The sequence below is a fragment of the Elgaria multicarinata genome, chromosome 11 (genome assembly GCF_023053635.1).
Source record: "Elgaria multicarinata webbii isolate HBS135686 ecotype San Diego chromosome 11, rElgMul1.1.pri, whole genome shotgun sequence".
Classification (NCBI taxonomy): domain Eukaryota; kingdom Metazoa; phylum Chordata; class Lepidosauria; order Squamata; family Anguidae; genus Elgaria; species Elgaria multicarinata.
In genome coordinates this window covers 32951173-33058525 of record NC_086181.1, presented here as the reverse complement: position 1 = coordinate 33058525, position 107353 = coordinate 32951173, and the positions used below count along the sequence as shown (strand labels likewise).

The window sequence follows — 107353 nt, the reverse complement described above, 5'->3', positions numbered from 1 at the left end:
CCGGGTAGTGGAACTCTGGAGTTGAGGAGCAGTCATCAAGAACTCCTTCTTACACACCTTGACTTGGCAGATACACAGGCCCTGCTGATCAGGGTTAAAGGTTGTGACAGAACGTATAGGGAGAGAATCCTGGTTGATAGTAGCCCCATTAATTTTAAGGTGAATGGGGATTGGGCCCTTGAAATGTGTGTGCACCAATCTTAACTGATGATAGTTTCTGGGCTTGAATGGGATAAACCTAATTCCATTGAGCTTGAAGTACTCAACCTGAACTCCTTGTCTTTGGCAGAGAAGGGATCATGCCTCAGTTAATAGACTGCAAGCTTGCAACGAAAGAACTGGTTATCCAGTTCAAGTTAATATGTGAAATTCAGCCATGCCTTTTTCCTTCTTGTCCCTCTGAAGTTGCCAGGGCCACAATGCTGTAATGACAGCAGATGCCACAACTCACTGTTGGCACAATGCCCCTTTAGCGCCTTCAGTTGCCTGCCTGCTGATTGCCCATCCTCTATCTGATTGCCCAGCCCCTCCTATCTTTATCCTCAGTTCCTCTGTCCAAACCCATGTCTCCACCATTTGTTGCTTTCTAGGGCCCCTATTTTGTCCCATTTCCTTTATTCCAGCTCTTTAGCTACCATATGTCTAGACTGGTCCCCCTAGCATTCCTCTCCTACCCACAGTAACCCCCTAATTAAGCAGTGTAAAATTCCATCAGCGCTCTAATTTCTCTGTGACCTCCTTGTTTCAGTTCCTGCTCTCCTATCTTCAGGTTCCTCATTCTCAGTCCGTTTTCCCAACCTGCATTCTTGCCTCTGGGGCTTCCTGCCAAGGTTTCATTCCCAGGGTCAGCTCAAAACCTCAGCTAGCCCCCTGTGATATTTCAGTCCTAGTTCAACTGACATACTTTCCTGCCCTCACGGAAGTTGGATTGCAAACTGCTCTGAACAGTCCAAGCCAATCAATGTCAGAAACGTCACCATGATAAACAATACAATATAGACTGCTGAATTAGCATCGCGGAAGTTAACAGGAGAGACCAATTCACATGACGGGGTGGGGGGGAGTTGTTTGAAACCAGGTGTATTCTTTTCTACGTCAACGTAGTTGGTTGTCTTTCCGTTTGCTCGGGGCTTGACTTGCACAGCCCAAAGGGTGAGTGACTTGCTCCCATCCTTTTTGGCAGAAGAGGAAGGGAGGCTACATCCCCCATGAGCCTGAGTTATACCGCTGTCAAGGTGTTCTTGGTCCCGCATGAGATGAGGGAAAGGTCACAGCACGAAGACCAGCAGAAACTTGAACGTTACAATGGGTGAGAGGATATTCTAACTCCGCCCTTCCTAACAGAGCTTCAGGCGCGCGCGCATCTTGGGCCCCTGCAGTGACGGTTTAACGGTCGCCTACAGTGCCCTTTATTTCCCCTCACTGAACAGCTGTCGTCCCCTTCCGCCCCCCTTCGCCTATCTATACGTGCGCGCCAATTCTTTCTGAATCCTGCCCCAGTAACAGCTGAGCGATAAAAACTCCGCCCATGAAAACTCCAATCTACCAATCACGCCCCGCCTCTAACGTAGCGTTCCAATCAAAACGCGCCCGAGGGCATGTGGTGTCCCAATCTGACTCCTCTCATTGAACAGGTTGTTTTTTATTCAGCCAATCAAGACGCCGACCTCCTTGTTTGCGCTCGCCCTTCGCGAAGCTCCTCCTCCAATCCAAGCGCGTCTTTCTCATTTCTTTCAGTCTCCCCCACCACCCTTTTCATATTGTCAAGGAAAACAAGTCCCACCCATCAATGCTACAATAATCCAATGAACGCTAGCCTCTTGGCCCCTTCCCTTTTGTCATTGCGCGTGCGCTGTGTTTCATTCAGCGCTACCTCCCTACGGTTACTCATAACGGGTTCCTGCTCAGGGGCTCTCTCCAAGAACGCCCTTAACACGGCGCATGCGTACCGCCATTCTTTACTCAGTTCTACGCATGCGACTGATCTTTGGCTTCGGAAAAGTCTTCGGCGCGTGTCCCGTCTGCGGCGCATGCGGCTTTTCGCCGCCCACTCCCCGTCTTGTCGTGCATGCGTGCTCTTCCCCATCGCTCCCCCTTCCCCTCGGCGCATGCGCCTAGGGTTCTCTCTGCCTTGGTTCCGGTCTGGCTCCTGCCTTGGGCGCCATCTTGGATTTGGGGACAACTGGAGTGAGTGAGAGGGAGGGAGAAGGCGGAGGAGCCCGAGGAGGCAAGAGCGGGGAGGGGGGGCCGCGTAGAGCCAGGCCCCCCACCCCCACAGCACCCCGCATTACCCTTGTGCTATAGAGAGGGCCCCCTCCCTTTTCCCCACCCCGCCCCCAGTAGGGCTCCCTGGACCTGAGAGCATTGCTTTGGCTTCTGTAGGACCCCCGCCCACCGCCTCCCCACACCCTTGCCCAGTTCCCTTAAGGACCGCTGTGCATTCTGGCTTATAGGTGCTTCCTAAAACCTCCCACCCTGTCCGTTACCTGTGGGTCCCTTCTCGCATGCGCTATTTAAAAATATATTTCTAAATGTCTGTCGGGAGCCCCTAACATCTGTAAGGGGCTGCAGCATCCCACTTAACCCTCGTCTTGTTTCCCTCATAGCTTGTCCTCCTACAGGGTCATCTGCAGGGCCTCTTGTCCCATTTGGGTTCACCCCACCCTTAATTTGGTATTCTCTCCCCCATCCCGCCCCCGCCCCAAGATTCACTCTAGAACTGGATCTGCCCAGAGACCCCTCTTCCGTTCATTTCCAGGGATGCCCCCATCTCTTTCCCTTTGGTAGAGTCCCCTGCACGTCTTCACTTCTGCAGATCCTTTCTCTCCTAGCCAAGGGAGGGGTGGGGGAAGCTCTAGATGCCCTATGCCTCCGACCCAGAGGCCTTCATCCAGGGGAGCCAGTGACAGTTCCCTCTAAACCCGCTCCCTTGATTGGAGGAGTTGGGGAAGAGGAGGAGGTCGGGGGTGTACTCCCCACTCCCAATATCCTGGAGCTGGAGCCGCAAGGGGGACAGTATCTAGGCAGCTGCCGAGACTTACAGGTGAGACCCAAGCACACGGATGCATGGGGGGATATTTTGTGCGTGTCTCTGTGTCGGGGAAAGACTGGGGAATGGGAACAGAAGGTAAATGTTTGGAGAACAAAGAGGCTGTATTGCACCAATTGAATGAAAATCCGATTTTCTTTCTGTCTGCCTTTATCCCTGTCTCTGCATGATTTTCTTCAGAATAAGTCAGGAATTGTATTGCCTAGGTTAGAAAGCTTACTCTCTCCCCTTCTTTTCGCCCTCTGAAAGCTTAGTGAAGGAGCAGCAGTGTACAGCTTTCCCCTGCCAAATCTCCTAGGCCCCACTTTTCTTCTAGGGAGTTCTGTTTCCCAGAACCTGGCCTAATACCATCCTGCAGAAAGAACATAGATCCTGGCCTTCCATTCTAGCATGCCAAGTCCTTTGTAACATACTCCTTTTAAGAATAAGGGAGACTGCTATCCCCCCACCCCCAATCTCTAATCCGTTCATCCCAATGCTCTCTCCTCTCTGGTACCCAGGAATCAGCCCTAATCTGCTAAACTCCATTTGTGATAGACTCCAGGCAGTTTAGGGCCCCTGGCTCCTATTAGAGCTTGTTCTGCTTTCAAGGAATCCTGCAGTCCTGTTATTATGGCTTCAGATATTCCTAAAGTAACAGGGTTTGGGAGGCTGTTAATGATGAACAACTGTGGGGTTCTTTCAGAATTATAGGCTGGCAGGAGGGATGGGTGCCCCTGGCTTGGGGGCTGGGAATTTAGTAATGTAATGCACCATCATTTTTATTTTTGTTTTCAATGGGGAGGAGAGATGGTGAAACTGTATTTAGCTAGAGGGCAGGTTTACACAGGATAATAAGGTTTAATATGACCATTTGAAAGCAAGGAGGGTGAGAGGTTTGCCTTGGTCCTATAGTTTTCAATTTAACATTGTTGTACTTAAAAAGACCTCTTCCTAATGTACTTTTCATGGGTGGGGTGGTTCTGATATAAACTTGTTAATAATAATAAAAATGCTATGTCAAAGAAATGCAAAATCAACAAATTTTCCACATAGAAAAATCCAATTTGGCATTGTATGTTGTATAGGTCATTCAGATTGGTTTGCTTACAATAGTTTCCATTTTCGTATTTAATTCTGAAGTTCATATTTGAGTTTTAGTATTTACCACTTTGGGTGGAACAGAGAGGATGGAGGTGCCGTAAAAAAAGTGGTATTTATGAGCAGTGGGGTATGAGAGAACCAGTTAGTTCCTGAGCAATGGAAATTATTCTTCCCCGCCCCCCAGCACTGAGTATTTTCAAATCTCTCTCTAGAAACACGTGTTCTAGTATCTTGTCTGTTCTAATGAAACAGGAGATTAGGGAAATCCAGATTTCCAATGTAATTGTGTATATGTAGTGTCTCAGAGGTGTGTACATGTAGTGTTTCAGAGGAGGAATAGATAAACAGTGACGTTTTTTATCAAGAGCCATTGATGCAACAAGCAGATTTTAGAGCCTCCCACAGGATGGATCATATTCTTTGACCTGAGTCAAGGAGTGGGGTTTGGGGCATTATTTCCTCAAGAGGGTCACATGCTACGTGCCTGTTCAAGGTAGGGATTGGAAAGGAATCCAAGAATAAGGAGTTTCTCTTGTCATCTGCACCCAGCAATAGTCATCTTAGCTTGAATGTTGTCCTGGTTTTAGGGAAGGTTTCATATGCCATGATTCAGTCAGAAATATTTTTGTGAAGTCTGTTCCTTTTGGGGCTCTTGTATCTGTTTTCTGACCCTGTCCTTAATAGCTAATTTCATCATTCAAGAGGGGGGCACACTATGTCCTTAGTTTGCCTTTTGACAAAGTATTTTCTGCACTATTTACATGAAGAACCGTTTGGCTGCTAAGATAATGGTGCTGGTCTATGGTTGCTCTTCAGACTTCTAACCTGCCTGCCTCTCATGTGTGGCCAGTAACTTTGCCTTTTGTGAGAGTCTTGACTATGTTCAAACAGCACGATAACCTACGCTCAAGGGTTCAGTATGGGTTGAGTGTGGGTTGTCATTGAACCATGGGTTGATGTTGAAACGTGGGTTATTGTGTTGTCTGATGAATTCAGCCACACTAACAAACCATAGTTTGTTAGTTCAACTGGGTTCAGACAATATGATGACCCATGTTTCAACTAATAACCCATACTGAACAATTGAGTGTAGGTTTTGTCTGAACCCAGTCTCTCTTTAGTTTTATACAGACTTGCAAATGAATGCTTCAAAGTTCCTAACCAACCAAAAGTTCCTAAATCATATGTTGATTTAGTAATTTCTGTTACATCTCAAAGGGAACAAAAAGAACCTCCAGCTCTCTTGCAGTTTCCCTGACTAGTCACATGGAGGTGATTCTTACCACAGGTAAGTGGCTTTCTTCAAGTCTGCGTCTGTCCATGTTGTTATGATGAGTATCACTACTTTCTGAATGAGCATCTAGTGTTTTTTCCTGTGCTGGATTTCTCTCTTACCCTTTATTGGAGCAAGTGCCTCTCCTTCAGTGACCTAAAACTGAATTCTAAGCCTCTTCTGAGCTAGACACAACATCATGAGAGGGACTTTCTCCTGGAATTTAGGGTGGATTCCTGCATCGAGCAGGGGGTTGGAGTCGATGGCCTTGTAGGCCCCTTCCAACTCTGCTATTCTATGATTCTATGAATCTCCAGGTTAAGAAAAACAATCCATGTATTTTTATTTTTTAAATATTGCTTTGAGTCAAAGAGCAGCACATGGTCCAATCCAGAAGAAGAAACCAAATTCATACTTTCCATCTAGCTCAGGCAGGAGATTTGCAGGGTGAGATGTTGTTTCTACTTTACAGCTGCTGATTTTATGTTTGTCAAGAGTCTGCCTCAGTTTTGCACCTCTCATAATGTGCCATATGCTAGTGACTGGTAATAGTATTCAGTCAGGTGTCTTCAATAGAGCAGAATTTCTTACTTTGATTTTGTACTTTGTCAGAGCAGACAGTATAGTAAGAGCTGACACATGGAAGGGTGAGGTGACCTTTCAGTCTGTAATGTCCGAAAGGACACTTGTGGAAGCTTGAGATATGGATAGAACTTATATATCTGTTCCACCCACCCCACTGTCATAAGTTCCCATTTAGACATTATGGAGGATAAGTGAAAAGTGGAAATGCTTTCCATAGCATCCTAAGCTTCTCTTGATTTCTACTTTTAGTTCTGTTTTTTGGTGAGAGTTTGTCTTACGTCCATCTTGTAATGGTAACTCCTCCCATTCTCTTATGTGTGAAAGGATATGCAAAAGCCTAGTTGCCTTGCTGGGCAAATTCAACATTTTCCATGGCTGGCAAAGGGCATTGGTTAGAATTGGAAGGATCTCCGCTGTCCTTTCTTAAAATAGTTTTCTAATGGTTGCAGCAAAATCTCTGAAAATGACTGCAGTATATTCCCAAAGCATTATTTTCTCTCATGCTGTTGTGGTAGAATACAACCCCCAGGGGTTGCTCCTGAGTTACCCACCAGTTACTCAGTAAGCGCTGTCTTCTTCCAGCACAGAAGAGCTTGGAGTGTGGGGGAGAAAACCCTTCAAGTGAAAGCTTCCTAGAACCTCTGAAAAGGAATGAGTCCACTACCAGATGTTTCATAATATTTAGAGGAAAGATGTTAAGATTGTAATTCTACGCCCGCTTACCTGGGTGAAAGCCCCATTGAAGTCAGTGGAATTTACGTCTAGGTAGATGTGCATAGGATTGCATTGTAAGGCTCCAAACCTACGCTCACTTAATGAAGCTCTATTGAGGACTATGTGGATTACTTCTGAGTAAGCATGTACAGGGTTGCCCTGCATTGGAGGGAATACTAGCAAAGACTAGAGACAGGCTGGGCTGACACAACACGCTAATTCATGATGGTTTATTTTCTGGAACAACCCGTGATGGGTTAGCATGTGGTCTGTGGAATGTTCCCGCCTCCCTACAGTGGGTTATTTCCCCCAAATAAGCCACCCTGAGAACCCACAGTTTGCAAGAAGGGTTATTTTATCTATGCGTGTTGTCTGTCGCGCAGTATGGGTTACAGTAATCGTCTACAGAGCTACTTGGCAAGAGCAACCAAAAACACTGCTTGGCCTCTGCTGCTTTCAAGCCATCTCTATTCCTGCCAAAAGGGAAGCTGGGATACATGCCTGGCTGGGTGGGAGGACTACAGGAAGAAGAAGGGCGAGGGGTGTGTGTGAAGTGAACTACTCTGTGTAGTTTATTTGCCTGATCGTCTGATGGGAGCACAGTAGATTGTTTGCATAACCATCTATCCAGCATAGCTTGCCACTCACCATGCGTTAGTGTGATGTGTGAACCCAGCCAAAGTATTCTGTATCTCTGTGAATTTACTGGTTCTAGTGCGTGATCTAAAGCAGGGCTGGGAGATCTCTGGCCCACCAGGTGTTGTTCGACTACAACTCCCATCAGCACTCACCATTGGCCATGCTGGCTAGGGCTGATTGGAGCTGCGGTCCAACAACAACTGGAGGGTTATACGTTCCCCATCCCTGGTCTGAACACACATGGTGCAGACATTTTGCAGAATTGGGTCTGGTTAGAGTCCAGATGGGAGGCTGCCTGAGAAACCTATGCGTGCTGGCCTCAATTCCATGATGGAAGAAAGGTAGGCTAGATGAATATGGAAATTGCTATCCTTCTTTAAAAAAAGCTTAGTTTGAAAACTAAGAGTTTCTAGCCTTTGTGGCTGCAGTGGAAAGCTTGCAACTAAACGGGGAGTAGCAACAGGTGAGGGCAGATGCTTGGGGAATCCTTCTGGTGTTTAGTGGCTGTCCAGCTTTCTATCCAGAGGTTCACAAACAGGCCTTGTGTGAACATTTTGGAGGCTTGAAAGATGAGAAGGGCTTGAAAGAACTTTGGAGGGATGTGTAGAGGTGCAGCAGTCCTCCTCTTGGGTAAGTTCGACAGCCTGCACCAAAGTCCCATTTCTTTCTTTTTGGCAGTGGTATTTCATTGGCAAGTAGGAGCATTTGGTAAGGAGCTGTGTAATAGCATTTACCAAGCAAGTAAAAATATTTTTAAAAATCATCCCACTTGCTTGGCTGCCAGTACTGCAAAGGATAAAGTCTAGAGATTGGCAGCAGTCCAGACAGTTTTGACTTCCAGTGTTGCACTCTTGGCTTAAGAGTGGTGATTTTTATGGCTGATGCTCTTCCTCTTCGTAATTTACGCTTTTAGCTAAAGCCTTCACCTTTGAATTTGTCAATTATGATTTATTGCAGAGGGGAGTACCTGATGGCACCTGTGTCCCCTCCTACCTTTTACTGGACTTCAGGACCCCAATGTGGCATTCCTTTAGTCCTTGTTTTTGCTCAAATCTTAGTGCAGCCTTCCCCAACCTTCCTCCAGATGTGCTGGCTGTTCTGACTGAGGATGCTGGAATACGTAGTCCAACACATCTGAACGGTGCCAGGTTACGGAAGGCTGCATTAAGGAGTTTCTGTACATTTTGCTACTGCCAGGGGTCTGCTGTGATAAGCCGGTTAGCTTTAATTTGGCAAGGTAGATCTGGGTGAAATGAGACCCATGATCACATTGCCAAAGACTTTCCCGTAACCTGCTTCTATTTTATATTGTTTAAGTGATTGCAGAGGAAATTTATCAAAGTTGGGATAACAGCTCAAGAATAATCAGGGTGCTCTTTTAGGATTTTAAAAATATTTTCAAAATAAAATCTCAGGCTTCAGTAACACACATTGTATAGAATTCAGTACTTGATACCTTTCAGTAGATGTAAGGGAGAAGCCGGCCCCACCCATTTTATTTGCCTGGAACTGTGGGGTGGGGGGTGGGGAACCCTTATAGGGCAGAGGAGGCATCAATGTGCTGCATAATGCTGTAGTTTTGCTCTTGTGTCCTGCACAGTTGAGCCCACTGTTTTTAGTTTTTGTGAACCGCCCAGGGAGCTTCGGCTATTGGGCGGTATAAAAATGCAATATAAATAAATAAAACCTTGTTAGCCTGTAGAGGTCCCGAACTTAACAGGCAGGCATGTTACTACTCCCTGCCAGAATTCTGCTGCCCATCCACCCACCCCGGCTCTCTTTCCTCTTTAACATCCAGGCACTTAAGGAGTGGTTGTTTCAGGAGATCTCAAGTAACCACAGTTTGTTAGCCTGAGTTCTTCGGTTCATTTTTACAATCTGCAACTCCCTCAAACTGTGGAGCTCGAAAGCCTCTCTAAGGTCAATGGTCCAGCTGCCTGGCTTCAAATGAACTCACCCACCCAGTAAGAATTCCTTTGATCAGTGCCATTCAGGTTGTAGAGCCATGCAGGTAAAATGCTGAAGCTGGTGGGTGGGTGGGGGGGCTGTTTCATTCATTCAAAGCCATATTTTCATAACTCAGGGATGGGTAACTGGTGGGCCTCCAGATGTTGATGGACTGCAGTTCCCATCTGTCACCATTGGTTATGCTGGCTGAGCTTGATGGGAGTTTCAGCCCACCAACATCTGGAGGTCCACACATTCCCCCAGACTTGCTGTAGACAGCTCAGGCAAGCGAGCCAGAGCACACGCTATAGGGAAAGCAACTTGCACGTCTTTATCAGCTACCTTATTTTGAGGGGAAGAGTCCTTCCCTTTACCAAAAGTGGCCATTAGTTACACGGAGGGGAAAAGCCTTAAACCAGGCCTCCCGGAGGAGCTTTCTTGTCCCTTTAACGCAGAGGCTTTTGTTATTCATTAGGTGCTTAAAGATGGCATATTGTTTTTGTATTCAACTGGGTGCATTTTATATATTAATCTAACCACCGCAAACTCTTGGAATGGTGGTGTAGAAGTATAGTTGGTAAAATGTCAGCTCCATTCAGCACTCTCGTCTTTAGTCATAGCAGACTCCTAATGCTGCCATAGAGGAAGGAGCTTTTTTTAAAAATGCATGACTCTTAGGAGTCTCAGGGAGTCATACAAACTCTCGAATGATTCTTCACTTTGATTCTGCAAATGTCATCCGGCTCTTCTGCCTGCCACAGAGCAGGTCCACTAGCCAGTCCGCGTGGGGTGAGCGCGCCATCTGGTTTTGCATGTCTTTTTGCAATGCTGCCGCTCATGCTGTAGGGTGGTTTGCTTGTTGTTTGCTTTCTCTGTAGGGATTAGTCCTAGGTGATTCTTCTCTGGATTCATCATATATCCCCGTCCCCTTGGTCCTAGTCTGGAGCACTGTAACCAACCTCAAAGGTTCTGCACACCTTAGCACAGCCAGGTATCAACTTGTGCAGCAGGAGTCCATTCAGGCGCCTTCCCGCCAGCATCGCCGCTGCCAAGGCCGGCCTTGTGGTTTGCCTTTTTTGCTTTGGCTTGTTCCCTGGGAAGCAACGGAACAATGCAAGGATTTCCTCTTGCTGACACAACCTGCCTGCCTGCTCTTGATTTCCTTGTTTTTCTGTCCACTGGGTGGAGGAGGGGAGTCAGTTTGTTGACCACTGCCCATCCCAGAGGGTGAAGGGGAGGGACCCCAAGTAGCTTGTTTCAGTAAATGGGGTTAAGATGCACATTGGTGCCCCTTCCCAAGGGAGAAGGCCTAGTTATTTTTTCTGGATGTTCATGTGAGCCAGCCTGAAGCTGCTGACCCCATCCCAGAGGGGCAAGACTCCAGGGGGACACATCCAGGTGGCTGTGATTTTAAGGGCTGGGGGTCGATCCCCACCGTCCAGACGTGCAGAGTGTTTCAGCCCACACTGATATCCTGCTGGCTCGTGTGGCCGGTGGGCATCTGCATAGGATCGGCATGGGATGGGCAGCCTGCAGATCCTCTGCTCTGTTCTGGTGGTGAAAAGTGTCTTTCCATGCGGAGTTTCCCAAGTGCTGCTGTTTGGGTACTGCAGTGCATAACTGAGGGTGTGGTAAGCTGTATTCTGGGGTGACTGAATTCTCATTCTCCGCGCTCTGGTGCCAACTTTTCAGACCTCTGCCCTGGGTTTTGTGGGGAGCAAAAACGAAAAGTGCCCAGCCAGCTGGAGTGTAACTAGTAAGAAGGTCAAACCAGGAAAGAGGAATTAATACATGTCGCAGGGCTTATTTCTGCACTACGGCATTGGACCCAGCCTAGCGGAAGCAAGGGCATTTGCTAAGGTAGCCATGTTGAGGGTGTCCTGGCTGAGTCAGGGTGGAAGGCAGTCTACTGCCCAAGTCCCTTTGCCTTCAGTGCAGGGGCACAGACTGCAGCTCCAGCCCTAGTGGTTAGTGGTTGGCCTTGGCAAGCACCTTTCCCTGATCAAGGAGGCGCCTTAGATTGAGCTTCTTTGAAACTTGAGCTCTTTGCCACTGGGTCAAGGGCAAGGTGAGAGAAGAAGTGTCACCCTGTTGTTTTCTGGCTCACTATGGTGCCACGTTAAGGAGTCTGTTTATCTTGTGATCAGTCTGAACGTATTTTGGCTTCTATCCAAAGGGTGCAGGCATCAATGTAAACCTGGATCCTTGACCCTCCAAAGGTTCACAGGGGGGAAAAAAGACTCCCATTTGTATACCAAGTTTAGGAGGTGGGGGAGGATCTTGGAAAACATTTTAACATGTTAACTTAAAAAAACGGTTTGCATTCATGGAGAATGATTTATTTATTTATTTATTTATTACATTTATATACCGCCCCATAGCAGAAGCTCTCTGGGTGGTTTACATAAAATAATAATAATAACAATAACAATAATGTAATAATTTTACATGATAAAAGCTTTGTGGATCACTAAGCAAGCCTCGTCATTTGCCTCCCATCGAAAGTAAGAATTTTCTGACGAACATGACAATTATAACACATTTTTAAAGATGTTCTACTTGTTGACTTACCAGTCGCACCTACAAGCAGGCTTTGACTTTCCTGTTCTGCATTTGATTGGGAGCCAAGTGGCTCCCATCCAGTTGTGTTGGACTGGCCATGCTGGCAGGGAATTATGGGAGTTGTAGTCCAACACATCTGGAGGGCACCAGGTTGGGGAAGGCTGGATTAATTTCTCTCATTATGGGGAGGAGAAAACAGTGGGCCTGGCAACTCACCTCTGAGCTAGATACTTTCCTGCTTTCCTCTGTCTGCCACAGCACATTTAGTGTTTCCAATGCAGCCAGGCAGTGTTAGTATAAAACTGTGCAACCAAGGTGGCATTTTCCACTGCAAAACAGCTTCAAGTACCTCTGTGAGGATTACTTAGTAAGCAACCTCTGTACTGTTCATGCATCCTGTGTATAGGACTCTGTTGTCCACTTTGCCTGTTAAGGAAGTACTAAGCCAAATGAAATCTTGTACAAATATTCCAGAATTCTCTTATGGTGTGTTTTCCCATAATTCCCTTTTAATTCCTCACAGCTGACCTCAGTTTACACTAGTAGGAAGCGCTGAGGAGGGCAGCAGAAGTAGCTGTCTACTCTCTGGCGAACAGAAGGTCTCAAAGGCAACTTGGGAAGAATTGGGTTTGGTGACTTTAAAAAAAAAACACCTCCGGAATAATTGCTCTGCCTTCTTCCTTTAAATAAGAACTTGTGTTCTCCATCTCTTTAACTCTGCTTTCAACAACAACAACAACAACAACAGAAGAGAAACTAAAGGCACAATCCTATGCACATTTAGACAAGAAAATGTCCTACATGCTGGCTGGGGAATTCTGGGAGTTGTAGGACTTTTTTTCTGTATGAACATGCATAGGATTGTGCACTAACACAGGCGTGCAAGAGGTTTGAGAGAACATGACAGCTGTACATGCAAGTCCGTGGCCATTACAAGGTGAATGTGGTGTTGGGCATGAAAATACATGGAGCTGAATTGTTCAATCGTTCCACATAAGGGGGAGAGAGAGAAATTGGCAAGCGCGGTGCGTCCTGTGGTGGAAGGAGCATGTGGTGGAGGGTGTTTTAGTTGGGAAGCAGCAGGGGCAGATGTGCTCTGACTCAGAATGCCTTGTGTCACTGGATTGGGGGATTTCTGGTTGCCCTTCCATAAAAGAACTGTTAAGGGTTCAAGCAGGGGAACCAGGTAGAGTTGCTCACAGCTCTACATTTCCAGTGCAAGGCTGCCACAGGTGCAGCCGGAGCATATGAATAGGAAACACTGCTTTTTCTTCTGTAGCTCTGTGAAGCCCCGCCCCGTTTGCTGGCATTGGTCCTCTCCCCGCTCCAAGTGGCTCCCATTCACTATCAACCTACTGCACTTCTCAATCCTTTGGGTGAGGATCTGTGCTCCTGGATTCTTTGCAAAGACAGCACTTCCTCCTTTCATGGACCTTGCTATGAGAGGAATCCCGACCCTTAGCGCATTTATACCCTGCTCTTTTCTTCTTCCAAGAGACCCAGGCATTGTGCGTGGCATTCTCAGATATTCTCCCATCTAGGCCCTGACCAGGCCTAGACCTGCTTCGCTTCAGTAAGACGGCCGCTTCCTGCACCCTCAAGCCATGCCCTTCTTCTGTTGTCTCTCAGCCAGCTCGTTAACATCTCTTTCACCCTCTTAGGAGCAGGGCAAAGGTGAGGCCCAGCCCCCTCCACGGCCGCCATGCCGTCTAATGCCCGGGCTGGCAGCTTGAAGGACCCTGAGGTGGCCGAACTGTTCTTCAAGGATGACCCCGAGAAGCTCTTCGTTGACCTGCGGGAGATTGGTCACGGCAGCTTTGGCGCAGTCTATTTTGTGAGTGCTGGAGGAATATCGCTGGGAACGCATCTGCCCTGCCGAGCCCACTGAAAGTGTCTTTCCCAGTCTGACATTGGTCACAGTCCTCTTGGTCTTGCAGAGTAGCCCCACGCCTCTAAATTGTACCCACAGAGAGGACTGCTGCTACAATAGCTGGGCACACCCTCCAAGTTCAGAGACAGTAGCAGGCCCCTGGATGCCAGCTGCTGGGAAGCAACAGTGGGAGAGGGAGGTGCTTATTTCCTTCATACCCTGGTTGTGGGCTTTCCTGAGGAACCTGGATGGCCACTGTGAGAAGCAGGATGCTGATCTAGAAGGACCCATGACCTGATCCAGCAGGGCTCTTCTTACGTTCTTACGACATAACTATTGAGTTCCCACCATATCTCTCATCTGGGGGCAGGTCTGCTCTGTTCCCACTGGCTTTGAGAATGCCTGATTAGCCATGAACAGCAGCATTGATTTACCCTTTTGGTCTGCATTGCCTCTTCCAGGCACAGAAACAAACCGCCCCCTGGTTCTTGACCACCGCTGCGTCCTGGCTGTTGCTTTCGGCCTCTTCCTCCCTTAGCTTACTCTCTGTTTCTTCCCCAGGCCCGAGACATACGCAACAATGAAGTGGTGGCCATCAAGAAGATGTCCTACAGTGGGAAGCAGTCTAACGAGGTTTGTCCTTCACCCCTCTTTCCAAGAGCCGTTCTAACCGCTGTTGTCTTACAAGTGGCCCTATGCAGTCCAATTCCTCTGGTTTCTAGACCCACTAGGGCTCACTGGTTCAGCTTGGCTTCAGTTCTTTAAAAGAGGGTTAGAGAACTTCCTGGAAGAGAAGGATATCAATGCTACTAGTCCTGATGGCTCTGTGCTGCTGCCAGTATCAGAGGCAGTAGGCCTATGTATGTCAGTTGCTAGGGAACATGGGCAGAAGGGTGCTGTTGTACTCATGTCCAGCTTGTGGGTTTCCCATGGTCAACTTGTAGGTCACTTTGTGAGCAGAAGGCCGGACTAGATGGACCCTTGGTCTGATCCCTCGTGGTTCTTCTTAACGTTCTTAAGTCCTGTTCCCTTTGCATGGAATACCAAACTCTCTGTACTCAGGCTCCCTTTGTGTGTCTTCCAGAAATGGCAGGACATTATCAAGGAGGTGAAGTTTCTGCAAAAACTGCGGCATCCAAACACAATTGAGTACAAGGGCTGCTATCTACGGGAACACACAGCATGGGTAAGAAGACAAGGAAAGGGCTCAGGCGAATCCTTTGGGCTGAAATATGCCAGGCAGATTTTTCTTCTCTTCGTGGAATTGTGGAAGCATTGAGGAAGTATGTAGCTTTGCTTGGGGGAAGGGGGCAGTATTGGCTTTGGGCGTGGTGAAGGGGGCCTGCAAGGGATCTGAATGGCGGTTGGGTTTCTTGCTTGGGTTAATGAACAGGTCAGGATCAGACAAGAAGGATCACTTCCTTCAGTCAATGCACAACTCATTTATGGCAGCCTTCCACAACCTGCTGAACTGCATCTCCCAGCATCCCCCACTCCACAGACTAACATATCTGGAGGGCGCTAGGTGGGGGAAAGCTGATTTATTGTCTTACCAGCCACGCAATGTGGTAATGGCTGCTATCTTAGAGGAGGTTGGGATGAGTTCGTGGAGAAAAAGTGGTTATTAACCATGATAGCTAAGTGGAACCTCCTTGTTCAGAAGCAGTATATCTGTAAATAAAAGTTTGCTTGGGGAGGGAGTGGCCAACAGCACGGGGGTGGGTGGGAGGTATTGTCTCTGTGCCCTGCTTGGCTATTGTGGGAAAGCAGATGCTGGACTAAATGGACCTTTTGGTCTGATTTAGCAGGGACTCTTCTTATGTTCTTAAGTGAATCGGAAGTACCAGGTATGTAATGGTTTTGTGGGGGGGGGGCGGGGACTGGCCTCCAGAGGGCCTGTTTGGGACTGGATGGTTGGGATTGAGAGGATTATTCTATTCTCTACTGACTCCTCTTCCTGCCTCCTTACTCCCCCAGCTGGTGATGGAATACTGCCTCGGCTCAGCCTCAGACTTGCTGGAAGGTGAGTATCCCAGACCAGGTGTGTTGAGTTCGTTTTCCATATTCACTTCGCGAAACGTTTATGTGATGCTCTCTCTCCTCCCCTCCCCCCATGTTTCCTAGTGCACAAGAAACCGCTGCAGGAAGTAGAGATTGCAGCCATTACGCATGGCGCCCTTCAGGGGCTCGCATACCTGCATTCGCACAACATGATCCACAGGTGAGAGGAAGAGCCCTGCCCTGTGCGACCTCATCCACATGATGGAGTGCAGCAATAAAACAGAGAAACTGGGTTGTGGGTACACTGGTGACAATATAGACGGTGGTAATAATGATAATTAATTATTAATTTTTGTGAACCGCCCAGAGAGCTTCGGCTATTGGGCGGTATAGAAATGTAATAAATTAAATAAATAATATCAATAATTAATATAAAATGTATTAAAATTATTTAATTTTACAGTCTAGTTAAAACGTGCGTGTGTGTGTGTGTGTGTGTGTGTGTGTGTATAAAAACAATGGAAACAAATGCACGATATGTATCAGACCCATAAAAGCACAATATTGTAATATTTTTTTAAAAAAACTATCTTTACCTCCAAGCACTTCAGTAATACCAAATGCGTTTTCACCTGTGGTCTTCTTCAGTGGTAAAATGAACATTCAAAATTATTTGTCAACAGTACAAATAACAATAGGGACTACTGCAATGTTACAACCTGTAAATACAAAGACAAAGTTGTGTTTAAAAACATTTATTTTAAAAAATCCTACTTAAAATCAAAAGTAAAATGTATCCAAAGATTTTTTTTAATTTATTTTTTAAATTTAAAAACTCGCCAATTTAGGTCTCTTGCCAATCCTTCCTCTGAATCATCCCCAGCTTCTTCCAGGATTGAGCAGACTTCAGGCTTGTCAGATCTACTTTCTACACCCTCCCCCCCCCAAATTCAACCAAGTCCAGGTGCAAAAGAGATATTTTTAGAGTTCAAGAACAAGGTGCCTCTTGAGCATATTCTGAGGCTAAGAATTTGCTTTCAGTACCAGAACTGAATGGAGCTTACAGTCTTTCCGTACAATGATCCTCTCCTGGTTACCCTGAGCTTTCTTCATTTCAGCAGCCTAATTTAGATGTTAAAACAGTTGGGAGTGAGAAACCCCGGTTGGTCTCTTTTCTACCCATCCCTGCCTTAGTCCACAGACATACAAGTTTCCAGTGTTTGCATCCTTGGCTATGAATCCGCCCTCCTGCTTTTCGCCAGCTTCTCATGCTGCTTTTCTCGTTGGCTGCCCATCTCTGCTCCTACGTGCCGTTCTTAACAGCTACCTCTGTCTTTCCAGAGATGTAAAAGCTGGGAATATCCTGCTGACTGAGCCAGGACAAGTGAAGCTGGGGGACTTTGGCTCAGCCTCCATCATTGCTCCCGCTAACTCTTTTGTTGGCACCCCGTACTGGTAAGTTGGCAGGAGCAGGATTTCTGGGTAATCTGGGAGAAAGCAGGAAGCATTTGTAGATTTCCATCCCTCTGTTCTTGCCGCTGGGAGGATAATGGTGTTGGGCGTTAGAACGTGGCGTGGGAGATGGGTAGATGGATGTGAATTTGAGACTCCTTGAGCAGCGAGAAGAATTTAGTAGATGAGATAACCAAGGCGGGGTGGGGGGGGTCTTGGGTTGGAGGGGAGAGATTTCAGTGATGAGAAGGAATGAAACAAGGTGATCTTGAAGTGAGGCATAGGATGTAGATTCTTACAGGCTATAAGTCGTGATGTCACACCACTTTGCACCGGACTCTCTTTCCAGGATGGCTCCAGAGGTGATCCTAGCCATGGACGAGGGGCAATACGATGGCAAGGTGGACGTCTGGTCGCTTGGCATCACTTGCATCGAACTTGGTATGGAATCGGTGCTTGGGTCTTCAAGAGCTTCCTTGCCTTGGACAAGCCCTGAGCCTCCTGGGGAATACTAAGGTGGGGCGGGGAGACAAGAGGATTCTCCCGTGGATGGGGAATGCCAGTGCTAACAGCAGTGTCCCTCTTTCCCTAGCGGAGCGCAAACCACCCCTCTTTAACATGAATGCTATGAGTGCCTTATACCACATTGCCCAGAATGATTCTCCATTGCTCCAGTCCAGTCACTGGTAAGGAAAGCCCCAAATACCAATGTTTTATGAAAGGGAGGGACCTTAGGGAGCTGGTGGATTTAAAGCTTTGGCCGAGGTGCAGGGAGGCTTCCGAGACTGTGGTTTTGAAGGAGGCATGACTCACCATCTTTGCTTCCCTGTTTCCCCCAGGTCTGAATATTTCCGGAACTTTGTGGATTCGTGCCTGCAGAAGATCCCCCAGGACCGCCCAACCTCTGACGTGCTGCTCAAGGTACCGTCCAATCCAGTTGCATCCTCGGGTGGCAGCTTTCCCCCTCTTCTGCCCCCAGCCCAAGATGCCTCCGACTCTCAAGGTTGCGATCACAGCACAGTCCTGTCTGTGGGGCAGTGAACGAGGTTATGGGTAGGAGACAAACTGGGTTTTAATAGAAAAGTGTATTGATGGGGAAACAGATGCTGGGAGTTGCTAACATGTCAAATTAGCTGGGTAAGTAATAATAATAAATAAATAAATAAATAAATAAATAAATAATATTTATTTCTTACCCACCTCCCTCTCTGGATCGAGGCGGGGAACAATATTGAATTCAAAAATATTATAAAATACATAAAACTGATTAAAAACATATGAAACTAATACATGATTAAAATAACAGCCAGACATCTTAAAATTCGACTGGCTAGGCCTGTTGGAAGAGATCAGTCTTTATAGCTCTTTTAAATTCAGAAAGTTGGTGAACCTCTCTCGGCAGGCCATTCCACAGTCTGGGATGGGCAGAAGAGAAGGTCTTCTGGGTAACAGTCGTCAGTGTAGTTTTGCTGGCTGAAGTAAATCCTTCCCAGAGGACCTGAGTGTGGGGCGGATTGTACGGGAGAAGGCGATGTGTAGAGTCCGCTGTGGGATCAGCCCTCATAACTCACCCTTCTTCAAAATGGTTTCCCAGGGAACAACCCTAATTCATGCATCTTCCTGTTGTTGAAAACTCTCGGCCACTTATGTGGTATCAGGTTTTGGTTGAAATTTAAAAAAAATCAAACCAGTTGAAATCTTGATTCCGTCTTCCAAAATATTTGCAGTTCCTCTCATCTTTCATTCACCTCTCAAGTAGACTGCGTGCACACTACGGCCTGGATCCGGATTTAGTCATACTTAGAATAAACCCATTGAAAATTAATGGGACTTAAATTAGTCATGACTGACTTGCGTCCCCTTGGTTCAGTGGGTATACTGTAAGCATGGTTAGTATGGCAACTGCATACTGAACCTGATGCCCGTTCTTCCTGTGGCCCACAGCACCGCTTCCTCCTGAGGGAACGGCCCCAGACGGTCATCATGGACCTGATCCAGCGAACCAAGGATGCTGTGAGGGAGCTCGACAACCTGCAGTACCGCAAGATGAAGAAAATCCTCTTCCAGGAGGCGCAGAATGGCCCCAACGCAGAGGCTCCAGAAGAGGAGGAGGTTAGGGCTTCCATCTTGTGACCCTCAGTCGTGCCTCCCCCCAAGGCAGCTGCCTCCATACCCCAGGCCGGAAGGCAGCTGCTGTCTCTTAACCCCTCTATGTCCCTCTAGGAGGTGGAGCAGTTTCTCCACCGGACAGGCACCATCAACAGCATGGAGAGCAGCCATTCGGTGCCCAGCATGTCCATCAGTGCCAGTAGCCAGAGCAGCAGCGTCAACAGCCTGGCCGACGCCTCCGACGACGACGATGGGGCTGAGATTGCCATGATGCAGGAGGGGGAGCACACGGTCACCTCCAACAGCTCCGTCATCCACCGTCTCCCGGTACAGGACTTGTCTGCTTCAGCAGAGGGGACCCAAATGACACTAGCAGGAGGGAGCAGCAGCATGTAGGGTGGAGTTGGGGAAATCTGTGAGTTAGAGACTGAGGAGGCTTGAAACCGGTCACCTTTAGTTCTGGCTGTGACAAGGGGTCAGATGTGGGGCATGGGGTGCCTTCTGGGGACAGGCTGGGTAGGGACAAGCACTGACAAAGTTTTGGGACTCCTGGGTTGGTCCTGGCTAGCTGGGCAAATCGGACATGGACTGGCCAAAAACAAAAGGAAAGTTGGGCTTTAAGCAGGCATAGGGAGAGAAAGTGTGGGGCAGCTTTGGGTGTGTGTGGATGGGGTTAGGGGAGAGAAGTAGTTGGATCGAGTCAGAGCTGGGATCCAGTAGCTCAGCTCATCCGACCTGCTTCCCCTTAGGCAGAACATCGTACATTTAAAGCATCCCCACCTTTGAAAACTTCCTAGGCAGCTTGCTTCATAGCTAAACTCCTCCTTAAGCTTAGTTCTCCCTCCCCCCACCGTAAAAAAGTGGACATGTTTTTTATATACAATAAGGCAGATTTAAGCCAAGTACTGCTAGTTCTCTCACCTCATAGGGTAATTAACTATTTCCCTCATTTTTTTACAGACAGTCTCTAAAATTGTCAGAGTTGCCGGCCCGCCCTCCGCCCTGCTCCTTGTCAATATCTCTCTAGGCTAAATATACGTAGTCTTTTGATCATCCTTAGAGCTATTCTCTGATTCTCTTTTTAGCCCGCCTGCAGCATCTTTCTTGCCCCAAACTGAAAAGAGGAGTCCAGTCAAAGACTTGACCAGTGAATTACAATAGACGTCCCAAGTCCTAGAAACCATGTTCCTTTTTTAGCACTTCCGAACATGGCTGTGGCCATTTTTGCCCCAAACAGTCATATGCTTTTGACTCATTGCCCACTGCCCAGATCCCCTAAATCCTACGTGGGAGTGTTATTTCCCAGCCCGTTGACTTTCCATGTTTGATATGTGGCTCTTGGAGAGAAAGAGAGAAGAGATAATGTCGGAAACCGAGACTTAAAATTTTCTTGCTTCTGTTTTGGTGCCTCTCAGGGCCACGACAACCTGTATGATGACCCGTATCAGCCAGAGATGGAGCCCCAGACCTCATCGTCGGCTGCCCGACGACGCGCCTACTGCCGCAACAGAGACCACTTTGCCACCATTCGCACGGCTTCCCTGGTGAGTGGAGGGTTGGGGGCATGCCTGGACAAAGCCAGTGCTTCAAACCAGATTCTGTCTCTTCATGGTTCTAGCCAGGGCCAGCCCTACCATTAGGCAGAGTGAAGCAGTTGCTTCAGGCGGCAGTTGCTGGGAGACAGCAGCAAGGTGTTGGAGGAGAGAGCTGTGTGCCAAGCAGCCTGCCAAGGGCCCCCTAAGCTAGCTTGCTGCCTTTAGGTGGAGGGTGATGGACTATCGCCAGTCTTGAAGAAAGATTAAGCTGCCAGTCCAGTCATCTTTTGAACATGGAAGCACAATCTTGTTCTTTGCCTCAGGTGGCAAAATGACTTGGGCAGGCCTTGGTTCTAGCCCCAGGTTTGTTCTTCTGTGGAGGCTTCAGAAACTACAGGGATAGAAAACTAGTCTCTGAATGGCAGGTGCTGCTGCCACCTGAATCTTCCTCCTTCCTTTCCGTGTAGCTGGTTGGGTAGAATCTGGAAGCGCCCTGCAGGAATTTGCTGCGGTGCAGCTGTATGACAAGAAGCAGGGAGAATTGTGGTGTGGAGAAATATTAAGGGCTCGGAATGCAAGGTTTTCAGAATGTGAAGTGGCCCGTTCGAAAAAGGATTGGGCAGATTCATGCAGAAAAGATCTGCCACTGACGATTGCACTTGTTATTGTACTTGCTTGGTCAAATCCAAAATTGTAAGCTAAGATCAATGCAGACTCCTGAAAATGAGATTCTGTTTTTGCCCCCATGGGTGAGAAAGTGTAACCAGAGCTGACTTAAGGCTATCATTCATTCATACATACAAGCAGTAAAGGCCCTTCAACTTGTTAAGCAAGTAAAAACATGCCACACAGGAAGTCTTAAGATGAATGGTTTATACAGAAAAGTAAATGCAAAAGGATATCACAGATAGACATGAAATGTGAAACATGTAATGATTACGGAAAAAATGCATTTGTACTCATGAACCACAAAGCCATGTGACTGTTCAATGCAAGAATTGCATCATGTAAAGCAAACTACATTTTAATTCAGCCCTGAGGCTTATTAGAAAACAATGTTAGGAAAATTATATTGGGGCATTAAAGGAAGTAGATATGCCATACAAAATTATAATGGGCCAAACTAGCAACAATTTGAATTGTTACTTAGCTCCACTTAAACTTTCACCAGTTCATACTAGATAATGCAGTTCTTAAAGCTTCCAACAGTATAGTCCAGAGACAGGCTTGCTTGTGAACCAAAGTTCACAAACCCATTCCATGGCTCCCTTATAAGCCCTCTATTCCCAGCACCTGAACCCTAAAAGGGACTTGAGTAAGGAATTCCAATTGTAAGGCCAGAGAAGAGGAACAGGGGGAGACCTACGAGCTGTAGAAGTCCAAGACCCTTGTCTTCTATTGCACTTTGGGCTTTTCTCCCAGCACTGTGAAACCAAGAGAGGCTAGAAATACTCTTTGGAAAATGAAAGCTGTATTTCTCAGTAGGACTCCTGCACCATTAAGACTCCTGCAACTAACTGACTCTGATTTCCCCCCCAATTGATTAACAAATCTGTGTATGGATAAAAAAAAGTAGCTCTGAAGACCAGTGCCTTCCCTGACTGCTGCTTCATAGGCATGCACCATCTTAGAGTTGGAATTCTCGTGTGTGTGTGTGTGTGAGAGAGAGAGAGAGAGAGAGAGACAGACAGACAGAGAGACCAGGTTTGTGGGGGGCAGAGATGCGTCTGAGCCAGACAGTGGCCAGAAGCTTTGCTGAAGGTAAACGGGGCCGGAGCTGGTCACTGCCTGGATGGGAGCACTTCCAGGAACCTCTTAGTTGCCCTGAGTTCCACAGAAGAAAGACAGAATGTGAGTGTGAAGTAAAAATACGACGGTGCCTGCTACTTGCAACTTTTGTAAGTACCTGTAGTAAAAATAAATGTGAAAGTGTCTGATTTAATCACCGGCATCATTTTTTCGTGGATCAGAAGGGATTATTCCACTAGACATTGCAGGTTTTCCCGGGTCAGACCTTGAGGATGGCCCAGGCGCAAGGGCTGTGTTTAACTCCTCACCCCCCTCCCCAGGATCCGAATTAAATTTGACGGTAAACATGCGAGTAGCGGGGTCTGCATGTGACAAATGCAGAACTGAGTTGGGCGTCTCCTCTTTTCCTCCCATGCTTCTCCCCCCCCCCTTCGCCCCACCCCGCAGGTGACGCGCCAGATCCAGGAGCACGAGCAAGACTCAGCGCTGCGGGATCAGATGAGCGGCTACAAGCGGATGCGGCGCCAGCATCAGAAGCAGCTGCTGGCCCTGGAGAACAAGCTCCGGGCGGAGCTGGACGAACACCAGCTGCGGCTGGACAAGGAGCTGGAGGCCCACCGCAGCAACTTCTCCGCCGAGGCCGAGAAGCTGGCCAAGAAGCACCAGGCGATCTTTGAGAAGGAGGTGAGGGGGAAGGGGGAATCCGCAGGGCCAAGCCAGGCAGGAGGGGAAGGGGGAGCTCTCTGGGCTGAGGAAAGAGAGGGCTGCAGCCATCAGGTGTTGCAGGGATAAGTCAAGCGCAGGGAAGCTCTCTGGGGGATGGGTGGGCGGAATAGCCCAAACACCGGCGTAAAAGCTTTTATTGCCAGGATCTGAGCCTCAGGAGAGGCATCTCAACCTTTCAGAGTGGGGAAAGGACATGCAGGAGCTAGGAAAACACCGATTGATTGGTGATCAAGAGTGGGTTTGACCCTCAGGAGGGCCAGGTGTGGCCCTCAATTCCCCATCCTTCGGATGTGACAAATGGCCGCCCTGCCCCACGAACCCTCCCTCTTCTTTTTGATTCTCCCCACCCCCACCAGTTTTTATAGGATTACTGTGGGAGATCGAGGCTTTTGAATGTCTCTATGGTTGTCGCCTCCTATTGCTCTGGTCAGAGCAGCTGTGACCTCGTAGCTCACTGCTCTCAGGAAAATTGCAATGAGTTACTACAGAGATACTGGGGTGGTGGTGGCTATTTCCTTCTGATTCCAGAGGAAAACCAAGTTTGACGGTGGCTTGGTGCTAAACCCTGCCCCACCCCTCAAAATATGTCGTCATCCCCAAGCTGAATTATGATCTGTATAAACTATGCAGAGTAAGCAAAACGGCATTGTTCTGGAAGCCATAGGGATGGGCGAGGAGTTGTGTTGAAGTGTGCACCCTCATTGAGGATCTTGACTCAATTTCTGGGCCTGTCCTTGGCGATTCTACCAGCTCTTGCCCTCCTGTTGTGAGCCTTCACCCCCATAACGACTAGAAACCTTTTTTCACCCTTAAATTTTCTGCGCTTTGCATGAAATTGTGGTCTACCTGCAGCCTTGAGTTTGGCTAAGATGGCTTTCTGTCCTCTTCCTCTCTTCTCTCCCTGCCCCGATCCCTGTACAGGCAAAAGCAGCTCTGGCTGAGGAGAAGAAATTCCAGCAACATATATTGGGCCAGCAGAAGAAGGAGTTGGGCAACTTGCTGGAATCGCAGAAGCGCCAATATAAGTTACGGAAGGAGCAGCTCAAAGAGGTACCTGCTTTTTCAGGGGAGAAGGGTGTTTGGAAGGTGACAGGCAGCAGCGAGGGCTCCATTTGTTCTCCTGTGCTAGGTTTGGCAGCCTTCTTCTCATGGTCTCCTGTCCCACGTCCAGCTCCCATTTTTTCCCCACTTGTGTCCATCCAAACTCCCTCTATGGCCAGAGTCCTCTGAGAGGTGAGGGATGGATGAGCTCAGCACAGCCTGCAAGACTGCAGCGTGGCTCGTTCTCGGCCCGCTTTCTCCCTAGCCCACTTCATTGAGTCTGTTGCACCACTGCCTGATCTTTTCAGTGACTCAAACTGGAGACCTTGCCAGGGCTTATTCGGGAGCAGGTGTAATACCCATCCAGCCTATAGGACATCCTTCCCCAACCTGGTGCCCTCCAGATGTTTTGGAGCACAACGTCCATGTCCTTTGGCTTGGGCTGATGGGAATTGAAGTCCAAAACATCTGGAGGGCCCCCAGGTTGCGGAAAGCTGTTTTCGGGAATACACAGGAATGATACGTTTTTTAAAAACTACCTGTCCCACCCTGTGTGGGGGAGGACTCCAACACTGTCATCTGCTGAGAACTCACATAATACCTCGCAAGCCAGAACCAGCTTCCTGTTTATAAAGTGCAAATGGCTCTAATGCCATAGAGCCATTTGAACAAGTGGTCAATGAAGTAAGAGTTAGGGAGCATTTGGCAGCAGGCAGGCTGTGGTTCCTTTGGGACTCGGCACTGGTCCTTACGCCTCCCTCTGCTGCAGCCTGAACCGTGGACCTTCCCCCCAGCCCTATGCGTCGGGAGAGGTGGAGACGCCCTTTACTTCACAGTGCCCACTTTCTCCCTGCGTTCTTGTCCCCTCCTTAGGAGCTCCAGGAGAACCAGAGCACCCCCAAGCGGGAGAAGCAGGAATGGCTGCTGAGGCAGAAGGAGAACATGCAGCATTACCAGGCCGAGGAGGAGGCCAACCTCTTGCGCCGCCAGCGGCAGTACTTTGAGCTGCAGTGCCGCCAGTACAAGCGCAAGATGCTGCTGGCCCGCCACAACCTGGACCAGGACTTGCTGCGGGAGGTGAGGTGGGGGCCAGTGACCGGGGGCCGTTGGAAGTGCCCAGAGGGGGCAGGCAGGGTAGAAAAGCCAGGCCTGCAGAAGGGTTGTCCCACGGCGGTGGGTGCGCTGAGCAAGCTAGAGTTGGGAGCTGCCCACCACCACCACCCACGTCCCCTCTGTCCCCTCTCCAACAATTAAGAATCCAGTTCACGTGATGCATCCTTCCGGCACGAAGCCTTTTCTTGATGCTTTACTTCGCTAACTGGAATAGCTAGAAGCCAGTAGGGTATTTTTGTTTTTTAAGAAGAAACCTGAATTTCTCAGAATGCCTGACTTTGCATCCAGTCCCGAATTCTGTACTTACATAGATTTGTAGAGAGTGCACACTGCCCTTACACTGGGGCAAGGACAGGGAGAGCGTCTCTATTCTCAGGCCCTTGGGAGAAGAACGCCCTCGTTGGAAACATTTGGATCAGGGGGTGGGCGGTTGCAGGAGGCCCAGGGGCCATTTCCCCCCTCGATCTCCCCCTCCGCTGCCGATGCTGAATTAAAAAGAAAATAGGGAAAGGGTGCCCTTAGCAGCTAAAGGGTCAAATTAGTTTACAAACATGCTAATTTTGACCCTTTGGGTGAATAGCAACCGCTATGGATACCTCCCCCTGCCCCCAAATAAGAGATTTTTAAAACCAACTCAGGGGGCAGCAGGGGCCTGTTGCCCATCCCTGATTTAGACCCCCCCCAAAAAAAAAACCACGTACACGGAGCCTTTTAGGCGCTTTGCTGCCATGCAGAAGCAGGACGGCACGGGGCATAAAGTTCCGACCCCGCTCCCCTCTTTCCTCCCCCAGGAGCTGAACAAAAAGCAGACCCAGAAGGACCTGGAGTGCGCCATGCTGCTGCGCCAGCACGAGTCCACCCAGGAGCTGGAATTCCGGCACCTGCACACCGTCCAGCGCACCCGCACCGAGCTCACCCGCCTGCAGCACCAAACGGAGCTCTCGAACCAGCTGGAGTACAACAAGCGCCGCGAGCAGGAGCTGCGCCAGAAGCACGCCATGGAGGTCCGGCAGCAGCCGAAGAGCCTCAAAGTAGGTGCTCCCTACACCCCGCCTTGCTGCCAGGTGTGCCCGGAAGGGCAGGACGCGGGGTTTCCGGAGCCAGGGCGGGGGCATCCGGGGGTGATGGAAACGGACGGCTTTGAGGCTGGAAGTCAGGAGCCTTTGGGTGGGCCGGGGCCCTGTGGCTGCCTGGTCGAGACGGAATCGGCAGGTGTGCGCATGGCGCACCTAGACCCAAGAGGACGTGAATCCGCTGTTCTGCAGGCAGGCAGCCCTTGTGGTAGTGATCTAGCCCATGGCAAACATACTGCACGGGTTCTGGAGCCTGCTCAGGGCAACGTTGCTATTGCAGACTCGGGAATAAAATGTCCAGACCTTTTAGGGACGTGTCCCTGTGAAACTGGGATTCTGGAGCCTGAGCTAGACTGCCATGGGCATATGGTTCTAGAGTATGGCCAGGAGGAGGAGGAGGATCTAGAGCTGGAAGCAGTGTATGTCAGGCGTCTTGTACATGACTGGTCTCAAAAGGGCGAGCAGGGCTTGGAGGCCTTGTCTGAATCAAGGCATTTGGCGGATGTAGAGCCAGACTGGCAGTCCCTGGCAGGGGTCATTCCAGATGGGCAGGAAGCGGCCGCTCCAGAGCAGAGGCAGGGGTGTCTTGGGCTCGAGGAGAAAGATGATGGAGCCTCAAGTCTAGACAGCACAGAAGGGCGGGTTCTAGACTTCAGCAGAGCAAGCTTGAAACAGCAAGAGCTCTATGGCGAGAGAACGGCAGACCTAGAACTTAGCCAGAAGTTCCTTGGAGGACTGGATCACTATGGAGATGGTCCTGGGGTTCTGTTACCAATTCGGGGTCGCCCGGGCGTTCCAGAGCCTGATGGGCAAGAGGCTGATAAGCTAGAGCCATTCTCACGTGAAGATGATTTATACCCTCATTCCTTGCCTGCTGTCCTAGAGGAAGGGGCCCAGCGAGGCCCAGGGGACGGCTGCCCAGCCCCCGAAGACCCCTACGGCCAGCAGAGCAGTACCAAAGGCCACCCGGTCCCAGCTCCGGTGGCGGCCATTTTGCCCCATGCCCTCTGCGTGGCTTTGGCACTGTTGGTCTCTGCCTATCCTTGCGCCCCGACTCTTCTGCTGCTCCTCGCTGCCCTGTGGGCCCAGGGGGGAGGGTTTCAGGATATCCTCCTGGCCCTCGAGGGGGCACTGCTGGGCCTGGGGGTTACATACACCCTGCTGCACTCCGTCTTCCTGCTCTCCGGAGCGTCCTTTCTGCTTATGGCCAAGATGGTGGGGGCCGTGGGGGTGGTGGGGCTGAGTGCCCGTAGGGGGCGCCTCTATGTTCCCGTCATCCTCTTGGCCTCCTACCTTCTCGCTTCTCCCTGGCTTTTCCTGCCCCTTTACCTCCTGGGGGCGATGGCAAGGCACAGCCTGAGCGGGCTGCCCCGCCGGGCCCGGCGTTTTTGGCTCCTGGCCCTCCTGCGCCTCCCGCGCCCTGCTTTCCGCATCCTGCAGCGCCTGGGGCTGGTTAGCGAGCGAGGCCTCTTCCGGCTTTTCCCCAAAACCAACAAGGGCGGTTTCCGTAGCCGTATCCCGGTGCTGTCGCACCAGCGCCAGCCTCCGCTCCCTTGGCACCGCAAGGCCAGGGCCCTCCTGTCCAAACCCATCTGTAGCCTCAACAAGCTCCTCACGGAGGTGATCTGCGCGCAGCTGCCCCCGTCGGCCTTGCGCTGCCTCAAGGGGCTGCACGTCTTGCGGGAGGAAAGGCCCAGCCGTATCCCCCGCCTGATGGGGCGAGCGGCCAGGCCAAGAGGCCATTCCATGGAGTCAGCGAGGCGGTTTAGTAGAAGAAGTCGTGGGCAGGCAGCCCAAGCGGCAAGGAAACCCTGGAGGTAATTGGCCCCGGGCGTGCTTGGAGGGGGCGGCCATGCCCTGCTCTAGCCTGATGGACTTGGCCCTTCCACGGCAACGCTGGCGTCCTGGCCCTCCGCCTCGCCCACAGAATTCTGGCACGTTGGCCTCTCTGTGGAATTCTGGGAGATCAGGCAGAGCCACTGACAGTATTTATCCTGGAAACAGCTTCTCTCCACCCAACGTGTGACGTTAGGCGTAGAGAGCCCGGAAGCGTTGAGGGATGGTTAGATGTCTTAAGGCCAGCGAGCCCTGCACACGCACACCCACTCCCGGGGCAGGGTCTGCTTGATGAAAGGGGGTCTCGAGGCGTGGGGGCGGGGGACCAGACATTTGCACCTGGTTTACCTATTGGGGGGTGGGCGGGGCGTTGTTGTGTGTTCATTATCCTGACGAGGAAAGAATCACCTGACGCCCTTCTGAACTGGCTACTCGGGTGGGTTGAACGTTCCTTGTGTCCGTTGAGGCAGGCTGAAGGAGAAGCTGGGGAGGTGTTGGGAAGCCGATGGGATAGAAGCCCCCCCTCACAAGGGGAGGCAGGAGGCGCATGTGTATTAGCAGATTGGGTGGTCGACGGGCCCCGCATCAGTGCGGCCCAGCGAAAAGAGTAGTTGGATTATGGGGGCGGATGTGCAGAATGCTCCACTCCTATAAAACACTAAACCAGCCTTCCTCAACCTGGGGCGCTCCAGATGTGTTGGACTACAACTCCCAGGATGCCCCAGCCAGCTCTGGGAGGTGTAGTCCAACACATCTGGAGCGCCCCAGGTTGAGGAAGGCTGCACTAAACAGTCCGAGTCAAGGCCCAGCTGCTCTTTCCACCATAAACATCCTTTGCACCAAGGGGGGGGGGGGTACATACAGGACTCAGTTTTACACCAAGACTGCAAGTCCCCAAGAAGGTAGAGGAGGTGTTTGGAGCTTAATGCATTAGTGAAAACAGGATCCTATTCATTATCATCTCCTAAAATGTTGAGGATCTAAATTCATCTTAAATATAAGCAATCCCTGCCCCGCCCCGCCCTGCCAAATACTGATCCTTTTCCCATTGGATATGGAATCTTATGAAATTAAAAGGGTGTTGTTGTTTTTACATGTTTCGAGAAATCACACTCTTCCCAGCTCCTGAGGGTTTACTAATTTTAGGTGATTCTTTCGCCGTTCATATATATATATATATATATATTCCCACCGTTTTATAAATATATATATATTTATCATTTTCCACCTTATTTGTAACACCCCCTCCATTTTATTTTTTTAAATTTTTGTTTTGACTTGAATGTATATATTTGTGTATGTTTGTGGGGCTTTTTTTGTGGGGGGGGTAAGCTTTATATAAAACAAATTTTATGGGGAGGGAGAAGGGGGAACTGATGTGAGATTCTTTTTTAATATAATTTGACTGAAAATGGGAGAAATACACAGAAAGTACAACTTTTTGCTACATATTTTTCATATGAAATCACAACGGGCCAACTAGTAGAGGGTTTTTTTTCTGTTTTAAAATGTGACTGAAAATGAGAGACCACACGCCAAGCTTTTAAGCAGTTTGCTTTAGTGTAGGCAGCTGCATATTGGCCAAAGGGAACAAATGTTATAAAGTATGAAAGGTGGATGAATACCTATGCAAGTGTTGGCCTATACAAGCTTTTATAATTACATAGAAAATGACGTTGGTTTGCCATTTAAAAACCTCCCCCATTGTTGAGAAGGTTAGGTGTTTTGTAGATGGTGGACCCAACCTTCTCGTTTTCTACAGAGGCAGAAATTTAGGCCACCTATGTTTGTGGAAGCACATGAACAACTCTAGTATTCTGATGCCGTAAGACTAAGTTCTTCTCAGTTGGGCGAGCTTCCCTTCCCCAGAATCTGGTTGCCCAAAATGTCTTGGGAGGCCCACCTGTACCGTAACTTCTATCTCCCCCACCCTTCTTTCCATCCCACCCACCAACCACTTTACATCTCTGCCGTAGCGTTGGGCCTGGGAACTATTTTTTGTGCTTTTGTTTGGGGCAGGAGGAGGTTAACACATAGCTATTTGGCTCCTCTGCCCCCAGTCACCTGCAACTTGAATGAGACATGTTGATGAGTTCTGGGTAGCACAAGCTCCCATTCTTGTGCTAACACTGTTCATAGTTGATTAACCTACCTATTTTAACTCTTAACCAGGTAAACACCAAAACACAATAGCAGCTTCCCACAGCCTGTTACCCTCTGGATGTGTTGGACTGCAGCTCCCAGAATCCCCGAGCAGGGGTAGGAAGCTGGGAGTTGTAGTCCAATGCATTTGGAGAGCCCCAGGTTGGGGAAGGCTGGATTATAGAATCTTGATACAGTTCATATGAATACCTTTGATGCTAGAGTGTATATACATTTTACATAATATATGCTAGAATCAAAGCTATTCATGTGAACTGTATCAAGATTCTATATTATAGACTTCCCCAAACACGTGCTCTCCAGAATGAATGGAAGCAAAAGCTGATCTATTTTATTTGTGATAAATACACCCAGAGTTCAACTGGCGCAAAATTGCCTTTAAAAGAAACACACACACACAGTTGGATGATTGAACTTGAATATCAGAATATTTGATTTCTTTGACCATAAAGACAGTGATCCTGAGCAAACCTATTTTGAGAGTAAATCCCATTTATTTCAGTGGTGTTTACTTCAAGTAAACTTGCTTAGCCTCACAGGCACAGTCCTTCTCACTAATTCTGTATCATGTCAAGGCAGATCATGTTTTGTACAGTTAAATCATGTTGGGACTAATAGCCTACACTTCAGGTTTATTGATTTTATTTTAAAACCATTTCCTCTGTACGTTTCTACATATTATTCCCAGTTACTAGTAATCTGCTCAATTTTTTAAACCAATTTGAGATTATCCTTAACTTTATTTTAATTCCACGTTCATCCATTCTGGTTTTTAATCCCATTTATGCATTAAACACTTGCCTTGTATTTCCCATTTTTTATTCACCTGTGGTATTTTATTCCAGTTTTGCTTTATCCATGGATTTATTTGTTTTTAGCATTCCTCTACCTTTTTTGGCCAAACTTACTTTCATTAATTCAGATTCTATTTTGTCCATTTTAATAGTGTACTTGTATTTCTTCCCATTTTTGTGTGTGTTTGAGTTGTGATTTTTCCCTGCCCTCCTTGCATTTTTTTAAATTTCTTTGTTAAATATTTTTAATTTATTTCTCACATTTTGTGTGTGGGGAGGTGTTCATTTGTGGTTTATTTATTTTTCCCTTCCCTGTTGTGGATGCATGTGAAATTTTGAAGGAAACAAGTTAATAAAAAATTCTGCACCACAATTCACCATTCAGTTGAGTTTGATTTGATTCTTTTCTCACATTTTAATAAAACGAGGCACTTTAAGCTTAGGAGCTGGGCTACGAGTCTGTTTTCACACCCTCTGTTCCCCAAAACGCCTACATTTCCCCATTCATCCCTCAAATCATGCACCCTAGGATTGCAAAGGGTAAAAAAAATTTCAAACCCAAATTGCAGGGATTATGTATTTGCTCTCCTCACATCCCACTGTTGCTGTACCTTCACACTTGCTTTGAGAAGCCCCACCTACTTATAACATCCCACCACCTTGAATGAAGAGAGTTCATAAAATTATTTAAAAATTTACGCAAGCAGAAGATTAAACTGTGTCTCGGCAGTTTTACTAGATTCCTCATTTTGTTGAAAATGTGGGCCATAATCATGATTGTAGTCATGAAAAAAATCTTATTTCACTTTGGTGAGGCAGTTGCCTCGGGCAAGTGGATTTTGGATACGGGTAAAAGCAACGGAATGGGAAACAGCTTGAACCAGCTTGAATTTCCACTAGGAAATTCTTCCATGTAAACCACATTGCAATAGATTTTAGGACCCTCTTGCTCATCTCCGTGAGACTGATTCTGGAACCCTTCCAGGTGGATTGTGCTCTAGGTGAACAGATGAGAGATCACATTTGTGATTTCTGCATCCAGCACCAAAATGGTTTCTGCATACCGAGACCCACAGAATAATTGAACAAGTGGCTTACAAGCAAGAAATAACACAAGTAGGTTCTAAAATAAGCACAGGCCAGCATGACGTTTTGTGAGAGTCACTGGCCAGGTGGATTCCTGCCACATTTTTTTGCGAAAAGTTCTTTCTCCCAGATTTTCAGAGGCTTCCCAGGGGCCAGCTATGGCAAAGACAAAGAAGTAGATGTTCTCAATAAATGCTTTTTGGCCTACCTGGTGCAGAATCTGGTAGCTGGCGGTCTCAGAGCAAAAAGTTTCCTTCTGGGTAATCTTCTAAGCATGCCTTTAGCGTAACTCTCTTCCTCCCTGACCATCAGGATGATAAACTGACAACCCAGCTGGGGACCTAAGTTTTCCGCCTGAGGCCCAAGAATCACCTGCCATCTTCTACAGCACAACTGTCTGTCCATTCCTGGTGAACATGTGTGGCTTGTGCCCTTAGCGATCACTTTCACAACAGAAGGGGCCTTGGTGTCAGATCCGTCTATTTTGATCGTATTTTTCTAGATCCACCTACAGCCGCCCAACCAAGAGATGGCACGTTGAAACGCATTTTGTTTTTGCTAGGCCAGGCTTTCTTACAACCTATGATACTGATTTGAAGTTTCAACATTTGTGGTGCACCCACCCACACGCACCACCTCCCCTCCCCATTTCCTTGCTGATGTTTTCTTTAAGGAACCTGGATTCTATTTAGAAAAGGGAAGGACAGCAAACTGTCACCCTCTAAAAAGGGTCTGTGTGAGCCTCCCATCATTGAGCTGAGAATGGATGCCAGTATCAGGAAACTGTCCTGAGGCGAGCTTCAGGTTAAGGGCAACAGCAAAGAGCATTGCTTGGCCTACAACAGAGTGGAAGGTGAAAAATCAGTGCAATGATTGATGGGAGGGGATGATGAGAATGTCACACATGACGTGTCCTTAGCACAGTTTCACTCTCTCTCCCCCCCAAAAAATATATGCCACTTTTAATTCAGCATTTACATTTCTGACTTGGGAGCTGCTCGCCATCTTGAACAGAGGGTATTTGTGCTTTTTAGTACAGGAATGGAGCAGAGGTTAGATCTGGGAGACAGACATGCCCACAACTTGTCCTAGGCGCAAAGGGCTCGTTTTACCTGCTTCTCTCTATCCTGAGTAAACAGCAACAGAGCCTCTGCTTAGAAGTTCTCCCTTTAAGCATCACAAGTTTTGGTTCCTAGCCGTTGAGTCCAAGTCTCAAGCAACTAGGCGCCGGCATCTGAAACCCATAAGGGGGGAACTTGGAACAGAGGGATGGGGAGGAGAATGGGGTTCAAAGCTCCTTTGACTGTCTGAGCTCAGGGGAGGACAAACCAGGATGTATTGGTAGATGTTGGGGTGATTTGCAGGAGATGAACAAGGGGTTTCTGACTCCCAATTATCTAACAATAGCAATGACTAAAAATTCCCCACCACCACCAAATTAGATTGCTGAAAAAGAATCCTGGGGAGTGGATAGGTAGGAACCGAGTGGGGGTTTGTGTGTGAAAGGGCTTGAGGGTTTGGTTCTGGTACTGATCAGAAATTTCTGGGCTAAGCGTGTGCTCAGAGGCACCACTGTTTCTTCACTTTTGCATATATCCACCACCACCACCATCATCATCCTGTGTCCCCATTTGCACCGGGCTCCAGTTGGTGGACCTTGTAAGGAGGTGGAGGGGAGTAGTCCTTGCAAGCCTCAAATATGCCCACTCATTTCCTAGCTCATGCTAGAATGGGAGTGAATAGAGCCAATGGTGTGTTGTTTGGGGGGTGTATTTAAAGAATTTTTACCCTTCAGCTGACCCTTCAACCATTTCTCAATTTGTAATATAATCCTATTTTAAAACAAAAACAAAATAGTCACACACACATTACCTGGGACTGCTTTGTGGTTGTCATCACTATTTACGTTGGTATTATACAGAGTCAGCCCATTCTCCATCCAGCCCGGTCCTGTTCACTCTCAGTGGCTCTCCAAGGTTTGGGGTGGGGAGTGGTCTTTTGTAGCCCTGCTACTGGAGATCCTTCAACTGCCGATGATGCGAGGGATTGAACCGGAGACCTTCTGCATGCAAACCAGGCGGTCTGCCATTAAGCTGCAGTCCAGAGCCTAGCTGGAACTCGACATGGCATCCTTTGAGTATTGTGAAAATGCTTCTGTCTAGGAAACTTGTCATATTTAAGTGGCCTTAACTTAAGAGGGGAATAGTAAATTGGTTCAATGGATTGCAGGGTCTCCCCACCAAAACCCTACTGGTGGGAGTTGTTTGTCTAACACATGCTCCTGTCTCTTTCTCTCTCTCTCCCTTTCCCCCCTTTCCCCCCCTGCACACTCATCCTTTGTTCACCATTCTTCCCCTCCCTCCTCCGGTCGCTTGGGCTGTCCCATTTTCGTTTTGTTTTTTCTTGTCGTCCTCTTTTCTCTTGCTACTCAGTCCAAGGAACTGCAAATTAAAAAGCAGTTCCAGGACACCTGCAAGATCCAGACACGGCAGTACAAGGCCCTGCGCAACCACCTCCTGGAGACCACCCCGAAGAGCGAGCACAAGGGAATTCTCAAGCGCCTGAAGGATGAGCAAACCCGCAAACTGGCCATCCTGGCTGAGCAGTACGACCACAGCATCAATGAAATGCTCTCCACTCAGGCCGTAGGTACCCTACTCTGCCCTCCCCCGGGGAGAGGGGAGGGGGGAATTGGCCAGTTTCTCCATCAGTGAAGGGGCAGTATTCTCCACCTGTGCTCTGAAGGCCAGGCCGCAAGGTTTTCCCCCTTTCTGTGTCGTAGGGTCATAGCATGCAGCCTTAGAGGGAGTGAGAGCCTTGGCCCATCTAGCCCAATATTGTCGACACTGACTGGCAGCAGCTTCCCAGAATTACAGGCAGGAAGTTTTCTAGCTTTACCTGGAGATGCCGGGGATTGAACTTGGGCCCTTCTGCATGCAAAGCAGGTGTTCTGCCACTGAGCCACGTCCCCTCCACGTGTCCCCCTTCCATTGCTCCCCTAAAATTCTGGGCAACCGAAGCATTATTATGCTGAAGAAGCCATTCTTGGCAAACTTGTTCAACCCATCTTTTGTAGAGGGCATGGAATTTGGGCTGCCTTGGTGCAGAAATTATATAGTCCTAGTAAGTAGTAACGTGAGACCCTGTCTGTATTAAGTTGTATTAGTTTTATACTACTTTAACTGTCCTCTCTCTCCCCCAAGTCGAGAAGCACTTCCCCACAAAAAGAAGGCAGTTTGGTGAGGATGCTGAGAGTGTTATGTTAGAGACCCTTACCACCAGAACTACAATTCCCAGGGCTCACTGTGTCTGTTCTTGTGGGTGTACACAGGGTCATGTAGCCCTCCACCAAAACGCATGTCCTTTACTCTCTAAGCATCCCTCGGAGGTGGGTCACTATTATTTTGCCTTCCTGAGGCTGATGGGAGTTGAACTGGCCCTGGGCTACCTAGGTCAGCCTTTCCTAACCTGGTGCCCTCCAGCTACGATGGACTACTACTGCCATCATCCCCAGCAAGCATGGAAGGGGTAGGAGTTGTAGCCTGAAATGTCTAGAAGAGTTCCAGAAGTCCAACAGAACTGTAGGGGCACCAGGTTGGGGGAGAATAAGGTGTATTTTGATCACTTGACTCTCAAGGACCAATTCAGTATTAAGACAGACCCTCTTCTCCCTCACCTTTTCTTCCTTGTAGGAATTCCATGCCTTTCAAATATGATAGGCAGAAATTCCGCAGGTATGGCTTTCCCTTGCTTTGAGGTGGGAGATGCTTTGAGCCGTGCCGTCCAGAAACCCTGTCCTTTTTGGAGTATAATCAACTTGGAGTCAGTGAGGTTGCTCCAGTGATAGCATTGCAAAGTGGCAGCCAATGTGTTTCCCCACCCCCCTGCGGTTCCAGGGCCAAGGCAGGTGTGATACTAGTACAGCCTTCCTCAACCTGGGGCGCTCCAGATGTGTTGGACTGCATCTCCCAGAATGCCCCAGCCAGCAAAGCTGGCTGGGGCATTCTGGGAGTTGTAGTCCAACACATCTGGAGCGCCCCAGGTTGAGGAAGGCTGTACTAGATGAATGGTGCGCTCCCGCTCTCCCTTCCTCTCCCCTCCAAACCAGCCGCCTTCTCCTCGGAGTCAGCCCTGTGGTGCTCCCCCTTCCCTCATCTCTCCATTTGTCCCCTTGTAGCTGCGGTTGGATGAGACGCAGGAGGCAGAGTACCAGGTCCTTCGGATGCAGCTCCAGCAGGAGCTGGAGTTGCTGAACGCCTATCAGAGCAAGATCAAGATCCACACCGAGGCACAGCATGAACGCGAGATCAAGGAGCTTGAGCAGCGGGTATCCATCCGCCGGGCCCTCCTGGAGCAGAGGGTACGTAGCAACTGCTCTCTGCTTCTCCCGGGGAATCCGTGGGCCTTGGCTCCCTAGCACATGCTCAGGTCCGCAGCCCTTGTCCCACCCAGAGGCCAGAAAAATCCATTTCCTTCCCACCTTAGAATCCAGATGCCTGTTAGGTTAATCCATAATCCCATGGTGCATCCTTCTGCGGCCGTGTGTGCACGAGAACTTTTTTGATTAGTACAAATATTTTAATTTCCATGGCTGCCTCCCCGCAAGAACCGTAGTTCTTGGGTGAACTGCGCTGGGCCTTGCTCATGGAATTCCTGAGAGCTCCATAAGAGCCACAGCCTGAGTAAGGGAAGCCAGGATGGTTGAAACAGCTCTCATATGGATTATAGCGCAGGTCAGCCCTTTTTTTACAAAGCTTAGGAATTATGGTCTTAATGGATTTTCTGTAAGATGGATGCAGAAACGGATCGTGAAAGCCAATTACATTTGGCCCGCAGGCCTGGGGTTCCTACTCTGAAAACCAATTACATTTGGCCCACAGGCCTGAAGTTTCTACTCTGTGTTATTTCTCACAATGCAGAAAGGAAAATGTCTTTATCCGAAGAGCTGCTGTGAGTGCCAGTGTTTTAGTGTGTGGAGGAAAACCTCTTCCCTTCTCAGAACATGGAGTCACCCAATAACATTTGATGAGCAGGAGATTCCAGACAGGCGAAAGGAAGTGTTTCCTCCCACAATGCGTACTGGCTTTATGGGATTTGTTGCCATAGGCAGGGGTGTTTAACCTCAGGCCCACGGGACAATTGCGGCCTACCAGGGTTCCCCACAGATCCACACGCCCTTTCCCCTGATCACTAATAGTTTGGTGATTTCTGGGTTTTGCGCAGTCTTCCCGTTCTAAAAAGTTGAAATGCCTCTCCTGAAGCTTTAGTCCTTGACAGCAAGAGCTTTAAAGTTAAAATATGCTGGTATTGGATGTATTTTGGGCTCACCCCTTTCTCCTTCAGCCCTACTCACACTGGAATGTGGGCCCCCAAGAGCTTTTCAAAAATTGAATTCAGTTTTAGGGCTGAAAGAGGTTCGAGACCCCACCCCACCGTAGGATGCGGTGATGACCGCTGCCTCAGATAGTTTCAAAGGGGGTCAGTCAAATTCATGGCAGAAAGGTAGGTCGGTGCTATTGGGCGACATGGAGCCTCCCTTTAAACCAGCTCTCCAGATGTTTTCAGCTCCTCCCATGATCCCTAACTGATGGCCATGCTGGCTAGGGCTGATGAGAGTTGTGGTCCAGAACATCTGGAGAGCATCCATTTGGGGAAGGCTGCTTTAGGCACGCCTCTCTCAGACTCCCAAGCATAGGGGTGGGCATAGATCTTAAATTGTTTTGGACTTCAACTGCCAGCATCCCTGATCATTGCTGCCTGAGTTTGTAGGAGCTTATGGGAGCTGAAGTCCAAAACATCTGGAAATTTACCTTCTGTCCACCCAGTTTTAGCCCCCTTCCTTCTTGGCGAACTCAGATGTTGCTGCTCTTTCACCCCTCTAAATACGTATTCACAAAGTCTGGCTGGCCTTGGTAGCCAAACCAGTTTTCTAGTAGTCAGTTAAGAAGTCCAGTCCCTCTGGGATACCAGGACAATGTTGATGAGCATTTTTTTAAAAAATGAAAAAAATGCTGCATTCCGTTCCAAACACCCTTTAAAAAATCTTCCAAAGAACTGTTCCCCAAATACTTGCTGTGTTCTAGAATTTTGAAGACGCTACTCTGAACTAGACATCCTGTAGGTGAAAGGAAGGAAGAGGGCCATCTCCCTTGCTACTAATTTTGCCACCCAGGATTATTTCCCTACCACCTTTGCTTCCCATGATGTGCGGAGAGCAAATACATCATCCCTGCAATTTGGGTTTGAAAAACGTTCTGCCCTTTCACTTCTAACTAAGGCTGCAAGCTGTAAACCTGTACTGTGAGCAACTGAATACAGAAACTGAAGCTCAGCCAAGCAGAACCTTTTATTTTTTTAGTCTAGAATTCCTGCTAGCTCCAATTTAGCAAAGATAAGAGAATCGGTCTATTTACCTCCCCGTTACAAATACTCCTTGTCCATCTTCTTCTGTCTCAGCACTTTTTACCACTGGTAATAATGAACCCAATTGTAAACCTGGAAGCCTGCCTGAGCAAAATCCTTCTTGGCTCGCTCGCTCCTGTCAGGACGGGAGGGGAGTTGTGGCAAGCGAGGCCAGCGCGCTGACGGATGCCTGCCTCTTAAGGCCTGTGTCTCCCTCCTTTTTAAGAAAATATTGTTTCTTTGTGTCTGTCCATCTCCAGATCGAGGAGGAGATGTTGGCCTTGCAGAACGAGCGTTCCGATCGCATCCGGAGCCTCTTGGAGCGCCAGGCCCGGGAGATCGAGGCCTTCGACTCCGAGAGCATGCGCCTGGGATTCAGCAACATGGCTCTGACGGGCATCCCGGCTGAAGCCTTCAACCAAGGCTACACTGCCCCTCCTCAGCCCTGGCCCTCCCGCCCCGTCCCCCGTAGCGGCTCCCATTGGAGCCATGGTGTCCAGAACACAGCCGGCGCCCCCCACGCCTGGAGGCAGCCCCCCATGCTAGCCCCACCCCCTTCGGCTTGGCTCCACCCTCCTTCCTCTTCTCCTTCCTCCTCCTCTTCCTCCTCCTCCTCAGCCCCTGGTGGCCGCTCCAATGTAGTCATGCTGCGGAACAGCCCCCAGCCCCTGCGGCGCACGGCTTCTGGCGGCCAGTCGGACCAGGGCATCAGTCGCTCGGCCAGTGTCACCTCTCATATCCTCAACGGGTCACACTTTTCCTACTCGTGAGGCGATGGGGAGAAAACAGGGAGACTTTGCCAGAGGGAGGCGGGGGATTGGCTGGTGGAAAGGGGAGGGAGGCGGGGCATGTTGGCCAGGGCTCAGCGAGCTGGAAAACGGGAGATGCTGTGAAACTGAACCACAGTGGGCGGCTCCTCAGTCATCGGCAGGGGTGGCCCTTGAGCAGCCGCCTCCTCCTCGCAAGCGCAGAGACGCAGAAGACTCGGACGGTGAGGTGGAAGGTTCAGTTCCCGCCCTCCGGAGCATAGCTGGGGCCTCCTCAGATTGTGGCTTCTGACCCCCCGCCAAACGGGTAGAGACACCGAAGCTGCGGACGTGACGTTGGCAGTCAGCTCCTGCGTCCCTGATTGTTGCCGCTCACACCTCCAGCGTTGCCTCAATCTGTAGGGCGAGAGAGACCAAGAACAGTGCCCCAGCAGCGGAGGCTAAATTATCTCTTCAGGGTGTGGCTGGATATTCCCAATCCCACTCTTGGGAAGGGATTAAAAAGAAAAGAAAAAAAAAGATCCCACATTGCAACAAATCCAGAAATCTTGATTGTGCACCCCTGGCCTGTGAACAGAGCCGCTGCAGCCAGAAATCTGTTCTTTTTCTCCTGCGTCATGGTTCCATAAATTGGTTCAGGTGTAAGAGAAATTAAATTATGAATGGGCATGGATTTGGGGAGAACCCTGGATTGCCATTGGCGGTGGCTAAACCTGTGCATGCATAGAATTATCGGATTGACAGTGAAGAACTTTGCATCTTTTCTAAGGCGTGGACATTGGCTTTTGATCCCGCCCAAATCCGCAGACAAAAAGAGAAACGCAGAATTCATTCTGCTTCTGGACCATTCCCCGCTTCCGGAACCTTCCTCCCCTCCCCACGGAGAGGGAAGTGCCAATTGCGCGCTCCTCCGAGCTCATGGCCACATTGCCCCATTTCTCAATGAGGTGGCTGACCTCCAGCCCTGGGGTCCCACGTGATGGAGGGGAAGCCAAATGGTTCCTGAACCAGTCCTCACATTCCTGTCATGAACCAGAATGTAGACTTCAAACAGTGCCCTCCACCACCACCCATATGTCTGTTTTTGAGATGTGGATCGAAGCCCATGCCAGCCCAGGGGTCTTTGTGTTAATAGCCACCCCCTACCCACACGCATTACGCTGCCTCCCCCTCCCAGGGGCAAACCACCTGCCATTCTTGTCACACAGAAGAGGGGCTTTGAATGGTAGTCTCCTCCCGCTCTCCCTCCTCTCCTGTGCAAAGCACTAAATTCAGTTTCCCAGCCCTAGCCTAAGCCTATGGAAGGTCAGGCGCCTTCTGCAGCCAAGGCCATGGGCTTGTGAATCACCTTCCGCCCTGCCCTGGGTCCTCCCTGCAAGCCGCCTCTTCTTCTCCCAGAACCTTTTTGCCCCCTCAAAAGTTGCCTCCTGTAACTACCATCCTCCCCCCCAGTCCTTTCTCTGCATTGCTGACTTGCCCCCTTCCCCAGCCAGTTTGAGCCTCCTCAATTCTGCAGCCCAAACAGGCTTCCTGTATTTGCATGCCAAGGGATCAGTCGCAGAACCTGAACTCCCCAGCGGAGTTAAGAACACCATCTTCATCCCAGCTCCCTTTCTTCATGCTCCCTTGTTCCCATACGTCACTTCCTGTCCCCTGTCCCCTAATCCATGCACCCTTGGAGAATGTTCTCAGTTACACAGAATGCCCAGTATGATCAAACCCCAAGGCTGGCTACCCAGGGTTTGGGATCAGGGTCAGCTTGTTGCAATTATTTTGAGGGCCAATTGCCTCTTTGTCAAACGACTTTTCTGTCCTTAAAAATCAAGCCAGTTTTCTGATGGGAAACAATTCCCCCACCTGTAGCTCCCCCAGAACCTATGTGGGTCAGATCAAATGGTCCCACCAGCCAGTAGAGAACAATCCCTGAATCTGATATGCTGCCGGCCCCCAGTTAAGAGGAGGGGGGGTTTGAAGTCGGCTTTTCAACGGTGGCTGTTAAAGGAGAAGCTTGACGGACTTTTTCCATGCTCCAAATCACGCTTTCTTCTTTTTCCTCCTGTTCACCGTTTTTCAAAGCTTGCCAGAGTGTTTCTACCCAAAGGGGAAGGAGCCTAAGCTAGGAGCCTGAATTCTTACCTAGAGGGTTTGAAATGCAGTTTCTGTCATGAGGGAAGGTGACCCTGCAAGTGAGGGTAATTTTGAAGCCATCCTCTTCTCCCTTCCCTCAGCTGGGGACTTTGCAACCCATGGCCATGGTGGATCAGGATGATGGGAGTGGTAGTCCAGCACATCTGGGGGGAATTGGGTTGGGGAAGGCTGCCATAACATAAATGGGAAGGAGCGTTGCTTGCAATGCTCTTGATTTGGATTAAGAGGAAACATGGGTGCATGTTCATTCAGAGTGGGGCTCCAAGTGCACATTTCTTAAAATGAGGGCTTTGCCAGGCGTGGGGAGAAGATGTTGAAAACTTCTATAAACTTTGTTGTGAGAAGTCAGCCTTCAGGGATTTATTTTCCTCTTCCAATTGATCCAGAAGAGAACTTCTCTAGATGTTTCCAACATGTAGGGAAGAATGCCCATTTTGCACCCAACAATAACTGATGAGTTGGTAAAGCTATTTACTGGACTGGACTATTTTGGATTTCAGGTGGTGGGACAATGTTAGGGTGTTACGCATGTCCAGTGTATATGAAAACTGGATATCAGGGGGGCAAGCTCTGGTCAGGCCTTCTCCTGATATGTTAGTTTTGTATGCACAACAACGTTTTCCCTTAGGGAAGTATTTACCATGTTGATTCCTTGACCTGGTAACTAAAGTGGGACAGTTTAGGAAGAGTTCTACCAACCCTATCGGCTGTTTGTGTCAATCAGTCCTAGGCTCGGTCAGGAGGGGTATGTGTCACCTCTCCATAGGGTACCACCATTCCCCAGGAAGATGGTGGCAGATCAATCCAAGCTTCCCATCCTTTTGAAATTAGCATGGAGGAGAAATAATTTTGCCATCCTGAAAAGAGGTAGAAAACATGGAATAAACACTCCACCTCATGGGTCTCCTAGTGAGCAGTGGAAGCTTTGTTTACCTCATATGGTAGATCATGGGGCTTTAGGATCCATACACCCCAAAGGGACAAGTCCTGTAAATGTGTGACGAGGACACACTTCCCTTGTGTACAGCAAGGAAGGCAAAACTAGTCTGAGGGAATCCTGACCAGTAGTAAAGTCCCTGATGGAAGAACACTTTGAAACAAGATTTTCCCTCTGAGGGAGGGGAATGTGTTCTCCTTTACCCACACGAAGACATTGAAGTTTACTGGACGTTGCCATTTTGTGGTAGGGAACTTTTAAACACTTGTCTTCCTATTGCAAAACAGTCAAGCAAGTCTTCTCCCCTAGTCACTCAAACACAAAACCTCATAAATCCTCTCTTCTCACCAAATAACCTTCTCTACACATGTCCTCCTTATATAGATAGATACACATACATAGATACACACACACACACACACACAAACACACCGGCACTAGTTTGGCCTCAACCATAAAATGTCCTCCTTGAAACGTCTCGGACTTCTGAGGAAAGAGACTTCTCCCAGAATCCTTTTCCAGATTTCTCATGTTAATTTTTCAGATTGAACAAGGCCGCCATTTTAAACAAGGCGGGGTGGGAGGGGGAAAGAGAATGGGATTGTTTGTTACTTCAAGATATGTTCAGTTAGTGATTTCTGCCTGCCTGGGATCGGGAAATGGGGTTATGGGGAGGGACGGGCTGGAGGGGCTTGATGTATTATAATAATTAATCCTTTTGTTTCTAAAAAAAAATCCTTTTTTTCTGTTTTTTGGTGCCATAACTTCCCCCATGTACAGTTTACCTCTTCCTGTCTTTTTCTTTTTGTTTGCGCTTCCCTACTCTCCGCCACCCCTGAGTTTTTTTCCCCTGTCTCCCTCTGTGTGGGTGATTAAAAACTAATGTGAGTGTGTGTATGTATGTGTGTGTATGTCTTTTTTTATATATGAAGAAAAAAAATGTTGGGGGGAAACTTAGACATATGTGTCCTATGGAATGTATTAGAAAAAAAGAACACTTTTTTTAAAAAGAAAAACGAACCACAACAGGGATGGGGGCGGGGAAGTGTGAATCTTACTTGGGACAGCAAAAACGGAAAGAGAACACACAGACGGAATTGGCTGCTCTCTAGAGGGCCGCCAGTGGGAGAGGTTGGGTGGGGTGAGATCTTTTAATAAAAATGTTGAATATTTAAAAATCAAAAGTATTCTGTCTCTTTGGGCTTGGAGAGGGCTAGGGTCACGTTTGCACAGGAGAGGATCCCCAAGTTCATCTGTCAGACTTGCTCCCTACAACACATGTCAATGGCCCTTCTTTAAATACACCATCAGACAGGTAAAAGGTTTTTCTTTCCTTGTTCAAGGCACATTTTGCTTCTGGAATGGAAATCCCAAACCAGTGTGTGATCAGCATCAGGAATGCAGAGGTTGCTGGCTCTCCACTGAATCCAGAGTAATGTTTAAGGAGTTTTATGTAGATGCATCCTGCTGCGTTGAATTATAGTGCTTGAGTTCCCTAAGTCAAGTATTGCTGGAAGGAAGGATTCTTCGTCTCAGAAACATCTTTAATCCAAGTGATCCTTCTTCAGATCTAAATGCATTATTTTCAGCAATTGGATCCTACAGTGGGAGGTGGGGGGCTGGTTAGAAGTTACGTTGCTACACTTTTGTTCCTGGCAACTCTTCCTTCCGAGAGACCACTTTCCCCTGCTCACACCCACAGTCGTAGACCTCCATCTCATGTGCCCTAGGTATGCCCTGTTGTGCAGCTTGCAAACATTCAACCCTCTTACATTATAAGGAATTCCATCACCTAGCAACTGGGCTCTGGAAGCATTCCCATGGCAACCGCATCCCTGGCAGTTGGCTACCAAGCGAAGGAGCATCTTGGTTGCATCCCACCTCCCACAACCGGAGGCTTGATAGGGAAGCAAGTGATGGTTTGTATTCAAGGTAGCCAAAGGGGGTTTGTGCCCCATTTATGATGGGAGGTTGAGTGAAATATTTTAAGCCAAAAATGTTCCCTAGCAAGCCCCAGGTGCGTTCTTACTTGTTCCATTGACAGACAATCGGCTTTGTATATTACTGAAGTCCTGATTTTGCTCTGAGCGTTGGGCTGAACTCCCCTTTAAAGGAGAACTTTGAGAAACTAGCTGGCTGACAAAGGGTTGATGGGGAGCTGTAGTCCCACACATCTGGAGGGCACCAGTTTGGGGGAAGGCTGGTTTCTAGCTTATGTAAACAGAAGGCCACAGGTGGGTCTACTGGTGCACTCCACTGTTCCAGCAAACCATACAATCCTGGTTCATGATGCAATTAGTTGCAAGCTACATTATTTCCAAAAGGCTGGAAACAGTGTGGTTTACATCATTCCTTGGCATTGGCCATGCTGGAGGGGCTTCTGGGAGTTGAAGTCCAAAACAGCTGGAGATCTCCCTTTTGCCCACCCCTCAGCTAGAGGATGCTTGCCAGTGCTTCAGAGGGCTTCTGAGCATGTGCATTTCACCACCACTGAGTCCGCTTCTACAGCCCTTACATCGTTTTGAGTACAGGCAGCAAGCTTCCAGTAGGATGCCTCTTATCACCGCGTCCGCAAATAAATGTGTTGCCGTCTTCCACGTGGAGAATGAGAGGCAAAAGAGAGGGTGCACGTCCTACATCTTAAATCCATTCAGAGTGCTAGCTGTGAGCTAGAGAGAAGGCTGTGAATGACGTGCACTTTAAAGCACAAATTGCACTGAGAAAACCAGAATACTGCAACCTGTAGACATTACACCAAGTAAGCAAATGCATTTGTTCTGCTTCTGCTGGCCAGGGAGAAAAGGGCACTAAAGCCTTCAGTTTGAGGCCCCTCACTCCAGTTTCTGAATTTTCCCAAGGATTCTTTTAAGAACATAAGAAGAGCCATGCTAGGTCAGATCAAGGGTCGATCAAGGCAAGCACTGTGTTCACACAGTGGCCAACTGTCGACCAGGGACCGACATGGTGCAAAAGCACACTCCCACCCATGTTCCCCAGCAACTGGTGTATATAGACTTACTGCATTGGATATTGGAGGTGGCACATAGCCATCAGGACTAGTAGCCATGGATCGCCTTCTCCAGGAATTTATCCAACCTCCTTTTAAAGCCATCCAAATTGGTGGCTATCACTACACCTTGTGGAAGTGAATTTCATAGTGTGAAGAAGGGCTTCCTTTTATCCTGAATTTCCCACCAATCAGCTTCATGAGATGACCCCGGGTTCTAGTATTATGGAAAGGGCGAAAAATGTCTCCCTATCCACGTTCTCCACACCACACATAATTTTGTACACCTCTATCAGGTCTCCCCTTAGCCTCTCTCTTTCCAAACGATCCCAGCTGTTGTAACTTCCCCTCATAGAGGAGATGCTCCAGCCCCTTGATCATTTCAGTTGCCCGTTTCTGCAATTTTTCCCTTGCATTGTCCATATACTTTCAAGTCCATCTTTAGAATCTTGCCTCAGGCCCAGAATCATTTGGCAAAGTCCCTCATTGCCTAATGCCATTTTATGCTGCCTCTACATATCTTTTCATGTGAAGATATGCCTGATCTGTTTGACCTGAATAATTGTTTACTTATTTTAACTCTTTTGGTCCTGTCTTGCTTTTATTTTATTTTTTAAAAAAGCTTAACGGTCGCTTATGACACATTAAAATAATAAATACACACAAATAAAATGGCCAGGAACGTCGTCCATCAGCAGTTGAAAATGATCAGACTGCTAAAAGATTTTAAAAAGCCTTCAATGCCTGGGAAAACAAGATAATCATCTGGTGCCTAAAGGTTAACAAATCTGGCACCAGGCCAGAGCAAAAAGAAGAAAGAAGATCCGTAACTTGGGACACCACTTCTAAGAAGGGTGTTTCTCCCCTTGCCTGAGAAGGTGGCCCCCCAACATAGGGTCTCCCTAGATCTCAATAATCAGAAGGATCCACATGGGAGGATATAATGGCAGCGTATCAATCTACCCATCCGGTACTAACTATATGAGTTATTGTATACACCTTTAAGTTGGGAAATGTGTGTCCTTGGCAATTCAGTGAGGAGGAAATGCCACTCTGTGCATGCTCAAAAGCAATTCTAGCTCCATCCAGCCCAAGAAAGCCGCTTGAGTTCAATGGTCCACAACATCTGCTTCTGAAATGGATTCTGCAAGCCAATGCAAGGGAACAGCAGTGCAGGCAGATAACTCTGGACAAAATGGTCTTAAGGACCTCCATGCTTTTTAGACTGGGGGTGGGCAACGTGCGGCCCTCCAGATGTTGCTGGGCAACATCATCCCTAACTACTGACCATGCCGACTGGGGCTGATGAGAACTGGACTCAACAACATCTGAGGGTTCATAGGCTTCACAACCCTCCTTTGTGTTTTGGGGCCCGTCTGCTCATTCTGCTAACTGGAGCCCTGGACTTCTGCCCCAAAGTCCCAACCTAACACCACCAGTACAAGGGAATCTGCCTTTCAGCCAGGCAGGATCTCTACTAAATTCTCCAGCCTGTGTCCAGTATCCATCTATCCATTCCCTCCGCCCTCTCTCTCCCAGGTCCAAAATGGAAGAGAGCTCTGAATCTCCCAAAGACAGCCCTCCTCAGGACGATAAAGCTGCTCCAGCAGGCTTTGCACCCAGAATATCGGAAGACATGGCTGAGTTCTTGCTGAACACTGTCGCTGGCACTGCCAAAATGGTCCAGACTTCTGTTGAAGCCCAAAAGTCTGCTCAGGTACCTCCCAGCTGTACATAGAGTCCCAGTCTTAGTAGTATTGAATGGTCGGAGAGAGCGAATAGGAGGCAGGGACGGTTTTCCAAGGTATGCACAGAACGTGAAGCACGATCAGGGATAGGATGCTTTCTTTCCTAAGTCTTAGGTCAGCCTTCTCCAACCTAGTCCCCTCCAGATTTTATTTATCTATTTTGCTTTATTATTACATTTATATCCCACTTTCCCTATGAAAAAGGCTATGACTAGTGGCCCTGTGCCTGCTCACTCTGCTAATCACAGTGGACAGGCAACTTCCGGGTCCCTCTGCTCTCCTCTCCCTCCTTCTTATGGTTCTTTGTCTTGAAACCAGACTTGAACCAGGCTGCCCCTTCAAACCAAGCAGGATTGGGGAATGTGTGGCCTGCCAGATGTTGTTGGACTGCGACTACTATCACTTCTAGCCAGCACAGTCAATAGTGAGGGTTGATGGGAGCAGGAGTCCAACAACATTTAGCATAGCTGGCTGGGGAAAACTGAGTGTTTGTTTTTAAAAAAACTGTATGCTGCCCTAAGAATGCTGTTATTGAAGGGCAGCTTATAGACTGAATGATTAAATAAATATTTGGCTATAACCTGTACTTGGTTGCCTAATAAATATGATGTTTAAATAAATAAGATTGGGGTGGATGGTTCTCAATCTTGGCTCTCCAGATGTTCTTGGACAACAACTCCCATCATCACAGCCAGCATGGCCAATGGCCAAGGATGATGGGAGTTGTTATCCAACAAGAACTGGGGGCCAAAGTTGGGAAGTACTGGCAAAGGGAGTGAAAATGAGAGTTTTTAGTTTACAGCAGCGTACATATTTTCAATACCTTACAGTGGCATATACTTCCGTGGAGCACAGTTATTCAGGTTAGTGGGTGAATGCATCTTCATTTAGGTATGTTTGATATTGGGGTGGGGGGGCAAATTCTACAGAGAATAACAGAGGGCTCCAGTCCGGTAAAGCCATGGCTTCTGTCTCCTGTCCTCTCTTCAGCTGTCTTGTTTCCACGCGGAGCAGTCACTGGCCCAGGCCCGGCTGTGCTACATTGCAGCACGGGGGTTAGCTGAGCGGCTTTTGGGATTACTGAGTCCCCCCGACTACCAAGGGCTTTTCCAGCTCCTGTCACAGCCTCCCATACCGTATTCTGAATTCTGCACTATCATTCGACGTACAGAAAACGGTAAGTGGCTGACATCCCTGGTGCCACTCCCCCTTCTCATCTTTTCCTCTTCCCTCCCCCTTCCTTTTTCCTTGCATGTCATGCCTTTTTAGATCATAACCTCACAGGGCAGGGGACTGTCTTGTTTTACAGTTTCACATAAGCCACTCCAGGAGCCTTTTTGACTGAGGAGCACGATATGAATTCCTTAAAAACATGAAAGACTGGCTGCATCACCTCAGTCACTGTCCATCTGGCCCCACTCACTGTTTCAATAGCCCCTCCCATTTTCATGGGGGCAGACCCCCCACTGAGCTCTTAGCTTCACCCAGAATCCCTAAACATCACCCCTCCTTTCTCTTGCACTGCAGCCCTCCTTCACCCTGTTCTCAAGTGCAAGCCAGGATTCGCAGCCCGACGGGAACCCAGCCCAGGCTCCGAATGTAGCTGCCCGTGAGTGACCTTGTGGCAGGGAGGGGGGCTAGTTAGGAAAATGAGAGGGACTTGTGGGGGTATACCCATGAGCTCCATTCCCTATGCTCTTAAGTGTACTCCTTTTTTCCAGGCCGGATTTTGCAGAGGATGGCTTTCTGGGCGGACCTCATGATCTGCAATGCTTTAGATCCACTTATGTCACTGAAACGGTGAGTGAAACACACACGATGGGCCTCAAACTCCCCTGGAAGTCCTGGACTGGGAAGCGTTGCCCCCTTATATATCTGACATACAGGGTCTGTTTGTAATGAGCCCTTTGCGGATGGGGAGGCATTCTGCACATGCTCCGGTGCACTACTGTTTCTGGCTTGAGTCATGACACAGAAAACTCTACGCTGCTACTTGCGCAGTTGAGTTGACTCCTGATTCAAATCAAGTTCCAGTTGTCACTGCAACTAGAGAAGCAGCCACCACTGGAGTTATACCCAACATGTGGCAGACATTGTCTATGTGGGCCAGTCCCTCCCACTGCAAGAAATGAACTGTTTGGGCCTTCCTTGCTTCTCGTTGATATATAAACCCCCACCCCCACTTCATCCAAGGAACTCAGGGCAGTATATGTGGGGAAATGATTCCACACTATTATGACCCTTAGCCCCTAAATGGGAGTGGCTGGGACAGGGGGTGGATGGGGCAGAGAAGAGCCCTAGGGAGGCCACTTGTGAATGGGTGGGAGGGTGAGGGACAAGATGAAAAAGGCACATTTGCATACAGTTTGTAAGAGCTAATTTATGTCTTGATGTACATTTGGAAATAATTGCTATAATTTAAATAGAACTAGAATAGCTCTTACCATAACGGGGGAAGACGAGGACCGGGTGACCTGTGTGTACCTTTCTCAGCTTGCTGTCCAGGCGCTAACTGCGGATGGGAAACTCCAAGGCCCACTTCTTCCTTCTGATGTTTTGTTTTTTAAAAACCTTTGGACCTGACTTGGACTACAAAGCCCATCAAACAGAGGGTACCTTCAAATAGAGGACTGTCCTCTGGCAGCGCTTCAAATAAAGGACTGTCTTCGGTAGGGAAGAAAGGACACCTGGCCTACCCTAAACACTTGTCTCCCCTAGCAACTGCTCAGGCCACCATAACGAGGCTTTGCAGCACCCATTCAGAAGACTAGACCAAGATGGCCGCCAGGCCTAGGCCCAGGATTATCAGGGGCCGTAGCAGTTTAGGAGCCACCATTTTAATTCCCACAATGCCTCTGGCATCGCATTACTCCAAGGCAGAACTATAAATGGCTGCTCCTAGAGCAGCCCCCTGGGGAGGGGGGGGGATTAAAGGGGTCCCAAGGTAGGTATTGGCAGTGAGGTCCTAGCAGTCATGCTGACACTGGGCCTGGTTGGTTGAATAGAGCAGGGGAACAGCACTGAATCAGACATGGGAGGGGCCAATGGACACAGGAAGTAGCAGGAAGCACTACTATTTATTTATTTATTTATTTATTGCATTTCTGTACCGCCCAATAGCTGAAGCTCCCTAGGCGGTTCACAAAAATTAAAACCATTCAAAGTATAAAACAAACATTATAAAAATGTGATATAAAATACAATATAAAAGCACAGCCAAGATAAAATCAGCAGCAGTGCAGAAATACACATTTAAAATACAAATTTAGAACAGCAAAGTTAAAATTGAATTTATAGACTGTTAAGATGCTGAGAGAATACATCACTACTGAGATGTATTTGTTTGGTTATGTAATGTAATGCAATGTGGTTATTAAGCAACTAACTAGGCATTATACAATGTACATTTAAAAAAGCATAAGCCAATGAAATGTCAGTAAATGCAATAACATGAACCCAATAAACATACCAGCATAGTATAAAATATAATACAAATGAAAAAAAACTAACTAACCACCATTAGGTACAAGGTCTAAGAGAGCCACTGTGGTGTAGTGGCTAAGGTGTTGGACTGGGAGTCGGGTGATCCGGGTTCTAGTCCCCACTCGGCCATGGAAACCCACTGGATGACTTTGGGCCAGTCACATACTCTCAGCCCAACCTACCTCACAGGGTTGTTGTTGTGAGGATAACATGGAGGGAAGGAGGGTTATGTATGCTGCCTTGGGTTTCTTGGAGGAAAAAAGACGGGATATAAATGTAATAAATAAATCTATACTGTAGGGACTAAAATAGTATCGATAACTTAGGGCACAACCCTATCCATCTTTTTACAGGAAAAAAGCCCTACAACTCCCAGCATGCCCCAGCCAGCAAGATCCACTAGCTACTTTTTTCTGTCTAAACATGCATAGGCTTGCCCCCTTAAACATGAATACTAAAATGTTTTTTCTGTTCTAGACATTTAAAAAAACATTTTAGATGTTTTTTAACATGGTGCCAAAAAGATAGTAATGTGGGTGCCAGGCAAACTTCCCTTGGGAAAGCATTCTAGGGCTGAGGGGCCACCACCGAAACGCCCTGTCTTTTATTCCACCACCCACCCTCCGAGCTTCAGAACGAGGGAGCATATTTGAAGCAGGGCTTCCATGGAAAGCCATAAGGCGCGTGTGGGACATATGGGAGGAGGGGACAAAGGCCCCAAATTGTTTAGAGCTTTACATATGTTATGGAAGAGTGAGAGGGGGAGAAAATTGTATTGGAGTCACTCATTCCATCCTTCCCATGTTCTCCCACAGCAGGATGAGGATGGGACTGATGAGGAGGAAAGTCGTTCTCTGCAGATTCGGGGGCGAAACCCCTCACGCCACAAGCAAGTATGTGTCCCCAACCTATGTATGTTTCATTTCAAAATGACAAATTGCCAGAGTTTGGGTCTGGAAGCTGCTTTTTTGAATATTGCATGAAGTGGCATTTGGGAGGCTGCCTCTGTGTGTGTGTGTGTGTGTGTGTGTGTGTGTGTGTGTGTGTGTGTCAGAGAGAGAGAGAGAGAGAGAGAGCACGTGCTCAGTGGCATTTTCCGATATTACTACAGCAGAAGTGCAAAATAGAAGTTCTGCAACCTCCTCACTGCCTCAGTGACCCTAACAGCGAGATCGCAAAGATGAGAGATAAGGGGGCAGAGATTTCCTTGCTATCATTAGCAAGGAAATCCCTTGCGTATCTCTGATGGGAAAAATCAGAGCAAAGCAAGGGACAGGAAGTATGGCCACCCTGGCAGATGCAGGGGGTGACCTGGCAAGCTGCCAGAAATGGCTTCACATGGGCTACACTTTTGGCACCCCCGTACAAAAGCAGCAAAGGAACTTGTAGTACCTTAAAGCCTAACGTTTTATTCTGGCAGACACTTTTGTGGACTAGAGCCCACTTCTCCAAATGCGCAACGTGTTTCTTCAGTAGGCAGAAACACACGATGACAAGGTAAGAGCGTACCTCTTACATTTCATGGCTTTTTGGTCTCATTATTTGCAGGGGTGGCCCATCTCCTCCCTGCCCCGCCCCTGTACCTGTGTGGGTGAGTTGGTCTGTTTGTCTGTCTAATCTACCAACTGAGAATAACACTTGCTGCAGTGAGCTCCAGTCCTTAAAAAATGACACCACAATAAAAAATCGCTTAGCTCCCCCTCTGGAATTTGCTACTACTAGTAGTATTGCATTTGTTGGGAGGATGGGTCCTCGGTGGCAGTTTAGGAACTGGCTTTAGTTCTTCCTACAGCCCCTTTTCATTGCCTCCTGAAAAGCCGCAGAATTTCCCTTTCTTTCTCTCCCAGGTGGAGACGGTGCTTCTGGAGGATCAGATGGATGGCACCTATGTGACCCAACGTCGCCGGTCACCCCGCCGGTCTCCCTCGGCTGGCGTGGACGGACTTTCCCCGCTTGTCTCCGAGCAGGACCTCAATACTATTCAGGTATAAGACATCATGGGAAATGGGGAAGGAGAGATTGTAGAAGGTGTGGGAGCTGCAGGTTTGCAATGCATCCATGGGCACCATTCAACTGGTACAGCCTCTCCTGGCAAGGGAACGCAGTGATGGGGACATCTTTGCCAGTTGGTTTCTGCTCCTCCGAGCAGTGTCAGGAGCTGCACAGAAGGCCAAGGTGGAGGGAGGGAGAGATGGGGGCATGCAAGGTCCCATCCAGGATTTTATTATTTATTATTATTAATATTTATTTATATAGCACCATCAATGTCCATGGTGCTGTACAGAACAAAATAAAACAGAATACAAAACACCCTGCCATATGGCTTACATTCTAAAATCACAATAACAAATAAACAGGGAGGAGAAAGGCCAACCAGCATGGGAGTCCCAGCGTCAGACAAGAGGAATAAGAACGTAAAAATAGTGCTGGATCAGACCAAAGGGCTCTTTAGTTTAGCATCCTGTTTCCCACAGTGGCCCATCTAGATGCCTCTGGGAAGCCCGTAAGCAGAACATGAGCACAACAGCACCCTCCTCCTGCTTGTGTTCCCCAGCAACTGGGGTGAAGAGGCATTTTGCCTCCTAGGGAAAGCGCGTGCATTCTGCCACTCAGCCAGCGAATTAGCTGTAGGACTCCGGATGTTTCTAGTCCTTAAAGCTGCGAAGAACTGCTTGAACACACAATGCATAGCGACATCTCTGAAGTCCAGAATGGGAGGGGAGATAATCAGGAAGTTCAGTGGGCAGTGAGTCATGTTCTTCAGATTTGTAGGAAATAATAATAATAATAATAATAATAATAATAATAATAATATAATAATAATAGCAGCAGATCTATGCAACTGTTCTTAGTTGATAGCATTCTGTAAAGTTTCAATGTGTGGCATATCTTGGGTGAATTTAATGCTGAACTTTGACCCTTCTCCTAGTAAAGGACACTGGAGAGAGGATGCCAGGTGTGAAGGAGGGAGCAGGGCTCTTACATTTCTTTATTTTAAGTGATGATATTTATACCCTACCCCTCTTCCAAGAAGGGTGTTTCCCATTTCATCCTTACAATAACCCAATAAGCTGAGCTGGGCTAGGCTTAGAGAGAGAAAGACGGAATGTTACTTGCCTCCAGCTTCATGTCTGATTGGGGATTTGAACTCGGCTCTCACAAGTTCAACACACTAGCTCTCATGCTTTACAGTTATATGGCAGGAATTTCTGCAGGTGCAGCTCCTCCTTGCATCCTTGTGAGCGGAATCCCTTCTATGCAGAAGCCTTTCCCTAGTTTTTTCCTCCTCTCCTCACCTTACTGGCACAGGATAAAGCCAACTGCCAACCGTAAAGGTCTGAGGGGGGAAAGGGCCTTCTAAGGTGTCATTCCTGGCATATGTAACACTCATGCTTTATCTCAGCTGTTCCCAACCTGGGGAGTCTACCAGGTTGGGGAGAGCTGTTCCCTCTCACTTATTTTCAAACCTTCACATTTAGGGTTGCCACCTCAACCACTGGTGTTATATTATCGTGGCCCGGGGTGGGATTTGCCACCCAACCGTTTGTAAGGGGTGGGGGAAGAGGGAATAAACTATTGTTAAGGGGGTGGGGGAAGAGGGAATTAACTATTTTAAATTTGGATATACTTTCGATGAATAAGGCTGGAACCCTATGTATGCCCAGGCCGAAAAATGTCCTTCAACCGGGGAATGCTGGGAATTGTAGGACTTTTTTCCTGCCTGAACATGCATAGGATTGTGTCCTTAACATGTGTAAAAGAGCAATGACCATTTACTTAGCCATGCCCCACACCGCCTCTGGGAGAGGTGGCAACCCTAATACCGTACTTCCGGGGATTGGAACTTGGGACCTGATCCACCCCTTATTGGTCCTGCTCCCCGGGGAGTTTCCTCACATCCCTTGGTTCTGTGCCAAGCAGACCACGTTCTTTGCCAAGCAGGGAGGAGTGTCAAAAGGGGAGGGGGCATTTGGGATTGTGTATTGCTTCTCATTTCCTCCCCTCCCTACACTACAGCCCCTGATCTGCTGCCCCTCCCGCCAAGGCGGGTCAGGAAAGTTCCTGAGCAAAGTGACCCGGCGCAAGGATCAGCCTCAGCGGGAGAATTCGGACAGCGACACGGACCAATCAGAGACCTCAGCCAAGGACGCTGGATAAGCCTGCCCCATCCCCACTGTATTCACAGAGAGAATAAACAACACACGGCTTGAACCCTGTGCCCCTTTCCCTCCAAGGCCTGGAGGAAGAAAGGACTATGCATCTCTCTCCTGTTAGACATCTGACATAAGGGTAGCAAGGCAATTGTTGTCGTTGTTGCAAAGCATGCTGGGGAGATGCATCCTGGGTAAACATCAGACCCAATCCATTGAAAAAACATTCAAGGAGCTAAGGTTGCCACCTCTTCCAAAAACACACACATTTAAATAAAATTTAAATGAAACAAACAAGAAACAAACAAACCAAAAACCCTGGCGATTGCTCTTTTACATATAGGACTGAATTCCCATCTAGCCAAAGTGTCTGTTATAGAGCTGAGGTGACAACCCTATCAGAATCATAAAATGGCAGCAAATTCACTACCCAGGGGCATGCTGGGTAATTACACTGAACTAAAGGGTCATTATCTTCCTTTCTCCTTCCCATTTGTTTAAGGTGCAGTCCTATGCAGCTTTAGACAGAAAAAGGGCCTACAATTCCCAGTATTCCCCAACCAGGCCTTTTTCTGTCTAAACCTGCATAGGATTGGACCCTTAGTAATGTTGGAAAAGTGGAGCGAGGTAGGGTGGCCAGACATAGACCTTTTGGAGGGCTCCTCTACAAGGGAAAATTCAGCCAAGTTTTTCCACCACTGTTTTTTCCACGCCACATTGACAAGAAAAGCCACACTTCGTGAAATTCTCCTTTGGTGTATAATTTTTGTGCTTCCCCCCTCCCCCACCCCTGCTATTGTTATTGCAAAACTGGAAAATATTGCCATTGTTTATAGTATTGTTTCCAGTTATTATAGGCATATTCTAAATTGTATTTATTTTAAGTAATTGTTAGCCAGAGAGACTTGGGATTCAAATCCTTAGCTATGAAGCTCAACTTTGGTTTCTCCCAGCGTTATCTGCTTCCCAGGCTTTTTAAAAATACATATATTAGAGAAACACCATTAGTATGCATGATCCTGTCCAGAACAATAGTATACACCTCTATACATAGCCCTAGTGAAAGGTTAGCACACTGTGATGCATAAAACTGTACTGCAGCTTTTCCCAATCTTGTGCCCTTCAGGTGTGTTGGACCAGGTTGGGGAAGGCAGTTGTACTGAAACACAGCATATAGCCATTGTTATTCCATTAAAGCAAAAACTTTTAAGAGGCATTTGGGGATTAAGCTTTACCTATCAGGACTTTGCGGTTCTTTACACAACTTCATTAGCGCAGCACTTTAAAATTAAATGTCATGATAATTAAAAAAACTTATTAGAAAACCCAACGATTCAAATTATAAATAATATTTTCACATTTATTTCATGCTCCATTAACAAGTAATGCCTCTCATTAAAAAAATAAGTTCTGTTTGGTCTTTTATTTTTTGAAAAAGAACGGAAACAATATTGACCGTTCTGAAGTCTGTCATTTTGTATTTAATCCCAGTATTCTATTAATGGCAGCCAAGTAAAACTTTCAATCGCTTTTTTTTCATTTGGTCAGCTTCATCAGAGTAATAATAACCTAGACTTTGCACAGCCATTATTGCAACAATACTATTAATACTGTACCAGAGGTACAATATAAGCCTCTTAAGCACTGGATCTGGTATTACTTATTGTGGTAAATATAGGTCATTTCTACACCTGCCTTTTTTCCAGGGATCGTCCCGGGATCATCCCTGTGCATGCAAATGACACACAGGGGATCCCGGGAGCAGGCAGGGACGATCCCTCCATTCTCCTAGGATAATCCTTAGGTGTAGAAAGGGCCATAGTTTCCTTTTCATAGTTCCTGGTTGGCTAATAGGAAAAGAAGTGGATCAAAGGGGTAAAATTCAAAATATGTCTTATTTAGAGTAATCCCATTGAAATGAATGGGGCTTAAGTTAGTCATTGACTAATTTTATTTATTAATGACATTTTTATACCACACAATAGCCAAAGCTATTACAATATAAAATACAATATAAAAATAAAATAATCAACCAGAAGCTAGCGGCAAGACATTTAAAATACAGTATCAAATAAAAACAACTTTAAAAAACTAAAACACTTGAGAGAATAGAAAGGACTTCACCTGGCGCCAAAATCAACACAACGTAGGCGTCAGGCAAATTTAAGTTCCATTCATTTCAACGGGTGTGCGCTAAGTAGGATTTATGTTGGATTTAACTAAAAACGGCCGTCATAGTGGAGGCCATTAAAAACATGTAACTTTAAAGAAGGGGTGGGCACCCTCTAGGTGTTTGATTGGACTGCAATTCCCATCATTCCTCTCCATTGGCTATGCTGGCTAGGGCTGATGGAAGTTTTAACCCCGCAACATCTGGAGGGCCGGAAATAGTCCAGCCCTTGCTTTCAATGAGAAAGTCCGTGGAGGCTATAAAAGGCAGCCTTTCGCCTATTTGCTAAATGGGGCTTTTCCAGCCTCCGAGTGCTCGATGGTTGTAGCCCTAGGAAGAAGAGACAAGGCGGCCGAGTCTAGTCTGCGCTGTCGCCATATTCTGTTCGTTCTGACACGCGACGAACGTTACTTCCGGAGACGTCCGCTTGGGAGAGGCGAAGTGTAAGGAAGAGGGGACAGAAAGAAAGGAAAATCCCCACTGAGCGTTCACCGTTATGGGAAGAGAAGGTCTCCCCTTCAAATACTAACCGTTTTCATTGTGGTATGCCATTACCTCTCCTTTGTTTGGATGTACAAATGGCATTTTTTTTAAAAAAAGACACACACACCCCTCTTCTTCTGGTACAGTCTAACCCACTAAGGCGCGGTGAATCATAATGGCTTTTAAAGAGACAGCGGACATTTCCTTCCCCCACCTAATAAGCACATTAGGTGAAGGTTGCAGAAACCGAAAGAAGCTTATTGCATTGGGCCAATTAAAAAAGGGAAAGCGCCTGTCCCGAGTCCCCTGGGAGGGCGGTGGGGCTGGACCAGGTCGAGGCGGGAGCAGGACTCCTGGGTTCCTTGGGAGAGGTGTGGTGGGTGCGACTGTTGCATGATCTCAATCTTGCCTTGGGGCTGGGCAGAGCTCGCAGGAAGGCTCCGATCTTCAGAGAGCAACAGCCGGCGGCAAGATGAAGCAAGAAAACATTTTCCTCTTCGTCCCCAACCTCATTGGTATGTTATGAGATGGTGGGCGATCGCCGGGGTGGGCTGGAATGTCGCTTAGCTTTTATTTTTAATTTTTTCTTGTTTTATCGTTTGCGTTATGACTTTAACGGATTGTACAGGAAAGAGACTTTGGTTACTGGGCCGTTTAAAAGCGCAGTAAACAAACAAACGAAACGAAAGAATGACTACAGGAAGATTGCAATCCTAAACGCATTACTCAGGAGTAAGCCCCATTGAATACAGTGGGGCTTACTTCTGAGCGAACAAGATTAAGGCGGTGCCCTGCTGCTCCTCTAGGGCAGAAAGAGGCGGATTCTAGATCTGGGGACCTTTTCCGGGGATGGCCTTTCCAGATGAAGAGGTCCATGTTCAGAGACAGTATTTTTCTGCACACCAGATGCTGGGAGACGAAGCACAAGGGCGGAGGGCTTATTGCAGTCTTCCCCAACCGAGCCTCCTCCCGCTGTGTCGGACTACAACTCCCATCAACCCCAGCCAGTGTTTCTGGCTGTGGCTGATGGGAGTTGTAGTCCGACACAGTGGGAGGGCCTGGGCTTATTGCCATCATGGTCTGTTCGAGGGTTTCCCAAAAGCCATCCCGATTGGCAGCAGTGGAGAATAGGATGCTTTACTACCTGGCCATTCGGCCTATCCTGTGAAAGCTGCTCTAATTGTCTTCTTCTCACCTCATCCAGTCTGTTTCGTGACCTGCTGTTTTCATTAAGTGTTGACTCTGCTGCAGCCGTTAAAAGGCAGCAGCCCCCGAAATGTCTCCTTTAGATCTCGCAAGTGACCCAAATTTTTTGTTAGAGCCAAGCCTTTTTGTTTAATGTAGCTTTATCTAAGAATCTGTTCCTCCTCTTCTGCATCCATGCAGCCAAAGGAAGCGTTACAAGCTGGAGCGTCAGAGTTGTGCGTGGCTCTTACCTAGAAGACAGGGGATGGGGGGCCTGCTGTTGTAGAAGCACAGAGACCAGCTGAAATTCGGGTGGATGAAGGCTGCAGGATTTGTGGGGGGTGGTAATAAAAGATTCAAGGATTGTGTCTTATTTTTCTTCCCTTCCCTTTGCAGGTTATGCTCGCATAATCTTTGCTTTTGTCGCTTTCTATTTTATGCCAACTTCCCACGTGACGGCATCGTTCTTCTACCTGCTTAGTGGGTTCCTTGACGCCTTTGACGGCCATGCGGCCCGGGCCCTTAACCAAGGTAGACTCGGCCTGTGCTCCTTCCGCTTTGTCCCTAAAGCTAGAGGCCCACAGTGTGTGATATGGAGGGGAATGTTATGCTCTAAAGCAGCCAAATGTGAACCACCATTTTTTTTTCTTTTGAGAGAAAGAGAACATGTGAAGCTGGGTCATCTGGCTCAGTGTTGTCTGACCTGACCGGCATCTGGTTAGCCACTGTGTGAAGGAATGCTGGACTAGGTAGGCCCTTGGCCTGATTCAGCAGGGCTCTTCTAATGTTCTTTTTCATGGCACCCTATGTGGACTGAAGGAGCCACCAGCCTTTCTCACCATTGGGCTACAAAAACATGCCAAGCACCCAGCAAGCCATCATCCAGAGGTGGGGTATCTCAGGCCCAGGCGCCAAATCCAGCCCTTCTGGGGTCTCAAACCAGTCATGCCCCCTTTTCCTTCAACCACAGATAGTTTGATGTTTGTAATTTTCCCAATCTAAAAGGTTGACATTCCTCCCCTAAAGCTCAGTTAGTGGCAGCAAGAGCTTTGAGCTACAATATGCTGATGTTTTTGTATCATTTGCCCCGCCTGCTTTGCCTTTAGCCCCACCCACCACTGGGATGCCCTCCCCCAGGAGCTTCTCTGAAATGGAGTTCAGCCCTTGGTTTGAAAGAGGTTCCTCACATCTTCCATAATCTATGACTGGTGAACTGGTTTTGACTCGGGAGGGTTACCAATGGTGTAGGGCTTGCAGTGTCCTGTACACCAGGTGTGACCCTCCAAATGAACTTGGGCTCCATCTCCCATCAGCCCCAGCCAGCATGGCCATTGATGAGGGCTGATGGGAAAGCCAGTCCAGAGGACCACAGATTTGTCACCCCTCTCTGCACATTCCGTCCTCTCTGTTGGTGCATTTTTCTCATCCTCGTAAAGCACTGTTTTTTCTTACTGATGTATGATGCTCCTCCCAGGTACCCGCTTTGGCGCCATGCTGGATATGTTGACCGACCGCTGTGCCACCATGTGCTTGTTAGTGAACTTGGCGATGCTCTACCCTGAATCTGCCCTCTGGTTCCAACTCAGCATGACCCTTGATATCGCCTCTCATTGGCTCCACCTCCACAGGTATCGGTTGGGAGAAAGGGAGGAGCTTAATACTATGGCAGGGTTCTCCAGGGACACATTTGAGGATTTACAAAACTGCTGTGGGCACCACCACAAAATGGCTCCCATAGAGGAGGTGGTTAGTAGTGGGCTGGCTAGTTAAAACAGGTGGAAGGCAGAGAAATAGCAAGGCTGGGATGGAGGGGGAAATAGCAAAGCAAAGGGGTAGAATGGAGAGAGAGGGGAGGGGCTAGGAGTGGGGAGAAACAGCAAGATGAAGTGGTCAATGGGAGAGAATCAGCAATGCTAGGAAGGGAGAGAAAGATGAAGGCTAATGATGAGGAAGGGAAAGAAATAGCGAGAAAAGGGGTTGGGTAAAGAGAAAGACCAAGGCTAGAAGCTGGGAGTGGAGAGAGATAGTAGAGGAAAGGTCTGTGTGGATGGAAGAAGAGTGGGTGGCAGGGAGCACCTCTTTCCTTCTCTTCTTGCCTGCTGACCAGTGGCAGGTTCGGGAATAGGAAGGAGACCTGGCACCCTAATGTTTTTCAAAAAAGTTTTATTAAAAATAATTTTTTGAAGGGGATGGAGAGCTTTTTGAGCATTATTGAAGGTGCCAGCAACACTATGGGAATTTAGGGAGTTGCTTTATACCAGTCCAGATGATTTGTCCTCCAAGCCCAGTATTGCCTACTGCAGCGGGTCTCGGGGCAGAGCTCTTTTCCCATCGACTGCTACCTAGTCTTTTTAACTGGAGCCCCATGGATTGAACCGGGACCTTCTGCCTGCAATGTGTGTGCTCTGCCACTTAGTTATGCCCCCCCCCCCCCCCGGTGGAGGTGAAGGCAGTACAAGGCGTGTCTCTCAGGTTGCTTGGCTGTTCCTGATCTGAAACAAAGTCTACAGTCGTATACATGTTTCCATGGGAGTAGGGCTCATTAAACTCAGTAGGACGTACTTCCAAGTAGACATGAATAGAATAGCACTGCAATGTTTCAAGGTGTCACTGGTTGGCCTTGCAGTGTCCATAATTAGTCTTGTATGTCCCTGTAGTTGTACTGTGAACTGGTTCAAACATGCAGAACAGAACCACATGGTACAGTCCTTCCCAGATTGCACCACTTCAGACTACGGGTTGCATGTTTGAGTATTGCTCCACATTGAAAAATAAATAACACCCTCCCAGTATATATTGATGAAGGATGCAGTCCTATACACACTTACTAGGAGGATGTTATGTTGAAAATAGAGCTTATTTCTGAGTACACATGCATAAGATTGCATTGTTCGAGACTGTCTTGGGAAGTTGCTAACATCTCATTTCTGCCACGAACTCACTAGGTGGCGATAGGACGCCATTCTCTCTTAGCCTCAGTCTACCCATCTGCAATATGGGAATTATAATACTGACCAACTTTACAGGGTTCTGGTGAGGAATATAACACAGATAATGTATGTGAAGCACTTTAGAGTTTTCAAAGTGATACAAATTCTTAATATATCTTCTACTACTAGAAAAAATAAGATGTAAGGAAGAGTGGCAAAACGTTTTCTCGAAGTGTTTTAGCTTTTTTGAAATAAGCATAAACAGACCTAATCTGCATGATGTGGAGGTCTGAAAAGGAGGGCTTGCAGAGAGAAGATATTAAAAAAGGAAAGATCGGTATCCGTCTGAGCGAGGTAGAAGGGAAGAGGAGGACTTGAGCCGTCGTGTGTGATCGGAAGGGAAATGGACTGTTCTGTATTCACATTGCGACGCCCTTCTTCTGCTCCTACCAGCACTGTGGTAAAAGGTGCCGAGAGCCACAAAAGCATTGACTTGTCAGGGAACCGGATCCTGCGGGTGTATTACAGCTCCCGGGTGAGTGATATTTGTTTAGAACCCATCTTTTCCAACTCTTCCTGCTGTATCTCCCACCTCTCTGCCCTTTGATAATATCCTTCTTTTATGCCCTCCAAAGCAAAATACCATCCCAGTCATTCTCATTCCACCAGCATAGCAACCAGTCATCTGGATTGTGAGATTCCCTTCCCTCACGTTGTCCCCCACCCGGCTCCAAATCCTGTGTTTGAAACCCATCTTGCAAAGAAGAGACAACTAGGGGTGATTTCCCCCCCATTAAGAAATATACAATATTCCTCACCGAATTATGAAAGATGTAAATTTCATCAAATTTAGTTACCTGTTGCAACAGGGGTTCTCTCCTCATTTGTGACCATCCTATTGTATACTTTAAAGAAAAGAAAGGACTTCCCTTAAATTAGAGGGTATGAACAGAGTGTTCTGAATTCATGGCCTGTCAGTTGGTTTCAAGGCCCAGTTTAACGTGCTGGTGCTGACCTTGAAAGGGTGTCGGACTTCAGGGTTGGCATCCCAATCCTGCTGCCTGAAATCCCCCAGGTGGCCCCGCCCCCTTTCCCCTAACCACTAATCATTTGCTGGTTTCCTGGCCTTTGAGCAGTCTCTCCCCCCCCCCCCCAAATTCTAAAAGGTTGAAATGCCTCTCCTAAGGCTAACTTACTGGCAGTAAGAACTTTAACCCAAAATATGCTGAGGGGGTGTTTTTTGGTATGGTTTTGTAGTTTTGGCTTCACCCCTCACATTTCACCCCACCCTGAAATGTAGCCCCTGTGAGTTTCTCCAAAAGAGTTTGTGTTCCTCTGCCCTAAATGGTCAAGGCACAAGATAGCTTAAAGACCACCACCTCTCATATGCGAACTGCCCAGAGAGCTTCAGCTATTGGGCGGTATAGAAATGTAATAAATAAATAAATAAATAAATATGAGTCTACCTGCATATTAAGATCAGAGGCTCTGCTTGGTGGGCCTCCATCATTCGAAGTGTGGTTCAGGGCCTTCTTTGAAGTGGCACCAAAGCTGTAGGATTCCCTTCCTAGCCCTTCAGAAAGCAGGCCAGGGCTGTCCTTTTCCGGAAAGCCTTTGGGATCATCTGATTGCTCTTTTGGATAACCGACTGCTGCTTTTATTAACTTCATTGCTCACTTTGATTCTATTATTTTTTTACATGATGTTGCCATGTCTTGTATGCTTATTTATTTATTATAGCACTTTTATCCCACCCTTTAGCCAAAAGGCAGCTTATAATATTTAGATAAACTAGCAAAAGCAATTGCCATTAAGGCTGTTCACAGTGTTCACACAACACGCTAATCCCCACTCAGTGGCTGAACATGGGTTGTTTTGAGCCGTGGATTGTTTGTTGAACTGCAGTTTAGCGTGTTGTCTGAATGGAGCCAGGGTGGTTTGTTAACCATGCAGTGTGGCTTACTTTCTTGAACAAGCCACCTTGAGAACCTATGGTTTGTTGTGTTGTTCAGGGTAGTTTACAAGCCACCCTGGCTGCGTTCACACAACACGCTAACCTACGGTTCAGCGAGCAGCCCATGATTCAAATCAGTGCACACTCAACCACTGAGTGTGGGTTAGCATGTCGTGTGTGAATAGCCCCATTGTTAGTGTGTTTGTGTGTGTGTAGATGCATTGATTATTAACCCAAACAGCTTCTCTTTACTGCCTTCCCCCAGCTTGGTTTGTGTCTGATGTAGTTTGTTCTCCCTTTACCTTCAGCCTGTACTCTTCATTATGTGTGCTGGTAATGAACTCTTCTACTGCATGCTGTATTTGCTATGTTTCGGAGAAGGACCGCAAAGTGAGTATGCAGCACTGGAGAGAGGCTGAGGTGGAGGTTTGGGATTATGGGCCATGCCAGATGACTCCCTCCACCCCACCCACCCATTTTATGTTTATTTTCCAGTCCCGTTCCACAGTCCATTCCTGCCCGGACATCTCGGTCTCTACCGCCTGGTGCTGTGGGTTTCTGCCCCCATTGCCGTCACCAAGAGTCTCATCAGCCTAGTCCACTTGGTCTGTGCCTCATGCAACATGGCTGCTCTAGACGCTGCTGAGCGTGCGAAGCGGAAGTAGCATTTCAAGGCTACGTTGGAGGGGCAAAGGGCATTACTTCCCCCACACGTTTCCAGCAGGATCAACTGCCAACCCTCACTTTGTGCTGGGATGGGGATTTGCCTCAGATTAGCCAACTCCAGTTGTATAGTTCTTGCTTGCTCTGACGACCCCACCCTGCCGTGATACTTTGTGGTCTCTGTGGGATGATGGGCACGGTCCTGCTCCTCCTGGCTTCCTCCTTCACTTCCATAATGTGTTGCACTGCTTAGGAGCAAGTTGGTTGATGGGCAGCAATTTACCTCAACCAAAGGAGGAATTTAATCCACTGTTTTGAGGGCAGCTCAATAGAATTGTCATTTTGGGATTTTCAAGTTCTCTGCCTCATGCTGCTGGTGTATTTTGTGGGGAGCAAAATTCAACCAGAAGAGAAGTCCTGGCCTAGCCTTTCATTTTATAGAACTACATAGGAGTATTGCTCTGTGGGTGGGTGGAGGCATCATTCCAAGAATTCTCCAAATATATCTGGGCCAGGATAGAGGGGGATGAGACCAGCCATTTAGCAGTCATTGACTTCTCACCATAGTAACACCAGTGTTTACCAGAATCATCTATATCTTTAGGAAGTAGCCTGTTAAGAGGTAACATTTCAAGGGACCAGATCCCATTGTGCAGTATTGTCACCTCAGGATTCTCCCTGGCTGTTCAGTTTGACGCTTGTGCATACATTTTAACTAATGGTTGTCATCCTCCTATGTGAATGTTTTGGTAGAAATGCTTGACCATAGGCAGCCATATGGTAAAACCTCTTTGGAATCTTGTTCCCAGACTGTTTTCTCCTCACAAAGCTTTGCTTTCAAAGTGTCTGCCACCATCAGCTGTGTTTGCTGCACACATCTGTGGGGGTTCTGTATACTCTGGGGCAGCGGAAGGCATTCAGGAGCTCATTTTTGCATGAGCGGTATTGAGCTTTATTCTAGGGACTTGTCTCTTCACATAACCCTTTCCATAATTTTGCCCCCAACTTCAAACTGACCATAGTTGAAACCAGCTGTTCTCTTTTCTATAATCATGCATTTTATACCTTTAAAGGAGTGCAATGGAACCCTGATGTGAGGTAAAATGTGATATGAAGTAAATTTATCTGATGTGAGGTAAAAACTTTTGCGTCTGTCCGGCCTACCCTTGTTATTTTATTCTTTTTTTCCCAGTAAAGTTTTGCCTGCTCTGAAACTTGCTGGAAGGCAGAGAAACATTTCCTATTTATTTTCGACAAAGTTCTCAGCTCTGCATAGTTCTCTGAGATAATCGGAAGCCTGGACTTGCACAGCTGTCTTCCTCTCCCCTTAATCATTTGTTCATGAACACAAGTTGCCATATTATTTCATCGTTCCATTATTGTCAACGATGGCTAGGTTTACAAGTTGGACCCACGTATTCCTGAAGGTTTCCTTTTCACCTCCCCACAAAATCCAGCTCTTCATATTGGCACTTGGAGATGACGAGGTAGAAGAGACAGAGGAAAGAGATGGGGGTGAGAGGAATTTAGAAGTGTAACATTTAGAACCTGGTGGCATTAAAGATGTGACTGGTGTAGGAACCAAATTTGGGTAACAGGTAACCGTCCCCATGTCATCACATATTGAGCCAAACTGTAGAGTTATCTTTGCCATGTATCTTCCTCAGCTAAAGATGGGGTGGGGCACACAAATTGAGGTGATTATTCTTCCTGGCCTCCCTGGAATATCCCACACTGTCTCTTGCAGGATTGGGATCAGTGTTACCTTACCAGGCCCTCTCCTACCTTCATAATGTTACTGCCACACCTCAACCCCCAATTGTGCATAATTTGTATGTAGGTTTTGAAAAAATATAACTTTGGTGCAATAAGAGGCCTCTCTCGATAAAACGAGAGTTGCTTAATAAAGACCATCTGTGTGACCATGTGATTGTGTGTCTTAATTTGGCTGTCTCCAAGGTAAATGGTTTATTCCTGGAGGAATAGCCAGGATAAGTGTGGGTTTGGTTTGACCATCATCCCCAGCTCCGAATTCAACTGAATTTTGGATGTTGTCAGGACTGGCAGTATAGTTGAGGGGGGAGGGTCACCGTGATTTATCCTGGGGGAGGGCAGATTTTAGGCTTGCAGGATGTAGCTTATTTCCCCCCCCCTCCCCCTAGAACCCTTAGATCCATCAAACACAGCCTGGTGCAAAAGACATACAATTAGAATCAAAGAATTCTGCACCCAGTAAATAGTTTTCAGTACCAGAACGGAACTGAGCGTGTAGTTCTTTCTCACAAAACCCCGTTACTGGTTACACCTGCCTGCCTTCCCTATTTCTTCATTTCAACAGTATAATTTGGTGTGTGTTGTTGGGAGAGAATCACTTCGTTGTTATCATTGTTAAACAGTTGGGAGTCAAAAACCCTTGATTTACTTCAAATCATCCAGCCATGCTAGCTCTCGACACCAGACCTGTGCAAGAGGATGGTGGGCTGCTGGATTGCCCCCATGTGGGTTTTCCTGCATGAGCCCCATAGTATTATAACTTTCTAAAGTTCTGAACCTGTTTTGCCATCGGGGGTGCTGTAACTTCTAATTCAGCAGCAGCCCAGCTTGGGGCCTGAGATTGGTCAAATGTTCTTTTTACTCAGTGAAATAACTTGAATTCTTGAAGGCTCCTTTTTATTAGGGTTGCCAGTGTTTAAGGCTGTGATCCAGTGCTCATTTACTTAGAAATAAGTCTTATTGAAGTCAATGGTGCTTATATGTCAATACACATATAAAAAGGGAGGCAGGGCATGACAGTGACCACTTGAGGCATTTTTGTTTTGCCTTGTTTCTTCATTTCTAGGCCCCAGGGAGATTCTGTCTGCAACGCCCACTTTAATGTAGAAGCACTCACTGTAATGAATATGACACTGTTCCATTACAGTTTATCAAGAAATTCAATTCTGAACATTAGGGTCTAAATAGAGACAGTGGTTTCTTGTCACACTACTTTGCAAAGTTAATTGTATTATCAGCTATGACTGATAATAAATGCTAGTTTTTCTGGTGCCTATGGGTAGCATCCAATGATACTCCTACACAGAGTAGACCCATTGAACTGAATGGCCCTAATTTATACAGGACTACCATTGGATTCTTCCCCAAATCTCTTCATTGTTCTTTGCTGTAGCATAGACTATCATGGCTGCCCCACTAGACATTGTCAGTATAATGTGAATTCAAACAATTGTAGAAACTGATAAAATAGAATTCTGCACTATGAAGACCTATTTATTTATTTGGCATTTTTAAATCAAGTTTCTGGTCAAATGGCTGTAGCCATAATAAGTCATAAAAGTTTGGGTTGTGCTTCAGAAACCAGAATGGCTAGTAGCTGACGGTACACAATCCCTTGCTCTATGGCTAGGGTAAATTATGAAAAATAAAGCTATTTGCACCCATCTATTATCTAAGCTTTATAATAATCTTAGATTCCAAATTTACGGGATTTTGTTTTCCTTGTGGGTTTTTAAAAGCAGTGAGTTTACCCAGCCTCATTAGTCCAAATAGCAACAACACCGCCTCCTGGCGCCTGCCAGAGTTTTCTTGAAAAAAAATTGGCCAACACTGATTTCATGCATCTGAGTTTATTTACTCGATTCATGCGTTGATACAAAAGTCTGTAGCAGTTTATAATTTGACCGCGTCTCTTCTTGCATCCCCACCCACCATTTCTTTATACAAACTGGTATTAGGATTTGTAATTTCACAACCCCCACCCACCCCAAAAACAAAATTCTGAATTGCACAAAAGGGTTTAATTGGTCCCAAACTCAGAAACACTGCCCTTTCCTGTTTCAAATTAACTCATTTTAATTAGTAGGAACAACTAACATGGAAGAAACAGTAAGAAAATTAACTGCAACAAATAAGTTATAAAATGAGCAAACTAGTAAATAAAAACACTGGGCTCATTTCTGGTCAACCCCGAGAATGTTATGAGCACCACAGAGCGAATAATGAACTGTGCTTAGTTTTTAGAATGATGGCATGATTTAAATTGGTTCTTGTAGCAACAAATTTCCTGCTTCCACATCTCTTTGGCAAGAAAGATGTGAACATTTGTATTTTAAGGAGATGGTCTTACAGAAGGACAGGACATAAAAGGGACTGGTGCTTCCTGCTCACAACTCTGCAGCCACAATTAGTGCTCCACACTGCAAGAAATTAAACTGCATCTCAAGAGGGGGGGAGGAGAAGGAAATAAAAAATAAAATCTCCTTTCTGTTCTTTCCCCACAAAAACCTAATCCCCCCCTAAAATAGTATATTAAAGCAAACTTTATTCTTCAGCATCCAAAACTTTGCCCCAGCCCCAAATATGAAAACATCTATCAAGCATCATGTCAAAGATATAGGTTACGTGATTTTCATTCAATAGCTGATATGTGTAAATGTAAAATCCCTCTTACCCCAACAACGCGCCCCCCCCATTAGCAACTATCTCTCCCACTGTACTCCAAGCAGATCATTCTATAGCTGTACTTCCAAATTTGACTTTTAACCCTTTTACTGCCCCCACCCTCGCCGGTGCCCCAGCTCGGATGTTGCTCAAAGCATGTTTATGAGGGTAAAATTGAAGGCAGCCAATATTTGTAGAATCGGAGGAAGGGGAAGGGAAGGTGTAACCAGGTAGCTTTGAGACAACAACAAAATCTTCTCTCCCTCCTAGATTTGAACTCCAGTCCCAATTTAGCAGTTAGTTCTATCAGCAGGTGACTTTTGTAGGAGATGAATGATGGTGGCACCGGCCCTTCCCTCTAACTGTTCATAACGTTGCCTTCTTGGTAACTGGAGGTCTGGAGACCATACCACCCCCTCAGCAGGCAGGATTTGGCCCAGCAGGCCCCAGTTACTGATCCTTACGCTAAGTCCTAATTCTTCCTTCGGGGTTGTTTACTGCAAATCCCAAAACTATTCCTTATCTCTGAACTCCAGGGATTGGATCCAGATTTAGCCATCCTTAGAGTAGAACCATTGAAATAAATGGAAGTTAAATTAATCATGACTAACTTAAGTCCAATTTATTTCAATGAGTCTACTCTAAGTATGACTAAATATAGATCCAACCTAATTGTGTGCATGTGTGTATGAGAGAGAGAGAGAGATTTGGGGTATCTCTGAATCTCCCTGAACCTATTTCATCTTTTCTCCCCCTCTTAATCTCTTGCCACTCTCATTTTCCCTTTGGAGTCGAACATCTCATTCATAGATTCACCTGTTTTCTTCTCACATAATTCCCTCTCAATTGAACCTCACACCACAACATCCCTTCAACTCTGTCCCCTTCCAGATTTCTGATCTCCCTCCCCTCCCACCCCACCCCACCCCTGTATACCTCTAAGCTTTCCCTCCCCACCCCAAATATAAGAATATAAAAACATGCAGATAGAATACTTGCATCTCAACATCAAAATACAACAGGCCCCCGCCTCACCATCCTCTTCCATCTCCTAGAGATTAACTGTCCCCAGGATGATGAAAAGCAAAAATAAAAATAAAAATTGCCCTTCCTTCTACACCATGCACCCATCAAAGGGAGGGCAATTTATTTATTTTTATTTGGTGAGGAATGGTTGAGGGATGGTCAGAGGTTAATAATTCGTGCAGATGGGATTACGAAGGGAAGGAGTTTAAGGACACTCCTCACCCTAAATAAAGCCCCGTGCCCATTCCCAAGAACAGATTTTAAGGGAGGGTGATATCAGCTCACCCACCCCCTCCCGTATTCCCACGAACCCACCCACCCAAGCCCCGTTGTGTAACAGTCTGCGAAACAAAACAAAAAAATTAAAGTCACATTGTGCCGGGTGTAAATTCGTGTCTGACGCACACACAATTCTTTGCTGGTGCCCTTCCCCCCACCCCACCCTTCCCCAATTGTTTCTGTCCAGTAGCATACACGGTTGTCCCTCTGGCCCTTCGAAAATATTTTTGTCGTTTGGTATGGTGCAGGTGCTCCCTCAGGACTTCCTCCATCAGTAAAGTATCATTCCATACTTCTCTACCAGCTCCAGATCCCCCCGCCACCGCCATCTTTGCTTCAGATGTGCTCTTCGATCAGGCTGCTTCCCCCCACCCCCAAATCAAGAAGATGTTTTCAATTGTATGCCCTCGTCCAAGTATCTCCTCCTACTTTTCATTCTGAAGGACAACACGTCCCTCCGTCCATTCCTTTCTCACCCTCTCCCTTCAGAGGGCTTTTGTAAACCTTTGGTGTTTCCTTCATTTATTTGTTCTTGCTGTTATCATCTGCTCCTTTTAAACTTGGCTTTTGAATTGAAGGTGGCACTGACTGGAATTTGGAGCGGTGTTTTGTATTCTATAATTGTGTGGGTAGGTAGACGCACAGCTTCCTCTATCCAGCACTTCCTAATTCTGTTGTTTCCACAGAATGGTATATTTAATGCACACAGGGTGGAAACTCACACTCTTCTGTCACACCTTTCCCTTAGATATTCACTCACATAGCTACATATAAACCTTTCCGTCACATGCTTGGAGGCTGTCTTTCTGGCTTGTCTATCTTCTGCCACACCCCTTGCTTTATTTCTGATGTCCTCATTATTAGAGGGTCGGATGCAGAGCCGGTCCTCTTTAAAGCCACTGAAATCAATGGAAGGTAAGTTAATCATGGCGTAACCCTGGATCCAATTCTTTTGCTGCGTGTGTATTTACTGATCTTCCCCTCAGTTACTATTCTACTTTCTAAAGAATGGGCCTGTGCTGACGCTGAGCAAACAGGCTCATGATTCATAACTCAGCTAGCCAACTCAATTAGTTGATGGGAACAGAGTCTCTAGCATCCCAACAGCCTCCACGACTGCTTGGTGTTTCCCCCATTAATTGCTATGCATTCTTTCTATGGCAACATTCCAGCTGCCTCCCATCTCTGCCTGAGATCTTTAGTTTCTTAGTGTTCAGATGAGGTTCTTCTCTCGCAATAGCTTGTGGGCTAACATGTAGGCCTTTCATGCTTGCATTTAGACCCGGTTCAGCTTTCCTTCTCCTCATCAGTCAAAGAATTCCGTTCTAGCCAAAAGCTTGCTGCCCTGCTCTCATGGCTGCACCTGGTCCCCTATTAAAAGGAACCATTTTCACCCATGTCCCCTTTATGCTCTTTTATTCCGAATGGGATGTCATCACTACCGCTATCCACAATTTCATTCACTCCAGTTGTCTCATGAAAAGCATAGCACATAGCAGTAACAGTTCTTCTATACCAGCCTTTCTCAACCTGGGGCGCTCCAGATGTGTTGGACTGCATCTCCCAGAATGCCCCAGCCAGCAGAGCTGGCTGGGGCATTCTGGGAGTTGTAGTCCAACACATCTGGAGCGCCCCAGGTTGAGAAAGGCTGTTCTATACTGATTTGATGAGAGATGTTTTGTTTCCTCTAATGGCTCTTTTGCCATCCTTGCAACTTCCTGAGCTGTCTTTTTCATCCTCCTGGTTTTGGTACTTCTTCCTTTAACTTGAGAGTAACTTCATCTCTTTCATAAAACCCTCCACCATCCTATCAGCCAGATCTCTGCCTTGCAGGGCTTTTTCTCCTCCATTGCCTCTTCCACATTCCCACTTTCACGCTTCAACTTCCCCCAGTGCCATTTATTACATTGTTTTCCTTGGAGCTGTAGTTCCTTGACGTCGGTTTTATGTCTTCCTTCAGATGATAACATAAATTTCATTGTCATTCCCTTTCCCATTGACTGGCTGTGTGATGGATTTGGTTGCACAAGCCTGCCTTCATGCCTTATATGTACGCAACTAAATGTATGTTGGTCGCGACACTTTGTTAGCACATCTCCTGGCTCCAAGTTACTCACTGCAAATTCCTAACATCACTGCCCCCACCACCATACCAAACTCCTAAATCAATCAACAGCACCGGCCCCTCTCCCATCCATCCCTGGTTGTTGTCTTTTGTAAACACGACGGGATGAAAGCAGGAGATATGAGAAGTGTTTCCTCTGTTCCTGTGCTGGTTCTGTTCATTTGTCTCCAGCAAACATGTAAACATGCTCCCCACCTCCTTCACAGGGGGGTGGGGAAAAGAGCTTTTCTCCAGCAGCTTCTTGTAAACATGGAATATCGAAAGAGTTTTATTTGCTGTCGAAATTTGGCAGTTGATGAAAGATGGGCAAATGGGTCATTGGCTGAAAAGATGACTGGATGGATGGAAGGACAAGGAGATCAAGATTTAGAGATCGAGAAAGAAAGAGAGAAAACACATGGAAATATATGTTTAGTTCCTCTCCCCAGCCCCATTTAAGTGTCTAAAAGTCCCTAGTAGGGCAGGACACGTACATAAACATAAAAAGATAACGTTCCTCTCAGATTCATGTTCTTGTGTCTCCATTCTCTTCTCTCTCTCTCTCTCTCTCTCTCTCTCTCCCCCCCCCCCCCTTTCTCTGTTGTCTCCATCTTTGTGCTCCTGATTTGCATGGGTCAGAGATGGATGGGGACATGGGATGGATGTACTGTAGTCATGCTGGCTCCCAGCTCCAAAGATGGAAATTTCGGTGCTAGGGAGGAAGTGGCAGCCAAGCACCACCTTCACTGGAACACTGGGGAAGGAGAGAGTTTAGGGTCAGGGGGGCAAGGGAGTTGGGGGAAAGGAGTAAAAACATGGGTCAAGGAGGACAGAAGAAGGAACATTTTACTACCTGGAAAGAAACATGGGGAGAAACATTTCACACATGCCCCGATTCAACCTCCCCACACCTGGCTTCCACTAGAATCTGGGGCATGTGGGAGCGCATCATCAGGAAAAGCAACATGGAGGTTGATGAGGCAACTTCAGGGGGAAGTCTGGGGTTGCTTCTCTTCCCTGTTTTGCCTACTTCAGCCTAAGATTGGTGCTAGCAGTAGGAAGAGGGGAAGTTAAGAATGAGAAAGGGTTCTGAGGAGAAGTTGTTGGATATGAAGATGGCCTACCACACAGAAATAGGGTCAAGGGTTAGGGTTGAAGGTTGTAGGCCAACATACCCCCTACACAAAGCATAGTGTAATATTAGTTTGGATTAAAAGTTGTGCTTTTTATACTGTATTTTGTAATTGTGCTTTTAACCTGTCGGTTGTTTTATTGTGGTTTTAATTTTTGTGAACCGCCGAGAGAGCTTCGGCTATTGGGCGGTATAAAAATGTAATAAATAAATAAATAAATAAATAAACAACTATGGTAAGGGAGCGGATTTGTTACCTTTCTGAGGAGAGGAGAACTGACATGGGCAACCGAACATCAAACAAACGAGAGGGAGGCTTGACCATCTTAAGCAGTTGCCACCTTCCTCAGCGGGTTAAGAAGAAAATGAAGGTGTTTGGGACAACTTCATGAGGAAAAGAAAAGCTGTTTTCTTTAAAGAAAAGCTGTTTTCTTTAAAGAAGGGAAGGCATGGTACTTGATTCACTGTTCAGTTTATAGTAGTCCTGACTTGATTGCCTGAACTCTCAAATTGCCTTTGTAGGAGTACAGCAGTATGCCAAGGTGGTTTGTGGATATTTATTTTGTTTACCCATGTGCACGCATGCACATACACACCACACATACGCACAAAGAGAGTCATCTCACTCTTCTAATAGGAGGGACAGGTGGAACATGCAAGAAAAGTTTGCAGCATGGAGCGCTGTTGTTCAGTGTGCCAGCCAGCTAGCCAGCCATGTCTTCTTTAAGGATACTCTATTCCATTTCTCCTCCCTACATGACACTCAGCATTCTATGGCTCCTGAGCATGCTTATTAGGCTGTTTGGGGGTTGTTGTGTGGGCTTTTTGCCCCCTTATTTTTCTCTCCCCCCCCCCAAAGTTGTTTCCTGCTTCTCCAAATCTTGGGGTTCCCCCAGCATGCTGAGAACTCCTTGTTTCTCAGTAGCCTTGTTTTGGCTAAATTCATTATAACTCAGCACCTGAATTTGTATTATTTTATATGAACGTAATACAAATTTAATATTATATATTATATCATCTAATGTATTTATTAATAACATTTATTTATTAACAAGAAGTTAGGGTTTAATTTAAATAACTGCATTTATTGAAACATTCAAAGTGTTACATCTTTTATTTTAACAAAACTTCCTTAAATACAGTGTCCTTGTTATAAACTAAACTTTGACTGGGTTACTTTTAACTGTAGGTGTCTCTTAACTCCTTCATGATTTGTTTACAGGCCGTATGTTACTGGCATATCATTATACTTTGGCCCGTATCCGTGTTTATAAAGGTGTACAGAGATTTTTGTGTGTTCATATTTAATTTTGCTCCAATTTGCAATTACCTATGTTTCTTTAATTATACTTGACATTTTTATATTAAAAATAAAACTTTATAGTACATTGTTATAGAAGACAGCCTAATTCTTTTTTTAAAAGGCTTTATGGACATAAATAAACGCCTGACTTTAAATTATAGTGAAAAACATTGTTATTTTTGGAATCTGCTTGGTAAGAGCTTTCCAATGAAGTGTGTTTCATGAGAAACAGATGACAATAAGGCCATCAAAAACATATGACCAACTAACTCCTGATTTTGATATATATATATATATATATATATATATATATATATATATATATGATTACATTTATATCCAGCCTTTTTTCCCCCTTGCAAGGGACCTAAGGTGGCCCACATGATACTCCTCTACCTCTGCATTTTATCCTCAAAACAACTGTGTGAGGTAGGTTAGGCAGTCACTTTGACAAGTCACTTTATGACCCAGGGAGCTTCATGGTTCAAGTGAAGAATAGAACCTGGACCTTCCAAGTCTCAGTCCAACACTCTAATTACTATACCACACTGGCTTTTCTATTATAATTATGTCTGATAGTCACCATGTCCCACAACTCTCTGTTTTACTCATAAGCCGCTTTGAAACAGGGTAATTTGGGACTGATACAAGGATGTGGAGAGAATCTCTCATTCAGCATTCCTCATTTCTTCTATTGGATTAGGGTGGGCAATTGTTTCATACAAATATACAATGGGGCTGCTTGAAATACTTTGATGGCTGCCGGCTGCCTGGCAGACACTGCCTTTTTGAAGTATTATTTGTTGTTGTTGTTATTGTTTATTAATGCAGGTCTCTCTTCATCCCTAGACTCTTTCCCACAGACCCTGCCTCCACATCAAAGTGATGCTGTGGTCAGTTTTAAATCCAAATATGCTGTCAGATGGAACATATGCAAATGAGCAACAGCAATTTACTCCTCTGGATGAAGCACTTAGTTTCACCACAGGGATCAATATTTCCCATCATGCTTTGTGCCAACTGATAACTTCTCTCTCACTGCATAGGGATGACGACTAACGTCACCTCTTTAAAGGAAGGGGGCAAATGTCTGAGACGATATTCTTCGGATTTCTCTGTGTTGAAAGGGAAGACGGGGCGAGGGGCTTGGAACACAAATATTTAAGCGTTAAGTAAAACATTGAGAGCCCCCATCCACCTCTGTTTTCCCAGATACTCACCTCCGAAGTTGATGGCGCAAGAGGCCACAATGATGAGCACACCCCCAACCAGTGCAACGATGCTCAGAAGTTTTGCTACCCTTCCCAGGCGCCGTGCCCCGTCGATGTCTCCTTGCTGGAAGCTGTTACGGGACTGACAAGGAGGTAAAAGGGAAAAGGGGGGAAGGAGAGCATCAGGCAATCATCCCAGGATAGTTACCTGGATAGCATCCCTTTGTCAGGAGTAACAGGGAACATATTTATTAATTATTTTATTTACAATATTTATATACCGCTCCCCATTCAAAATTTCAGCGCGGAATGCAGAAACTCAGGCCCAGGGGCTAAATCTGTTCCTCGGTGGTTCCCCAAATTCCCACGCCCTTCTCCCTGGCCCCACTTCCTTTCTCTTAACCGCCGATCCCTTGGCGGTTTCTTGGCTTCCATACAGTCTTTACGAGCCTTGTGTGCCATTTTGGTGCAGGCGGAAATGCCTGCCTCACTGACTGGCACAAAGAACTTCAAGCTAAACAATGCTTTGGCCCCGCCCACCACCAGAACGCCCCCCCCCCCAGCTGCTTCGAAATGGAATCCGGCCCTCAGGCGGAAAGAGGTTCTGCTGCCCTCTTTTTTAATGGCGGGTTTCCTCTTTTTTTTTGGTGATGTATAAGTGACCGACTTCTCAGCTGGCGTGAGCTGCCAAAGATATTTTAAGAGGTTTTAAAAAATCAAGCTAGTCCATTTATCTGCAAGTGAGCCTATTGTTCCTTCGCTGCGCTTCGCTCCTGGGCATAGCGAGGGTACAAAAAATGGTAGAGCAGTCTGACCCAGGGGCGAAATGGAAGAAAGATCAAAACGAACGCAACACCACAGCACTGCTGTGGCTACAGCTTGGTGGTGGTGGGAAGTCAAAGGTTTCAAGACCCCTCCCGGCCACTCCCTTTGCACTTACCATGACAGAGTAGACAAAGGCAACAATGTTGATGGGCCAGATTGGACAGAAGCAGGAGAGGGCAGCAATGAATATGTAGTCTCTGGGTTTCTCACCAGCCTCGCCAGCCGCTGATTCCGCTGCTGAGGCCTGCCGGCTCAGGCTGGCCCGTGGAGTTCCGGCCACTCCCGCCAGGTGCACCTGAGACCCAGACAAGCTGCTCCTCACGACAGCCCGGGGGCCGCCGTTGATGCTGTTCTGGGGCTTCAGGTCGTTCAACGAGGCAGATTTGGAGCGGGCCGGGGGGCTTGTGGGCGGGGCAGGGGTGGTCCCAAGCTCCTCGGCCGAGCCAGCCTTCAACCCCAGCACCTCTCCGTTCTGTTGCGGTCCCTCCACCGACTCCTCCTCGATGGTCACTGTCACCATCACGGGCGACGCAGGGACCTCCGGTGCAGGGGGGCTCTGGGGGGGCGACTGTGATGGCTGATGCTGCTGTGGCTTTCCCTGCTCCTGCTCCTCTGTCCCTTGCTGCTCCTTCTTCCCTTGCTGCTCCTGCTCCTCTGTCCCTTGCTGCTCCTCTGTCCCTTGCTGCTCCTGCTCCTCCTTCCCTTGCTGCTCCTGCTCTCCCGGGGGAGCCTCGTTCTTCTCAGCATCATCCGACATTGTCCAGGCAGAGACCTGATTGGAAGGAGAATTAGAGCGGGGGGGGGGGGGAGGCGTTCAATGTGGAAAACCACCATGCCTTCCCCAGCCCAATACTGGGCTGAAGCAACTGCAGAGCCACTTCTGAAAGCCAGGATGGAGGCCAGCAAAATGGGAGGCAAGGAGGGCCGGCATTTGGGGGCCTCTCAAATCACAGGCTTCAGCACCCCAGCCAATCCCTTCAGACAGGCCTTTCAAACTGCTCAAAGCAGCCTTCCCCGACCTGGTGTCTCGCAGATCTGTTGGACTGCAACTCCCATCATTCCCAGCCAGCATCTGTAGGGCACCAGGTTGAGGAAGGCTGGTCTAAAGCAAGGATGGATGCTATGTTTTTAAAGTTTTAAACTGGATTTTATGGTTTTAGTTGGAAACTGCGCAGAGAGCTTAGGCTGTTGGGCAGTATAAATATGTAATAAATAAATAAAACGCGGTCTTCCAGGATTCGTCGTCTCTCACCATTGGCGATGCTGGCTGGGCTGATGGGAGTTGTAGTCCAACAACATCTGTCGAGCCACATATCCCTACGCCTGGTCCAAAGGGACATATTGATAAGACAGGTGTGGGAATAGTTACCAACTTATTACCTGTTGCAAAAAAATGACAATTGTGTCATATTGGGCAGGGGGAGGGGAAGAACATTGTCCCTCCTCTATCCCATTGGTTTTATAGGACATTGGGCATAGCTGTGATGCTTGCATATTATATATATTCTATAATCACTGATTATTATTATTAATCGGTTATTTAAGGGAGAAAAGCAAATCTATGATACTCAGTTTATTTAAAAAAAACTACAGACAACTTTGATTATGCCTTAGAATGGTAAATTCAGTAATGATGTAAGACTGTGTTTATTGCTTTCCTGGAGTTTAATTGCTGGGAAGGGCTGGCCCCCTAAGATCCACACACCCCTCAGTTGTAGCCGTGTCTACCAGGTTGCCTATTCCTGCTCTAATATACTGAAATCAGGCGTGCATAACCTCAGATCCCAACGTTCTGAAAGGTGGAAACGCCTCTCCTAAGGCTTAGTTACTGGCAGTGAGAGATTTAGGGCGCAATCCTGTCACGATTCCCGCCAGCCTCTCCTGACTTGGAGGCTGATGGGAATCCTATGCAGAGCAGGAGCGGTGCAAAGGAGATCTCCCCCTGCTCTGCATTTGAGCTAGATGGACATTTTAGCCCATCTAGCTGAGGCATTGAGGCAGGGGAGGGCAGGAGACTGGGGCGGCCTCTGTATATGGCATAAGGCAGCCTCCCTAGTCTCCTCCCCTCCCCCCCACCAGCACACCCCCTTTGCCCTTCCTCCAGAGGTTATGTTTGCGACCTTGTAGAGGAAGCTGGTGCACTTCGGTCCAAGACAGCTGAGAGGTGGAGGGGAGCTCAGAGACTTGGGCCCAAGCTCGGAGTGGTGTCTCCGACCTCAGATCCGGGAATCCACACTATCCTAGTGCCCCCAGACACTGTCTAGGGGCTATAGTGTTACTCCCTGAAACGAAACTATACTAGTTCCTTGTGGCATTTTGGCCCTGCCCATTTTACCTTCTTCCTCACCCACCACTGGAATGCGTCCCCTGAGAATGTCTCCAAAATGGAATTTGGCTCTCATGAAAGGGGTTCAATACTCCCTGGTGGAAAACCACATGAAATCTTACCCTTTTGCCCCATTGTGATCTCCAAGATTGACTGAGAAAATTAGCACTGGAACTTGACTTTGAGGGATACTTGAGAAAGCTTTCATCTCGCCAATGAACATTAAGGCAACAAATAAAACACACAAAGGACAAATCTTGGGCCATTCAAACTTAATTTGCAACAACACACACATACAATTTAATCTATATAAAGGGAAATTGTTAAAGAAATGTATTTTAAGAATATTTGTTGTGAGGCACGTTAAAAAGAGAGAAAATAATCACAGCTGTCTTTCCTAGCCTAGTACCCTCCAAATGTGTTGGGCTACAGCTCCCATCATTCCCCGCCTGTGGATGGTGGGAGTTGTAATCCAACACATTTGGCGGGTACCAGGTTGGAGATGGCTGCCTCTCTGCAATTTCAGCGTTGTTTAATCACAAAGGACGCAGAGCCCTGCAATCTTTCCCCCCGTTTGTCAGTTTTTGAATGCATGGGGGGATTTGTGTCGTTGGCAAGCATGCCTGGTACGTAACTCTATTTAACGTTCAACAATAGTTAGTCAGTGTACAGAACTAATGAGTGGGCCAGAGAGCCATAGGCATGCAGTCACACGAAGTGTGACACATGGGGGGTGAGGGTGTCCCCAGCCTTCCCTGAATGGTGCTCCTAATACTGGCTTGGAGCCAGGATCCGCCTCCCTCCAGAGGCAGGGCTCTGCTCACAGGTGGTGATGTTTGAGGGTCCCTTCTCCCCACCCACCACAGTCTCCTGAAGCTATTCAGCATTTTCACAGGGTTGGAGGGGCTGTGTTGGGAAGGAGGGGGTGGGGAAATCAATTTCTGCCTGCACTGTTGATCCAGTGCAGATCTGGAACGAACCCATCAAATTTCCAGATTAAATTTTTTTTACACTTTTCTCCAAATACAAAAAACTGTGTGGAGACAGAGGTGAAACCAAGTTTGCCACCCAGTATGCCTCCCGCATACATATTTACAAACAGGTGTTTGTTGCATTCACACTTTACATTTTAAGGAGTACATCGAAGATGTACACATTTAAAACAAAATAGAACAAAGAAACAACAATACCCCAATATCTAAAACTGTCACGTGTGAACTGACTTTATTGAGTCACTGCACCATGGCTTGTATCAGTGTGAGCTAGCCGCTGTGCAATTCAGCTCTGGCTGTATACCAGCTACATCCATTATTGGATCAGGCCATTGCCATTCAAGGTCTAGTGGCTTCCAGACTAGACTACCTTGATACTACATGGGGCTGCCTCTGAAGACAGTTCAAAAGCCTCAGCTAGGGCAGGATACAGCAGCCTGCTTATTGACTGGTGATAATCTGATATATTACCTATTTTGAGGCATCTGTCCAGGCTGCCAATTAGTTTCTGGCCCAATCCCAAGTGTTGGTTATGACACTTAGGCTGCAATCTATATTTGCTTACCTGGGAGTAACTTCCATTGAACTCAATGAGTCTTCTAGGTAAGCATGTATAGGATTGCACTATTAAAATCCTAAATGGCTAATGCTTAACGATCTAAGGAAATGTCTCTTCTTGCATGAATGCCCCCCTCCAGGTTCCACCCTATGAGGACTTTAAAAAAAAAAATCAGTAGGAGCAGGGTCTTCTTGGTGGTAGCTTCAATTCTCTGAAATAGGAATGGATGAATTTGCCAATTTCAATTTCTCTCACTTTCTCATTTCCCCAGTCTTTGGTTCATCTCATTTTTACATCAGTTTGAGATTTTTAAAAAGTAAGTTTGAATGAAAATTTGTAGGCATTTTTGTGAGTGCCTACATTTTTTTATGCAACTTTGCTTAATATCCATGTTTTTGCAAGCAATTTCCGCTAACATAAATGCATTTTTAAAAATTAGTTTCATTAATATTTATTTTTTATTTATTGTTACATTTATATCCTGCCTTTTCTCTAAGGAGCCGAAGGCAAAGTACATGATCCTCCTCCTCTCCATTTTATCCTCACAACAACCCTGTTGTAGCCTCTTGGGATACCCCCCTCAGATGTGCTGGTGTTCATCTAGCTTTGCAACTCTAAAGCAGACCCTTATCAAATACAGAATGGTTAACTGCGTTACCAGGAGCCACAAGGTCCTGGATGGATGTTTTAATGTATGACGGTATATATTACTAATTATACTTATATCCTGCTTTTCCTTCCATCAGAGCTGGAGATGGTGTTCATGGGATTCCCAGGGTCAAACGAGGGATGGGATCTCCTATCTATGTGCCAACAAGTCTTGCTGAGCCTCAGTATGGCTGCTGCATCATGTGCCTTGAGACTGTTCTTTAGAACTCACTAAGTCAAGTGAGACCAAGTCAGTACGTCAAATGACAGAGACGCTTCACACTGAAATATCCTGGGTAACAGAGATCCTGCATCAGATTACCAGGATGTGGACATGACAAGGAGAGTTCACACTTGATGAATGAGAGGAATTGAAAAAAAAGGTATCACATCACCTACAGCTATTCCATGTCGATAGATGCCCACAGCTCTTTCACCACAGTGAGATGAACTAAACAGAAGCAGACCCACACCAAATACATAGTCCATGAACTGCAGGTTGAAATTGAGGTGCAGGTTGGTATTGGGGTGGGTGGGGCAGAAGGAGGTGGATGCTATACTGAACCTTCTCAAACTCACTAATTCTATGGAAGAGAAATGTCTTGCCTAATCTTGATATCACTAGTCAACCATCTCCCATCTTAAATCCCTCCCCCCGCCCCTGAAGTCTTCTCCTGGAAAATCCAGGACGAGAACCATATCCTAGCTTTAGTTCAGTTCTTCCTTTCACTATGGTGAACAATGATGTGGACCATTCACCTTCAACAAGGGATGATACCATTTCTGCACTTTCAGGTCTGGCTGACTTGTGGAAGAACTGTAGCAGTTGGCCAGGCACAACAGCTCTCCTGCAGGAGCGGGTTAGAGAATCATGTCTCCTCTGTCAAGGATCCCAGAGGCTGCATTGATGACTGCCATCCTTCAAAGTCTTTTGTGATCTCTCCCCACCCAACACACACACACACACACACACACACACACACACACACACACACACATATGGTTGCCTTTGTAAGTGACTAATTATCACGCTCCTGCTTTCTGACCGACACACAGACACCCTGACAGTGATGCTGACTGGCACATGGATGCCACAACAGATTCTCTGACTGACACAACTATTCAAATCCTGTCAAACTCGTAGACAAGGAACACCTCAACATAACAAACACAGATAGGCCTGATATTACAAACTGTCTTACAGGTAGTGTTATTCACACACACACACACACACACACACACACACACTGCAACTGAGTGATTTATTTAGCATTAATTCAGACAGAGAGAGAATGAGAGAACTGATTTGTTCCTGTACTCTGCACACATTTGATCACTCACCAAATGTCAGAAGAAACCTCAATAATAAATCCTTGGCCAGCACTTATATCTTTGCCTGACACTTCCAATTATACCTGACCAGTCTGTCTCTGTGCCCAATATCCCAAACAACTCCAGCCCAATTACTGGCCCTGACAGCCAGCAGCCTGACTCAAGCTGAAGACCTGCTTGGGGAAGGCTGGTTCCAGTTTGTTTAATTCACACACCACTGATCTCATCCTGACAGAAATGATGATTCAAATTCTCTCTCTCTCTCTCTCTCTCTCTCTCTCTCACACACACACACACACACACCATGCCATTACATCACATCACATACTTGATTCAGTACAAGTTTTGCTCATAAAAAGAAGAAAACACACCCCTTCTTGGTGCTGATTCAGATGCTTCCTTTAACGGGAGGTAATTCAGTGTGTTTTCATTATTTTAATCGTTAGAATCATCCTCGTGTTATGCTTGCAAGGATAGTCTTGCGGAAAGACATCCAATCACCTCTTAGGAGGGTTAGGGATGTCTAACAAACAGGATGGGGATTCTAGTCCATTAACAGCGCAATCCCATACACATCTACCGAGAAGTAAGGCCCATAAGTTCAACAGGGCTTACTCCCGGGTAAATTGCATAGGATTGCCACCTAGATTATGCACATTTTATAACATCAGAGAAGTTTCAGGCACTCTGCAGACGGGGAGGAGTGAGCTTGGAACACAAGCTCAGGGCCACCACATCCCAGTGTACTCCAAGCTTGATCCCATATTGGAATGGATTCCCCGTCCTAGAGAAACCAGGAATGGGGAACCTGTGGCCCACCCCATGTTGCTGGACTGCACCTCCCATCATCTCAGACCATTGTCTGGGGCTGATGGCAGTTGGGTCCAGCAACATCTGGAGGGCCACAGTTGCAACGCCTCTGTAGTATGGGACCAACCCCCCCCCATGTATGAATGTGTGACATGCTCACGTACACCCCACTGCCAGTGGGTTAACCCCTTCGTGTCTAAAGCCACCCCAATTGGCTCACCCACCTTTTTCCAGTCCTCCCGCCACACAAGGATCCTTCCAAAGCTACCGTCTCCCGCTAATCTCGCCTTCTTCTGGCTGCTCTCACACACGCACACACCGCCTATATAGTTCCAACTTCTCCCTCCGCACATCCCACAACTGTTGCCTGTTTGCAGCGTCCGTCTCAAATCATCTCTCCGGCCCCGCCCCGCCCCCATCACACCCACGGAAACGATCCCAGCTGCCTACACCCCCTTCTTCCCTCCACCGCACTCCTGGTGTCAACTCACTTCCACACTCCCTCGGCTCCTCACCTGTTTGCCTCCTTTCCGACACCCACCCAAATCCCTCTCTCCCCCCTCCCCACACCCTTCTGCTTTTCCAGCCTGCCCCCGCCCCCCAAACCCCTAGACCACGCCGCCACCTTGCGCTCCTACCATGGACAGCTCCCTACAACCCTTTCCCCGCGCACAACGCCTTTTCTTCTAACCTTAGCTACCCCTCCCCACACCTATTTTTCTCTCCAGCCTTCTTCTTTGGGTCGCCTCATCAAACCAACCCCGCCTCACTGAACCCCCGCCCCGCGCAAAACATTTTGCTTGGATGGAAAATAACCCTTTCCCTGCTCCCTTTCCCATTAAAGCTCCTTTCAGAGATGTGTGGTGCAAACCCGTGCAAGTCTACTCCGAAGTAAGACTCACTTAATTGAATAGCACTTACTCCTAGGGAAATGTGTATGTGTGTATTTTAGCTTTAGCCATTGCCTGCCCCCCCCGCCCCCGCCCCGTTTCAGTTTAACCTCCTCCGGAATACCCACGACCCCCATCAACCTTTTCCGACCCCCCCACACGTTTGTTTTCAACTTCCCTGACGCACCCTCCTCCCTCCCTCACACCCATTTTTGAGCATAGGCATTCCTGGGCTTCTCCACACTGAAGCTCCTTCTCCCATCCACCGCCACCTCCTTTGGCACACCGGGCTGTAGCTTCGCTCTCCTTCGAGCCCCCAGACCCACCCCACTCATGAGCCCTTCCAACAATACCACCGTTCGTTCCCACAAACACGGGGAGAATGAAAGAGAGCCACGCACCTGAGACCCCGCCAATCTCTCTCCCTCCTCGCCGACCCACCACGTCCCTCTTTCGCCTCCTTCCTCCCACTGCCACCCACGCACCCATGTACATGCTGCACATTCCCCAACCCAGCCCCCCAAAGGGAACCCCAACACCGCCAGGGATGGGGTTCAGGGCACTGCAAATATCCCCTCCCACCTCCCCACTACTGCTCCTGCCCCCACTTCACATACCCACTGCCAGATCCCCCCATGATCCCCCCTCCTGTCAGCACCCCCTCCTCCATGCCTGTGAGAGAGTACTTCCCTTTCCCCGCTCACACCCAGCCCTGCCTGCTCACTTCGGTCCCTTTGGTCTCCCCCGCCCGCTTGCCGCAGCACCGTTATCCTCCTCTTAAACAGATTTGAAAAGAGGGATTTGAAGAGGGTGGATCAAGCAGGGTCTCTCGTTCTCCTACCTGAGCTCCTGGTTGTGTCCAGTTGGCAGAAGCGGGTGGGCAAATGGCTGGCAGGATTGGCACCCCCCCTCACTCGCACATCACACCCTCCCTCTTTCTGCTGTATCCCGCCTTCTCTCCCCTCCCCAGTCTAAGAGGAATAGATGGAAAGATGCAGCCTCCGCGCCCCCTTTCCCTCCCCCACAACCCACCCCTCTTACTTGCTCACTCGGCAGCTTTGTCTGCAAAGACGCCCCTTCCCCTCCCTTTGCACTGGTGCGCGTCAAATGGTCTCATCGACCCTGCTAGTTCAATGCAAGCTGAGTTGGGGGGGGGGGAGTTGTGGTTTGGGTTTTATGAAGGATCAGCTGATCTGGTGGGGGCAAGACATTAGCAGAGATGGTGTTGGTAGTGGAAACTGTCCCACATATGCTGTATCTCCCCTACACACACACACACACCCCACAATTGACAAAAACTTATCACCAAGCCACAAGTGCAATGAGCATCAAAGGACTAAGGAGTCCCAGCACCACTGCCATCATCTCCTATGGGACTGCCCTGACGTTCAAACGTGTGTAGAATAAAAATAGAGCCAACAGAAGAGACTGAAGGGTACTGGGGAAGACCTCATGGGTGGGACTTTAGGGTGCAGGACTGAAGGGGATCCCATGCTCGGTAAAGGAGGGAGGGGAATTAACTGAGCCATTAGCCCAGTTGAGTTCAGCAAGCTGGTGCAGGAAATTGGTGCAGAAAATCTGTTTTGGGGGAATCCTGCTGCCTCAGTCCGCTCTTCTCCCCCTCCTGGAGAAAATTATATAAAATCTCTCACTTCCCGTTTCTCATCAATTATTTATAACCTGCCCTGGCTGCTGCACGAGGGAGGGAGGAAAGAGCCCACAAATTAACCCTCCTCACACCATGGCACAGCTCCAGCGCAGCATCTGCTGGTGTCTTTCCCAAGGCACAAACACCACCACTACCACCAGCGCCCACATGTCCGGCCACATAAGGCAGCGTTTGCTTCTTCTCCTGCAAAGAGGTGTTAAAAGCAGCAACAACCATGAAAGAGAGAGTCAATTTCCCTGGGTAATCGAAGGAAACAAGCAAGTGTTTTGGGAAACCCACTTAGAGCTGAGGTTTGTGACCTGGTGTGAGATCCATTAGACATTTTAAGTAAGCACAAAGGTCCCAGGAGGAGATTCTGATGGTGTAAGAAAGTGGACAGGGCAAGAGAGGCCCAGAAGCACAATACTTTCCCTCTACAATCAAAGTAACACAGAAACAGTCTGACAATAAACAGACGCGAGTGTGGATTTTTTTCCTTCAATGTTTTTACTAAAATCTTTTGCCGTTTAGACACAGATCCAGAAAGGGTACACAGAAGAGGGAAGGAAATGGGGGTAAGGAGGAGGGAACAGGGAGAAAGGATAGATGGACATTGCTTCATTACATTTTGTGTTAACAAAAAACAAAAAACACAAAGGGGGTTTATTTTAATGTCAGGGGATGTTTTTAATATATATATAATACAAAAAAGCGAGACTCTAACCCCAAACTGTGGGGGTTGCATGCAACAAGGAAGGTGTTCAGCAGGTGGGGCATCAATACTTGGTGTGGAGGGCTGACGCGCTTGGAACACAAATCACGAGAGAAGCTGAGGGAATGGAGCATTAAAACAGACACCATGGAAGAATGAGGCGCTGGGGCAAGGAGGGAAATTCAGAGCAACTCCACAGCAGGGGAATGGAGAGCACTCCACACTGAAGCTATGGAGAAATACAGTCCTTCTCCATCCCAGCCTACTGCAGCCCCCCTGTCACCCCAGAACTGAGCTCCAGGCACCTATGATGCCTCAGAGTCCTGAATTGCACCCCCATCTCACTTCTCTGTGGGCTCCCAAGCAAGTTCTCTCAACCCAACACCCCATTATTCCCAACTCTGGGCTCCCTTCCAGACGCAATGTTGCCCCATAATTTTGTCACACAGCTATCCCAGCCTTCAGCCCTCTTCTTTCTGTTCCTGAGCTGAGCTTAAGTCTTTCTGTCCCACTGCCTAACTGTTTTTGTGTAGTTGATTTGGGGCAATAGGGGGCGCTGCTGGAATGAGCAAGAGACAGTGACAAACACTGCAGCCAGTTGGCTAAGGACAGGGACAGGAGAGGGTGCATGGATTTTCAGGACTCTTGTGGGGGTTAGAAGTTAAGGGTACTAGAGCAGGGGTGGGGGTCAATAAAATGAGCTCTCTGAATGCACATAAAACCCTTCCATGGCCCTCTGAACAAGAGCTGCCACCTTGGTTGGGCAGGTGCTTTCCTAGCCCCAGAATTTTACGAGCACAGGCAGGGAGAGAGAATGAATGAAACCACCATTAAATTAGAAACCCAAATATGGCCACTGCATATTCATCTGGGCTTGGAGGCTCCAGCTGCCAGTGAGGGAGAGGGATGGGACTGGGAGGGTCGGCTCCTGCCTCCCCGCTCCCAGAAATCACCAGGGCTGTGTGGGGAGGGCTTGGCTCACGACCGAAGCTCCCTCCATGGGCAGCACCGTGACGGCAGCGGGAGGTGGGGCCGAGACGGCTGCCGCGAGGGGGCAGACCTCACCCGTACCTGTAGAGAAAGATAGATGCAAAAAGTCAAACGTGTTTCTTGCCTTCAGGATGTTCGTTTTGAAAAACACCTATTATTAACACATAACTTGCTTCGCCACCCTCAGCTGCCTTAAACTAAAGTGTTCAGGTAAAAGGCACAGCTGGTTTCATGTGCTAAAGAAGAGATGGATGCAGCTGCTCCTTCCTCCAAAGTATCATATTTATCCACATCCTTGACAAAAGTTCCCTCCCTAACATGCAGGAAAAAAATAGGTATCTTCTCACAAACACATATATTCATTAAAGCAGGATTGGAAAGACTAACTTGAAATTTTTGAGGCCTCCTACTCAAGCCAATACAGAAACTGGGTTGCTCAAATTTTGAAAATGTGGACAGAAAATTGTTGTCACAGTGCATATTAAAAGGTTAAATTCTCACAGGTTAGTTCCCTCATGGGACTCTATCTCTCATAGTTCTCCAGAATGCGCGATGCAATCCAACAAGGGAACACATCCACAGTGGTGAATGGGGCTGGAAAATCTCCCATTGCACCTATAATATCTCATGGGATTTCAGTAATTTGCTGGTATCTCATAATCTGTGGAATCTCAAAAACAGCAGCCATGCTTGATATTTATTAGAGGGGAAAGTCCACCAAGGCAGAAAAGAGCCAAAACATCCATGAATGCACTGTTTCTGTTGCTAAACATCAAGATATTACTGATGGTCCCCATCCCTTCTATGCTTCTTGTTAACATGCAAGAAAATAATTACTTAATTGCTGTTTGAAAAATGACAGGATTCCCTAGAACATTCAGATAAATAAAACATTCAAAGGATTATGTGGTGCGTCTTTTAATTTTTTAAAATGAAAACTCAAAGCCTGGCTCTGTCCCTTTATGATGAAACTGCAGGACTCCCCATGTCACACATAAATACCCAAACCTAGACAGACACTGCAATATGCAGGCACCTGAATGCTGGCACAGGGGTGCTAATTTAGGATGCAGCCGCCCCAGGGGAGTTGGGGTTTTCCTTTCTCCCACTGAATATAGAAGGACCTTGATACCCTATGGGTCAGATGGGCCTCCCCACCCCATTCCCCAGGACAGAAGGAAGCGGCTCTTGCCTGGTGGCCCGGCCAGCGTTTCACCGCAGCGGTTGGCCCTCAGTGGCCGCAGCCCCTTCTCCTGCGTGCGTCTGCAGATGCCCGTTGAGCTGAGCCGGGGTCTTGCAGTGCACGCCACACAGCTTGCAAAGGAAACGCTCCAGCCGCGGGGCGGCCAGTCCGTGGTCCTTGACCGCATGGACCCTGAGGTAGGCCGCTGTGGTGAACCCTACGGGAGGGGGAGAAGGACAAAAACCAGCCAGGTCAGTGTCCGGCCTAGTGAAAGTGTACCCCAGTGTCCTGCAATACTTGGCTGTGCCTCACCCTAGAGGCGGCTGCGTCTCAACATCTAATGAAGGATCCATTGTAACAAGCTTCCCTGATTAAGAGTCAGCTTCTCTAACCAAGAGATGGCTGTTTCTTGCCACCAGGCAAGCTATTCCTGTTTAAACAGCAGACCCCACCCTAGGGGCAGCTGCATCTGGTCACTGAGGAAAAACAATATGTGGAACTTATGTTTCTTAACACAAGAATATCAGAATTTACAATCCTAGACTAGAAACATTTGGATGAAAAATGCTCAGTGGACCTCCTCCCCATCCTCATAGCAGATCTATGCTTTGTTATCTAAATTTTCTGCAATATTTAATTTACAATAAACTACTTAAAGCTGCAATAGAATTAGAGGAAGTGATTAATACTAAACTTCTGTCATATGTTTCTGAGAATCCAGATATAATATGTGAATAATGCGGTTTTTAATATATTGGTAAAGCATAATGGATTATGCACATTATTCAGACAGATAATCCAAGAGTTTCTAAAGAGGAAAAGTATAGCTATAATTTAAAAAAAAATCCACTGTGACTTTTGACTATTTCTAGTGAATTTGGCTATTACCCAACCACTTTAGTGTTTTAGGGATATTAAATATTCTGTCAAAATTAGGCTGGCTACTGGGCATGTCAGATGGATAAAGTTGGAACAGACACATGCACTTTAGACATTAGCAAGTCCCCTTTAGTCAATTTTTAATTATCTCAAGACTATACATTTCTACCTACTCATTGAAAATTCTACCTACTATAGATTAACAAACTAATAATTTGCAATAGATCAAGGCATCTTTCACTTACACAGCACACTGAAGCCATTTAAGCTTGTGGCAAAATGAAACGAACGAGATGCTTCGACATGCAAGTAGGAGAAAGAAACATTAGGAGCCAGCTATCTTGCCAAGCTGTTTGCTTACTATAAATCACAAGATAGGATGGACAGGTTGAGCAACAGCCACATACCAAATAAAATAAATGCTGTTTGCTCTCAAAATGGCTTTTCAAACCCGAATTGTTCCAAAGGCATATTACATAGCAACATTCAAGTCAGGCCTCACCTGCAGTTCTGTGATCAGTGCTCACATAGAGCAACTTTGGTCCTTTCTGTAACAGATTTGTTTCCTTCAAACACTGCCTGCTTCTTCTAAAGCAGGCCTGTTCAATCTATGACTTAACAAGATGTACGCAGCCCACCAGCTATGCATTGTAGTCTGTCAGGTGGTTAATAACCTGACTCCTCATGAGGCCCTGGTGGGTCACTATGCATGACTGTTTAGCTGTGCTCAAGTTGGTGGGAGCCATATAGGCCTCTTCAAAAGCTTGTAGAGAATTAGCCATATCTGATTCAGCCAGTGAGTGAAATATTGGGCCAGGTGGGAACTGAAACTTGCCTATGTTTACCACTGAACAGACTGGTCAAGTATGGTTCTGGTTGACAACTGAAATATTCTGGGCAGAAAATGTAAGGGGCAAGCAAGCCTTCAGATACCAATTAGGGCAAACTTACTTGGGAGTTGGACCTTTGAATACTAATGGGACTTAATTTTGAGTAAATCTGCATACAGTTCTACTGCACACCTGCTAGTGTTCCTAAAGCAAGGCAAATAATTATATTTTCCTCTCATGTGTATCTTCTATACACAGCCTTTTCCCTTTACCTTTGTTGCACAGTTCACAGACATGATTCGGCCCCTGGCTGTGTACTTTCATGTGGTCCGTGATGTAGGCGGCACTCAGCATCTTTCCACACACATGACACGGCACTTTCTCCTCATGACGGACTGTGTGAGCACGCAGCCGATCCTTTGTGGCAAAGGCCGCTTCACATCTCTGTAAAAATAATGGAAAAGGAATCATGGCGAAAAGCATTTTCCCCCCCTCCAATGGCCTGCTTCCTAAACCAATCAAAGGCTAAGGGAATTAAGCCATACACAAAGTTCCCTTTAAAGTACAGGGTATCTGAACTTTGTTTGCTCTTGCAGCAGGAAGTCAGCCATGGATTCTTAGGTAATAGGATAAATATAATGATAGGGGTGTGTGGGAATAGATACAGCAGTAGTCAATGGGGAAAGGTACCTCACATTTGAAGGGCCTCTCCGTCGAGTGGACTTGCCGCACGTGGCTGTTCAAATGGTCTGGCCTGCAAAAGGGAAGAAAAGCTATAAGTAAGGTATCTGATCTTAAGGATCCCCTTTCATTCACTGTAAAATACCATTTCCCTTTTCATTCATCCTTTAAACAGGCCTGGGCGGACTTCTCCCCATCTCCCAAAAATCAACATTCTACTGAGGAATCTGAAAATGTGCACTTTAAGCAACTATGTTACAATGTTTCTCCCATAACCAGGAGCCCCCACCCCCACTTTTTAAACTGGCAATCTCTTGTTTTTTACAGCTGCAAAAGAGGCAGATATCAAAAAGGTACAGCTTTCTGTGTCACTGCATCTCTACCCTGGGGAAAACTAGACCTCCTGAATGCCTAAGTGTTGTAGCTATTAAAAGGCACAACAGCAATACTATTAAAAAGTAGTAGCTGTAACTCTAACAGGTCCTATACTCTGTGCTCATTAATTCAGAGTATCAACATGACAATTTGAAACATTCACTAATATGAATTTAAGTGGGTTGGGTTAGGAAGGCTACATACTTCCAGAATGGTTCTTGTGGAATTTATCCACTCAATTATTAATCAACCATAGATGATTGGCAGGTGGATACTAAGTGATAAAGCCTAAGCTGGAAAACAGTTCAGAAGAAACCAACTGACTGATGGGGAGCAAGGTGAAGGTAGAAATAGCAAACTTCTATTGCCAACTGTTTATGAGAAAATAGTGTTCAGAAATGGGAGTGGCTGAATTTAACTTTGAATGGGAAAAGCTCGCTTGTCTAGACCAAATTTCTGTAAGAATATGTAATTTATTTGGTTTCATGATAGATTTCTAGTTTTCATGATGAGAAGAAACTGAAGCAATGCCTCATAAAGGTAATAAAAAGGGTACAGAAAAGTTTTATTGTAGTTGAGTAGTTATCTTTTCTTATGCCGTTCCTTATACCTCCTCTGTGTGTGTGTGTATTTAAAAAAAACACTAAGCAGATAAATCCTGAAGATCTCAAGATGTGTTTTTAAAGGACTTTTTAAAGCTAGTACCTTTGTTGTTGTAATGAAAAACTTGAAAACTAGTCTCTTGAAGCTCTGGAACCATGAGGGAAACTATAGTTTTTGGTAACCAACCAACCAAATACCACAGATCTCATTACTCTCATTTATACAAGGATCTGTATCAATTACTTTCTATAGGGGCTTATAGCAAAATTTAAAACTCATGGGGCAATAATTGAAAATTCACTTCCTTGGCATTTGCTTCCTTATATTCAAGGACTATCTGAGAATGACACCGTGTTTGGTATTCCATGCAACTGTAGGTTCTTGTATAACCTGAACATAATGTAGGCACTAAAATGGTCTTCATTTAAAAACCAAGCATTTAGCCCTCTGGGTTGTAGAGAAAAGTGGCAAACATAATGGCAACTCCTGGTAAAAGCTCAGAATCTCAGAGACAAACATCTGATCACAAAGAAACTTTTTGATCAGTTTGTGGTACTTTAGCACTACTCTTCCATATTGCTTTCTTTTCTTACCAATTGATAATCTGCTACTTATGTTGTTGTTGTTGTTGTTATATTATTATATTTATTTGTATCCCACCTTTTGCCTAATACTGGGCCTCAAGGCAGCCTTACAAAATTAAAACATATACATTTTAAAACCTATGAATAGAAATATACAGAAGTTTAAAATATGATAGCACTCTTCAAATACTTAAAATATGATAGCACATGATAGCACTCTTCAAATACTTAAAAGGTTGTCACACAGAGGACGGCCAGGATCTCTTCTCGATCCTCCCAGAGTGCAGGACAGGAATAACAGGCTCAAGTTAAAGGAAGCCAGATTCCAGCTGGACATCAGGAAAAACTTCCTGTTAGAGCAGTACAATGGAATCAGTTACCTAGGGAGGTTGTGGGCTCTCCCACACTAGAGGCATTCAAGAGGCAGCTGGACAACCATCTGTCAGGTATGCTTTAGGGTGGATTCCTGCATTGAGCAGGGGGTTGGACTCGATGGCCTTGTAGGCCCCTTCCAGCTCTGCTGTTCTATGATTCTATATTCCAATATTAAAAATACATGACAATTTTAAAAGACCATAGCACAGAGGCCAAGATTAATCGCCAAAGGCCTGCCAGATCAAAAAAGTTTTTGCCTGCCTCTTTAAAAAATCTAAATCCCAAAAACAGAACTACACAGAAGTTTCAATATCCATCCTATTGTGTGTTAACTAAAATAACCCAGCCACTTTTTCAATCTGTGGGTTTCATCTGTTCTTTTAGTTAGTCATTGAGACTGCGGAAGAGAGCTTGGAAATATGGGAGCAGCGTCAGAAAATCAAGAACTGTGAGGAACAGGGGCCTGCTAGTTGATGAAGGGCAGGATAGAAATTTAATAAATAATCCCTACCTCTCCTAATCTGTCTTTGCTATTGCACTCTCTCCTAAAAACTTCAAAATTATTTAGAATCTTAAAAGCTATACAAAATAATGTGCAACATGCCTAACTTGTATACATTGTAGATTTTGGCATTTCTGATGCAGTATATCCCTGCCCTTTTTGCACTGTTTTCCATTCAGGCTTGTGCTAGCTTCGTGATTTCTTATTATGACCATCTACATTCTAAGCTGTCAAGTTTCGATACTTTAGTCTGTCGAAGATAGTCCAGATTCTTGATGGTTCTTTCGTTTCTTCAGTTCTGGCACTTATGGGTAATATCTTAGAGTGGAAAATGTTTTGCAATTGAAACTTTTGACCTATGTTTATAGGCTGGATGCCAACATGGTGTCACAATGTAAGTACTAAATCTTTCAAGAATTTCCTTTTGAAAGTGTGTTTTCTTTCCCCACAAGATGACCTCCTTGTCTGTTGCTTGATCTGAGAGCCTATTCAAATGTTTAGATATTGCACATGGTCTGGTACATTCTCAGACAGTACCATTTCAGACTCCAGATATGGGGATATTTGTTTGAATGCAACTCTGTATTATAACAAAGCCCTCCATGTACATGGAAAGATTTTAACTTGCTCACTGTTTCAGCATGTTTGAATTTGCCCCAAGATGAGTAATATTAAAATAAGAGTATGCTTTGGAAGTAGAGTTGTGTCTAGGTTGTCTTTTCCCTTTGCCAATGCTTTCTGAAATTCACCTATTCTATTTTCTGAGGTTCCAAACGTATATAGGTCTGCCAAGATGCTGAAGTCCCAGCAAGAAACCTTTGGTAACAGGTGCAACTTAAAAGCTACCCCAAAAGCTACCCAACAGATTCTTTAGGATTATGATTCAAAATAATTAGTGGCAGGAACGAGGAATCTTTCTAATTTGGCGTATACATTGCCAACTTAAAATTAGTCAGTGGGGCACACCCAGAAAAATGTGCTTTCACCTTTCTCTCACACATACCAAATACACACCCTTGTTTGTTCAGCTGGAAGCTGTGCAGAAAAACTCCAAGGAGAAAGCTGCTGCTAAAAATGGAACTGGCGAGGGGGTTGGGCAGATTTCCCATATGCTTTACTCTTCTGGAGACCTCTTGTGGAACCAAGGGCTGCTGATGACCCTTAGAAAGCTCTATGTGACCAAAGTAGCCAAGATAAGGGGCCTGGAGGAGTCAGATGTGAGTTATGGGGGAGTTGCAAAGGGGAGAGGGCTTGATTTGGCCCACAGACTTTCCTAGGCTTGTTACTGGTAATCTCTAGTCTTCTGCTATATTTTACTCCCTCCTAACTCAAGCTGGTTCAGTATGTTGTCTGCTAGAGCTTACTCTTTTCAAGAAAGGGGAAGTACCCTCTGAAATGTCAACCTCCTCGTGTAAGTCCTGCAAGAATTCCCATTTGACATCTCTCCTCCCCACACCCATGACTCCCTCGTACCGGGAGAAACTCTTCCCACAGTGGCTGCAGATGTACGGCTTGTGCACAGCACCATCATGCGAACGAACGTGATAGCTCATGCGGTCCTTCCGCTTGAACCGCTGCTGGCAGACAGGGCACTGGTAGGGTTTCTCATCTGAATGCGACAACTTGTGCCGATTGAGATGGTAGACGTCCCGGAAGGCTTTCCCACACATCTCACACGCATGGTTCTTCCGGATGCGTTTGCCTGATGCAGTAGTGGTCACCAGCCCTGCACCTGAACCTGCTGTGTTTCCTCCACCCTCGGCAGGGGCAGGTGTTGCTTGGGTTGTACCACCAATGGCAGAAACACTAAGCAAGCTGAGGGGAACCATGGTGGGCATCTTCATGGTTGTGGGTCCAGCGCGAGAAGCTTTGGCCCCCGTGTGAATGGCTTCATGGCGCCGCAGGTTGTAGCCATTTTTGAATTCTTTAGCGCACAAGGAGCAGATGTAGGGCCCTTTGCTCTTCGGCTTCTTCTGAGCCTCACCCGCCTGTGTTGTGGCAGGAGCTGCTTGGGGTGTTGGGGCTTGGGTGGTTTGAGTGGGTGGTGCTACCTGCCCACCACCACTCTCAGAGGCAGAAGGTTGTTGCTGTTTCAAGGCAGCCGTGTCTACTGTGGAAGCAGATGGTGCAGAACCAGTAGCGGCAGCAACCACAGCAGCAGCAGCTGCGGTTTCCTGGGCTGCAGCCAAAACAGGCAGGAGGTCCACTTGGAGGGACTCAGCAGAGGTGGCTGACTGTTGGGGAGGAGCAGTTGTGGTGGCAGTCTGAACAGAAAAGAGATTGCATAATTTAATAACAGCGATGAAGAACCAATCCTGAAAGCTTGCAGTATTCTAGTAAAATAATAAATAATGTACATTAACTAAGTACATTATTTATTGTTTTATAGTGTTGAATTCGTTCTGTACGCCACCCTGAGATCTCAATGATATAGGGCAGGATATAAATGTTTTATTACATAAATAAATGAATAAATAAATAGTAACTTGGGGTGGGGAAAAGAGTAGCAAATTCCCACTTCAAAAGCAACCATTTAGTAAATTATCTTGAAATCCTGGGGCAGGGAGTAAGGCAGGCTGAATTAATCATTATGCAGCATATGCTATAGAATAGGACCCAAGCAAACTTTGGCTTTTTACTTATTATCTGAGGCTGCCTCTGCATGGGGTATTTTCCTCTTCTGCTCCCAGTACACAACTTTTTAAAACTTCCCCACAGCTCAAGACTATTGTGACTGTTTCCTTATCACATAAGGAGAGATTAATGGCCATATTACCAATAAGTTTCAAAATTTGTGACCTACAGAGTGCGAGGAACAAATGAGCATGCCTGCGATAACAATGGAATAAAACTAGCTGTCTTTTTCTCTATGGCAATGCAGAGAAGGAAGTGGTTATATGGGCAATAGGGGTGGTGCCACAATATTCTGAGGACAACCCCATCCCTTCTTTCTAGAGAAGAAGTCCTCTCCCAACTACCAATTACTTTCTCCATATAAGGCTACACTGATCAACTGCAGTGTGTGCAAAGGGAAATAAGTAGAGTGAGCCTCTCTCCACAGTTATTAGTTGAAGTCCAACTAGAAAGAGCAAGTCACAATCAATCAATCAATCACTTTATTACGGTCCAAGACCAGTACAAAGAGCAAGTCACATCTTACGGTGTTCTCTGGATCAGTTCTGCCTCCTTTTTGGAGTTGCCCCAGCCTAAGCCTCCAACTGTCTTTTGATTGTAGCATAGGCATGATTACAGGGTATGCATATGCTTGGGTGAAGTATCATGTGCCTTACAGAATAGGAGTAGAATGTTTGGATATTCCTTGTGGGAGGTGGGGAAATTTAATGCATGATCAGTTGGGGCTAGAGATACATTACTATGTGTTGTGGATGAAGAAGTTCAAGCAAGAGTACTTGCTAAAAACACCAGCTCTACTGAATTGTTAGGTTTTTGCTTGGGATACAAATAAAAGAGCTGAGCACCATTTTTACCAAGAGGTCCAGAATCTACATAGATGCCATTCTATTGCAAAATGAAGCTTCTGGTATCCCTTACTGAGCCCTGAAAAATCTGAGCAACCTTTTTTTTTTAAAAAAAAAAAAGCAAGAAATTCTGCTTATAAAATAGTGCACTACTACAAGCCCTAGGGTACTAGCAACTTCATCCTAATGCCACCCCAACTGTTTAATTGTTTCAGGAACTTTCACTCACATTCATAGGTTTTACTCAATCTCACCGTTCTAATTCTCCACTCCACAAGGTGGACCTGTTTATAAGTTAGGCTGCAGAATTTATTAGTCTGGGAATCTAAGATGAAGTATTTCCAAAAAATAATAATTAAAATGGCACTGAACAGAAAGTGACTCCCTCCCCTGCACCAAATGATTTAGTTTCCTTTTTAGTTTAACTAACTACAGTCATTAATCTCACTCAGGTCTGTGTGGCTGCTCATAAATAACTAGCTAAGTTTCCAAAAATATTTTAAGATTACATCAACTTTTAAATGATCTATGAAAATTACTAGGCCATTTACTCACATACCTGCATTAATTATTTTTGGCACATTAATAGGCAGGGAAAAGGGAAGGCCACCCATCTTTCAGTTTATAAAGACCTGCCTGTTTGCCATAGGCAACCAGATGATTGAATTTAAAATATGTGATCTTTATTCTAGCCATGTATATGCCCCTAAGTCTTTAGAATTGTTGCCCAGGTAACAGTGCGAGGGCTTCTATGTCTACAGCATTGCTGAAAATAAAAAGATGTGAATCTGATCATTCTCTTGGATGGGAAACCACTGGATGCCCCATGTAAGACCAAGATATAAACATACAAATTAGTTAAATATGACTGCTGGCTTTTAGAAACAAGAAATTCAAGGATTTGGGGCAAGAGCTTCTTAGATACCGGTTTGTTCTTATTCCTTGGACAAAATTTTTACAACAAATTAGAAACAAATTACAGGATTGAAGAACAATGTGCTCAGACCTGTTAAAAATTTAGAAAAACATTCATTTAAAAATCCTAACAATTTAGAAACTAATCCCAATGAAAACATGAAGGTAGTCAATGGGTTCAAACGAAGAAAGATTTTATTTTTGCAGATGCGTCTTCACATCACAAGATATAGACCAGATGAAATATCTTCATTGAGAAGCTTCTGCATTATGAGCTGTACTGCTGATATAGGAAAGGAAAGGAACCTCTCGTGCAAGCACTGAGTCATTACTGACTCTTGGAGGGACGCCAGCTTTCGCTGATGTTTTCTTGGCAGGCCTTATAGCGGGGTGGTTTGCCGTTGCCTTCCCCAGCTGTTATTACCTTTCCCCCAGCTAACTGGGTACTCATTTTACCGACCTCGGGAGGATGGAAGGCTGAGTCGACCCGAGCCGGCTGTCTGAAACCAGCTTCCGCTGGGATCGAACTCAGGCCGACTTTGGTACTAGCAAGCTTGCCTAGAAGATAAAGCTTCATTATTCTAGTGCTTGTGCCCACTCTTAAAAGAAAACAAGGTGGAGGAAATACTTTATCTTGAGGTGACAATCCTCATTTTAATATCTACAGACTTGTAGACAATAGGACAAAACATTTTATCAGCTTGGGTTAAAAACTAGACAATATGTTCTAATCCTCCAATATGGTGCTCATGGGCACCAATGTGCCTATGGACACCGTCTTTTGGTGCCTGCCAGGCTCTTTGCTCCCCCTGAATTTTATTTCATTTTAAAGATTTTTTTTAATTAGAAAAAAAAACCTGAGAGGCTGGCATACTGTAAAAAAAAGAAAAGAAAAAAGGATGCCTTCCAATGCCATCTTTAGTTGGATTCAATAGACTATCATGTTTTGGAGCTCAGAACTGGACTCTGTCTTGTACTTGCATTCTTTGACAAGTCACTTTTCTTTTAATCTCACTAGTTTGGCTTCCGGAAAATGAGTGTTTTGTAATGAGTCATACCCACCATGGCAACCTATTTATGAATGGGCAAGCCCTCCCCCAGTGGCAGCCATTTTGTGAGAGTGCCCACAATACTGACTCAATGCCAAATGTGCCCACCAACCCAAGTAGGTTGGAGACCAAATTATGACTACTGGAGATGCCTTACTTCAAATTCCTGTTCACCCACTTCCTTGTCACCTTGGACAAGTCGTATGGGCAGCCAGATTCAATGTAGATTTACTTGGAAGTTAAGACTTACTATGTTCAGCTTGTCAGTACTCTAGTTAGGAAAATGGAGGAAGTAACATACCTTACAGGCTTCTCAGAAATGATCAACCATCTTTGATCTAGCATTTCATGCAGATACCTGTCCTATATTTCTTTAAAGAACAGTCTTCTTCTGTTCCTTCACAATCTTTGAATATCAACTAAGCACTAATCTGGTCAAGGTTTGACAATCTCACCCTTCATGCCATGGCAAGAGGTCAGCCAGGTTCCAGTGAGTGAAACAAGCCTGAGACTTCCTCCCATGGGTGGAGTTACAAAAGAGGAGGGAGGACCACCTCCCCAGCCCAAACATGAGGAAAAGCCTGTAATTTCTTCTAGCTCTATGCATGTTGGATTTGTTTTAGCTCTTCATTCTTTGGCTCGAAACTGGTGAGGAATGGTGTAAACACTTTGGTTTGTCCCTGTTGGGGGTTGGAGCACCAACGAACTGGCAATGAAAACCTCCAAGCCTCCACTGCCCCTTCCCTGCAATAAGCAGGAGACACAGTAGTGGTTCAGAGGTTTATCTCCATGCCTGCTGGGCATCTAAAGCTCCAATCACCTGGCAGAGGCAAAGAAAGCCTATACATCTCAGGGATCCCAAATCTGTCAACGTCTCTTCTTGGTTGCAGCATCCATAAACCAAGTTTGAACAGTAAGGATATGTACGGATGTTTCCAGTAGATGGCCAATACAGTGGAACTCCCTTCCTCTGGTAGTGGTTTGTTGATGTTCAAGCCTGGATAGCTTTCACAAACACAATAAAACTTTTGTTTAGACTTGCTTTTTAAATTTTAAACTTGGTCAAGCATGATGTAATATACTGGGAGTAATCCCCACTGAACATGGTGGGACTGATTTATGAGTAAATATGGATAGAATCAGGCTGCACGTCAGCATGTATATAAAACAATAGTTTGTTATTTTGCTTTAAATTATTATCTGCCCAAGTTCTACTGATGAAGTTCTGGTAATGAAAACAAATGAGCAAACTTAAGTACAGCCAAGAGAAGCTGTGTATACCAAGAAGCTGTTCTGACATGTAGTGAAGCCTTCATTTAAAAAAATAGTCAGCCTAAAGTGTACCAGATTAACTTTATGAGCATGGTAACTGAGGGTTGGTTGGGGGTGGAGGGAAGGACTCTTGCAGCATAACAGTATACAATTGTAATCAAAGTTAGTCTTACTTAAAGTAGACCCATTAAATTGAATGGGACTTAAGTTAGATTAAAATTGGATACAACCCTAGAACCCTGCCACAAACTTTATTAGATGGTCTTTGCCAAGTCATTATCTTAGAGTCAGTCCCACCACTATAAAAATGAGATGACAGATTTCAAATAATAACGAGGATGGCTAAATGACTGTAAAACAATATTTACAGAGAGAACTAGAGAAATTAATTTTTCAAATTATTATTATTATTATTATTATTATTATTATTTATTACCCGCCTCTCCCTTTGGATCAAGGCGGGGAACAACATTAGAACAAGAATCAATACATCTTAAAAATTCTTGATTTTACATTGATTTGGGTAGGCCTGCCGGACAAGGCTAGTCTTTAAAGCTGCCTTAAAATCACACAGAGTTTGAAGTAATTCTACCAGGGCATATTCCCATTTGAGGTAGAGGCAATTCATATGTAAGAATTTGGTCTCCAGCACTGAGATGCAGCTGCCAAGAGGTGATTGTTTTCAAAGGAGTCCATTGCTCTCCATTTGTTGCCCAGATAAACTCACCTGGAAGGGGCTTTGACTGCAGCCCTGAGTGGCAAAAAACCTGGACTGGATTTCGGTCCCAACCTGCAGAGGGTTCTGAGTATGACTCTGCTAAAGAAATGAAAGAAATGAGATCAGGGAACTTTAGTAAGAAGAAAATCTCATCCCCAACAATCCTTAAGTGAATTAAGCTCAAAGACCAGAGCAGGTAGCAACAGCAAGTTTGGTTATTCCACAGTGAATCTGAGAAGCTGATTTAAACCAAGAGAGAAAAGGACTTAATGTAGACAATGCAATACATCAGACAAGGCAGCAAGAAGGTTTTTTGAAGTATAGAGGAAGATCAGGACAGAGCAGACTGTGATTGAGCAAAGTAACTAGGCACTGTGTGCAAGTCTGAGGAAGTTGTACCATTTTTGAGTAAGAGTCAGGGATGAAATAATAAATATGGTGGGTTAGAGAGGAAGGAATACTTTTTGGTGGAAGAACAGTAGTGTTACATAAAAAGGTAGGTATGAAAAGCAAACTGGCTGAAACAAGTTGAGCTTTGAGTAGATGCATGGCTGTATTTGGGGTCAAGGTGAGTTGTGACTCTTGGAATAATGTAGATTAAAAAAATGAAATGCAAAGGTAACAGTACTATGAGAATATCCTTCTGTTAGGGAAGCTGACAAGGAGACAGGTAAGGGATTCCTAGCAGCAATAGATATAGGCAAGCTGTGAGGTGTGTGTCTGGGATCTGTTGAATGTAAAAGGAGCAGAGATATTTTTATTATATTTTTAGTCCACCCAATAGCAACTTCTCTGGAGCTATGATAAGGAAGACAGATGGGGGGGGGGGTTAAAGGGGCTGTGCATGAAGGTGAAGTACTAGGATCTATGAGAGCAGTGTCTGGGACTTGACAATGCAGATATACTGGGAGTGGAGGGATATTTAGGTGTGGTCCGAAAAGCAAGTGGTTGCATATCTGAAAAAGGGAAGGCCTAGGCTGTGCCCTGCAAAAAGGAAACCCTGGGCAAGGAGGAGGAAGCGATAGGAGAGGAAGGGTGACTGGAGGAAGAAATACTGACACCCAGTGAAAAGTGAGGGCAACCAGCAGGTGGTTATTCTTTGGATAGTCAAGGGAAAGGAAGTGGCAGGGGTGGTGGTGCAGGTTTAAAGAGGAAACTGTCTTCAGGAGTGGTTTAGAAGTAGATAGAAGCTACATGAGGTGGGGAAGGGCGGTGCATAGAAGGGTGCGAGAAGCAATATAGAAGGTGGGATCCTATGAGCTTCTAAGCATGATTTGGCCACACATGGCTATTCACTCCAAAGGTAGGAGGGCAAATACTCTGAGGTAATGTACTTCCTATTAGTTGTGTCTACAACTAATGTTTGTATCATAATCTTAATTATTTGTGGGTGAATGGGAAGAAGTGGGATCTTCCTGCATTTGCCTATGGCAAGAGACTACCTATCCCTGGATGTTCACACACAAAGATAGGCAAAAAACAGGTGGAAGATTCACCCAACACCTGTTGGCCCCAGAAGGTAATACCTAGCTACCTCCTACTGCATGTGCGTGCACCTGAGGGTAAGTAAATCCTTAGGGCCGGAAAATAACAAGGAAGCACCTATCCGGCATGCGTGGCCAAGTCCCAACTGGTTTGGGGCGACAACCCCTGCGGCACGGGTTTGAGGAGGGGGGTGCGACCAATATGGAAGGGGGCATTTTATGTGGTGGTGGGGGCATTATGGGAAGAAGAATTATGTGCGTGTGGGGAAGAATAGCCTTGTACAGGAAGAGGCAGTGTGTGTGTGTCTTGGCGAGGGGGGTATTTTTGAAAGCCGGATCACTGGGAGTGGGACCGAAGAGGCTCTGAGGTAGCAACTGGCAGGGAAAAAGGTGGGGGAGAAGCGCGAGGGGATGGGCAGAGCGAGCGCGAGAGGGAGGTGACCGTTGATGGTGGGGGGGGGGGGGAAGAAGCGCGAGGCGCAGGGAGGGGCTGGGCACAGCGAGCGTAGAGAACGAGGGGGTAGGGGGAGCGCAAGGCAGCGCTGGGCGGAGGGAGGTGACCGTTGGGGCAGCGCGAGGCGGAGGGGGGGAGCGCGTGCTGAGTGCGCCCTGCTGGCCCGCGCGCGCAAGGGCCCCCGCCCGCTGGGATTCCCGAGGGGAGGGGCGGGGCAGGGAGGGTGTGAGCGGGGAGCCTAGAGCTCTAGCTTGCGCTCTCTTGTCCTTCCCCGCTCGCGCTCCCCCCCTTTTTTTTTAGCGGAGAAGGGAGGGGGAAGGTGGAGGAAAGGGGAGGGGGGGTTACCTGGAAGATGAAGCTGCTCCAGTTGCTCGGGTCCATGGCGGCGGCAACGAGCGGGGGAGGGGGGGTTCAGCTCGGCGAGAGGGGGGGTCGGGAAGGGAGGGGGGAGCGAGTGGGGAGCAGCAGCAACGTCGCGCGGGCGGGGGGGAGTGAAGGTGGGAGGGGGGATAGAGCGAGGAGGCAGCAGCGCGAGGAAACCTCGGCGCGCACGCTGATTGGCCCCTTCTGCGCGCGCGCGCGCCCCCCGGCGCCACAGACTCTCTGGGCGGGAGGGGGGAAAGAGGGGGTGTGGAGAAGGCGGCAGGTAGCGATTGGGTGGGGCCGCTGTCCTCGCTCCCGACGTGCGCGGGATCGTAGCAGGGACCCCACGTGTGGTGCCTGCTGATTGGGCGGAGTGACGAGCGCTGTGTCCGTAAGGCTTTTTCTTTTAAAGAAGGAAGTTGATTGGCCGATGCCGAGGCGGCCACGCGCGAGTAACGGTTGTCTCCTTCCCCTCCCCGTTAGTTTTCTATTGAGTGACACTGTCCTCTCACACAAAATGGCCGCTAAGGTTGATCTCGTTCACCGATAGCCAATACCGTGGCGTTTTTCTTTCTCTGCCCCCTCACCCACTCCGTATTACTGAACTCCCATACTTTAAACTTATGGGTTATATTTCTTTTAGTGTTTTACAAAAAATTTACAAGGAAGACGAGCGAGCTTCAAATATTTTGGCCTCTTAAGTTTTAATTATTGATAGTAAGCAAAGCAAGTGCTGGCCAACCTGGGTAAAGTCACGAAAAGAGGTTTTCTGTACCCTGAGCGGTTGGATGCTATTTACTATGGGCTCATCTACACCAAGCAGGATATTCCACTATGAAAGTGGTGCAGTGGCTAAAGTGTTGGACTGGGAGTCGGGAGATCCAGGTTCTAGTTCCCAGTCGGCCATCAAAACTCTCAGCCCAACCTACCTTGCATGGTTGTTGTGAGGATAAAATGGAAAGGAGGAAAATTATGATTGCCACCACGGGTTCCTTGGAGGAAAAAAAGTGGTATATAAATGCAATAATAATAATAATCAGGAGCCACACTACTATATAGCAGTATTGAATTGCACTGACACCTGTTGGGGCCCAAGACATATATTCCATACCACTTTCACAGTGTTACATCCTGCTTAGTGTAGATGTGTCATAGGCCCCAACAGCTGTCAGTGCACTTCAGTACCACTATAAAGCAGTAGTGCAGATGCTGCAGTGCACTTCGATACCGCTATAAAGCAGTAGTGTGGCTCCTGCCTTTTATATACCACTTTCATACAGCTTTCATAATGGAATATCCTACTTGGTGTAGAAGAGCCATATGATTGTTAGGATGAGCTATTATTATTATTATTATTTATTTATTTATATAGCACCATCAATGTACATGGTGCTGTACAGAGCTAGTGCTTACTCCACAAATAGAGTTTATGCGGACTTTCATTTCATTATGCAGACTTCTAATGAACTTGCTCAGTATGAACTCGGGAATATATGTGTATTAGAGACTTTATCCCACTTCCCTTTTTTGAAATACTTAAAGTAAGTCATAACCTAGCCTCAACCACAATTATTCAGAGTATGCCTTTGCTCTTTTAATACATGGCAGCCATGGAAAAATCCCAGGGGCCAATTCGTGCACCAAATGTTCTAAATTCAGGTCAGTTTTGGCACTGCAATTCACACAACCAGACAGCCATTTTTAGATTGTATGCCTGCAGGTAGGGACTATCTTGTTTTACTGATTGTCTGTAAGCTGTTCTGAGAGCCTTTTTGTTTGAAAAGAAGAATAAAAATACTTTAAATAAATGGAGACTTTGCATGGAATTCCTATTAAGTGTGGTGCCTTATTTGCTTATTTGTTACTGTTTGATTACCATGCATTCTTTTCAAGACACACTACTTGTACCACTGCAAAATTATAACCTAGATACATTCATTCCCCCATCATTTTATTACACTCTTACTTTTCCTTGAAGGAATTCCCCGCCTCCATTTCCTCCTCAAAACCCTGTGAAATAGGTTAGACTAATAATGACTGACCCAATGTCACCACAGAACTTCATGGTTAAATAAACCTGAGTTTTGTTTATCTTAGTGGAAGAGAAGTCAACCTGCTGCCCTCCAGATGTTTTGGACTACAATACACATTCCATGGGCAAGGATTCTAATAGTAGTAGCTCAAAGGATCTGGAGGGCACCAGGCTGCATACCCTGTCTAGTTCAATACATCTGTAACATTCCTGATCTGGGCTGCATTGCACATTATCCATGTGGTAAACCAACAAAAACTACATCAAGCACCATATTTTAGTACAGATTATCAATATCCATTTGCAATACACCTGCTAGATTTTGTGATTAGACTTCTTTAGCGTTGATTTCCAGTTACCAATTTTCCACAAGCTTCTGTCTTGAAGATTTTTTTGTTTTAAAGCCACACCAAAATGCAAGCTCATGGTACCTAGATGTCTGAGCAAAGGAGGTGCCTTTAAGTGATTACAAGTTATCTTCCACAATAATTGCTTTGGAAGGATGAGACTTGGAAATACCAGATCACCGTCAATCAATCTGGTATTTCCAAATCTCATCGTTCTTCCAAAGCAAGTGGTGTCAAAATAAGTTTTTAAAACCCAAAAAAGAAAGTACAATAAAAATGTCACCAGCTTGACATTAGGAAGGGTTAGAATTGTTCAAGCACTCTAAATTTAGCCAAATGATGCAACAAGCTGGCATGAGTATGGCCCTGTAACTGTATCCTATGCATACTTACTCTGAAGCAACTTCTGTTGCAATGTTCTAGGGTAACTGAGTAGAATTGTAGATATGCACCCAATTTTATGAGTGTTGACTCCCGTGTTCAGTGGGACTTACTCCCAAGTAAGTGGGGGGGGGCGGGGTGTGTGAAATTGCCGCCGTGCAGATCAATCTTAAACCTGTTTACTCCAAAGTAGACCCTACAATGTTCAATGGGGCTTACTCTTGGGTAAGTGTATTCAGGCTCGCATAACTTTTGAGAATACACGCATAGGATTGTAGTGCAGATCAGATTTGCAGCACGAGTGAGATTACGCAGCTTGTCTGAATGGGAGGAAGGCAGAGAAAATGGCTGACAGTTTCGCAACAACAAAAATGACACATACACTTTCCCGCTTTGTTCAGCCCAATCCTTTCAACTGGCTGCCGCCCGCTTCTTCTGGAGAGTCAAGTGGACACCTAGATTCATTCCAAAACAAAATTACCAAATACGTGGCAATAAACTACAAAACTTGAATAGTTTTGCAAGCTAATTTCCCCAACGCGCATGCGGGGTGCAGAAGTTCAGCATAGGAGTCTTAAGAAAAGGAAAGCACGCATGCGCTTTGGCGATTAAAAAGCTGTGCGTTGAGGGATGCAGAGGCACTGCGAAAACAATACGCTCGTGCGCGGTACCGCTATTTGATTCGGTGTGTCGCGCGCCCGGATACATTGAGGATGACGTAAATAAACCAAGGCGCATGCGCGACACAGGAGACTAGCAGTTCTAGACTGGTGAGCACTTACAGCGCATCCGCGGCAAAATGCCAGAAAAACCCACTATTGTACGCATGCGTGCTATGACAGCCACGGAGAATGCAGGATCCCTTTGCCGCATGCGTCCGGAGAGCTGCTAGTGACTCATACACTACCCCTGCCCTCCCCTCTTTCATCTGGGATCTCCATTTTACGCTGGCAGAGCAGGGGGAATTGCAGCGCATTTGTATGCAAGTGGAACAACTGCATTCAGTTGAGGCGCTGCCTTTAGATTGGGAAGGGCGATGAGGTAACAGTTTAACTAGATTAACATTTGCAGTTGCAACAACTTGGGATGTATTTCTATGGTCTTTTTGTTGTTGTTTCTACAGATCCCAAATAGCCCCCAAGAGAAAGTGACCGTGGCTGTGAAAGGGGTGGGAGTGGTTATGATTTCTATGGCA

General features: G+C 46.7%; 4 protein-coding genes across 10 annotated transcripts; 2 read left to right on the top strand and 2 right to left on the bottom strand.

Annotated features, from left to right (window-relative positions):
- The first annotated feature begins 2176 nt into the window (after positions 1–2176).
- Positions 2177–43838, top strand: TAOK2 (TAO kinase 2). Of its 2 annotated transcripts, XM_063138102.1 has the most exons (20): positions 2179–3043; positions 13514–13686; positions 14284–14355; positions 14807–14908; positions 15700–15745; positions 15847–15943; positions 17065–17178; positions 17525–17616; positions 17768–17861; positions 18015–18096; positions 19120–19287; positions 19399–19611; positions 20700–20828; positions 23016–23252; positions 24216–24344; positions 25209–25412; positions 26240–26479; positions 34833–35045; positions 36578–36760; positions 39063–43838. In XM_063138102.1, the coding sequence occupies exons 2-20, from the start codon at positions 13555–13557 to the stop codon at positions 39570–39572; spliced, it is 3057 nt and encodes a 1018-aa protein (XP_062994172.1). In that variant the 5' UTR covers positions 2179–3043; positions 13514–13554; the 3' UTR covers positions 39573–43838. The 2 variants fall into 2 exon arrangements, with proteins under 2 accessions (XP_062994171.1, XP_062994172.1); XM_063138101.1 differs by lacking the exons at positions 34833–35045; positions 36578–36760; positions 39063–43838 and having other exon boundaries at positions 2177–3043; positions 26240–28649.
- A 14122-nt stretch (positions 43839–57960) lies between these two features.
- On the top strand, positions 57961–66355 carry CDIPT (CDP-diacylglycerol--inositol 3-phosphatidyltransferase). Its single transcript, XM_063137619.1, has 6 exons — positions 57961–58211; positions 59278–59412; positions 60356–60509; positions 62265–62346; positions 64074–64155; positions 64261–66355. The coding sequence occupies exons 1-6, from the start codon at positions 58169–58171 to the stop codon at positions 64428–64430; spliced, it is 666 nt and encodes a 221-aa protein (XP_062993689.1). The 5' UTR covers positions 57961–58168; the 3' UTR covers positions 64431–66355.
- A 5488-nt stretch (positions 66356–71843) lies between these two features.
- PRRT2 (proline rich transmembrane protein 2) lies at positions 71844–85439 on the bottom strand. 3 transcript variants are annotated; one of them, XM_063137405.1, is made up of 5 exons: positions 85352–85439; positions 84589–84598; positions 76861–77517; positions 75930–76062; positions 71844–73028 (listed from the first exon to the last, which is right to left on the bottom strand). In XM_063137405.1, exons 1-5 carry the CDS (start codon positions 85417–85419, stop codon positions 73018–73020), a joined length of 879 nt encoding a protein of 292 aa, XP_062993475.1. In that variant the 5' UTR covers positions 85420–85439; the 3' UTR covers positions 71844–73017. The 3 variants fall into 3 exon arrangements, with proteins under 3 accessions (XP_062993475.1, XP_062993473.1, XP_062993474.1); XM_063137403.1 differs by lacking the exon at positions 84589–84598 and having other exon boundaries at positions 85344–85439; XM_063137404.1 differs by lacking the exons at positions 84589–84598; positions 85352–85439 and adding an exon at positions 81343–81405.
- A 999-nt stretch (positions 85440–86438) lies between these two features.
- MAZ (MYC associated zinc finger protein) lies at positions 86439–103646 on the bottom strand. 4 transcript variants are annotated; one of them, XM_063138221.1, is made up of 7 exons: positions 103381–103646; positions 101107–101196; positions 95138–95928; positions 91235–91298; positions 90817–90988; positions 88845–89052; positions 87646–87733 (listed from the first exon to the last, which is right to left on the bottom strand). In XM_063138221.1, exons 1-6 carry the CDS (start codon positions 103414–103416, stop codon positions 88865–88867), a joined length of 1341 nt encoding a protein of 446 aa, XP_062994291.1. In that variant the 5' UTR covers positions 103417–103646; the 3' UTR covers positions 87646–87733; positions 88845–88864. The 4 variants fall into 4 exon arrangements, with proteins under 4 accessions (XP_062994293.1, XP_062994294.1, XP_062994291.1 ...); XM_063138222.1 differs by having other exon boundaries at positions 101107–101193; XM_063138223.1 differs by lacking the exon at positions 88845–89052 and having other exon boundaries at positions 86439–87733; positions 103381–103643.
- Positions 103647–107353: the final 3707 nt, after the last annotated feature.

Coding starts and splice junctions, on each gene's coding strand:
- MAZ (XM_063138221.1), bottom strand. CDS start 103,416: ATGGACCCGAGCAACTGGAGCAGCTTCATCTTCCAG. Junction 101,197..103,380: donor GGAGCAGCTTCATCTTCCAG/GTAACCCCCCCT, acceptor TCATTTCTTTAG/CAGAGTCATACTCAGAACCC. Junction 95,929..101,106: donor GCAGTCAAAGCCCCTTCCAG/GTGAGTTTATCT, acceptor TTTTCTGTTCAG/ACTGCCACCACAACTGCTCC.
- CDIPT (XM_063137619.1), top strand. CDS start 58,169: ATGAAGCAAGAAAACATTTTCCTCTTCGTCCCCAACCTCATTG. Junction 59,413..60,355: donor GGCCCGGGCCCTTAACCAAG/GTAGACTCGGCC, acceptor TGCTCCTCCCAG/GTACCCGCTTTGGCGCCATG. Junction 62,347..64,073: donor GGGTGTATTACAGCTCCCGG/GTGAGTGATATT, acceptor CTTTACCTTCAG/CCTGTACTCTTCATTATGTG.
- PRRT2 (XM_063137405.1), bottom strand. CDS start 85,419: ATGAGACCATTTGACGCGCACCAGTGCAAAGGGAGGGGAAGGGGCGTC. Junction 76,063..76,860: donor CCTTTGTCTACTCTGTCATG/GTAAGTGCAAAG, acceptor CCTCCTTGTCAG/TCCCGTAACAGCTTCCAGCA.
- TAOK2 (XM_063138101.1), top strand. CDS start 13,555: ATGCCGTCTAATGCCCGGGCTGGCAGCTTGAAGGACCCTGAGGTGGCC. Junction 18,097..19,119: donor CCTCTGACGTGCTGCTCAAG/GTACCGTCCAAT, acceptor TGTGGCCCACAG/CACCGCTTCCTCCTGAGGGA. Junction 19,612..20,699: donor CCGTCATCCACCGTCTCCCG/GTACAGGACTTG, acceptor GGTGCCTCTCAG/GGCCACGACAACCTGTATGA.